Raw genomic sequence first — 144,179 nt, 5'->3', positions numbered from 1 at the left:
AGATGCGTCGGCGTGTGCGCTTCGTCTCGCGTGGAATGCTTGGCGTTGTCGCGTAGCTCTCCTTGAGCCTACAGCAATGGTGTAGTCGGATCTCCAATGTGTTGAGCGAGCCGGGCGTAGTGGGAGGATGAAGCTCACACTCACTCTCTTTCTCTCACACACACAGTAGACGGCAGCGCTAAGTTTGATTATGATAAAAGTCCCTCCTTTACAAAATGACCTAGGTACCTTATATACTAAGGCTACCTTAAGTTTAACCAAAAATGGGGTTGAAAGGGTCAAATGGCTTTGTATTTACAATCTGGAAGTGCCATTGCACCCCGGCTTCTGAAACTAGAATAACTACTCATTACAAATGACGTTTATATCCATAATCCGCAGCATTTCATAACTCGCAAAAGATAAGACTTTGGTACGAAACTTGAGTTATGTTGTGTTGTTGACCCAGCGGTCAACATTCCCCCCTTCCGCATTCATGTCGTCCCCGACATGACCTGATTGTCGATGGCGATGTGGTCTTTGTTGTCGTTTTGTTGTTGTAAAGAAAGTATAGACTATATCCTTTGCAGTAGCTTGTCTTGTTCGTCCAATCTGATGTACATAGTCTTCACATGATTCAGGAAAATCATAATTGATGACGAACTTTATGTCTTTCACATCCACGCTCCGAGCTGCAACATCTATTTCTGTCATTATAGGTCTACTGCCAGATCTAAATTCCAAAAGAACCCAATGTCGTTTAAGTTGACTCTTATCATCATGGATAGAGAAAGCTCCATCCATCACTTGCTCCAACAAATCTGTCAATTCGGAGTATTTGTGATTCTCAGAAACAACTTCTACAATCTGTAGAATTGAGTGATTGGCTTTCTGATCTTGTGAGCCAATGACAACTTTGTAAGGATTTTGTAGAAAAATATGGCTAAACCCGTAACTTTTTTAGGCCAAGTTGCACTCCAATGCAAAGTCTGTCCTTATGTCTGCTCTTTGTTATTGACGACTTCTTTGTTCCTGTGCAATCATGTTGTTAGTGTTGTCTGCAGCTTTGTCATTGTAGGCCATTCTTCGACTCGCCATTGAGGAGAAGTATACTATGATCTGAAATTGGTGCTCCAATTCATTTGTCAATTGATTTGAGTAGCATTTCCTTATTGTTGATGTAGAAGGAATATGTACAAGAGGATGGTGATAGGTATCTGTAGATTAGGGTCTAAAACCTGGATGACCAAAGGGAAAAAACCCGATGGAAAAAAAATGCCTTTGGTATACGCTCTTATTAGAGTTGAGCAGTTGAACGTGAAGTACATGTTCATGAAAGGTGAGTGCTTGGGTGAAACACGGAAAGAGTGCCTGATGCAAGTGCCAATTATGGGACACTCTATATGCATATGAGAAATTTGTCAACAAAAGCATGCAATGTGAAAGAAGGAGATGATGGGTGTTTCGAGGAATAAATGTAGCACATGTGACATCAAAATATGTCTCAATAGCTTCCACCTTTCCAAGAAGGGTTTTTGATGTAGAAGTTTCTCCATTCGTATCTCACAGTGCTCAGTACGTGAGTGTCTTTTGGACCTTCTCCTTCACTTCACCAGACTTAAGTATAGTAGACTTCGACTCTTTTGCTCACCTATACCAGCACGAGCGACACAACTTAAATATGCTCAACTCTTCCAGCTTGAGCAGTACCTAGAATAGCTAAGACGCTGAGGCGGTCCGGGGCGGGCAACAAGAAGAGCAACCTCTAGACACCCTTCAAGGCTCCCGTGCTGCTCAATGGGGCTAGGGCACAACACAACACAAACCAAAACAACAAACCCACAGCCAAATCCCAACTACACAAGGGGCACCACCTAGTTTAAGAGCGAACTAGGACGCAAAAGAGGAGAATCGTTAGGGCAACCCACAAACAAGCAATGAATTTACACTAACCCTAACACCAATGGAACACTCTCACACACTAAAACACGAGAGAGAGAGAGAGAGAGAGAGAGAGAGAGAGAGAGAGAGAGAGAGAGAGAGAGAGAGAGAGATGGTGTACAACTTAGCTTCAACTTTATATTTTTCACAAAAAGGAACTTAGAGCTTGCGGAATCAAGTGACAAGATTTGGTTATAGCATCACTAGCACATTGTCTTAGGGTTATGGGAGCCCTCTCACCATCCACCCTCTTACAATGGTAGCCAAACAATAGCCAATGAATCACAAGCAACAAAACAACAACCTTCAATGAAACAAGTCACCTTATGAAGCTGAATGAGTTTGCCAAGCCAAATTGGGGGAGAAGCGTGAGCCTTTGGACATGAATTGCACCCAAAACTACCAATTCATTGATGTTGGGGTAGATACAACAATGGTAGGAAGAATATCTTCTACTCGCACTCACTCAAACTAGCTCAAGCTTTTCTATGCACCAAGGTGATGGTGTATAGAAAGCTTACTCTCTCTTTACAACCAAGATAGAACTGGCGTGTGGTACGCTCAATCTAGTGTGCAATGGTATAGTGATGTCTTTTACAAGGAGGAATGGGTTCTATTTATAGGTTTTAGAAGCCTTGATTAGGATTAAGCCTAATCAATTTTATTAGGAAAGATCAAGGATTATGAATTTTTATGAATTTCAAATGAGAATGGGGTCTCTCTTTTCTCTTGAGTCACATGGATGTGGGCTCAAGTAAGAGAATTATTGATGTGGTGAAAGGAGAGAAACTTCCATGGGAGTGAGTGAATTTGGTTTACTTGTGCGGTTGCCTACTCCATATGTTGATAGTGTGGCTGCATTTTTACAAGAGAAGTTAGATGTTAGTGGTAATAATCACTAGAATTGTTAGTGATACATTTACAATGGGTAGGATGAGTTGATTTGATGAAGGAAGAGGGGTGAATTAAAAGAGAATCATTGAGATGGTGAAGCTTTGAAGAAGCTTGAACTCACCCTTGTGTAGATTGTGAAAAAAATAACCGCTGATCTTCTTCTTCTTCTTCGCTTCTTTACGCCGCCGCCACGGTTGACCACCACGATGAAAAGAGGATTTGTTGATGAAAAATCCTCAATTTGCAGAAGTTATCATGGTTAAGATGCTGAATTTTAGATATTTTTAGGAGAGATAAATGAAATTGTAACATAGAAGCAATAGAGAGAGACATGGAGAGGGTGTATGTATGTAGAGGTTCATAAAAGAACTATAGGGATGAGAGAGAAGGGTAATGGTGAAGAGGGTGGGAGAAGCCATGGAAATTGCAGGTTTGAGTGAGAGAAGGAGAGGGAGGGATGTGTAAGAGTGAGTAGGTGTGTGGAAGGGTGAGAGAAGACTAAGGGCTACTTGTAAGTGGGCAGACTGGGGTCCACTCAAAAAATCATAGCTCACCGCTGGTAGCTCCAAAAATCATGAAAAACTTTGAGGTGATTATTCAGAGCGTGGGCTACATTTTCTCTTTTGACCACCACTCCAAATTCGGAGTGGAGATAGGTACCAAAATTCTCACCAAAAAGCCTGTTTTTATGCCTGCAAAAGTCTTTTAGTGGCCCCCTCCTTTGTTGAATTTGTACAATGCATCCAAGAGTGAGCCCCTCCTTTGTCATATTATAATACAAAGCATCCAAGTTGCCCTTGACCCATGCATGGAGGAGGATTATTGGTGAATAAAGAAATATATACATGGTGGGAGTAGTGTATGGACTATTCATGGACTTTAACTCAATGAGCACATGGTGTTAGAATAATGAGTAAAAACAATAATAAAAATATGGAGGAGTTATGGATATGGAAAGATATTGGAATCATATGATATGGTCCCTCTTTGAATTATTTTGGGTGAAAGAGGAAAAGATATGCAAGTAAATAATATAATAAACGTAACCAATGAGTAGAAATCAATTTTTTGTTTTCACGAGGGTGAAGGTGAAAATGTGGGAGTGATTTGTATAAAGGAAAAATATGAGGTTAGAGTATGTACATATTGGCAAAAAATATAATTATGGTGTAAGAGGATGAAAGAAGGTGTACATAGGTTTAATAAAACACACACCTAAGTAGAAATATTTAAATAAAATACCAAAATAATTATAAAAAATCCCTATATTTAGGCCATATATACAATGAAATATTTACACACAAAGAGGCCATAATACATTTTTTTATTTTTTATTTTTTTTATTTTTTTGGCTCAACTAGCCCAGTGACTAGCTAGCTAAGGGTTTTTAAGAAGATATGGGAAAAGCCCCCTAACTCACACACGCCTATGTACAATGAAATGGTAGGGATAGCCATAGCGTTTGGGTGAATTTGGTAGGGTGGAGTAACTTACTATGGAAATTATGGAGAGCCGAAAAACGGCTATCATTAGCCCTCCCCCAGGATGATGGTATATTCATGTACCATCATAGAGCATCTTTTCCAAAGAGAGTGCTTCAGAGTCCTTGACAAGATCTTCATTGTTTGGCCCCTTGGAATTTTGGTTTGTGTTACACTCATGCTTCATGGAACAATACTTACATGAGATAGTTGCCTTTTGCTCTGGTAGATCCTTTGGTAGAAGGCGACTCAAGTAAGGCTTCAAGCGATAGCCGTTTACCTTCCTGGAGTGCTCTTTACCATTCAAGTCCATAAGCTGATAGTAACTAGAATTGAAAGACTTCTTGACTATGTATGGCCCTTGCCATCTAGTTTCGAACTTGGCATCAAAACGATTGTCAAGTCGATTGTCATACCTTAACACAAGCTCTCCTTCCTTGATGCCTTTGTCCTTCAGTTTCTTGTCGTGTGTTTCTTTTGCTTGTGTGGCTTTCCTCTTGTAGCACTCATATGCTGCTTCTCTTTTCCACTCAAGCTCCACTAACGTAAGAAGTCGATCCATCCATACCTCTTGATCATCTTGTGCTCCTTTGCCATGAAGTCGCATTGTTGGAATGTTGAGCTCGATAGGCTGCAAAGCCTCTTGACCATAGACCAAGTGAAATGGTGTGAACTCCGTGGCTTCCCTATATGTGGTTCGATATGCCCACAAGGCACCATCCAAGAAGTCATCCCATAATTTTTTTTTGTTTTGCACCATCTTTCTAATGATTCCTGCAATGACACCATTAGCCTTCTCCACCAAACCATTTGACTGTGGGTAGTATGGTGTGCTATGACGATGTAGAATGTGAAGCTCTTCACAAACTTCTGTGAGCAAGCCCTTCCTAAACCCTGGACCATTATCAGAAACAATCTCCAAAGGTGTGCCAAATCTGCAACAAATGTGATTGTACACAAACTTGCTAACTGTCCTCTCATTCACTCTTGCCACACTTTGAGCTTCCACCCACCTAGTCATATAGTCTACAGCCACTAGAATGTAGAGTTTACCATTTTTTGTCCTAGGCAGAGGACCCATAGCATCAATGCCCCACTTTTCAAAGGGTCCATTTGCAATCACTATTTGCCTCGGGCCATGCACCAACCTTCTATTTCCATTTATCTGACAATTGTGACAGCTTTTACACCAATGTTGAACATCCACATCCAAGCTTGGCCAAACATACCCCGCAAGAAAAATCTTCTTCACAGTTGATTCTTGGGCAAAATGACCACCACATGCCTCTTCATGCAAATCCTTTAGAATGGCTGGAATTTCCTCGATAGTTGGTACTCTTCTGCACACTTGATCCTTCCCTTTTTGATAGAGGGAGCCTTCTAGGAAGAGATAGAAACTTGCCTTCTTCATGAGTCTCCTCTTCTGAGCCTTCGTGAAGTCTTGTGGAAACTCACCCTCCAAAATGTAGCCAATAATGGGAGCCAATGACTCCAATCCCTTGTATCTCGGTTGCTTGACAGCTGCTGCCACCATGATGACCTGCACTTCTCTCTCAACACATGTAACTGCTTGTTGTGCAAGTAAATTGGCATCTTCATTTTGTTTCCTCGGAATATGATATAGTTGCACTTCTTCAAACTAATTAAACATCTTACGAATGGCATGAACTTTTGTCCTTAAGCTTTCATTCTTACATGCCCAAATGCCTAAAATCTGTTTAACAATGAGAAGTGCATCTCCCATAACCATGAGACGTTTTATCCCTTGGCCAATGCACATCTTCAAACCATGAAGTAGTGTGTCGTATTCTGCTTCATTGTTGCTAGTTAAACCTGGTAGATTGACATTCTCTTTCATGACCACCTCTCCACTTGGGTTGAGCAACACTAGCCCTCCCCCTACTTTCCCTGTGGCTTGTCGAAAAGCTCCATCAAAGAACAAGGTAAAAGCATTGGGAATACTTTTTGGTGGTGGCAATGGTAGGGTCTTTACTTGAGGCACCTTAATTTCCTTCTCATGTACCCTATAAGTGAGAATCTCTGCCAATTGTGCACGCACACTATCTTCTACCTTGAAAGAGTATTGGAACTCTTGCAACTCCATAATCCACTTTGAGATCCTAGTACTAAGATTCATTTGAGATGACACCCAAGGGAACAAATTTTCTTCAGTGAGAATTACAAAAGGTTTTGGGAGCAAGTAGGATCTAAACTTCCTTATCACAAACATGAGAGAAAGCATCATGAGTTATGCTTCTGTGTAGTCTCTCTCCAAAGCATTCATGACCCTACTAGCAAAGTAGATGGGTCGCATCCTTGTACTGTGGGGATCTTGTTCTAGCAACACAGCACCAATTGTTTTCCTTCCAACACTAGAGCTAACAAAGAATGTGTACTCCCAACAAGGAGGCATGAGTGTTGGTAGCTCTGACAAAATGACTTTAATGTCACAAAAATACTCTTCAAGCTCATCAGACCATGCAAATTCTACTTGTTGTGTCAACTTTTGCAAAGGATGAAGCAACTCCGAGGCTAAGTGAATGAAGCGTGACATATACTTCACCTCCTGAATGAAAGAGATGACCTCCTTAAGACTCTTCGGTGATGGGAGCTCAATAAGAGCCTTTGCGTTTGAAGGATCCACCTCAATGCCTTTATAGGAAACCTTGTGACCGAGCAAGATCACTTCATCCTCACCTATGTGGCACTTGTCGGGGTTGAGTTGACCTCCCATGTCGTAGAGCTTCTTTAAACCTTCTTCTACCCTTTGTAGATGCAATGATTTTGAGCTATAAATGCAGAAATCATCAATGAACACCCTAATTGACTTTCCAAAGAATGCTTGAAACACCATGTTCATGAAACGTTGGAATGTTGCAGGAGCATTTGTCAGACCAAATGGCATGACTCTAAAAGCATAACAACCCCAAGGAGTGATAAAGGTTATTTTCAATTGATCTTCCAATGCGATACCTATTTGAAAGTAGCCTAAGTAGCCATCACAGACAGTGTACTTCTCATGACCAGCTACCTCATTTAGTATCTCATCCTGAAATGGGAGGGGAAAGTGATCTCTTTTTGTTGCCTCATTGAGTGGACGGTAATCCACACACACCCTCCACTTTCCATTTTTCTTAGGAGTGACAACAACGGGAGAGACCCACTCTGAATTCTCCACTGGATAAATGAAACCTACTGCTAGAAGCTTTCTTACCTCCTTGAGTAAAGCGTGCTCCTTGATGACTCCTAGCCTTCGTAGCTTCTGAGCCTTAGGTGTGGCCTCTGGCTTCAACTCAATTTTGTGTTGAACAGCATCTTCTAGCATTCTTTCATCTTCCACTTTTTGGTTCTCTTGGGAACCCGCCTCCTCCAAACCTTGACAAGAGGTCTCTTGGTTGGTTGGCTTAAACCTTACCCCCATGACTTTGATGGAAGACTCCTCGTCAGTAATGCTGCCGCTACTTTCTTCTTCTGAAGTGTTATCGGTCCAACCTTCTTCCGTCTCACTTTGAGATGATTCTTCATGGAGCTCCTCTTGGCGTTTCTCCTTCATGTCAAAGACAACCTTCTTATGATTGTCATTCCTGCAAATTAGCTTTCCACTCTCCCAATCCTGCAAAGCTTGCATTTTCATTAGCCATGGTCTCCCTAAGATAAATGGGTAACCATTTCCTTTGGTAGACATGACATAGAAATCCACTGCCTTCTTAATGCCAAAGGCCTCCACAAAAACATTTTTACAAATGCCTACGCACCTAGCCTTGCTATTGTTTGCCATCTTGACCTTAATTTCAGGTGTCTCATGGATGTGCATGCCTAGTTTTTGCATGAGTCCCTCTGTCATGATGCAAATTTGTGCACCCCCATCCACTAGACCTTTCCTAACCAATCTCCCTTTTATGTAACAATCTAGCACAGGTGTAATGTCCTCATTCATTTCAGCTTGTGCAATTTTTACAACAGGCACACTCTCTTTTACCTTTCTCCTAGTGCTAACTGCCCTTGTTAAATCCCTCCTAACTTGTGGACATAATGCAAGAAATTGAGGCATAAGATATCAGGACCCTTACCTCTCATGTCTTCCAACAGGTTGTGTGGAGCCATTCCATGTCCAAGAGGAAAGTCTTGGAGGTTGATACGACGTCGAGTCCTCTTAGCTTCCTTGGTCTCCTTTGCCTTCTTTTCTCGTCCATGGTCACTTTGTGATGTAACTCCTTCTTTCTCCTTACCTTTCCCTCGGCCACGCTTAATGCCATTTGCTTCCATGTCAACCTCTCTTGAATTTGTCACCTCTACCACATGCACGTTTGGGTCTGGCAAAGGTGGAACTCCTTCCACTCCTTGTGGAGGTGGTCTTGCTCCATTTGGCCTTTGTATAAGCCGTGGTTGCTGACTAATTCCTTCACCTGCATTCATCACTGGGTAATTCAAATTAGGTCTCCCTGGCTCCCCACGGGGCCAAGGACAATTATACATCCCATGTCCAGACTCACCGCAATTCCAACATTGCAAGACTGTCCTAGTTCGTGGCTCTCTCTCTTCTGACTTCTTTGCTTGTCCCTTTGGACCTACAGCTTGTGCAAGGTGAATTGATAGGCTGCTTAAAGATTCATTTAACTTCTCAATCACCTCAGCCGTTACCTCAGGAAGCTCCCTAGATGTTGATGCTTGTGACTTACCTTTGGGTCTAAGACCTTCTATTGGAACCTTCCCCCTTAAGCACTTGAGTTTCCTATATTTCTCAGCAGCCCTAGTTTCAGCTACATCAAAGGTAGCAGGTGCACCCACCTCAACTTTTACCTAAAGGTCAGGAAAGAGTCCGGCTATGAACCTCTCCTTCTTTAGAAATTCTGCACCATCACCAGGGTTAGCAACATTTCGTATCCATAGAGCCCAAAGACGTAGGAACTCTTGCTTGTACAAGTAGTAGTCATCTAAGTCTTTTTGCTTATGAGAAATAATGTTTTGCCATAGCTTTTGAGTGTTTTGGGGATCAAAGAAGTATTTCTTGAAACGATTCAACACTTCTGTGTAATTCCCCTTAACTTCCTCAAGCAAAGAGTCAAACCAAGTGCTAGCATCTTTCCTAAGGACTACCTCAAACATTTCTACACGTTCCTGATCACTTACTATCCTCTTGATACGGCAAGACATTTTGAAATTTGCTAAAAATAATTATGCATCCTCCCCAGGCTCTCCAAAGAACAAGGGGTAACCACTCATTTGCCTAGTTGTATCCATGTTGCTGGTTTTACTCAAAAATTTCTTTTTCTTTTTTTGTTTTTTGTGTTGCAAAATCAAATTTCAAAGTAGAATGAAAATATAAACGTCAAAGCTTAGATCATAGAGAATCAATGGCAAAATGAACGGATTGAGTGAGGCATTGATAGCCGCTACTTGCTTGGGTTCAAACATACGACGGAAAACATGTTGAAATTGTAACTTAGTACTAACAATTATGTGTACCTTTTGCCTTGCAATCGGAATGAAAGGATCATATAGATTCTCGTGATTCATGCAACCTACTTGACTATGCTAAAGGTTGAACCTACACAAAACATACACAACTTGGATCCTCCGTGGGGGCACCAAAATTGAGGCGGTCCGGGGCGGGCAACAAGAAGAGCAACCTCTAGACACCCTTCAAGGCTCCCGTGCTGCTCAATGGGGCTGGGGCACAACACAACACAAACCAAAACAACAAACCCACAGCCAAATCCCAACTACACAAGGGGCACCACCTAGTTTAAGAGCGAACTAGGACGCAAAAGAGGAGAATCGTTAGGGCAACCCACAAACAAGCAATGAATTTACACTAACCCTAACACCAATGGACCACTCTCACACACTAAAACACGAGAGAGAGAGAGAGAGAGAGAGAGAGAGAGAGATGGTGTACAACTTAGCTTCAACTTTATATTTTTCACAAAAAGGAACTTAGAGCTTGCGGAATCAAGTGACAAGATTTGGTTATAGCATCACTAGCACATTGTCGTAGGGTTATGGGAGCCCTCTCACCATCCACCCTCTTACAATGGTAGCCAAACAATAGCCAATGAATCACAAGCAACAAAACAACAACCTTCAATGAAACAAGTCACCTTATGAAGCTGAATGAGTTTGCCAAGCCAAATTGGGGGAGAAGCGTGAGCCTTTGGACATGAATTGCACCCAAAACTACCAATTCATTGACGTTGGGGTAGATACAACAATGGTAGGAAGAATATCTTCTACTCGCACTCACTCAAACTAGCTCAAGCTTTTCTATGCACCAAGGTGATGGTGTATAGAAAGCTTACTCTCTCTTTACAACCAAGATAGAACTGGCGTGTGGTACGCTCAATCTAGTGTGCAATGGTATAGTGATGTCTTTTACAAGGAGGAATGGGTTCTATTTATAGGTTTTAGAAGCCTTGATTAGGATTAAGCCTAATCAATTTTATTAGGAAAGATCAAGGATTATGAATTTTTATGAATTTCAAATGAGAATGGGGTCTCTCTTTTCTCTTGAGTCACATGGATGTGGGCTCAAGTAAGAGAATTATTGATGTGGTGAAAGGAGAGAAACTTCCATGGGAGTGAGTGAATTTGGTTTACTTGTGCGGTTGCCTACTCCATATGTTGATAGTGTGGCTGCATTTTTACAAGAGAAGTTAGTTGTTAGTGGTAATAATCACTAGAATTGTTAGTGATACATTTACAATGGGTAGGATGAGTTGATTTGATGAAGAAAGAGGGGTGAATTAAAAGAGAATCATTGAGATGGTGAAGCTTTGAAGAAGCTTGAACTCACCCTTGTGTAGATTGTGGAAAAAATGACCACTGGTCTTCTTCTTCTTCTTCGCTTCTTTACGCCACCGCCACGGTTGACCACCACGATGAAAAGAGGATTTGTTGATGAAAAATCCTCAATTTGCAGAAGTTATCATGGTTAAGATGCTGAATTTTAGATATTTTTAGGAGAGGTAAATGAAATTGTAACATAGAAGCAATAGAGAGAGACATGGAGAGGGTGTATGTATGTAGAGGTTCATAAAAGAACTACAGGGATGAGAGAGAAGGGTAATGGTGAAGAGGGTGGGAGAAGCCATGGAAATTGCAGGTTTGAGTGAGGGAAGGAGAGGGAGGGATGTGTAAGAGTGAGTAGGTGTGTGGAAGGGTGAGAGAAGACTAAGGGCTACTTGTGAGAAAAGTAGGCAGACTGGGGTCCCAAAAATCATGAAAAAATTTGAGGTGATTATTCAGAGCGTGGGCTACATTTTCTCTTTTGACCACCACTCCAAATTCGGAGTGGAGATAGGTGCCAAAATTCTCACCAAAAAGCCTGTTTTTATGCCTGCAAAAGTCTTTTAGTGGCCCCCTCCTTTGTTGAATTTGTACAATGCATCGAAGAGTGAGCCCCTCCTTTGTCATATTATAATACAAAGCATCCAAGTTGCCCTTGACCCATGCATGGAGGAGGATTATTGGTGAATAAATAAATATATACATGGTGGGAGTAGTGTATGGACTATTCATAGACTTTAGCTCAATGAGCACATGGTGTTAGAATAATGAGTAAAAACAATAATAAAAATATGGAGGAGTTATGGATATGGAAAGATATTGGAATCATATGATATGGTCCCTCTTTGAATTATTTTGGCTGAAAGAGGAAAAGGTATGCAAGTAAATAATATAATAAACGTAACCAATGAGTAGAAATCAATTTTTTGTTTTCACGAGGGTGAAGGTGAAAATGTGGGAGTGATTTGTATAAAGGAAAAATATGAGGTTAGAGTATGTACATATTGGCAAAAAATATAATTATGGTGTAAGAGGATGAAAGAAGGTGTACATAGGTTTAATAAAACACACACCTAAGTAGAAATATTTAAATAAAATACCAAAATAATTATAAAAAATCCCTATATTTAGGCCATATATACAATGAAATATTTACACACAAAGAGGCCATAATACATTTTTTTATTTTTTTATTTTTTATTTTTTTTGGGCTCAACTAGCCCAGTGACTAGCTAGCTGAGGGTTTTTAAGAAGATATGGGAAAAGCCCCCTAACTCACACACGCCTATGTACAATGAAATGGTAGGGATAGCCATAGCGTTTGGGTGAATTTGGTAGGGTGGAGTAACTTACTATGGCAATTATGGAGAGCCAAAAAACGGCTATCAACGCTTAGACCACAGAGAATATTACTTGAAGCTTTGGGACTAACACCTCACTCATTTTGTGGCGTAGCTACTCGACTCTGACTTGTATGACTTGTCGGTTGCATGTTGACACTGCTTTGTGACAAGTTCTTCGGCTGTTGTAGTGGCTGCTGAGACATACTTCGTGAAGTTTCATCGTTTTCCTGTACCTTCTTCTCTTTGTAGTGCTCAGGCCTCTCGTCAGTCTTTTCTTCATGTGGATTATGGATTTTTTTTTTATTTTTTCTTAGTAATAAACAAAGAAAATCTTAAAAAAAAACTTAACAAAAGAAAAATCGTTCAAATAGAAATCTAAATGCTATGTACACTATACACATGTCCCTAGGGGCTCATATATGGATTTTGTCCCCATAGTCCTCTGTAACACTACTATGAGGGCATATACTCTAAATTTTGTCAAAAAATTATCACAATAAAACGCAAAAATTCAATGCATCTCACAAAACATTGCCCTCTAATAGTCATAATGTTAGGTCCGCATTCAGAATGCCTCCCACCTTCCTATTTGGAGTCATCCTTTACGACAGGGTATCGCAAAGGGTATGTGTTGTGCTTGGGCAATTAAAAGTTGTGCCTATGCAGGCCTTGTAATGTAGCCCTATTATGCATACACAGTCAATGCATGGAAAAGATTTATGTTGTGCAAGATGTGGGTATAAGCAATTTTCTTATTGGCATTTGTTGGCGAGGCTTCCTATTCTAAGCAATGTAATGGTCTTTGAAGCTCCTGTATCATTGCTTGATTGAAGTGACTTGCTCTCTTCTAACTGTACTGTAATCGTAGGAAGAATTGTAAGAATTCAAGCGGCGATGCACTGACATCAGTTTTGTTGTTCTTCTTTGGGACCCATTTCTTTGCGATTATTGGTTGTTTTGTTGCTGGCTCTCGTTTGGGAACCGATACTTGCCCATGCTTTGTTTGTGTTTGAAGAGACTTCTATGGGATCCACCTTTTTGTTGTGTGAGTCGACAGTGGTCTTTGCTTCAGCCCTTGTACGCTCGGTTGGTGACGGGATTCAGGCTTTGAAAGTTGATACTATGGTTGTTTTGGAATCCAAATGAATTCCTGACTTTTTTGTGCTTGAATCAACTTCTTTGGAGCCCAAACCTGAGTTGTGAAAGCTTGCGACTTTGTGATATTCTTACTCGTTCGTGCACGCTTTCCTTGTTTTTGTTTTGGTGTTGGATCTTGTGATTTGTCATTAGAGATATTTGTCTTCTTGATCCATATCTGTTTTTGGCCGATCTCGCATTTTGGTATCTAGATTTGTCGAGCTTTTTGGCTTTGACTTGTTGTCCTGTTCTTTTGACCTGTCATGGTTGTTGCTGAAGGGGTTGGTGATAGTGATGGCCTAAGTTGATGATAAGGGATGTCGTAAGATTCATCACTATCGCTACTATCCTCAGCAAGGTTGACTTCTTGTACTTTCCCTTGATTTTTTGGCTCGTAGTGGAAAGTTACTGTCTGTTTGCTCGTCGGTGGTAGTTTCTTGGAGGACTTTTCTAGCCCATTGATTAGAGCATTGTTAGCTCGTTGCTCTGGTCGTATTCCTCCTAGCTGAGTCTTTGCATCCTTATTAGGAGCCATGTATGAGGATCCTTGTGGTGGCTGTGTCTTCACGGAGGACTTTGGAATCCACTTTTGATGCACTTTATTCGTGTAGCGATGACATTGATTCCCGGGTCGTTGATCTTCTTGAAGCTCAAAGTGTTCTACAGAGTCATAGAACTCGTCGTCTTCTTCATCTTTTGATTCTCCACATTTCTTTGTTTGCTCCTTATTTCGAGAGCTTGTTGATGTCTGGTTCTCTTCGTTTTCCTGGATTACACTCACTGCAAAATAAGGAACGACATCATAGCCATTTTCATCACAAAACTTTGTTGTGGGAGCATCCTCCACGGCGCACACGTCCAGAGTAGCCAAGATGTGTTCCCATCCAAAAGACTCTAACTCTTCTTCTGGAAATGGTTCTGGGATATAGTCCCTATCCTCCATAGCTCGCTCTAGGATACATTCCTCACGTTTCAAGCTACCACATTGTGAAGCTCCACACATCCACAGTTCTTTAGGCTTACCTAACCAAGCTGGAAGTTCTGATCCTGCAACTGTGGCGGAATCAAACTCCTCAACCGGTGTTCTCGTCACATCCCTATAGCTATGGTCCCTCAAGTTTATCTTTGTTATGGTTTCCATATGTCTCAGGTATATATGGTCATAACCCCAATCTTGGATCATTTTCAATTGTCGCATGAATGGTCTTCCCAGAATGATTTCATAGTTGTTCTTCTTGCCAAAGTCGACAACAGCAAAAGTGTGTTCATATTCAATGCCACAAAAAGTAACAAGTACTTTTTCTAGCAATCCTAGGGGCTTTTCCTTGTGTCCTTCTGCAAGCTGCAGGGTCATTCGTGTGGATATCAAGGCAGGTTGTCCCCATTTTTTCCAAACCTCTTTGGTTGCAATGGCCACAGCAGCTCCACTGTCAAGGATTGCCATGGTTTTTACACCATTGAATTCCACAGGAAGGGTGGTGTTTCCATCTTCTCCCTCGTAATACTCGCCTACCTTGTTTAATGGAACTGGCCTAGTATTTAGTTGAGGCATTTCAAGCTCTTTGATGCCTTCCTCGATTTGAGTCATTGGGGTTTTTACAGCAAATTTCTCTAGACATTTACCCACATTAGCCCACATGTTTGGTCTTATTCTGAGCAACTCAGCTAACATTATTGTACAGGTGACTGGGGTAGATAGAATATCTACTAGCACCTTTGAATCGATGGCCTTGTTGGGAGACAGTCTCTGTGATGGGACTGCAACCACATCTGACTTGGTCTCGTACTCTCCCATATAGGATGGTAGTGTTCTTAGCGAATGGGGTTGACTATCCATAGATTGTACAGATCCTTTGTCGCCCAAACACGATTGCACGTCTAGATTCATTTGAGATCCAGTCTCAAATTCCTCTATTGGTGGTAGAAACACTCTTCGTTCATCACCAGTCTTGTCTACTCGTCTTCTTAGGTCATCGGCTTCATTGGCCTCTCTAACTTGTTTCCACAATTCGTCAATACCATCTATCTCTTTACAATCCGTAGGTATAGCTTGGTGAAATCCCTCGGAAGAGTTATCCGTGGTATTTAGTACTATCCTTGGTTCTAATGCTGGGTCTTTGAGTTTTGGTCTGAGCTCATGACTAGAATCTGGCTCTTTTAGTTCCTGGTTTGGTGGGATTACTTGTGTAGGCAGGACACGGATCACATCCTCAGATTTTGCACCTGGTGGTTCTAGTAAAGCTTGGGCTGTTTGAATCATTTTATGGCACATTTCAAACCTTTGCTTTTCTAGTTCCGTACAGGGATATGTCATCCACCTGTGTTCTTGGGTTTGGTTGTTTTTGAGCCTCGCATCATAGGCTTTCAAGAGGGCATCTAATGTCTCATTAACCTTCTCTACCAACACAGATCCTCCTGAACTAGCACTTCTCGGTTTCTCATCCGTGGATGGTTCTTCTAGAGGTTTAACCATCTGTGTAAGAGAAGGTGCCTCCTTTTCCTCATGTTGTTTTATCTTCTCCTCAGCTTCGGTAAGCTTCTCAGCTAGGGATTTTTGCTCTCGTTCCCTGCGTGCTTTCATCCTAGTCTTTCTAGCTTTCCAACTATTTTGTTTGCTCCTGGTTTTCTGACTAGGTGCGTCTGTCTTTGGTCCATCATCTGTCTTTGGACTCGTGTCACTTTCCGTGTTCTTTGTCTCTGGATTCTCATCAGCTTTCTTTTGAGCTTGTGCTCTCGTAACCACTTGAACTGGTACAACATTTTCATTTTCTGAGCTACTAGGTAGCTGAACAATCCGTGATACATTTGTCGTGATTTTCCTGATTTGGTTTGGTTTTTTCGAGCAATCGGGGATCAAGTGAGTGATGCCACACTCAAGACAATAGGCATTTATTTCAGTGATCTCCGTATGAGGATGTTGTTTGACCAAGTGGTTGTCACGACTTTTGTGACAATCTGTCTCTGGTTGAGGAGATTCTTTCAGCATTTCCTCTTGGCTATAAGCAAGCTTTGACCTAGATAAGCCGCTATTTGCAATGAATCGCAATGTCCTTTCGTCCATTTCATACCTTCTTTCTGTCGACTGAAACCCAGGAGGTGGAGGTTGTACCGGCCTCACTACTCCATGTGTTTTTCTCACATTTTGTTGCTCCAAAGGGTAGTGCTCACTTTGGTTGCTATACCACATTGTAGCTGGTACTAGCGTTGGTTTATTTGATGCTTTCATCATTGGCATGTATCTCATGTCTACCGGCATTCTAGCACCTGGCAGTGGAGGTTGTTGTCCTAAGACAAGTTGTGGCCTTAAAACTCCTACTGGTCCTGGCGCATTCCCCGTAATGTATCTAGGTGGAGTAGGTGCTTCTGGAACAGGTTGTACATACCTCTCCCTAGCATTTTCCATGCTATAATAGCACTCTTCCCCCGTATTGTTCGTCCATTTTCTCTCAATTTCACACCACTTCGGCTCTCTGGAATCAAACCTTACAAGAGGAATCAACATCTCGACCAAGTCGTCGATAATCTTTTCTTGATCAATAGGTGCCGTTGGCTTGGGAATGGAATCACTTATCTGTGAAACACTGTGCTGAGAGGATGTGTCATCTCCTTGAATCTTTAAGTCCTTTTCTTTGTATGCCTCACAGTTATCCACTAGATAAAGAGCTTCTTTGATCAACTTGTTTAGCGTCATTCTCCTTATCATATGCAGATCCTTTTGAAGGCCCGCATGTCTCATTCCCTGGATAAAGATCAGCATTAGTCGTGCTTGCGTAGGGAATTCCACTCTCGGACAGAGCTTAACATATCTCTTGAGCCGTAATGATGCTTTGCGTACTGATTCATTCTCTTTCTGTTTGAATCTATGGATTTGTGAGACTGTGTTGTGAGCAATGCCTTTTGGCGAGAATTCTTCAATAACCTCCTCAAACAGCTCATCTAGGGTCTCAAAATCCCATTTTCCCACCGAGTCGAACCATGTAGCTGCATCATCTTCTAGAGTCAATCCAAATCCTGCAAACTGTGTCGCAAAATCTGAAACTTCCTCTGCTCTAATCACTCTTCTAAAAGCCGCTACGTGATCTCTCGGATCTTCATCTCCGGAGTATTTTCTGTTTACCCATTTCTAGACTTGGGTTGGTCTAACTCGTCGATTGTCTACAAGTCTAACCAGAGACTCTCCCAATCCTTCTCTCGTTATCGCCCTTGAAGGGAATCCTGGTGGCTCTCTTCTTGGAATTCCTATAGGAATTCTCGTGTTTGGTGGAGGCATTTGTGGTCCTTCATTGACCAAATATCCACCTCTTTCTATTACAGTCTGTGGATTTATGCTTTCTACAACTCTGTATTCTCATCCATACTTGTCAACAACTATAGATCTCCATTGACAGTCGAATTCGTATGTGTAGACATATAAGAGCTTGTAATCCGTTATCTCTTCTAGGTATGGATCTGAGCACCTATAAAGATTGACCTCATTGTCGTCAATGTATCTATATAGTCCTTCACTCTCATGACCAATCATCCAAACTCTCTCAACAAGATGGGTCTTTATCAATTACAAGTTTAGAAGATCCATTGTGGGAGGATATTCCTCTATCGTTGGGATCTCCAAGCTTGTGTAAGCTGCGTTTGAATCTAGGGTAGACATGATTTCTAGGCTTAAGAGATTTTCCTTGGTTCAAGTAGACTTAGTCCACTGTGTTCAAGTTCTTTGGTTAGGGAAAAGTCGAAACTATGTCCAAAACCGCAACCGTTTCGTCACAATTGTCGCAAATTGTTGCTTTTAGACAACCCTGACTTCCGGATGAATTTTGAGGCCTCAAACGATGGTTGCCGTAGGCATGCATTTAGTTCAAGTTTTGCTCTAAGATCTGTAGGGCCGCTCTCAGGCTACGTTTTGATATAAAAACTTTTCCGATCCGATACCGTTTGTGAAAGTTATGGCCAAAACAGTGAAATGCAGTTTAGAATGGAAGAAGACTTGGGATCTCTGTGACACTGTGAACACTTCTGTATGGTTAAAAGTACAGTTGGACCCTAAAACTGGCCTAGAGACATCCTACGCGTAGTATGTCTATATGCTCAGAATTTAACAAAATTTGGTCCAGAGACTCCCCTTGAGTCCAGCAACACAATGGTATGCTCAGAATTTCAATTGGATTTAAAAACGGCCTTGAGACATCCTACACGTAGGATGTCTTTTTGCTTTGTCTCAGCTCAAACTTGCACTGTAGCTTCCCCTTGATGTGCTTAACTCACAGCTATTTTTACTTTTTGATTCTGACACCTATAGGTTGGTCAAATGATCAAGAATCTGTTTCAAAAGCCTGATGTCTGTTCTGATGAATTCCTAAGTCAAATCAACTCCAATTTGGACCAAAATTGACTAGGAGGCTTGCCTAAGGCTATATGACAGCATGGTATGGTCACAATAGAATTTTGGTTTTAGAATTATGTAGTAGACATCCTACGCGTAGGATGTCTAACTGCTCAGAATTACCCCAAATTTGAACCACGGAATCTCCTTAAGGTGTTGATCACAGTGGTATGCTCAAAATTAAGTTTGGAGTGCAAAATCACACATATGACATCCTACGCGTAGGATGTCTTTTTTGTTTGTTTGACCCTAGACTTGTCCAACAGCTTCCCCTTGATGTCAGTAACCCAGTGGTATGCTTAGATTTTGGTTTGGATTTCAAAAGTCCCAAATTTTAGCTGTTCTTGCTTTTTGTCAGTCAGAAGTGCTAAAGTCCGCTTTGAACCCAATTTTCTCACCCAAATGAGCTTAAAACTCTCACATGCACTCAAAACATCATTTAGAACATGCCTATGGAGTCATCCTATGGTTTGGTCTCAAAATTAGGCCTTGGACACAATTTGGGTAGGATGTCTAGCAATTCTCGTCTTTTGGCTTTGATCTGTTAAAATTTGGTCAAATTTCCACTTTCCAGGTGAAAATAGGGTAAAACCTACCTTCTAAACACACTGGTAACCTCAGATTTTCAAAAAAGTGCCCAAATCACCCTGTAGACATCCTACGCGTAGGATGTCTACTGCTGATTTTTTGAGACTGAAGTGTCCCTGATGCTTCCTTATGCTCTCAACAAGTGCAAGTATGCTTCACAATTGCAAAAACATGCAAAAATCACTCAATTTAAGCCTTTTATGAAATTTTGCGTTTTCTGACTTCGCCTTTTGGCTTTTGGTCAACAAAATAGGGAAAAACACCCAAGTCAATATGTTACTAGGGTAAAACCTACCCTCTGAACCCACTGGTGCGGTCAAAATTTTCAAATTTGGTCTCCAGAACCCCCTTGAGACATCCTACGAGTAGGATGTCTATGTTTACAGAATTGCAGGTTTTCTTCACAGAACCCTTGCAAATGCTCTTTTATATGCATAGCATTAGTCAGTCATACAAAAATATCCACAAAAGCTTGTTTAATGCATTTTTACCCTCAAAAGCACACTTTTCCGTGATTTCAAATGCAATCAAGCACTTTAGCAAATAATTCAGTGATGAATAGCTCTAGATCAGAATCGGATCACTTACCTAAAGCTACTCCTACAAATCATATGGGGTTTTGCATCTATAAGTAGAAAAACGCTTCACTGCCACACACGGACTAGTAAACGCTTTTATCACCTCACAAATCACTCGACCACCAACAACTACTCTAATCCACAGATCCTAACTAAACCTATCTAGTCGCAGACCCTCGGCAAGACACACGCTTCCTGGCTATCCACTTGATCACGGAATATCCTCTTCCGGATCCACTTGAGAAAAACGCTTTCTTTAGCATCACACGAGTGTTAGTAGGAAACCTACTTAGGTCCTTGTGTCCCCGGCAACGGCGCCAATGTTGGACGGGAAGTCTCACACACCCATGAAGTGCATGCAAACACTACCTAGATCAACATAATGTCAATCGAGGACACAGATGACAAGATAGGCACACGGAGGAAATCTCTTTAGCTTCTCAAGCTGAGACCATCCTACACATACAACACTCTGGAAGGCCAACTAAACCACAATCAAGAACCTCACTGTTCTCAACTACACCACCTAGCCACATACACACATAGGAAAGGTAACTCACCTAATCATGCCAGATTCGTACGAAACTTAAGGAACACCATCCCCTCACTAGGATACACCTGTCCCTAAGCTTCTATACTCAAAACCCTCACTCTAAACCCGTCTGCGGAAAACGCGTAGGATGACAGAGCTGAATTCTGAAAGTGCCCGAAACTGAAATTTATGAATACCTATGCATAGCTTATGTCGCCACGATTCTATAGACTACTAGCACGCAGAAAACAGACATCGTTTGATACACTTACGGCCACAAATAGCTCGTAGATGCGTCGGCATGTGCGCTTCGTCTCGCGTGGAATGCTTGGCATTGTCGCGTAGCTCTCCTCAAGCCTACAGCAATGGTGCAGTCGGATCTCCAATGTGTTGAGCGAGCCGGGCATAGCGGGAGGATGAAGCTCACACTCACTCTCTTTCTCTCTCACACACATTAGACGGTAGCGCTAAGTTTGATTATGATAAAAGTCCCCCCTTTACAAAATGACCTAGGTACCTTATATACTAAGGCTACCTTAGGTTTAACCAAAAATGGGATTGAAAGGGTCAAATGGCTTTGTATTTACAATTTGGAAGTGCCATTGCACCCCGGCTTCTGAAACTAGAATAACTACTCATTACAAATGACGTTTATATCCATAATCCGCAGCATTTCATAACTCGCAAAAGATAAGACTTTGGTACGAAACTTGAGTTATGTTGTGTTGTTGACCCAGCGGTCAACACACCCTTGCTTCGCATCTACTGAAAACTACCTAGCGTGTGGATGATTGCATTTGGAGAGACAACCTCACTTCGTATCCATTGAAAACAACCCAAATCTCCTTAGCCCTACCCAAGTTGGGCATATCCCAGAATAGGTGCATTTCAAGAGATAAAATCCTAGATAGGAAGCTCCTCAAGCTCTTTTTGTGCTTTATGAAGTGCACCACATTTGGCATACATGTCAACCAAGGCACCCACAGAGCGACAAACAATCTCCCTCCCATGAGACAACATTTCTTTTGGAGACACACCCTCACTTTGCATTTGCTAAAAACACCCTAGGGTATGGATGATTGCTTTATGAAGTGCACCACATTAGGTGTACATGTCGACCAATGTAGTGCCAAGCACAACGTTTTCTTTCAACAACGCTTGTTAGACATATCTTGCAATCAATACACTCCATGCATCTAGAGAGACATCCTTGCTTTGCATCAGGTGAAAATGGTGCAGAGCGTATGTGATTGCATCTGGAGAAACACCCTCACTTTGCATCCGCTGAAAATGCCCAAAGCTCCTTGGCCTTGCCCCATAATCAGTGCATTTCAAACGACGACATGCTGGACATGAAGCTCATTAAGCATTTTTTGCTTTATAAAGTGCACCACAATTGGACATATCATGCAATCAATGCACTCCTTGTATAACCCAGTGACACACTTGTGTAATGCCACACTCCTTCAAGGTGCAAGTGTATGTGATTGCATTTGGAGAGATTCCCTCTATCTGCATCTCCTGAAAAAAACTCTCTCTCTTCCTAAACCTGACCTTGTTGGACATATCCTGCAAACAATGCACTCTATGAGACAACATGCATCTCAAGTGACACCTTGACGTTGTGGCATCAGCTGAAAACAGCCGAGCTTGTATGTGATTGCATCTGAAGAGACACCCTCGCTTTGCATCCACTGCAAAAGGCCACATTTGAACATATCTTGCGATCCATTCACTCCTTGTGTAACCCGAGGACACACTTGTGTAATGCCACATGCCTTCAAGGTGCAAGTGTACGTGATTGCATTTGGAGAGATGCCCTCTCTCTACATCTGCTTGAAAACAGGTCTTTTTCATACATGTCGACCAAGGCAGTGCCAAGCATGACATTTTCTTTCAACAACCCCTGTTGGACATATCCTACAATCGATTCACTCCATGAGACAACATGCATCTGAAGAGACACCCTCGCTTTGCATCAGCTGAAAACAGCTTAGAGCATATGTGATTGCATCTTGAGAGATGCCCTCGCTTTGCATCCATTGAAAAATGCCACATTTGGACATATCACACAATCAATGCACTCCTTGTGTAACCTGGCGACACGCTTGTGTAATGCCACATGCCTTCAAGGTGCAAGTCTACGTGATTGCATTTGGAGAGATACCCTCTCTATGCATCTGCTAAAAATGCCTCTCTCTCTATCACCCAAGTGTGGTAGATTGGTTATGCCATTTCCCTTTTGAATAGAAGGTCTTGAGTTCAACTGTCCTCGTGGGATAGATCTTTAAGGTATCTTGGGATAGTTTCCTATGACGTTAAAACTTTCTTCTTCTTCTTCTTCTCTTCCTGACCCTAACCTTGTTGGACATATCTTGAAATCAATGCACTCCATGATAAAACATGCATCTAGAAACACCCTCACTTTCTGTCGCGACTGAAAAACACCCAGAGCTCTTTGGTTGTGCCCAAGTTGGGCATATCCCGCAATCAACGCATTTCAAGAGACGACGTCTCGAACAAGAAGGGGAAAATTGCATATATTGATATCGCCTATGTGCATGTGGAGAGAGAGAGAGAGAGAGAGAGAGGCTCATAAGGGCCGGGCAGAATCCTTATGGACCTTGCAGGGAGTGTGGTGATGATAGTGGGAGTAGACGAATTGTATTTAAACACAGAGAGCATCTGTGCCATTGCGAGCCATTAAAGCTTCTCTCTCTCTCTCTCTCTCTGTGTGTGTGTGTGTGTGTGTGTGTGTGTGTGTGTGTGTGTGTGTGTGTGTGTGTGTGTGTGTGTGTCGTTCGGCTGCAAGCAACACTCCCCGAAATAATCTCCTTATGACACGTGTTCGGGGGAGGCTTCTCCCCATTATTTATAGATGTGCTCAAACAGTCTTGATGCATTTGTCTCTAAAATACCCCTTTGTGGTTTTCCCACTAGCACACACTTTTGTTACATAGGAATGCAAAAACTTGCTCGATCTTCGTTGTCCGATAGGTGATCGCAATGGCGCTTTTGCTATAAATACATCTTGCGCATGGCTTGCGATTGAGCCCCTCCAACCTCCAAACGATTTAGCAAACTATTCGCAATTCCTTGCTTAATTTGGGCATCTCTAAACCGGCTCCTTTACCCTAGTGCATGTGAGAAGAAAATGACTCTCTCTCTCTCTCTCTCTCTCTCTCTCTCTCTCATTCATTCATAGACTAGTTATGCCATTTCCCACTTGAGAGTTAGGTCTTGAGCTCAACGTTCATAGTAGATCTTTGACTATTGCGGATATCTCCTACAATGATCAAAATTCTCAACTCACGTGTGTGTGTGTGTGTGTGTGTGTGTGTGTGTGCGCGCGCGCGCGCCACACAAACACACAATGATCAAAATTCTCAACTCGTGTGTGTGTGTGCGCGCGCACATGAACATGTGTGTGATGATAAGATGAACATGGAATATGCTACATTTGGTTATTTCCTTTGCCGCTTGAGTATCAGGTCTTGAGTTCCAAATTTATCACCTACAATCTAGATCTTCGAGGTATCTTGGGATGCCTTTTAAATATCTTTATCTTCCATTATCCACCACACACGATGAATTGCTACACACACAGATACACACATCGTATACGAGAGGAGAAAAGAGGCTTGTTACAATTAGGGAGAGGGAATGATTTTCACATTGTTTGAGCAATCTTTCACAATTAAATAGAGAGCAAGATACAAGAAATGTAACATTTCAAGATCAATCTTGAGAACCACGTAGATTGAATGCGTGTGTGTGCGTGTGTGTGTGTGTGTGTGTGAGAGAGAGAGAGAGAGAGAGAGAGAGAGATAAAAGATAATTAGAACTATACGTGAACATATTCAACAGACCAGTTTGATCCATAATATGAGTCTTAAGCAAGCTTAAAGCCTACACCAAAGAGAGAGAGAGAGAGAGAGAGTAAACAAGGATACATTTCAAGTGAAGTGTACAAAAGGAAATGGCGTTGTAGTGCAAATGCTAGGGAGCATCAGCAGTGACCGAAGGGGGAGGGACATCCTCCTTGTAGCACGAGGAGCAAGAGCTAGTTTTGCCAGGTTTCTTAGCAGTGGGAAGGGAGGGGGCCTTCTTGGGCGGGGTGTCCACCACGGAGGAGGCCTTGAGTGCGGGAGGAGCCGCTCCCTTCTTGTTGCTAGCACGAGGCTTGGTTGCTACCTTCTTCACTGATGGTGCCTTTGCCTTCCTTGCTTTGCTTGGCTTTCCCCCCTTCAAGGGTGCCATTCTCTCTCTCCCTTGCCCTCTCCCTCTCCCTCTCTGTGTATGTGTGCTCTCTCTTGTGCTTCTCGCTTTGATTGCCCTCTTTTGTAGAGAGAGAGAACCCCCCCCCCCCCCCTCCTCCCCTTCTTCTCTTCCACTAGTGTCTCTCAACAACTATGAAAAGGAGGAGACAAAACTTTTTCAATCATTCTTGCAATCCCTTTGTGGCTCTTGTTTCAACCCTAGATGCATTCACATGATATCATCCTTGAGGCTCCTATCAATTGATTTTACATCTCTCTTTTAAGGGTTGGAAACTTGGCATCATGCCAACCATGGCTCCACCCCATGCCCATGATCAAGCACTAGAGAGAGATGCATGGAAGGGTCCCCCCCCCCCCCTCTCTCTCTCTCTCTCTCTCTCTCTCACTCAGACACACACACACACAAATGGAATTATCGCTAGGGTTATCGCTAACAATCGGTAGCTTCGATACAAAATTGAAATAGTAAATATCAATCTCACAAATAGAAAAGACACGCTCTTGCATCCCTTTCCATTAGCCTTTTGGAATTGTCAGCATTGCAAAAAGCTCACCAAGCATGATATTTATGCTCTTGTGATAGTCATGATCTTTGAAAAATGATTGCACCCAAAAAAATTGTCCAGATCCCAATTATATGCCCTCCCTTTATTCCTAATTTCCTAACACAATGTCCATTATTGGCCACAGCAAATGCTTTGCTCTCCTTCCTTTTGGACGCACTCAAGTCAATTTGTGTGGATGCCAAGCTTTATGTCTCTCTCTCTCTCTCTCCACCGCTTACCTTTTCGTAATCTTTTCAACAAAGGCAAGCCTACTTAAGGCCTTGTTAAAGTATTGAAACCGGAGTAATTTAAGTCCCGCTCACAATTGTGAATTTGGCAATATATATATATTTGAGCAGTATATATTTTTTTTGTTATGTATGTATATATTTTTTAAAAATATATATTTTTTTGAAACCTTGGAGCAATTGTAGACCCTTGGATAAAGCTTGCTATTTAGTGCCACATGGCAAAGTTACCGATGGTAAGATTGAGTACTAACTATGTACCATCTTATTTATGTCAGCATGGCTCGAAAAAATGATTTTTGGAGGCGGTGATGAGGGCTTTTTACAAGCCAAGCTCCCATACCCCTCTTTTCTCGTCCCCACCCCATGAAAACCCCCTCTTAGGGAGGGAGTGATAAAAAGCATTGGAAAAAAGTAAGAAAAAAATAAAGTATGATTATGTAAATATATAAAAAAGGTAAAATAAGCCACCTCATGCCTGCGGGGTAGCCCATCCCCACTTTGCTTCCTTTTTCTTCACTGTTGCCCCGCCATGTGTCCCTTTTCCTCTCCTCCACTCAAAAGGTCAACCCCCTCTCTCTTCCCCTTGTCCTTTCTCCTTTCTCTCTCCCTTCAAGCTACCCCACCTCTCACCAATAATGCATTATAACTCACCAATAATGCACCCTAGCTCACATGCAACTTACCCTATCTTCCAAAATAGTATACCCCACCCCCTCTTTCTCTCTCCTATCATATCCCATGACCCAAATACCCCCCTCTCTCTCTAAAGGGCGCCATGTCTCTTGTCTTGTAGCTAAATAACCTCCCCCACACTCACACACACTCAGTTTCACTGAAAAAGGTGCCCACAGACCCATCCCCACCCGGTGGTTACCTGATTTTTCTTGTGTTCACACACATCTGCACACAAATTCACCTCTGAACACACTCCCCTCTCTCCCCTCTTGTAATTACTTTATTCTCCATGTCACCTCTCATTTTTTTCATCAACCCATCTCTCTCTCTCATGAGACTGCTGTTCTGGCACATATACACACAGCCAGACAAGTGGGGCCCACAGTCACATGGCCTATGTAGATAATGATTTCTTCATTTCTAAATTCTAGAATTTCTTCCCCCTCCTCCCCTATATAAAGAGGGGTCACCATCACACTAAGGACACACACGACATCACCAAAGAACACACTATGCACTCTGTGTGCCTAGTGCACACACACACACACACCCACACCATCACCGCAATCACCATGCTTGTTTTAAGCATGACCTCTACACCCTTGGCTATGGAAGATGAAGGGCAACTAAATGAAGGATGATGGCCATAATCCTCGTGCGAGTCTTCGCCATCAACTCCCACCTATCCGCCATGTGCTCTACCACTCTCTCCCTTCTCATTCCCCTACCCTATGCTCCCCATTTCATCGCCTTATTCTCTAAATAAAGCTTGAGGTTTTGTGAGTATGTTTTCTTGCAATGTTTTGCCCGTGTGAGGTGTGCGGAATCACCACCTAGTCTTGTGTTTTGGAGTGAGTTTGTGTATGTGTGAAGGGTGTGCGGATTCGCCATCCTTTTGTGGTGCCTAAGTACTAAGCCGCTATACCCCCTCCCTCTCTCTCTCTCTCTCCCTCTCTCTCTCTCACTTGATCTCATTCCCTTTCCTCTTCATCATTACTCCCAAGCATCCATCTCTCTTGGATGAAAACTTTGTTATGGTGGTGTGTTGTTTGCGTCCTAGCCGCTGAAGCTAGGTGGTGCCCCCTGTTTGCTTTACCATGACAGGCTCGAGGCGCGTCATTCGGTCCCCGGTGTTTTAGAGGCCGTCGGGGTTCGGGGTTCGCTTTGCTCCCGTCATTTGGTGCCCCCACTGAGGATCTTTTCATGAAACCCTTCAGTTTACAAGACTGAAACCCCTAAACTATTGTGAATGGATGAATAGCTAGCAGGATTTGCTAATTGGACGACAGAAGAAGAAGAGCTCCAAGCACAACTAGACGAACTCCGCATCTCCATCGAAGCTCGAGTGCCAGGCGTAACGGTAATCGATTTGCAGTGGGAGAGTCAACCAACACGCCAAACCCAGTGGATATACATATGCCAAGTGCCAAGAAGAAGAAGGACAAGGTCGAAACCATGTCCGCAACCTACAACCAACCCACAACAACAAAATGGAAGGAGCTCTACACAATAGAGAATCAACACTATTCTACTTTGAAAATCGGGTAACTCAAGTCACCGAGATAATTATCACAGTCAGTTTTCAAGTCGCACCTGATGCTGCAGCACAGATAACGGAATCATTGGCTCACACTCTCACTAGAGAAACTAGAGATCTACTGAGTTTGTTTCAGGAAAGAACACCACCCTCTCCCACAAGTTTGGACAGTGACTAAGCACCTCTAAGCTTCACATGAATCAGTACAACCTACCTCAAGACAGATCACACATACCAACACGTGTACGCTCAATCAAGGTAATACTGGATTTGAAGGCTCACTACCAGCACGTCATTGACACCATGCTGGGTGGGGAGCGATTTTTTGAGGTTCTGGCATCAGATCAACCATTTGTCTTACCTTTGGTACAAGGCAATGTACCGTTTGAAGTTTTAATCTATGTCCTAGTATAAGAGGGTATGCACGCTTCCTTGTAAAGAAGAAAAAAACTTTTGCAAGTTAAGCAGTGTGTCTTTCTAGCTCTCTCTCAGTAATCATGGCAAGTGTAGCATTTCCAACATTTAAAGGAAAGAAGAGGGAGGATTTGGTAACAGACTTCCTAGATGACTTTGAAGTAGCATGTGTAGTGAGCAACAAAGATACGGATGAATCCCGGGTTAGAATCTTTAAGCATCTCATGAAGCTAGAAGCTAGATCATGGTACAATGCACTTCCACAAGCAACCAAGGATGACTGGCAACCCTTAAAAACCGCTTTTAAGAGGCGCTTTGGGGTAGGTACCACTTCAGAAAAGTTGTGGGACAAGTTGAGAGACTTGAAGCAGGAGGGTCTTTTAGAATATGCCACCTATGAGTCCAAATTTGTGGATTTGTGGGAACGGTGGGTTGAGTCACTGGCAAGGGGGGAAGCTGCACCCGATTTCCTAAAAAAATATCGGTTCACGCATGGCTTATGGCCGCTTCTCAAGGAGAAGGTGAAAGGTAGATTCCCGGCTACGTACGAGTTAGCCGTTGAGATTGCTCACCTTAAAGACAAGAAGCTGCGAATGAAATCCAAAGAAACCGAGTCAACAGAATCAGGAACATCGCGTCGACCAGCAACTACGACAACCACCATTCCACCACCACCACCGGCTCTTGGGGTAAGAGATGACCAACAAGATATGTTGGCCCATATTACTGACCAACTGCAGAATTTGTCTGTCCACTTAATACAACAAGGGAGGAGTCAAGAAAGAGATCAAGACCCTGGAAGAGCACGACGACAAAACAAGGAGTATCATTGCTACAAATGCGGAGAAGACGGTCACGGTATGTACTACTGTCCCAAACCACGACAAAACTATAATAGAAGAGGTAGGAGGAACCAATTGTCACCCCCTAGAGAAAGAACACCCCCACCCCAAGCACCACCCCCACCAACACAAATTCTACATCCACCCCAGACACCACTACAAGCATCCATCCCACCTCTTCCACCAGCCCCACCACCTGATCGCCCTGTAAACATCATAAGGCTAGAAGAGAAAGGAAAAGCCGTAGTAGTGGATCCACCCAGAGCAGAGGAGAGGGACAAGGGTAAGGAGAAGGTAACCTTTTTAGAACCACTTGAAGCCATGACTGTGAAAAGAGCTAGGAGGGAGAAAGCTACACAATCAGATGATGAGATAAGCATGAGAGGAGAAACTAGCAAGAGGCCATCCAGGCCACGACGGAAATTGGGCATCACCGACTTCCAGCTAGGGGAAAGTTCTAAGCCCTATGATCTAACATTGGATGTGGCACAGCAAGGACCGAAGATTACATGGCCATAGCTGCTACATCTTGCACCAAAAGTAAGGCGACAATGGTCTAAAATGGTAAGTACAAGACGCTCCAAAACAAAGGTAGCCGGAGAAATTTCGGGATGCAACATGGATGACATCCTTCCAATTGTCGACGTAAACATAAAAGGAAAGAGGGTTGGAAACACCTACATTGATGGAGGTGCACAAATCTGTGTAATGAGCGAAGCTATGATGCTTCGATTAGGGCTCGAGGTTGACAGGCCTTCTCCATGCAAGGCAAAGATGGCAAACAACGCAAAAGTAAAGTGTGTGGGTGTGGTAAGTGTCGTGAAAATCAAAGCTTTCAACACTGAGGTAGAGGTAGATGTTTTTGTAATGCCTACTAAGCGGGAGAGCTATCCACTAATTTTGGGAAGGCCATGGTTGATGGCCATGAAGGCAAAACAGGACTGGGGTACTGGCCTTCTACGCATGACCGGTAAGAAAGGGGAGACAATCTACTACGACATGAGGATTGGCAAGCAAAAGCAAATGAATCTGGAAACATCGGCAGATGAAACCACTAGCGAATCTTCCAGTTCTGAGAAGGAGACCACATCCACCGACGAAAGTGACAGTTCCATTGATGTGATGGGTATCATTATGAAGGATCCACAAAGGGTAAGCACAACTGGTGATCCATCACCAAAAGGGCAAACCAATGAAGAGGAGGGCAAATCACCTGGCCTAGGAGGAAGTAGGTTAAAGGGTATGTTGTCTACGGAATTAACACTTGAGGAGAAAGATAGTTTTTTGCAAATGTTGATGGGATTTCCTAACCTATTCATTGACAACTATTAAAGAATCACATGCATTACAGTGGTGGAACATCATATTAAGCTGAAGGAAGGGTAAAACCAGTTGTGCAAAAGCTACGACGATTGGGGGTCATACAAGAAAAGGCACTCTTGGCCGAGGTAAGGAAACTGCTGGAGGCGGGATTCATCTATCCTGTAGAAAACTCAGAATGGGTGTCACCCGTAGTGGTGACGCCTAAAAAGAATGGTAAGTGGAGGGTCTGTGTTGACTACAAACCACTAAATGCAGCTACAAAGAGAGACCACTTTCCTCTCCCTTTCTTGGATGAAATTCTGAATGAAGTAGCGGGTTTTGAATGCTATACCGTCTGTGATGGTTATTTTGGATACTTTCAAATACGCATAGCCTTGGAAGATCAGCTAAAAACCACTTTTATCACGCCATGGGGTTGTTTTGCATACAGGGTTATGCCATTTGGTCTCACAAATGCACCTGCCACATTCCAAAGATATGTCACATATGTTTTTCAACCGTTCTTTGGAACATCCATAAGAGTGTTCATTGATGATTTTTGTATATATAGCTCCCGTATTTCACATTTAGAAAAGGTAACTGAAGGTTTGGCCAGGTTGCAGAGCCTATGTGGGCAATTAAATGTGGACAAATGCCACATTGGGGAGAGTAAAGTCATTCTACTAAGCCATGAAATTTCAGCAAAAGGTATCAACGCCGACCCAAGTAAGGTGTCCGCACTCATAGCCCTACCTTCACCAACGACCGCACGTCAACTGGTCTCTTTTCTATAGAAGGTGAGGTACTTAAGTAGATTCATACATCTACTATCACAACTTGTTCTACCACTGCAACAACTCACTCAAAGATCAACTTTCACTTGGGACGAGGAAAGCGAACATCACTACAACAAGGTAAAGGAGGTCTTAGCCACTCTGCCAACTATCTCACCACCTAAGTGGGATGAAAATTTCTATGTCACCTCAAGTGTTGGTGATGACTCATTGGGGGCTGTGCTACTCCAAAAGGATACGACGACATCTTTCATGAGGCCAATCTACTTCTCTAGTCGAATGATGACAGCAGGAGAGAAAGGTTTCACCCATGTGGAACACTTAGTCCGAGCTCTTAGATTTGCAACTACAAAGTTTAGGTCATATTTGCTGCCTAAGCAATTTGTGATTCTAACCACGGATGAAATATTTCCCTATGTTGTACAACACATGGATGTGTTTGCTAGAATTACTAAATGGCTAGTTCGTCTGCAAGAGTTTGACTACACGGTACAGGTAGAAAGCACGACAAGGGCAAGTTTGGGGGGACTCATGACCTACCAAGTCTTTGAAAGGAAGGAGAAGCAATCTAAGGAAGGAGAAGTCCGATTACCTCCAGTACCACCTATGGTAGAAGGAGCATACTCTCTCTACTTTGATGGAGCCTACAAGCGAGCGTCCGACAAAGCAGCTGCAGGCATAGTGGTCTTTGATGACAAAGGGACAAAGGTATTTTCGTTGGGCCAATTGTTAGATTCACATTCTAACAATGAAGCTGAGTATGCAGCACTAACCAAGGGTCTACAATGGTGCGTCTCGCAAGGTGTACAACGCCTTAATGTATTTGGGGATGCTCTACTTCTGGTAAGGCAAGTAAATGGAGCATGGACATGCAAGAATCCTAGTTTAAGGACTCACTTAAGTGGTGTAAAAACCTTGTTGGGTAAGTTTGAAGAAGTTCAAATACACCATATCCCAAGGGCTCAAAACCAAGAAGCAGATGCCCTAGCAAGTGAAAGACTACAGGAAGTGGTGGTTGGAGCAATAAAACTAAAGCTCCCTCTATTTCAAGGAAGTGATGCCTTGCCTGACATCATGCATTTTTTGGAAACAGGGGAATGCCCATCAGATTTAACAAAGGGACAGAAGCAATGGCTGACGCGGAAGGCCACAAGGTATCGACTCATCAATGACGGTTTGTACTGTAAGGGTAAGGACCAAATACTCAGGAAGGTCCCTCTCTCTCAAGAAATCACGGGAGTAATTGCTAGCTGTCACGATGGGGTTTGTGGTGGTCACTTTGCCCTAGACATAACAAGTAGGAAAATCTTGCAAGCAGGCTTCATATGGCCTAGCCTCAACCGTGATGTATACCACTGGTGCAAAACATGTAAGTTGTGTCAAAAGGCCGGCACTAGGTCACTTATGCCTGAACCACAGACACCTATTCTCTCATATGGCCCATTTGAAAAATGGGGTATCAATGCCATTGGGCCATTACCTAGGGCCAACTCAGGAAAATTCTACATTATCATGGGGGTCGACTACATGACTAGATGGGCAGAGGCTACAGCCACCACTAGAATCACAGCGGTAGAGGTAGCTAAATTTATCTATGAGCACATATGCTGTAGGTTTGGCACACCTTTAGAGATCATCTCTGATAGAGGGCCAGGTTTCAGAGCAGACTTGGTAGGAGAATTAATGCAGAAACTGGGCATTACAAGGAGGCACTCTTCACCATATTACCCTCAATGTAATGGCCTAGTTGAAAAGGTAAATGGAATGGTTTCTAAAATTATTACCAAGTAGGTAAACAATCATACTGGAGACTAGGATAAGTATCTACTACCAGCTTTATGGGCCTACAGAACTTCATTTCGTACATCCTTGGGATTCACACCGTATCATCTAGTATTTGGTAAGGAAGCAATCTTGCCCATTGAAGTGCTACTACAAAGTCTCAGAGTAATGGCAAGCCAACTTCAACAACCCAACATGCATTTGAGAGATCACATCATCAACTTGGAAAGACTGCAGCTGGACAGAGAAGAAGCAATAAATTATTATGCAGCACAAGCAGAGCATAGACGGCTTAGCTTTAACGAGCATCTCCAGAAAAAAGAATTGAAGAAAGGAATGTTGGTGCTCCGCTACGACAATCGCTTCGACACGCGCAAGGATAAGAAACTCCTACTCCGATGGGAAGGTCCTTTCATCGTCAGGAAAAAGTATGCCAATGGAAGCTACCAGCTTATGGAGGCTCATGGAAAACTTCATAAAACCAGGGTAAATGGTTAGCGACTTAAACCTTATTTTCTTCGATTTGACCAGGCTCCACCAATTGACATTCCAGATGAGGACCCACCATCAGCCGCCACCTCCGACGATAATGATCAAACAGATGAGCTAGAGACATGAATGTCTCTAGCCAAAAGGGGAGGGCTAATGATGGGGGCTTTTCACAAGCCAAGCTTCCATACCCCTCTTCTCTCGTCCCCACCCCATGAAAACCCCCTCTTAGGGAGGGAGTGATAAAAAGCATTGGAAAAAAGTAAGAAAAAAATAAATTATGATTATGTAAATATATAAGAAAGGTAAAATAGGCCACCTCATGCCTGCGGGGTAGCCCATCCCCACCTTGCCTCCTTTTTCTTCACTGTTGCCCCGCCGTGTGTCCCTTTTTCTCTCCTCCACTCAATAGGTCAACCCCCTCTCTCTTCCCCTTGTCCTTTCTCCTTTCTCTCTCCCCTCAAGCTACCCCACCTCTCACCAATAATGCATTATAACTCACCAATAATGCACCCTAACTCACATGCAACTTACCCTATCTTCCAAAATAGTATACCCCACCCCCTCTTTCTCTCTCCTATCATATCCCATGACCCAAATACCCCCCTCTCTCTCTAAAGGGCGCCATGTCTCTTGTCTTGTAGCTAAATAACCTCCCCCACACTCACACACACTCAGTTTCACTGAAAAAGGTGCCCACAGACCCATCCCCACCCGGTGGTTACCTGATTTTTCTTGTGTTCACACACATCTGCACATAAATTCACCTCTGAACACACTCCCCTCTCTCCCCTCTTGTAATTACTTTATTCTCCATGTCACCTCTCACTTTTTTTCATCAACCCATCTCTCTCTCTCATGAGACTGCTGTTCTGGCACATATACACACAGCCAGACAAGTGGGGCCCACAGTCACATGGCCTATGTAGATAATGATTTCTTCATTTCTAAATTCTAGAATTTCTTCCCCCTCCTCCCCTATATAAAGAGGGGTCACCATCACACTAAGGACACACACGACATCACCAAAGAACACACTATGCACTCTGTGTGCCTAGTGCACACACACACACACCCACACCCACACCATCACCGCAATCACCATGCTTGTTTTGAGCATGACCTCTACACCCTTGGCTATGGAAGATGAAGGGCAACTAAATGAAGGATGATGGCCATAATCCTCGTGCGAGTCTTCGCCATCAACTCCCACCTATCCGCCATGTGCTCTACCACTCTCTCCCTTCTCATTCCCCTACCCTATGCTCCCCATTTCATCGCCTTATTCTCTAAATAAAGCTTGAGGTTTTGTGAGTATGTTTTCTTGCAATGTTTTGCCCGTGTGAGGTGTGCGGAATCACCACCTAGTCTTGTGTTTTGGAGTGAGCTTGTGTATGTGTGAAGGGTGTGCGGATTCGCCATCCTTTTGTGGTGCCTAAGTACTAAGCCGCTATACCCCCTCCCTCACTCTCTCTCTCTCTCTCTCTCTCTCTCTCTCTCTCTCTCTCTCACTTGATCTCATTCCCTTTCCTCTTCATCATTACTCCCAAGCATCCATCTCTCTTGGATGAAAACTTTGTTATGGCGGTGTGTTGTTTGCGTCCTAGCCGTTGAAGCTAGGTGGTGCCCCTTGTTTGCTTTACCATGACAAGCTCGAGGCGCGCCATTCGGTCCCCGGTGTTTTAGAGGCCGTCGGGGTTCGGGGTTCGCTTTGCTCCCGTCAGCGGCTTTGGATCTTTTTCACCTCTTTATGAGAAGTTGAACACCATAATTGAGAAGGAAGATCTTAAATAAATTTCATATTTTCAACTAAAAATCTTCAAATTTGAACCGGCCTCAAGCTTGTCCTTGTTGCAAAAAATTGAGGCGGTCAGTTTTTTAATTTGAAGAGGTTTTGGATAAAGTGCACCTGCCTTTTCTTGAGCCGTGCTCGGTGATTGACACTTGTTAAATGCAAGATTTCTTATGTTTTTTCAAGCAAGAAAAACAAATGTGGATTACAAAAATTAGCAAAATTAACAATCAAAAGTTAAGCTATGCATCTATTTGTTGCTCCATATAGGAGACATTCCTATATATTACAATTAGCTTTATGTCTTCCAATTGATTGTAGACCTTTCATTTTGGCAAGGAGGGCAGTATCATGGTTGCTTGCTTGACTTGGCCTTTTATTATCCTTTTCAACCTCCATAGGTGTGAGATAGGTGTGCTAGCTGGTTGGGGTCACTCTGATATCTTGAGCTTCATGGAGCTACATAGACAGGGTATAAAAGCTCTCTCTCTCTCTTCTCCTCGTGTGTGTGTGTGTGGGTGTGGGTGGGTGTGTGTGCGCGCTAATAAAAAGAGGAAAATGGTATAACCTTTTTATCACCCAAGTGTGGTAGATTGGTTATGCCATTTCCCTCTTGAATAACAGGTCTTGAGTTCAACTCTCCTCGTTGGCTAGATCTTTAAGGTCTCTGGGTATAGTTTCCTACGATGTTAAAACCCTCTTCTTCTTCTTCTCTCTCTCTCTCTCTCTCTCTCTCTCTCTCTCTCTTACGCGCGCACGCACACAAACACATTGGCAATCGCTAGTGCTGCCACTTGATGCAACATGCTTAATTGTGTGATTTATTTTGTTTACCCAAAGTCACAACCTGAAAGTGGCTTCCCTTTTCAGAAGAACAAGATATACCAACAACCAGTGGACACTATCCCAATAATTCAAGGTTATTGGATGGGTTAAGTCATCCATAAGATCCAAAAACAAGAGTTCTCCCTATTCTTTAGAAAATAAGAGCATTTATCCCATCAAACTTAGGGACAAAATATTCAAACACAGGGAGAACTCTTGGTAAAGAGCAACCCTAGGCCTCATGATGGGTCAAAGTACATACTGTCATGCACCACATTTGTAACCAATGACTCAAGAGTTTCTTTTTTCTTTTTTCCTTTTTCTTAGACAATCACTCTAGCTACTTAGACAAGCACACACATTGCTGGTCTTTTACATCCTTTTTCTATATTACTGCATCCTCAAAAAAGACAAGCACATATGATAATCAAGGCAGCCACAAAATATTTTCGTCCATGAAAGTTGTTACCATGCATATGTGATAGTGATGTGTGTGAGAAGACTTAGGACCCCCGGAGCATTTTTTTTCCTCGCTAGGAGGTTTTTTCCCCCATGCATTTTATATATGCCCATCACTCTAGGGGTAACTTATCTTTCATTTGTGCACTAAGCAATACTACTCTTTGTTGTGTGCCTTGAGCTTCTTCATCTTCTCCAAGTTGCGTGTGTTTCCCTGCAACTCTATTTCCAACAATTGGTATCAGAGCACGTTGAATCCTCTCAAGTTTAGTCGCCAGTACACACCTACTCACTTTCGCATATTTTTGTGAGCTTTAATGAGCGTTAGCAGGTCGACAAATACTATGGGCGAGCTCATAGAGCGCAATCTGCTCAGAACTTCCATTCGGACTCGTTTCGGCCTCCATTTCTAGTACAAACAGTATTGTACATCCAACTCCGTCCTTTTGGGCAAATTTTCTATCAGTGTCATTTTCTGCATAACAGATGCCTTATAGTCTTCTTTGGGTTGTGCTTTATAGCACGTGTTGGTCGCGCATCATTTCTCCTCTTTTCGGACAGTTTTCACATCACGCACAGGCACTTTCCATGGCTAACAACAACACACATTTGTTCAAGATGTTTGTTGCTACTGAGGATGGGAACAATTATCCAATGTGGGCTTACATGATGCAACATATTCTTGTGTCAAAGGACGTTTGGAATGTTGTGCAAGGCATTGACGTACATCTTGGTTCTACAGATATAGGTGATGTTGAGAATGTTGCAGGTTTCGGTGGCAGGGTTGCTGTTGCCAAAACTATTTTGTCTATGGCTGAGCAGTCTCGTTGGGATGTTAGAGAGACGCAAGCTCATGCATTGATTGCGTTATGTGTGAAATGCACTATTACTCCTAGGTAACATTCACTCGGCTAAATCAGGTTAACAAGCTTGGGATATTTTGGATGGTCTTTATGCAAGTCACAATGAGGCTAAAATTGCATTGTTACATAAAGAGCTAGAATCAAAGATTATGCATGAGGAAGATGACATAGACACTTTCCTTGATGGTATCAAAGATATAAATGAGCAACTCATTTTTGCAGGCAAAGTCATTTTTAGACAATTTTCGTGTGCAAATTGTTCTTGATGCATTTCTAGATTCTTATCAGGCTTTTGCTAGTACATGGAGACTTAAGACCCAAGGAAACCCTGATGTTGTTAAATTTGATGCATTATGCACATTGGTCTTGCAAGATTCACTTTCAAGAAAGAACAGGGAGGGCTACACATCATGCAATTGAACAGACTCTTGTTACTGCTCAAAAAAAGTAATGTTACCACTTCTCATGGTTTTTTGGCGAGTGGAAAATCACATGTTTCCAATGCTTCTACTAGCAACACCTCATCTGGAAATTCTGGGGAAAGAGAAAAAACAAGATGTTTTGTCATTAATGTAAGGCTAATGATCACTTGACCAAGAAGTGTCCTAAATTGAAGGCAAAAGAGGCCAAGAAGAAAGAGGCAAGTTCCACTACAAGTGCAACTATTGTAGAGTCTTCTGCGAAAGGAGATTGTGATGTTGATGTAGATGCAGAATGGGCTTTTAGTGCAGAGTGCACTTATGATCCTTTTGTCCATGATGCATGTATGTCAGTTGTTGTAGATTCACATGTGTAGTACTTTGATAGTGGTGCTACAAAGCACATTACCTCTCATCCTGACTTGTTTACCTCTCTTGAGGTTGTCCCTCATGGAAATACAGTCACTTGTGCCAACAATGCCTCTTATCCGGTCAAGAGAGTTGAAAAGATTGTGATGATTGCTGCAAACATCTTTCCTTTCACACTTATTGATGCACTTTATGTACTTGGGATCAAAAAGAATCTTTTGTCTATATCTGCACTTGTTGGACTTGGTCTTCTTGTGAAATTTATGGATGATTGATGTACGATTCATGATCTCAGTTTTGGTGATGAAATTGTTTCATCTGGTATTTCATGTTGCAGTCAGTATATGTTCACTTTGTATTACAAGTGTGGGCAGAATTTTTCAAATATAGTTATGGATTCAGAGGCTTTTCCGGATGCAAAAATTTGGCATGCACATTTTGGCCATTTCAATTTTATTAGTTTGTTGCGTTTGCAAAAATCTGATATGGTTGCTTCTTTACCGCTTGAATCACCATTGAAGCATGTTTGTGAAGGCTATATTTTGGGTAAGATACACCATTTAAAGTTTCCAAAGGATGATTTAGTGAGGGCTAAAAGAAATGCGGAATACGATAAAGATCTAGTAGCAAGGAGAGTAGAGAGAGATACGATGCAAAGTAGATTAGTGGCAAATCAAAAACTTTAGATTAGCACACTTTACAAAGTGATGGCGTCATCCACCCATGTGCTCTCAAGGTAGAGCTTAGATGGCGATTTAGACAACTAGAGCAAGTAGGAATACAAGGGACTAATAATCCTTACACAAGGATGTGTTGTGTGCGTCAAGTGTGCACACCATTCTACAGAATTACTCATGAGAAGGCCTCCTTATATAGATATAAGGGAGCCTCTAAACGCCCAGGTGCAGCCGCCCTTAGATAGCCAAGTCCAAGTAGGACTCTCCCATGCGCCCATGTGTAGCCGCTTTTGGGTAGACAAGTCCTCCTAGAAATCGGCCATCGGCCAAAGAAATCCGGCCACCGGCCAAAGACCATTGGCTGCCGACCACCGGACGGCCATTTTTTGATTGTCCGACTGTCGTCCGGCCAAGATATTCCGGCAAAAAGGAATATTTCGACGAAGGGCAAAAAAAAAGTCTCGGGGGCTTCCGCCCCCGAGGCCCCCAAAGTTGCCCCTGAATTTGCTCCGTACCATCCACGATCACAAATAGAGATCTCATCAGCGTGCAAAGCTAGAATCCACCAAATATATGTGCACCATTGGCTTCTCCTCATCGGGGGCCTTACAAACTATGCAGCATATATTGTGGTGGCAAAACAGAGAGAGGTAGGCATTGCAAGTATTGTGGGCCCATGCAAACTCCGTCCTTAGGCAATTACTATTACTTCATGACTTTCATTGATGATTACTCCAAGTATGCATGGTTATATCTACTTAAAGCTAAGTCCAAAGTGCAAATATGCAAACAATTTTTAGCTGCAGTTGAAAATGTCACGAAATGTACAATGGGCACCCTCCGTTCCGATCGATGGGGGGAGTAAATGTCTCATGAATTTAATGCATTTTTTGCTAGGTGTGGGATAAAACTTTGGGGGCCTCGGGGGGGATCAACTTTGGGGGCCAACTTTGGATGCTTATTGCATTGGACAATGGAACTTTTTTTTTTTTTTTCAATGAAATTGACATGAAAGACTTTTTCGGTCAGGCGATGGAACCCTAGCGATGGAGCCCTAGCCTATCATTGTCTCTGTCAAGGCGGCCGCTCTCTTCACGCTCCATGCAGAATGTCTTCCCCCACTATCTCACCTCATCACACCGCTGGCGCGAGACCCCGCAATATCTGGGCCACGGGCACTCTCCCCCATCATGCACTCATGCAAAATAACTGCCTGATACTGCATGGTGGTGGTCTCACAGATTTCGACCCGAGCTCATTCGCCCCGCCCAACCCCCTAGCCGCAGCGCTGTTAAACGGAATAGACCACCATAGCCTGCTGCTCGAGCAGAGAAGCTCGAGGCTGCTAGGCTGTTGCACCATGATTTCGGCATCTTCTCCCAACCATCAGCTCACCCTCAGCATGCAAGTGGACCTACGGATCCTCCTGAGGGCCCTGTCGCTACAACCTCGCATGGTCATGCCACGAGCACTCAACAAGGAGGAGGCAATCAGACTTCTGTTGGAGGCGACCAGTCGCATGGAGCCGGTAAGCCCTATGTCTTACTACCTGTTGTTCAGGTTAGGAAAACCCAAAGTGATCTAGAGAACAGGGCATTGATAGGTCTTCTTGCCGGCCCTCGCCCACCTGTAGATGTCCTTCGAGGGTGGATTCAAAACCAATGGGGGGCTATAGGGGCCGAAGTGGAGACCATACAGGCTTTACCCAGAAACCAGTACGTCTTCGTCTTTAAAAATGTGGATATGGTGTTCCCAGTGTTGAGCACTAGGAAATGGTTACTAAGAGAGACCCCCCTCTGTCTATTCAAATGGAACAAGGACTATAAAGCTGAAAGCGACTCACTCAATCACTTCCCTGTCTGGGTCGAGTTCCCAAACCTCCCTCTGCATTATCACAACCACCTCAGAGTTATAGGGGCTCAGTTAGGCAAAGTTTTAGGAGGCAGACCAAGAGGGGATTATATCCCTGCATGGCACCCACAAGCCCTCATTGAGATGGACATCTCAGTCGACCTGCCACAATCGATGCTTATTGCATTGGACGATGGAGAGTACTTCGAACAACCCCTAAGCTACAAATACCTGCCTAATGCTTGCTTTCACTACGGAGTGAAAGGACACTTAGTTAGGGAATGCCCTAAGAAAAACCCTAAGGCAGACCAAGCCCCCACGAACGTTAACCCTTATAAGAACACCCCTCTTGCTCCCCCGAGTGTTCCTTCTCCCACCCCCCCAAAGCCAGAGAAAGTATCGACAAACAAGACTCCTACAGACAAGAGCAAAATGAGAGGACCCAACAGATTCGCCCTGCTAGCTGCCCTGCCAGAGTGGGAAGAATACGACGTGGCAGAATCCATTGAACCGGACTCAGAGGAAGATGATAATGCGGACACTAGATTGGAAAGACAAGTCAACCAAGCAGACAAGGGGATTGATCCAAACCATAACAGGGCAACTTCAAGTAACGACCCCAACAAAGAGAACGTAGCCCCTATCCAGAAGGTCAGCACTGAGGTAGGGCCTTCTCCAATGGAAGTCCGTAAGGACAATAAGAGGGGGCACAACTCTGTGTCGCAGCCCTCTCCTCGAGCCCATACTAAAAATCGCAAGGAGAAACGTATTCCTAGATGAAAGTAATATCTTGGAACATTAAGGGTCTTTTAGACCCTCTCAAAGCCAAGAAAGTCAAAGGATGGATCAAAAACTTCCTTGTGGACGTCATTGGGTTGCAAGAAATAAAAATTGTTGGAGACGAGCTCTCCCAAAGGCTGAATGTCATCTCCAAAGACCACAAATGGTCATGCTCCTCTCATGATAAGGGATCGGGAGGCACTGCCATTGGCATACCTCTGTCATGGAAAGTAAATACAGACAAATCAAGTAGAGGTACCTATTGGGTAGGAGTGGCTATTGAGTCACCGGTGCAATGTATGATTTTGTCTGTCTACGTAGGGGGCTCTGTTAGAGACAAAACCCAAATCTGGAAGCAACTGTCTACTCTAAATGAGCCCACCATTCTCATAGGGGACTTCAACATGGTAGAGAGTATAGAAGACCGATTTCTTCTCCGGGGTAATGTGATCAATGGAGCAGAAAGACATGAATGGAATCGATTAAAGGAACACCTCGACCTTTGGGATGTCGGCTCTCCTGGGGAATTCACTTGGTAGAATTACTCAAGAGGTCCTAATGCTAGAAAATCAAGGTTAGACAGATGCTACCTGAGCACTGCATTGGCCAGAAGCTTCAACAGAATTAAGGCCAAACCTAGGATCACTTCTTGTACCTCAGATCATTATCCTCTAGTGATAACCCTGGATGACAAATGTAAGAAATAATGAATCACTGGTTTCACACGGACCCTTCCCTATTTCAATTGGAAGAAGTACATACCAGCATAAAGGCAATCTGGGTATAGGCCTTCTCCAAGGGTTTCACTCCTTCCAAGGCGTGGACAGTAGCTATAGATAATACTCACAAAAATCTGATAATGTTCAGAAAGAAAGTCTCAGAAATAAGAAGGAAACGCAAAGACCAAATCTATAGCGAATTGGCTGAGTTGGAGTGTAGCAAAAGCCTGAACACTGATATTCAGGACAAGATTGCTACACTTAGGCACCAACCCGGTTTGAGGAGGACCTCACCCTCAAATATGCGGCAGTTTTCTTTAGGGACTGGTGGGCAGGCAAAGTCAACAAACCTACTAAAGAAATGTTTCAAATTCTCAGAAAGAAACATAGTAGAGAGGCCATCCCATTGTTGGGGGGGACAGAACGGCAAGGCTTTTAATGAAAGTGAGAATCTGGTTATTGACAAGGAGCATTTCTCCTCGCTTTTCAGTCCCAAGGAAACTCTGAATGATGAGGTAATCTCTGCCCGAGCCCAAATCAGACAGTCTAGGAAACAAGTGATCCCCCCTCACTTAGCAGTACAACTAGATTCAGGTATCACAGTTGGTGAAATCAAGAAAGCCATTGAGTCCTTAAAGCCGAAGAAGACGCCAGGCCTTGATGGACTCCCGGAAGAGTTCTACCAGACTTTTAAGGAAGTGCTTGCTCCCATACTTCTAAAAGTCTGGGAAGAATCATTCAAACATGGAGCCCTACCAGTACAACTCAATACTGGAGTTATCAAACTTCTACACAAGAAGGGGCCCAAAGAGAACATTGCAAACTGGCGACCTCTCACCATGCTAAATTCAGCCTACAAAATATTCGCCGAAGTTGTTGCTATCAGATATCCCCCGCCCTTGCTGAGTGGCTGTGCATAGAACAGAAAGGATTCATCAAAGGCAGGAGAATCATGGAAGCAGTCATCGCATTGTGGGAAGGAATAGAGCATGCAGAAGACACTAGTCAAGATTTTGTCTTTGTCAAAGTCTATTTCGACAAATCCTATGACAGACTGGAATGGACTTTCATACTCGACTGTTTAGCCATGATGGGATTTGGTCCAGGCGTAATCAGATTCGTGAAGACCTTGTTAGGGAACGCCCAAGCAAGAGTAGCAGTTAATAATGGCATCTCGAAACCTTTCCCTCTCAATCATTGGATCAGGCAAGCATGCCCCCTTGCCCCCCTACCCTTTGCCACTGCTGCAGACTCTCTCAATTGGCTGGTCAAAACCAAAATGCAGGAAAGGATTCTCAAAGGAATACTACTACCAGATGGCAGGCAGCAATGTCTGTCTCAATTTGCCGACGACACCAATGGTCTGCTCAATAATGACAAACAGACACTCCAAAGCTTTTGGAAATGTCTGAAGACATTCTGCACAGCCTCTGGTTCTAAGATCAATCATGCTAAAACTGGAATCAGGGCTTCCCTCTCTCCACTTCCTAGATGGATCACAGAGCAAGGTTGCACAGTCCTTCAAGATGGGGTCATCTTCAGACTTTTAGGTATTCCGTTTGGCTTTAAAATCTCCATGGCCCAAAGGTGGCAATGGGTCTTGTATCGCTTCTCCTCCAAATTAAATCAATGGAATGGGTTCTAGACCAACATCATAGAAAGAGCACTGATCATTAAGCATTTTTTTTCATGCTACGTGCTATTTTTTCTCTCCTGTTGGAGACCCCCGGACTCACACCTAAAGGAAATAACCCGAGCATGTAGAAATTTCCTTTGGTCGGGGGACCCACTCAGAAAAGGCCTAGCCAAGGTAAGTTGGGACATTTGCTGCCTACCCAAGACTCAAGGAGGACTTGGACTCCCTAACTTCAACAAATGGGCGGACAAGTTGGCAGTTAAACTCATCCTCGGGGCATTAGACAATCCAGAAGAGGAATGGGCAACATTGCTATTCAGAAATATCAGCAAGTTTACAATTAAAGGTTACAAGGGGATGCTCCCACTACCTTGAATCTCCATATTCTTTGGTCCTCTGGAGATAACCTCTAGTGGTTCCCCCCTTCTCAGATCACTGTGGGGAGCCTGGAACAGATATAGAGAGCACTTAAGAGTAAACTGGGATTCCAAACACAGCTACCACCTAAGAACCCAAGAATCGTTGTGGTGGGAAATGCCTCCTATCCCCCCCCTCAGCGAGGCACAGATTAGGACAGCCAAACGCATCCACAACAAAGGAATCTCAACCTCGAAAAACATGTGGCACAATCTCGAGCACAGGTAGATCTCCCTTACCGAACTCACTAATCGTTACCCCTTGCAACCCTAGGAAATAGCACTAATAGAAAGACGGAAGGCCCTCTTCCCAAAGGAACTAGAATGGACCCTCTCAAGTGAAAGCGACCCCTCCCCCAAGGCTTTCCACTAGGCAAATGGGAGTGCTTTGCCCAACCCCCCTACTCTGAACCCAATCCTGAAAGAACCTCTGCACAGCTCTCTTAACAGGAAACGGAAAGTTTCACTTAACTGTAGGCAATGGACTTTCAAATTCCAGGCCTTGTGGAATAGGGGTATCCTTGCAAAGCATTCCATCCTACTCTGGCTAATTCTGCACAAAGCAGTCTGGACAGGCCATAGAATGAAGAGCGCTGGCCTAGGGAACGGAGCTTGCTTACGGTGCAACAGAGTCAAAGAGGACATCCCCCACCTTTTCATTAACTGTCCTAAAAGCATAGAGATTTTGGCCCCTCTTATTGAAGGTCTAGGGTTCACACACCCAGTTGGAAGCAACTTCTTCTAGGAGACTCAGTTTCTTTATTGTCGGTTTTTTGGAATAGGATAAGAGGGGAGTTCTTTTGGATCATTTGGTCTGACAAAATGACAGGCTGTTTAACAGGGCTTACCAGACTAAAAGTCTGAGAGAACTTTTTCACTACTTTTCCTTACAGGTTAAGCTAAAGCTTGATCAATGTAGAGTGTACGAAGCAAGCTTCAAAGTGCTTACCGACTGCAACAAGAGGTTCTCCTCGTTGAAAGGCTACGAAGGCTACACAACAATGGGATACGTCTGGTCGCCCGCATGCAAGATCTTTTAGAAAACTTGACATCTTAAATGCCTTGTAAGCAGAATTGTGTTGATGATCCCCAATTTTTTGTAATTACCTCTGAATGTAAATCGGTGCTATCGGATCATATGGAAGCAACATTTTGTAAAGCCCTACAATGTAATTTTGTTCTCTACTTAATATAACGCTCTCGCACCCTTTATGGTAAAAAAAAAAAACACCCATGTATAGTGTCGTATACACCTCAATGAAATGGTGTTACTGAGAGGAAAAATAGGCCTCTTACAAAAATGGCACAATGTATGGTCAAAAGTCAAGCTTTGTCACATTCATTTTGGCTTGAGGCTATCATGTGTGCCACTTATGTAAACGTGTGTCCTACGAAAGCTTTGCAATCTATGACTCCTTATGAAGCATGGCATGATAGAAAGCTATCTCTTGATCACATGCGCGTTTTTGGCTATTTGATACTCTCTCTCTCTCTATATATATATATATATATATATATATATATATATTATTTTTTATTTTTTATTTTTTTTAAATTTTCATTTTTTGAGACCTTGGGAGCAATTGTAGACCCTTGGATAAAGCTTGCTAGTTAGTGCCACATGGCAAAGTTAGTGATGGAAAGATTGAGCATTAACTATAAATCATCTTATGTATGCCAGCATGGCTCGAAAAAATGATTTTATGGAGATGGCTTAGGATCCTTTTCACCTCTTTATGAGAAGGTGAAAACCATAATTGAGAAGGAAGATTCTATATAAATTTCAATTTTCAACTAGACATCTTAGAATTTGAACCAGTCTCAATAGTTCTTGCAAAAACTTGAGGCGGCCCTTTTTTTTATTTGTACAGGTTTTGTATAGCAAACCTCCCTTTTCCCGAGCCTTGCTCAATGATTCACGCTTGTTAAATGCAAGATTTCTTATGTTTTTTCAAGCAAGAAAAACAAATGTGGATTACAAAAAAATAGCAAAATTAGCAATCAAAAGTTAAGCTATGCGTCTATTTGTTGCTCCATATAGGAGACATTCCTATATATTACAATTAGCTTTATGTCTTCCATCCGATTGTAGTCCTTTCCATTTTGGCAAGGAGGGTAGTATTATGGTTGCTTGCTTGACGTGGCCTTTTATTATCCTTTTCAACCTCCATAGGTGTGAGATAGGTGTGCTAGCTGGTTGGGGTCACTCTGTTATCTTGAGCTAATATGTTGTGTCTAACTACTCCATCCAAAGGTTCCACATCATGGAGCTACATAGACAGGGTATAAAAAATCTCTCTCTCTCTCTCTCTCTCTCTCTCTCTCTCTCTCTCTCTCTTCGCTAGTGCTACCACCCCATTGCGAGATTAAATCTCTCCGCTTTTCATAAGAAGATTGATTATGATTGTCTATCAATACAAGATGCTAAAACTAGAATTTGAGTGTAAGAGGTGCTTTGCACCAACGGGTGTTGCAATTAATTGGCAACCCTTCTCACAAATCTACACAAACTCCACCTCTTCAACCTTCGTTTTTGCACGTGTTGGGACCCCCACCAAGTGACTGTTTTTTGCAGGTCAACAAATTGCCTCATGTACATCCTCAGCCGTTTCACGCCGCCAACGAAGGTGGCGGGTTCTCGATCATAATGCGAAGTCCTTGACTTAGTGCTCTCAATCGGTCTCTTGTGTGAAACACCTCCAACTTGTGTCTCAATGAGAAGAAAGAGTGGAAAAAAACAAGTGTCAAGACAAGGACATGCGACAAGGGCAAATGGGTGCAAGAGAATATATATATCTATACTATCTATAATGGGAAAGGGACCACAACTCCTGCCTCTGGCTGCCCTGTAGCCAGTGTGCTCTAAAGCCCGATGATATATGAGAGAGAGAGAGAGAGAGAGAGAGATAGAGAGAGAGGTGTCGGCGTGAAGGCAGTGCTTCTAGACTAGTAACAAGATAATGCGGCGGGGGGGATACATTTGTGACGAGCCATTTCTACATGTGGTGGCATTTTCTTCATCTGGTATCCTCTCCCAGTAGGAGATACCAGCTAGACAAAATTCAAAAAATATGGTATTAGTTTGAAATGAAAAAGGAAAGGGTCTACGTGGCAAAAGGGCAAGGAAAGACGAGGGGCCACTTTTGGTAGATTAATACATGATATACTTTTTCGTGCTAAATTTTAAATTTCATTTTGAAGGTAAAACTTCTTGAATTTAAACTAGCTAGCCATTTTGCATGTTTGAATTCAAAATCCATCCTCTAGTAACTTTTTTCTATGCCAAATGTTTTACTCCGTTAAACTGTCACAACTAAAGCACTTCTTGATACCTTTATTCTATGAAGATTCACACGAAACTAGCAATGTTTCTCTCCGTGATATTTTGATCACTCTTCTTCCCCTCTTATTTTTGCAAGGAGCTAATGACATTTTGAAAGGTCGGTCTAGCTATTTCTCCTTGAGAATATGAGCATAGCTTTCTAGCAAAGCACTAAGGAGCTTGGCTACATTATCATATTTGATAACTTCACACCACGTACATAAGTTGACAATGCTTTTTCTAGGTTAGGGGTGCAGGTTAGCTAGTGAAGATCTGACCCACCTATTTATGGAGTGCCCAGCTATCAAAGGCCTCACAAGAAAAATATGCAAGTGGGTCCAAAGAACATAGAAAATTCGTTTTTTCAAGACTGACTTACTCCTTGGAGGTAAGAATTTGGGTAGTCCTTCCCTCCTCATCTGCACTCAAATTATCAGGTACTTCTTCTTACATAATGTATGGCAGACAAGGAACCGCCGTGTGTTTGAAGGAGTTCCTGAGGTGGTAAGCTTCACATAAATTATACAAGAAATCAGAGTGCTAATATGGACGCTCGGACGCAAGCAGAACTCGGATGATTGGTCTAGGATTAACTGTGCCTTGTTGTCAGTGGAATGCTTAGGAAAGGGAAAAATCTTGGCCATTGGAAAACAAAAGATTTGTGAAGAACATGATAATTAACCTTGTGTATCAAGGGCAAAGAGGCAAGTCGTTAGGGATAGCCGATGTAATTATGGTCTCTGGATGATGTCATGGCTCGACACGAGCATGACAAGTTCTTGTGATTTTTTGGGATGATCAATATAATCACTCACAATTGTGAGTTTTTCTATTAAAAAAAAAAAAGTTGACAATGCTTTTAATGGATGGTTCAAAGTTGCAATGTCTTCACCCTCTTCCGTGGTGAGTTTGTACAATTGTCTCGATAGGTAAGACTTTAGACCTTTTGTCTCTGGCCCCGACCTTGTCTCTGGCCCCGACCCATTAAAATTGTATATCCCTTTCTCCCATTGTGCCAATGAAGGGGTCTGAGTGATCTTTTCGAAAGATACACCAATGTCTACCTTCTCACAATTGCACAATAACCAAACCGTCTCCAAAGATGATAATGACATATATTACAAAGTATGTGATCTATAGGGCTTGGTTTGATTTTTATTTAAAAAATTGGGAGGGGGGGAGAAGAAAAAGAAGAAGAGAAGAAGAGAAGAAGAGAATTTTAACATCGTAGGAAACTATCCCAAGAGACCTTAAAGATATATCCGACGAGGAGAGTTGAACTCAAGACCTGTTATTCAAGAGGGAAGTGGCATAACCAATCTACCACACGGGTGCATGTGTGTGTGTGTGTGTGTGTGTGTGTGTGTGTGTGTGTGTGTGTGTGAGAGAGAGAGAGAGAGAGAGAGAGTGAGAGAAATGAAATGAAATGAAATGTTATATTAACATCTTCAAAAGGCTAGAATGACCGATGAGACCAAACTGATACAAAAGTGGTGAATCTGTTACAATGTCTGGGTACCTTAGTACCAAAGTACTAAGTGTGAAAAGTGTGAAAGTGTGAAAATAAACGTGAATGTGAAAAACTAAATACAAAGTATAAATAAACTTCTTAGGAGCATTCTAGGTGTCTGGCTAGAATGCTTCTATATTCTCCTCCGATAAAGTGTGCTTCTGCATCTCGGTCGTGGTCGTCTCGATTTCCTAAGCTCAATCGCCCTGTCAATGAGGGTGCCTTTGGTATGAATGTGGGTACTCCTTTGTGCTGGTTGCTGGCCTCTTGCTTCTCCTTCCACTCCTGCTTCTCTCGATCCAAAGAAATCTGTGAACTGCCTCTGAGGCTGTAGTGCTCTTTGTCTTCTCATTAGATTATCCCTGTGCCGATGTAGTTCCAGTAGGTACAAGCCTAAGCATCTTTGATCTTGGTATTGCATGACTCTATCTAGAGGTCCAAAGCCTTCTTTAAATAGGCAATGGAAATGCCCACGTATCTTATAGTATACGGTGCAATGGCATATGTAGTGTAATTCAGTCTCTAGCTCCATTCCGCATAACTTGCAAATTCTGCTCTCAGGTGGGATTCCCCTAAATCTGCCAAATTCAATTTCCAGCTGGTGTGAGGATGTACGAATCTGACCAATAGCACATCTCAAACCATGAGATAGGTGGGTATCCATGTAGCTCGGGTGAATCACAAATCCATCTTCAGATAGCTGTAGGAAGTTTTCTTTGTAGTCGGCCATCTTCGTGCCCAATTCTTGTGTAGGGTCTACCCATGTCCTTTTAGTATCCATCTGTATAAGATCTTGACGGATGATTTTATTAATCTCCGTTCGTGTAATTGCCAGTGATGGAGCCTCAAGAGAGTATTGGAAGGGGGGTAATCTTTCCATACTAAACCCGTGTCATACCAGCATGATGTATCCCCTTTCATTGCTAATTGTCGACAGGATTCGAGGGCCAGGCTAGTATATCGGCAGTTATTTGTATCCCACAAACCATGTATAAAGGAAATTGATCTAGTAAGAGCTTCAATTTCTATCGGAGGGGCAGCTAGTTCCGCTCGGGTAATCGCGTGTGGTACGGAGGCCTTGGCTCTAATCATTCGGGAAATCATAGATACCAAAGGTCTCTCCATTGACTTCCAATTATCGTGATCCACAAATGGTCCCCAAATCTGGACCCCATAAAGCATAGCCGAAGCCACCACATTATCAAAGAGCCAAAGTTTTGTTCGTGGTTCCTGAAACTGCACTTGTGAACACATCCTCTCCAACCCTCCCAAGGCCGCAGAGGCTTTGGACAATCTAGCATCCGCTGCTTTCTTAAGAGTAAACTTTGGTCCTGCAAATACCACACCAAGGTATGTGTATGCATCTGTGTACTCTATTGTATCCTAGCCATATGCAAATGTAGGTGCCGATCTCCTAACCCACTGCGGTGTGGTGTTAAACACCATAACTTTGGTTTTACCCAAGTTTACCGATAGTCCACTATCCTCCGCGAATTTATGTAATGCATCTAGCTGCCTCTGCATTCCATCTGGTGATTCTGCTATCAATACAATATCATCTGCGTACAACAATAAAGGGATCCATGACCCTGCAAGATGAGCACGTGTGTCACCCTCTCTATCAATGTAATCCGATACCTCATCTATGTACATACCAAATAAAGTAGGGGACAGTGGGCATCCCTGCTTTACTCCAACGGTGGAATGAACAATGTCGGAATCCCCTTCTGGAGTACGTACATAACCAGGTACTGACCCGTATAAGGCCATGATCCCCCAAATAATCTCTTTGGGGACCCCTAACTCTTGCATCCTGCACATCAATCTGGCCCTTTATACTGTATCAAAAGCTTTTCGAAAATCCACAAAGCAACAATACATCCTTCTCTCGCTTGCTCTTCCTTCCTCAATAATGGCTCTGAGCGTAAGATTATGATCTAAAGTGGAATAACCCCTCCTGAATCCAGCTTGTCCTGTTGCCCTTATGCCCTCATTCTCTGCCCATCTACTCAATTTTTGTTCAAGAATGGATGCGTACAGTCGGGTCAATGTGTGACCTACCATAATGGTACGGTAGTTCCTGGGTATCATAGGATCCCCTGACTTGAAAATAGGTACGTAGTAGATAATTTCCAAGATTCAAGTAATCCTTCACACATGACCCGATTAAACAGACGAGCAAGGACTTCTGAAAGTAGATCCCTGGCATGGATTAGATGTTCTGCTACTAAACCATCATGATCATATGCTCTTCTTGTCTTCATCTTATCAATGGCTTTTTTCACCATTTCCGTAGTAAAGAAAGTACTAGTAGCAGGGCATGGCTCTAGTGGATCTGGTAATGGAGGCTGTCCAGATACCATATATACTGATGTTACATATTGACCCCAAATCTCAAGAGAAGATTGTCGGAGGCGGTGAGTGCTCGTGAAATAAAACGCCAGGCCTCATGTGAGTCCTGACTCAAGAAGAGTTGATATAAATCCTTTTCCAGTTTGGCTAAAAATGCCCTTTTCTTGCGACGTACTATACACCGAAGAGCAATCCGAGACTGCTTATATGTGATGATCCCAAGTGTAAGCTCTTTCTGGACCTGGGTTCTCGTCTCTCTGCGTTCCTCGTCATACTAACTGTTTTGAGGCATGTTCCCAGATCCTCTCTTTTGATCAGGTTGAGTATGTGGGTATGCCTCTTGTGCTGCTCCATGTAGTATCTCTGTTAACTGAGAAGTAATCTCCTCTACATTATATATTGGCTGGGCTGCCCACATCTTATTATAGATCTTTTCCACATAGACTGAATCAGTCTCTGGCGGGAAATTATATCTTGTGTGTGTCTTCTTCCTTTGTACTTGAGAGGCATTGTATTGGAAGGAGATTGATAAGGTCAAGAGAGCACGATCCACTGCAATCCCAACCGGTCTGGGTCCCACCTTAAAGTCCTCGATACTAGAAATAAAGCTTGGTGAAGTCATGACATAATCCACTGTACTGGCCCCATGCCTGTGCGGGAAGCAAGTGAATCCCCCAGATAAAGGGAAATTCTCTATACCATTAAGTATGGCCAAACCATGTATAGTTTCCATCTCCATGAGATGTCTCCCATATTCAGTATGTTCTTTATCCTGTGAGTTTCTAGTAAGCCCCCTTTGTGATAAATCCACTTCTCTGAGCATTTCCTCAGAAGTATCATAGAATACTGCTTGAGAGTTGGCCGTTCTGGCATTAAAGTCTCCTAAGAGAACGATGTCTCCATCTCTAGAGAACTCCCATATGTCATTATTCAATATGGAGAAGGAAACTGTCCTTTAGGTGAGGAGTAGACTGATGTACTTGGAGGGAAGTAGCATATAGCGATATATAGAAATCTACTTGTCTCGGCTCTCATTCTCACCCACATATACCTTGCTTGCTCATCTTTCCTGATAATCTGTAGTAGTGGTTTCAGCTCCTCTTTAAATAAGACTGCTACTCCTCCTGAACCCTGGCTACCTCGTAGAGATCTCTTGTCTGGTCGACCAGCTATTTCCATAAATAACCCTTCACATGTGGCATAAGCTGTCCCGGTATCTGTTGTGTCTCTGAGTAGAAAACTATGTCTCTATCCCTAAAGCTGTCTTCAAAGGCACCTACATCTAGCCTATATGATCCATTACAATTCCACGCCGCTATCCAGAGCGTCGCCCCATAGGTCTCACACCGTCATGATGAGCGCTTTTCTAGAACCACTACTTTCCCTCCTCTATAAAGGGCAATTTTCCCCTTTTCTCTTGCTGCCCTAATCTCTAGCATCAACTCTTGCATGTGTGCCACTTGTGCCAATGTAAGGTCATCTCCCAGGAAAATACTGGTTTTCTTAAGAGTTGGCCTCTTCTTTAGAAATTCTTTCCTTATTTCTATATTCAGGAAGCGGAGAATAAGTTGCCTATCCGTTACGTTTCCCTTCTCATCGATTCCTTTCTTGCCCACTCTCCATGCACTTGTGTGAGTAGTATCTGTGATGCCCATGCGTTGTAGCAGTTCCTTCACTTCTTCATCTACATTCTCTTTGTCTTTGACTCCTGTGACCCGCACATGTAGAGCCCGATTCTTCCTTTTCTGCTCTTCCTCAATGGTCATATTAATAATGGTGGAGGTAGGTGTGGTCTTGGGCATCTAGACCTTCCCTTTCTTCGCATCCTCAATCCATTTCTCTGCTTCATCAACCTTTTCTTGTGTCTTAAAAAGATGTTCCGCCCATGAAGATGCCGTTTTCGATTTCTGTTCATCTCCTTCCCGTAGAGCTTTCAAGTGATCCTTCATGTCCTCGAGCTCCTTCAGCACCGAAGGTTGGTCGTCTCCCTTCTCCTTAGTTGCAGATTTGCAAGCCGCAAGTTCTCCTTTTAGTTCCTTGATTATTGCATATTTTTCCCCATGTGGTTTTCCATATTTGTTCTCCATGCTTCAAAATTTGCTACTGCCTCATCGAGTTTCTTTTGCATAACGTATTTTGTTATATTTACTTCGGTCTTGATTAGGTTTCGTAATTCCGTTTTCAAGATCTGAGTTTCCTCATTCTGTATCCCCCGGATCTCTCTCCTTAGTTCTCTCATCATGTCTCCATACATGGAGTTCCTGCAGCTCTCAGCGCTTGCGTGCATTTCCTTCCTGATGTCATCCCTCATATAGTTTAGCTCTGATTTGAGCATCACCTGGACCTTCTCCATCATTAGCTCATCATGTATCCTAGAGGTTTTCCCAACTCGTAAGGATCTTGGTGATAGTACAGTATCTCTGTTTCTCCGTTTAAGTGTAGCTGTTGTTTTTTTTGGGGTGGTGTAGCTATCTACACCCGGCCCCTCCCCTTCGGTAGGCGGATCCATTGAACTCGAGCCACAAATGTGGGGCAAGGTACTACGGTACTAGGGTGAGGGATTGAGAATAGGGCAAAACTTAAAAGTTTAACTTAAAACTTAAAAGCCTTTAAACCAAGCCTAACTTTTGAAGGCTTCGACACCCTTCGGAGGCACTTTTATCCTTCAGTGAAGGGCAAAAATATTTTTACCCTTCGAAAGAAAGATAGAATATTGAAAAATCTATGAGTAGCCCTTCTAATTTTTGCCCAAATATAGCTTAATGAAGGATAGGTAAAATTTACCCTTCAAGAGAGAGAGAGAAGGAGAGAGAGAGAGAGAGAGAGAAAGAGAGAGAAAGAGGATTTTTCCTTTGAATCCTTTGCTTGTTGAAAGTTGGAAAAAACCTCCTAGGGAACGGATTGAAGCTCCTGGGTGGGACTACCCCCTTTGGCTATTGGGAGAACCCTATTTGGTCTTGTCCTAAAGACCTCTTATGTGGAATGGACCCAAAAATGAGGTGTAAATCTCCTCTTAGGTGTTGCACCTCTCTCGATCTAAAAGGAAAGACATTGTCATTGTGCCCATGAGTTACACACCAAGAATAGAAGATTGACCCTAGCCAAGAGCTCCCATGGCTCTTGTGTTAGGAGAAATCCAAAATCAATCTTATTTTTTTGTTAAGCACGGTCTCACACAAACCTAGAAATAGCAAAGCATTAGAGATTTGTATCATGGATGAAGAGCTAAGGATAGCTCAAAGCTTGTATTGAGGGCATTCTTCACACCTAACAATGGAAAAGAAAGTTGATTTTGGGAGAGAACATTTTGAGATGAAAAAAGGAGAGAAATTTTGACTTATCAGCACACAAAATAGATGCAAAATAAAGCTATTGAAATGCTTATTTGCTAGTCCAACTACCATCAGATCGACTATTTGGACATTAGCATAATCCAATTGATGAGCCGCTTGAAAGTTTAATCAGTGGATTAGGAAAACCCTTATTGCTTAAAGTAATGGATAATAAGTTTAAGCTTATTGTTTAAACTAATGGGTAATTAGAGAGGAGGTGGGATAACTTCTACATGCAAAGATTAGGTCCTAATATTATCCATCAATCACATGCTCCTTGACCAAGCAAGATAGTGGCTACCGAGAGCTTTCCCAATGCTTGATCAATTTGAAAGTGACCCGAGATTCCATTGATTAGTGATTAAGCAAACTAGGTTTAGGGATCTTAAGGTGCTTATGAGACACTAATTGCCTCTAATGGCTCTAATGATACCAGTCGTTTGGCTTAGAGTGGATAGAGAAAAAAGGCAGGCAGAATGTTAAGCACACCATTAAAAATGAGATAAATCCACAAACTAGAATGGCATTAAGATAAAATGGGTACAAGAAGTGCTCTTTATATAAGAGCACATATGGAATCTATGCTGTAGAATACATGTAGTACACCATAAATGAGGTCAAGATTCACCCTAAATTAGCATTTAAGAAGGTGGGTCAACCCTAAAAGTATGCAAACATTTTCAGCATGATGTACAACTCATTTGGAATCAACTGCAACTAGACCAAGTGCATGGCATATCACAAGGTAGTGAAGTCTGACTGGCTGGAGGACGTACATAAAACGGCTCATATGAACATAGACCATAGGATTCTCACAAAGAGTAGTTATTGGTATCAGGAACAAGGTCCACACTCCCAGCATAAGTGGCTTGAATTTTAGTGCACCTTAACCTCCATGAAACCATCTTCACCTTGGTCTGTTTAGTGTCGAATTCTTGACAAGATTAAAACAGCTAACAACATAGAGTCGACACGATTGATGAACACATTGAATTCAAGTAAATCGAGGAGGTTTATCATAATCCAATTTTGAACTTTTCTAACATTGGAATCAAAGGGGACAAATCACCAAAAATCCAATAATATCTTAATACCTCAAGCATTACAAGTGATAAGGGTGCCAATTAGGTCCATTTTTTTAAAATGACATGGAAGCTCAAATTACAACACTTCATTTCTTATAACTGTCTACAGTGTAGTTTAAAGTTTAAAATACGTGGACATGAACAAGGAGGAAGAGGCCAATTTTTGCAATTGCTAAAGCTAATGTGCATCATGTGAACCTAATTTTGGGGACATCTATCAATCTCTAATCTATCAATCTTTAACCCAAAGCTTGCAAACCATGAGTTAAAAAACTTTCACAACATCATCAAAAATACCATAACCATAAACCATAAACCTTCAAACATAACCATAAACCTTCTCCTTGCTCCAAGCATGAGCATACTAAGTATTTTGAGCACCTTTCAAGCATACAAAGCATAAATTAGTTAGACGAAATCCATCTTAAACCAACCATAAACATAATAAAAATACTCAAATCTAAATTAGCATAGCTTTCATAATCTATCCAAATATTTTTGCATATCAAAATACGAACTATGCATTGCAAAAGAAAAAAAGGTCTAATAATCCTGGACTAGCTAGCAACACATGTGATTTGAAACAAACAAAAGAAAATAAACATGTAAGCATGATCATGTATTTTCATGCAAGATAATAAAAATAAGATTTAGCATGGTAATGGTTTTTGAATGCTTGAAATTAAATCTAGATACAAAGACAAGTGAATTCAACATGCGGTTCATGCATGGGATTAGAGAAGTTGAAAAAGAGCATGCAACATTAACATAAACATGCAAGCATGATCATGTGTTTTGATGCAACCTAACACGATTCCGCATGATAATGATTTTGAATGCTCAAAATTAAATCATGATACAAATGCAAGTGACTTCCACATGCACTTCATGCAGCATGGGATCAAACAAAGTGACAAAAACGTCTGCCTTCGGTTTCTGGGTGCATAGTCCTGGTCTTCTTCTTGTATACTTTTTTTGGTGTATGAGGGGAGCGGCCGGGCGTGCGCTACCCGACTCCGAAAACAAAAAATCAAACAAAGTGAAAAAGAGCACGCAACATGACTTTAGGGTTCTCCTTGATAAAAATCAATCTTGAATTCATAAACTCACTCAGCATGGTTAGTTCTAACATCCTACAAAGTTTCATAGCAATCCAATACCAATTCCTTTTAAAAAACTCCACCAAAAAAGAAACAATAAACCTAATCTCTTCCAAAATCTACCAAAAACAAAGAACTACACAGATTTTGAATTATCTCAAAATTAGTGTGGAATCACAAAATTGATGTGAGACAGCAAAAAAAAAACTAATTCGCACGTGTTTCACACGTTGGATAATCTGTTAAGAGTTTTCGATTAGGCACCTTTAAGATTTAATAGAGATGAACTACTCTACATAAGCAAAAAATCTAAATGTATACTTGACTACAACAATGATTAAATCCTTAGTGAGTCAACTATAATCAAACCATAAAATCATAGAAAAAGAACAAACATATGCATTCATACCAATCATAGGGGTGAGATCTTGAAAATCCGCTTGTAGTAGAGCTCTTCATCATAGTCTATGAGTTTAGGACTATGATGGAGCACCAAAAACGTGCATAATTGTTCATGTAGATGAAAGAAAATTCATATGCAAGAGAGAACCTCATCTCTACAAGCATAAGAGATAGCCACGCAAAGAGCTATGGCAGTTGACATGAAATATTGCAACATGCTTTACCTCCGTAGTCTTATTCTTCCTTATTCAAAAGAGTAGATATGTGTGTAGAAGTACTTATAGAGGTTGAGGAAGGCTATGAAGATTAGTGGAGAGGCTGGAGGTGGTCGGAAGCTCCGCATAGAGCATACATGTTCCCTCTGCAAGAGGCCTCATGAAAAGAGGGTGCAACTTCTTTACCTTCATCCTATATTTCTAGTTTTTTCAATCCAAAATGCAAAGGTGAAGGGTGATTGTTAGGAGATGAAAAGCTGTAAGGCATTGGAAAGTCAAAAGACTTTACATTCTCTTTATATAAAGAGGTTATAGGAGGAGCATACTTCATTTCTTTACATTCCATTCCTAGTCTTTCTGACTTTCTGCTTGAGAGTTTTATTGCACTCTGAATTAAGGCCTATTAAATTTATATTTTTTTTGGAAGTCATTAGGAGATACAATTGATATGTGACTCGGTTTATCAGGTGACAACAGTTGGGAATTGTTGGCATCACAAATGTGTTAAGACTTACACCACTCTACTGCTTCACAGGTGTAGGGCATGCATGTACGGCTAGTGTGCCTCCGGGTTGGCCACCCATAGCATATGCATATAGGCTGCATTGTCTAGCTGCCCACTTCCCCTTTTGTCCAGGCGCCCTACACAAGTATAGACTCCTTTTATGTTGGGTCGTGGGGAATCATTTGCATTGCTCAACCTCCCTTGGGCACCCATATATATGGGGCCAGGAGGGTACCCACTTCTCAGATACACATCACAAAGACTGACGTTGTATTGTACAGGTCTTATGCACTGGTAGTCAAGGGGGTTGATCGCCCCCTCTTCCCTTACACCAGCGTTTTGTGTTGTGTCTATTGTCTCTCTCCTCTCTCATGCTTCCGCACACGCGCACTTTCACATGGTATCAACAGCAAGCTTTTTCATGGTCTTGAGACCAGGTGCATCATCATCTGCATGAGGTTCTCCTCCCAAGGGCTGGATCAGTCAACGATTCTGCAATAGCTAGGCAGCCTTTTCACGTATCAACTCCAACGTTGGGGAGCACATCCTACAACGATCAGCCCGCGATCAGCCTTTAGAGCATTTCCATCACGAAAACTCTTCACAAGGTCAGTGATCATCAGCACCCCATCAGCGTTTTCACCTCAACCCTAGCGTTTGGAGGTTCATTAACATCTTTGGGGCATTTGGCTGCGTTTTCAGGAAGGACACCTGCGTTTTTTCCTCTCGGGCCTCTACGATCCTATTGTGCTTTCTTTTTTTTGCAATCGGGAGGACTCAAGGACTAGATCAGTCAACGATTCTGCAATAGCCAAGTTCTCCTCCCAAGGGCTAGATTTGTCAACGATCCTGCAATAGCCAGGTAGCATTTTCAGGCATCAACTCCAACGTTGGGGAGCACATCCTACAACGATCCGCCCACATACAACCCGCGATCAGCCTTTACAATCCATCACGAAAACTCTTCACAAGGTCAATGATCATCAGCACCCCATGAGCGTTTTCACCTCAACCCTAGCATTTGGAGGTTCACCAGCATCATTGGGGCATCTTGCTACGTTTTCAGGAAGGACACCTACGTTTTTTCCTCTCAGGCCTCTACAATCCTATTGTGCTTTCTTCTTTTTTCAGTCCGGAGGACTCATCGCTTGCTCCTGGCAAGGATCCCTCTCTACCCCCTCTACCCTCATTGCCTACATCCACGATCGGGCATTTACCTCATCGGGAGCAGCTTATTTGCGTTTTCAGCAAGAGAAGAGCAGCGCTTGGCCACACCCATCTTGGATCTTGCCCCCTCCTACCCGGCTCAGCATCCAGTGCTTCGCCAGTACTATTCCTCTTCATATACTACAGTTTTCAGCTAGCATTCACTGTTGTTTTCTCTGTTTTCAGCCTATCAGTGTCACGTGACACATCCAACCCTATGTGTCCGCAGACAAGCTACAGCATGATCAGGGTTCAGTTCAGTCAAGTCAGTCTAGATTAGAAGTGATCTCGCACTTTTGTGAGTCTATTCGTAGACTGTGCATGCCCAGTCACTTAGCATAGATGCATATCCTCTGGTTGCACACAACACGATCATCAGTATTCCCATCAGAATCCATCAGATTAGATCAGGGGAATTTTCCAGTGCATTTAGCTTATTTTCCCTATTTTTGACATTTTTTCACTTATTAATTTAAGTGACTTTCCAACAAAAGTAGGTAGGACAATTTTGCTAAGTTTGTATATAAGCAAACTAGAGCTAGCACTATTTGGCAGAAGAGGCAACAGGAGCGCCCCGCTCAACAGGCACCTTCTCAGCAAGAACCATCAAGACCCATCAACCTTGGTGTTTTTCATCTCCTACAGCCTAGCATTTTTGACAACGCCAGTCACCTCCCTGGTCCTAGCGTTTTTCAGCAGATACGAGCCGCGGTGATCCCCAAACTCCTAGCGTTTTTGGATCGTCATCAAAGCTGCAAGTAACAGCGTTTTCAGCCCTTAATCGCAGCAGCACCATCAGCGTTTTTCAACATAAAGGACAGCGGCAAATCAGCGTTTTCAGAGACAAATATAGCAGTGTTTTTCAGCCCTAAAAACGCAGCCAAACCTACGTTTTCAGCCGCACAAAACAGCCCCAAAGTTTTGGCAGATTTCAGCCCTTAGATTATTGTCGCCATCCCCGTCGTCATCACCGACATAGTCCCAAGTTGCATCAGTTCCATGCATCGTCATTGTACCACTTTGTGCAATCATTAGTAGACCACTGTCGCCGAGGAGAGTGGGGCCTTCGGAGGAGGGTTTTACAACGTCTCTAGTGTCGTATCTCTTTTCTCTCTCTATCTCTCAATCTCATACACTTGCACGCACAGTGTCCATTCACTTGTTTGTGATCATAGCATTCTCTCACTAAGAACGGAAGGCTCTACCTTCCATAAGAACAAAAGGAACCTTGAGCACAGTTCGGAGCACTCATCTTGAGCAAAGCGCAAACATTCATTCCGTTGCACCTAACATTGGTATCAGAGCTTTGGCAGTGTTCTGTATCACTCAAGGAAAGAACCACAAGAACCACGGAAATTTTTTTGCTTGTTGAGGTCGCACGAACCAAAGTTCACTTGGGCATGTCGATTCCTAATCGTGTTTTTGAAGAGTGACGGGAATCCCAAGAAAGAAGGGCTTGTCCAGCCTCCCCTTGTGTCTCTTTTTACTCATTGAGAGCGGACCGTGCACTTAGCGGCCGGCCAATCGACGTGAGGTGGAAAAAAACAACCTTGGTGTGAGCGCAAGGCTGCCAAGGGGTGTGTCCGCGGAGAGGAGTAGAACTCGGATGAAGAGAAGATCCTTCTCAAACACAGTTTGCAAGCAAAAGAAAACCTCAAGAACCAAGACACTCAAGAACCCAGTTCATCGTAAACTTAAGAACCCAAGACCCCAAGAACCACAAGCACCCACGACTTCAGTGGATGGTCATCACTTGAAGCGGAATGGATACTTCGCTCGGAGGTGATGAGCATGAGAGAGGCGAAGAAGAATTTTCCCCACCAGGAGGTTTTTCCGACCCTCCCCCTTCCCCATCTACGACAAGGATTGCACTAACTCCTATGAAGGAGTTGCCGCAATTGTTTATGGACAGGAAGTTCGACTACGAAGAAAGAAGGGCAGCCATAGATCGTGACTACGAAGAAAGATGGGCAGCCATAGATCGTGAATACGATGCAAGAATGGAAGCCATAGACCGTCAGTACGACTTGGAAGAAAAAGAAAGTCAAGCCAAATATAATCGCGAGAACAAAGCCCTCAAAGAAAAGAGCGACCAACACGTGAAAGAGTTCTTGCGACTCTTTTCTCACGTTCAGGCACAGATGCAAGAGATTTGGGGAAAGGAGACTCTCTCAGTCTCTTCTTCTCCAAAGCATGACACACAAGATTTGCATGATGATTTGAATGACAATGATTTGCATGATGATTTGAATGATAATGATTTGAATGACAATGACAAGCATGATGATTTGCATGATCAAGATGTGATTTCTCACAAACAGATGATTTGCATGAAGATGGTGTGATTGTTCACAAGGATGATGTGTTAGTGGATGCTTTTTCTAGCGAAGCTAACCTCGTTGTAGATTTGATCAATCACGAAGAACCGATCTTGGCTTTCGAGTCGAGGTCCAAAGAACCCCCACAGGACGATTCGATCATTTAGGAAGAACAGATCTTGGCTCTCGAGCATAGGTCCAAAGAACCCTCACAGGAAGTATTATGTGTTCGCATGATTGATACGCACGCATTGGTCAAGTGTTTCATTCGTGATCGTTTCCTGTATTTTAGTCGGCGTCTTTATATGATCCCTATTCTTAGGCATGACATATTGTACGTTGAGCACATTTCACTCATGAATGAGCCCAAATATATGCGGATTTTTCATGAAAAGCTGAAAAGTATGCATTCACGGAAGTCACATTCCATGTCTCTTCCTTGGCATGACACAGTTGTAGAAAGAGCACATGAAAGTATGAGCACCAAGCATGGGCATTTCCGTTGTGAATTGCCACATATGATTGCTTTAGACCAGAAGAGAAAGATTCGATCTCATTGTTTGCGTGTGTATGGTGAACAGTTTGGCACGCCATCTCTTTGTTCATCTACATTGCATGCACAGTATATTAGGACGACAGGAATTTTTTCACTCACTTTACATGGAATAGGAATGTTCATGGTTTTGTGTTGAAAATGGTTTCAAGAATTTTCAGCCATGGAGATTCTTGAAGAAGAAAGAAGCAGGACTTTCAACGAAGTTGAAGCATTGAAGGAGCCACAGAAGACTTTGTGTCGCTTTCGGCGCGGCCCAAAGAAGCAAGCGTTGCAGACCTTTATGAAGTTCAAGTACCGCACGACCCACACATCAAAGTGGGCCGACGAAGAGTCCCTTCCAGGATTCCGGATGCTATTGGCGATCTCCCTCGACGCTATACAGTTCGGTACCAGTACCTCACTTTGAAAAGGAGGGGATGTCATGTGACACATCCAACCCTATGTGTCCGTGGACAAGCTACAGCATGATCAGGGTTTAGTTCAGTCAAGTCAGTCTAGATTAGAAGTGATCTGGCACTTTTGTGAGTCTATTCGTAGACCGTGCATGCCCAGTCACTTAGTATAGATGCATATCCTCTGGTTGCACACAGCATGATCATCAGAATCCATCAGATTCTATCAGGGGAATTTTCCAGTGCATTTAGCCTATTTTCCCTATTTTTGACATTTTTTCACTTATTTATTTAAGTGACTTTCCAACAAAAGTAGGTAAGGCAATTTTGCTAAGTTTGTATATAAGCAAACTAGAGCTAGCACTATTTGGCAGAAGAGGCAGCAGGAGCTCCCTGCTCAACAGGCACCTTCTCAGCAAGAACCATCAAGACCCACCAACCTTAGCGTTTTTCATCTCCTACAGCCTAGCGTTTTTGACATCGCCAGTCACCTCCATGGTCCTAGTATTTTTCAGCAGATACGAGCCGCAATGATCCCCAAACTCCTAGCGTTTTTGGATCGTCATCAAAGCTACAAGTGACAGCGTTTTCAGCCCTTAATCGCAGCAGCACCATCAGCGTTTTTCAACATCAAGGACAGCGGCAAATCAGCGTTTTCAGAGACAAATACAGCAGTGTTTTTCAGCCCTAAAAACGCAGCCAAACCTGCGTTTTCAGTCGCACAAAACAGCCCCAAAGTTTTGGCAGATTTCAGCCGTTAGATTATTGTCGCCATCCCCGTCGTCGTCACCGACATAGTCCCAAGTTGCATCAGTTCCATGCATCGTCATTGTACCACTTTGTGCAATCATTAGTAGACTACTCTCGCCGACGAGTGGGGCCTTCCGAGGAGGGTTTTACGTCGTCTCTGGTGTCGTATCTCTCTTCTCTCTCTCTCTCTCAGTCTCATACACTTGCACGCACAGTGTCCATTCACTTGTTTGTGATCATAGCATTCTCTCACTAAGAACAGAAGGCTCTACCTTCCATAAGAACAAAAGGAACCTTGAGCACAGTTCGGAGCACTCATCTTGAGCAAAGCGCAAACATTCATTCCGCTGCACCTTACAATCAGAGGCTCTGATATTGATTCCCCACCCTCCCCAGACCCTCTGCACCGCTTTGGACCATGCCGAGAGCATATAAGCACACTAAAAATTGTTGGACAGCACCACTTTCATCACCTCGCAGTTACATTTTTGGTTGGACACCAACCTCTTGGCTTGTGTTTTTCACAGAGGATGAAGTTACCTCCTGCCACGACACCACCCGGTGGTGGTCATGCGGTCTCTGCGTGACTGGTACAATATACAGTATCTTCGACATCGGCTTGATCATCTACGGGCATACGATCCTTGGGAGATCCATTCAATCCAGCCATCATTTGACGGTTGCGCACTCCAAAGGGGGTGGTGGCTTGTAGTTTCCTATGGACACACCTATACACTCATCAGAGGAGTTCACACGAGATATGGCCATGCTCATGGAATATGGGATTCCGACATTCCCAGACAAGACACCACCATCTTGGGTGGGAAGACACTTACCACTTGACCTCGACACGTCAGATTGAGGTCAGATCACTTGCTTACACAGGAGCATCTATATGGACTTAGGGAGAGGATCTTGGATCTCTTCTTGGCAAAGTTCATTGCTTGGATCTACAGACTAGAGTGGGACTTCAGTGCCTTGGACTCTCTTGGAGAGTTTACCCGCAAGATGCGGGAGATCAGGCATCATTACGAGACTACATTTGGAGTCACCCAGAGCTTGACTTGGATAGTAGTGCAGTTGCTCTTCTACACTCTTGATCATTTGGATTGCTACCTTAGAGTTGCTTATACTCACCCTCGCTAACCTTACAACAGACTTTTGCTCTGACTTGGACAATAGGCCACTCCCAACTCATTCACATTGAGAGCCACACCAGGATGCGATTTGATGGCGTTGTTGGCACGGATTTTGTTTTGATTGACATCGGAGGATTGGAGGCAAGAAATACAGGTTGGCACGAATTTTGTTTTGGTTGACATCGGAGGATTGGAGGCAGGAAATACAAGCAAGACGGCAAAGAAAAATTGGTATCGCCTTTCCTCTTATCAGAGATTATTCACAGCGCAGAGTGCTCAGTCTGGCTTCTCTTCTTCTACAGGATGATTACAGTGCAGACAGCTTGGTTTGACCACCCCTCTTCTCAGAGACCCTTCACAGTGCAGACTCTTAAGTCTGGCTTTCCCCTCATCTTGGATTACCCTACCTACTGACAGGACACCGTCTTGTGGTGGTCCATGCCGTCTCCCGATGGTTGTTGCAGCTTACGGTAGCTTCTACAATGCAAACTGTTTTGTTCGGCTTTCCTTGTTTCGAAGGACGTTTACAGTGTAGATTGCTACATCTAGACTTCCTAGAGTTTTTCACAACTTGGCCACCTGGCCACACTAGGTTACACGTCCATGAATTGACAGGCTTCCAGTCATTCTCATGACGGTTCCTAGGCTTCCTCATTTTCCCCATACGGTTTGACTACAAACACCACAAATCCTATTGGCAGGACACTTGCAGGTCTATTGGCACTTCTTTAAGTTGTTTTCACACTCAGTTCGGGACGTTCACGCAGTATCTTCACCCTGTATCGACGGAGTAGAGCAGTTTGCTACACTGCTCGTTGCTCATGACTGCATCTTTCCACGGAGATTTCTTGGCGGTTAGGACACCCCAGACTGATGCTACACTCATGGAGTATCCTTCAATCGACATTGCACCAGACATCTTCCTCATTTGCCTCACATCTTCGGCTTCACATGGTTTGTTCAGCATTCAATGTTGAGAAAGGGTGTTAGACTTACACCACTCTGCTGCTTCAGAGGTCTAGGGCATGCATGTATGGGTAGTGTGCCTTGGGGCTGGCCACCCTATCGTATATGTATGTAGGCTGAATTGTTCGGCCGCCCACTTTTGGACGGCCGCCATCTCTTATCCAGGACTTTATTTTGTTGGGTCGTGGGGCATTCATTTGCACTGCTCGACCTCCTCTTGGGCACTTATATATATGAGGCCAGGGGGGGTACCCACTTCACAAATATCATCTGGCATTGACAGGGCTGATCACCCCCTCTTCCCCACACAAGCATTTGTTCTTCTCTCTCTCTCTCTCTCTCTCTCTCTCTCTCTCTCTCTCTCTCTCTCTCTCTCTCTCTCTCTCTCTCTCTCTCTCTCTCTCTCTCTCTCTCTCCTGCACACGCACACCCTCACATGCCTCACATATTCTGCTTCATGCGCACCACTCTGCTGATTCACAGGTCTAGTGCATGCATGTACAACTAGTGTGCCTTCGGGCTCATAGCATATGCATATAGGCTACATTGTCTGGCCACCCACTTCTAGGTTGGCCGCCTTCCCTTTTGTCCAGGTGCCCTACATAGGTACAAACTCATTTTATGATGGGTCATGGGGCATCATTTGCATTGCTCGACCTCCCTTGGGCACCCATATATATGGGGCCAAGGGGTACCCACTTCTCAAATACACATCACAGAGACTGACGTTGTCTTATGCTCTAGTAGTCAGGGGGGCTGATCGCCCCCTCTTCCCCTACACCAATGTTTTGATTTCAAACGAACTTCCTTAGAAAGGTGCTTTTTGATTTGTACTTCCAATTTTTAAATTAAAATCTTTTTTTTATTAAAGATTTTGCACTTTTTAAAGTAGTGTTAAGATGCAAGGGTCGTAGTCATAATCTCTTTACAAATCCAAGTTATTTAAAAATTCTGTGAGTAAAACCCAAAAAATCACCATAAGACATACTATAACCAAGACAACTGAAAATATATAAATCACTAGAACCATGACAAGAAACTCATAATGTTTATGGAAACATAAAATATGTTTGAGAACACCGTAATCTGTTCTACAAGCTAGACCACTATCACCTCCAAAGCCTGTTTTGGTCATAAATTATTCAGTTTTGGTCCAATTTGGGTGGTCATTTTAGGTGCATGGACATATGGTATTAACCTTGGGATGTTTTGCAAGGTTTTCACTGTCCAAAATGGTGGGGACTTCACCATATCAATCCAAAAAGATTAACCAGGATCAATAATTAAGCAAGATATTAGAGTACAAAATACAAAACTGACATTAAGCATGAACCATAGTAGATGGATGCATAAGTTGTAGCACTTGAACACCGTTTGAATAGCTTTTGCTTTACAGTCCAATAGAAGCAGCAAAAGTCCACAGCAATGAAATCCACAAGCAAAGTCCGCTAAATTTAGACTCAGCTTACTTTAAAAAGAACTGGCATGTGTTTCAAAGTGCAAAAGTAATGAAAATTTGGAATGACATTTCTTCTCTATGTTTTTCTTTCGTAAGCTTAGTACCTGGCATTAGGCAAAGAAGCTCCTAAGCGAATTATAGTAAAGCCGAAAAGCCTTATTTAAGTCAATAAAGAGAACTTTTCAATTCTTAGTGAAATTATGTTCTCTGAGTGTACGAGCATTACCAGGTCTTGGCCTGAATTGCTCCATAGAATGTGCATGCTTTTAGCAAACATACAGAGTACATAGCTTAAGAGCATGTATAGGCTGTTCCGGAGCAAAGTCAAAGGGCGAGAAACCAGGGTAGAAAAACAATACCACTTTAAGTATCTGCAAGTGTAGATGGGTAGGCGAATATATCTTATCCATACACCTAGAAGTAGAGGATTTGGGATGAATCTTTCGAAATTTCAGACAAAAACTCGTTACTTTACAATGGATTTATCACCCAAACCCATTACATTTAGGAAATTTGGGGTTAATATTTTGACAAATGATTTTTATGAAATAGCCAAACGATCTTATAGACCCTTGAAAGAATGCCAGTGGGCTGTAAATAGCCCCTATTGTTTTCCTTGGTAAGGAGTGCATTCCTTCATCTCTAGGTGATATTTGCAAGGTTTGCCTGCAGCATCCAGATTGTTGGACAATACTAACCCTCAGAATATTCGTGATACTATCTTTGTACAGCTTCATCCTTGTCCAACAATTAATCAAAAAAGGAGGCCAAAAGATACTTGTTCAGGAAAAGTTGAAGAGCTCCCATGAAATCCCTCTTGCCTCAACTCATGTTGCATGCATTTTGGAGCTCTGGGGGTGGAGTCCCTTAAAGAGTCACAGGGTTGGCCGCAGAACACTCCATGGTTTGGCAGACTAGATCAGATACAACAGTCTCATTCCCATATCTCCTTTGTTCTACACACACGCGCGAAGCCCATGCACATACACAAGCACATATGCAACTTAATGGTCTGCAGAAATACTTCAAGAAACAAGAAACCGATTCAGGCCGACGAAGAAAGACGATCACAACCGGGAAAAGCACAACAACTGAACTACTGTCTAATGAACCCCAGAAAATTCTTGCTTGGATAAGGCAAAGAAGCAAAGTTGGTTGCTATTTTTATAGCAATGATTGACGCGAGCAAGGTAGCCACAAAATTAGTGATCATTTTCTTTGGTTCACATGATTTCCATCTCAAAAGCTCCCAAACAAAATTTCATCCATGCAAGGAGTTTTCTGGATTGTCGTTTCTTATATAAAAAATACATTACCCATCTGGTAGCAGCCATTAGCAGCCATCCTTCATAATTAGAAATCAATAGGAAGGCAAAAATCCGGATTGAGCCCCAAGGCTTACTAGTACACATTCTTGCATCATCTTTATGGCAGGTAAGGCTGCTTCTGAAGACTGCAGTGTCGAAAATACCTTACTAAGTTGCTCCGACACTTCTGCAATGCTCATGGCAGTTGGGCCCCCTTCAAGACTCGTAGGGTTAATTGAATTGGGCACCTTGTTTGATTCATCTTCACTTGCTGCTCCCAACGACAACTGCTCTTCGGCCTCTTTGTTTCTCGATGATGCTCGGGCCCTTACCTCATTCTCCATTTTTGCAGCCATGATGGAAGCTTTTGATATACATGCTTCTGGTATCTGCAACAGAAAAATAACTTCATTAATCACCCTTAGCCTACTTCTCCACTCCATTTCTTCCACTCTGTTTTCAACAGTACCTGGCTAATTAACTTTTAATAGAGTATGTGCGCAAGCTAATTGGGAAGCAAGCAGAAATCAAACCACATGTTTATTTACATCTGCACAAAAGCCTAAACGGCCTATGAGACCAAAAAATTACATCATCGTCAAATGATCCAAATGTCCAGTATAGAAAATATAGAACATTAAAGTAACAAATGCTAAAATGTGATCAACTAAGTGAGCCAGTAGAGCCAGCGGGTGGCCTAAAGCCTGATCTCCTAAGTGGGCTGCCCCTCTTTAAGTACCACCACATGAAAGTCTCTCATGGGCTGCTGCATAATGGCGTCAATCTTCTCCTCTGTAAAGAGCCTCGTATAAGCCACTCTATGCCTCTCAATAATAGCCCAGATGTGGCAATGATAGATATGTGGGTGGCATGATTTGTGAAAGGTACGAGGGCGTCGGGCCCCGGCGTCCAGATCTACTAATCTCTGTAGCTCTATCTTGGAGAGTCCCTTGAGCTGAAACCTGATGTGTCCTAAGGTCCTGCTGATTGCTGCTGCTCTCAACAAAATCTGTCGCCCACCTCTGAATGGGTCTTGTGCTAGGGTGCACAGAATTCCGCAATAAAGCACAAATGTGCCTACAAAGCTCCAATAAGAATAGACCAAGGCATCGCTGGTCACCCGAATCCCTCTCTGAAGAGACAATGAATAGACCCCATATCTCATAATATACTTGGCACCAGCAAATGTAACGCTCCTCTTGTTAATCACTAAACCTATGAATGCATCTAGAATCTCCCCCTATGGCGAGCTGCCGAGGAACAATCTAGCATAACAATGATCTCGAAGCTCCCACAAGCTGTGTATGTAAGATAGTGACCTAGTAAGTGCCTCACCCACAATCCATGTAGCTCCCAATTGAGCTCTGACGACCTCATGTGGCACTATGGCCTTACATCAGATCATCCTAGATCCTACAGATCACAGTGACTAGTGGTCTCTCCATCCATCATGCATCCCACCAGACCAACAACAATCATCTAGACTAGGTCCAAAAATCTGTACCCCATACAATAATGTGGATGTCACCAACGTATCAAACAAACATAGCTTAGTGCGGGGCTCCTGAAACTGTACCAATGAGCTCAACTGCTCCAACTTTGCAAGGGCTGCACATCCTCGTGTCAGTCTCAAAGCTGCTGCCTCTCTCATGGAGAGAAATGAAATGATATATTAACATCTTCAAAAGGCCAAAATGACCTATGAGACCATCAGATACAAAGTGGTGAATCTAATACAATGTCTGAAGTACAAGTACAAAAAGTACTGAATGTAAAAATGAAAAAACTGAAAATGAAGTGTGAAATGTGAAAATGTAGAATAGGCCCTCAATGACACTCTGGGTGTTGTACTAGAATGCCTCTGATCCTCTGCTGGAGTCTCCGTCGATGGAGTGTGCTCCTGTGTCTCGGTCGTGGTCGTCTCGATCTCCCGAGCTCAGTCGCCCTGTCAATGAGGGTGCCTCTGGTATGAATGTGGGTACCACCCTGTGCTGGTGGTTTGTCTCCTAGCTCCCTCGATCCAAAGAAGTCTGTGATCTGTCTCTATGACTGTCGTACTCCATGTCTCCTCAACAGACTATCTCTATGTCGGTGTAGCTCAAGTAGATATAAGCCAAGGCATCTCTGATCCTGATACCTCATGACTCTATCTAGGGGTCCAAAACCCTCCCTGAATAAGCAATGGAAGCGCCCTCGTATCTCATAATACACAGTGCAGTGGCATATGTAGTGTAGCTCTGTCTCTGGCTCTCTATCGCATAGTTGGCATATCCTAGACTCCGGTGGTATCCCTCTGAATCTACCTATCTCAATCTCCAGCTGGTGTGAGGATGTGCTAATCTGACCAATAGCACATCGCAGACCATGAGACAAATGAGTGTCCATGTAGCTCGCACGAATCACAAACCCATCTCCCGAAAGTTGGAGAAGATGCTCTTTGTAGAAAGCCATCTTCGTGCCCAACTCCTACATCGGCTCTACCCATGTCCTCTTGGTGTCCAACTGTATAAGATCCTGACGAATGAGTCTAGTGATCTCCGTCCGTGTGACTGGCAGGGAGGGTGCATCTAAGGAATACTGAAAAGGAGACAATCTATCCATGCTGAAACCATGCCTCTGAAACCATGAGGTATCTGCGCATACCAACATGATGCGTCTCCCTGCATCGCTAACTGTCTAGAGGACTCAAGAGCTAATCTAGTATATCTGCCTCTATGTGTATCCCATAGACTGTGCATAAAGGACACTGATCTGGTAAGAGCCCCAATCTCTATAGGAGGGGCAGCTACCTCCGCTCGAATAATCGCATTGTGGTACGGAGGCCTTGGCTCTAATCATCCGGGATATCATAAATACCAAGGGTCTCTCCATGCTCTTCCAACTGTCATGATTCACAGATGGTCCCCAAACCTGGACCCCATAAAGCATAGCTGAGCAACCAAAGTATCAAAGAGCCATATCTTTGTTCGTGGTTCGTGAAACTGAACCTGCGAACACATCCTCTCTAGCCCTCCCAATGCCGCATAGGCTCTGGACAGTCTAGTCTCTGTTGCTCTCCTCAAAGTAAACCTCGGTCCCGTGAATACCACCCCCAGATATGTATATTCATCTCTGTACTCCACAATGTCCTGACCATATACGAGTGTAGGTGCCGATCTCTTGACCCACTATGGTGTGGTGTTAAACACCATAACCTTGGTTTTACCAAGGTTCACAGACAATCCACTATCCTCTGCAAAGCTGTGCAATGCATCCAATTGTCTCTGTATGCCCTCTGGTGACTCTGATATCAACACAATATCATCAACATATAATAATAAAGGGATCCGTGTCCCTGCCAGCTGAGCGCCTCTGTCGCCCTCTCTGTCAATGTAGTCAAAGACCCCATCTACATACATACCAAAAAGTGTAGGGGACAAAGGACACCCCTGTTTCACTCCAATTATGGAATGAACAATGTCAGAGATCCCCTCAAGAGTGCGTACCTGACCAGTCACTGAGCCGTATAAAGCCACGATCCCCCATATGATCTCCGTGGGTACTCCCAACTTCAGTAGCCTATGCATCAATATGGCCCTCGGCACTGTGTCAAATGCTTTGCGGAAGTCCACAAAGCAACAGTACATCCGTCTCCCATGTGCCCGACCCTCCTCAATAATGGCTCTAAGTGTAAGAATATGGTCCAAAGTGGAGAAACCCCTCCTGAATCCAGCCTGTTTTGCTGCTCGTATGCCCTCATTTTCTGCCCATTTACTCAGTTTCTGTTCAAGAATGGATGCATACAACCGTGCTGTTCAAGAGAGAGGGGCCTAAAAAATCACACACACAGGCAGTTCCTGCATAGCAGGAGCAAGCAAGTGAACCAAAAATATATCTGCCTGCACACACTTATTTAAATGGCTGACAAGCCAGTGGTGGAAGTTCTTCCCATCACTAGGTGGGCACCTCTATATATATATACTTCAAGCTTAAGCTGAATTTTAATGAATAGAAAAATACTGGCAGGGGCACCTATTCAGGGGTGCGGGTGCCCGCAGGAGTAATGGGTGTGTGTACTTGTTGCTCTTGAAAGAGTCAGCATGCCTCTGCACAATCCTGAACAAGAATAGCTGGTACAACTCCTCCTCAAGCCAACCTAAACATGCTCTCTTCTTTCACCTCACAAGGCGTCGGAAGGTTATCTGTGTCTGTCGCTGTGTGGTGTCCCCTGCAGCTACCTCTCTCTGTAATCCGATTCTAGCCTCTCAACACTCATCATGATACCAGCTAATCTATGGCATAGTGCGACTACTATGTCTCATTGTACCACAAGAGAGGCAAAGGTTGTAGCTGCCCTTGCAGGAACAGCATCTCTAAGGTAATGCGTAGCTTTGCAAAAGGTACATAGGGATCCACATCACCTATCAATCTAAATATTCAAAAATGGACATGATTGGTCCCCCTAGAGAAGTAATATCTAGGATGAGCACATCTCTGTTGGCTATCCATAGGCTGTGTAGCATAGCAGAAATCTGGTATGAAAGAGCATGCATGATCTGCAACAACTCCAATCAGTCTCACCCAAACGGATGGCTCTCGCATACGTGGTAAAGAGTAAGCAGAGCGAGTACATAATCCACTATGTTTGATGTAGCAGGGCTACAGTGTCACTGGAGCAAGACAGACAATTAGTTCAGTTGGTCACAGTTGGTCAGGAGTTCCACTAAACAGACTCTTGCCTGGGCAGTGACACGTGGCAAGTGATGCGGATGGTGGTCTAGTAGACGCTGAGGCCAGATCATAGGCTTAGCTGGATTGGGATATCTGCTAGCCGTTGGTGGCTCCTTACATAAGAGTGGTTGGTTCCAAGGTCGGTATGCATCATCATCTACTCTGTGTGGTCTTGGTCGAGAGTCTATCATCTTGAGTTCATACACAGCACGACTACACCATCTCTGCACAGTTGAGCCTCGATACCCCCATTGTACCTATGAGTTTTGGGTTGGAGCTGTGTGCTGCCATGCCAAAGTCTTATTGGTTTCTTTGAGTTAGTCGATGTTCATGCTGTTCAGGTTCCTCTGCTGAGTCTTGCTGTTGTTGCTCTGTTATTCATTGTCTTCTGTGTTTTCATTGTGTGGAGTGAGATCTCACGCACATTGCACTGAGGAGCACCCACTATAGAGCACGACACATTATCTCCGCTACATTTGACTGGTGTGGGTAACATGTAAATCCTCCCGATGATAGCCATTTAGTTATGCCATTAAGTATGGCTAACCAATGCGTAGATCCCATCTCTAGGATGCATTTAACATACTTTGTGCATCTGCATGAGTCATTGGAAACTCTCTCCATGCCAAAATCTGCACGGTCATACTCAAGAAAATCCTTGGCTAATGTATCAAAAAAGGCAACCTGACAAGAAGCTGTCCTTGCATTAAAGTCCCCAGCAAGTATGACATCTTCCATTCTCGAATACTCCATAATATCACCATCTGTCTCGTTCAATCCCAAAACAGCTTTATGCACTTGCAAGAAATTTAGAATACAAGAGACTTTCTCTGTAATTGTCTGCATATTCCTGAAGAGACAAATTCTTCTGTGATGGAAAGACCCATGGTCTAGAGCAAGACTACGCTCATCTAGAGGCACAAAATTATTACAGAACTTGATCAAAAAGTCGTTCCAAGTTTAATGCACATGCTTGTCCTGCTTGACCTTGTGCCACCACACATCAAGCAAATTGTACGTAGCATGATGTATTCTTCATTGATGCTGCAATAGACGAAAACATTGATCCCATTTCGAGAGCCACTGCTTAGCAGCATCAACAGTGCAAGTAGGCAATGAACCATTTTACTTTGGAGGCTTCAAATCCTTTAGCTTCCATCTTGAGCCCTTTGCCAGAAAACTACGAGGTCCAGCCTCATGATCCTACATGCCTACATTGCCTATGCATAATCATCTTGAATGGTTGCTATTTTCTCTTTGCCTTGATGTTGTGTTTCTATCACCTGTTGCATTTGTCCTTATAAATTATGAAGATTGTCTTCAAAAAGACTCAAAGGTTTATCCACAACAGTTTCAATCTCATTTGCACTAGGGGCTTGGAATTAAAGCTCCTCTCCCATCTCTCTCAAAACCACAAGTGCTCTATACACCATGGGCATGCATACACAAATATACAACACATTCACCACTACTCAGGTCACAAATCTCTTGAAAACCCTCAAATATTCACATGCATCACTAAGCAACTATGTATTACCACACATAAAGCATAAAACACAAAGTTTTGAAGGGAAAAAAAAGACCATATCCGCTGCAACAGAAAATGGTGGTGCTCCACTCTAATGATTCCGCAAACCGCTTTTTATTGATTTTGGTCATGCCATAAATCTTACTCAAAAGTTTGCATATAACGGATACAAACTCTAGCACCAAGAGAGACATTCATGCACTGCTCGTAAGCTATGTGAGAGCAGCATCATGAGTAAGCTCAATCAAGCTCCAAAACCCCTTTTAAATCTGCCATTTATAATTCGATAACTGCAAGAAATTTTCTAGCACTACATCGTTTTGTGATTGTGTATGTTGTCTCTGTCCAAAGATTGCAACAACCTCACATAGCGCTAATAGGCTAAGATAACTGTGACGGGACGGGCACCACATGCCAACAGAAAAGAACAGACTGAACAACTTTAAGCACTTCAATATCAACTGAATTGAAAGAGATGCATGACAGACGAGACGGGGAGTGGCGGAGTTCCACCCCGAGAGAGCACTGGCCCCAAACCTTGGCGCCCCTTTCGGTATTTCTTTATATTGCTTCAACATGGTACAACTCCCATGGCTCTACTCTGGATATCCCCGAACAGATTGCTAGAGTGAGAGCCCATGGGTCAGCAGTTTACATGAAAAGCATTCAAACTCAACAACTTTTGGTCCAAAAACTGGCCTTGAAAACTGCCAAAGAAAAGTATGAAAATTCGTACAACTACCACGTCAACACTTTCAGTGCAAAATCCAAAAATCTGCCATGTCAACACTGTCAGTGCAAAATCTGAAAAATTGCCACGTCAGCATGCACAATTCGCAGAAGTCCGTGCAGGCTGCCATGTCGTCAGCGCAAATCGCGGGTCGTCCATACAAATGCCATGTCACCAGTTTTTACACAGGAAAGTGAGTGTGTGTGCGATCTGCTTTATTTATGGTCTTTAAGTCCCCAGCCCCATCGGATGGGGTCCCATAAGTTGGTTGGAACTTCTTTAAAAATTGATCCATTCGGCAAGGATTCTGTAAGTCGGTAAAAAACCCTTCTGCTGCTTCTACTTCTTCTCTTTCTTCTTCTTAGGGTTTAGGCCCTTCAGCCGGAATCTACAAGTTGGCTCAGTCTTCAATGGCTTAACACTTAAACAATTTGTGCAATCCCCCCTTCTTGAGAGAAGAGTTATCGTCCACGATTATCATATATCTGCAAAACAGCTCAAGTTTGCTCAAAAATTTTCGAGGTTCGTTCCGAGGGACATTCGGTGGGACAATCAATTTTCTCATTCCAAATCAGAGCTCTTGATATCCTTGGTCGTTGGCTATATCATCCAATAAGGAGTATATTCTCATTTCAGATCAGAGCTCTTGATATTCTAGCGTAGCAAAATTAGCCATAACACCCACACCCCGTTGATCTCTAACCGTTGTCTCTATGCACTAAAATTACATACCCAGGCAATCTCACCCAATTAGGAATATTCACTTGTTGACACATCACAATGCAACACAAATGCTCACATATGCATGTTACAAGACATAATGAACAGCGTCACTAAGCACTCCCCCGAGACAGACAGTCTACAGTATGAGGCTACTCAACGACTACCTTGTCACTCCCCCGCAAACAACTTAAAAGGGTCCGGGCCATGAGCTCACAGAACTGATACAACCAATCGCTCCCCAGACCGCAGCCTGTGTCGCTTGGATACAACCAAACGCTCCTGAGACATCCAATCTACGTCGTTCGGAGGTTTTTCAACGTACAACGAAACACTCCCCAAACATCCCCTCTGCGTTATTCCGAGGTTTTCAAGCATACAACGAAACGCTCCCTAGGCATCCCGTCTGCGTCATTCGAAGGTTCAAACAATACCAAAACAGCCTTTCTCACTACTGCACCCCGGGAGTAAATCACCAAGCATTGAGACCATGATTCAAACCACAGTCAAACAACTCAAATCGGTACCACGACAAGTTTAAAACAAATACCATCCATTTCAAACAAATTCCAAGCAGGATGACCACACAAGTTCTCAAACAAAATTCAAAAAATTGTTAAATCAAACTGAAGAAGCATCTAAATCAAACGTCGACAAGCCTTCCATCTGGAAACCTACACCAACAATTAGGGTTAAATTTCTTCCATGAGATTGTAGTCAACCCAACATGGTCCATAAGCTCTTGAATCATCGAAACAAGCCTCGACAAACAGTGTTCTTGTAACCGGCCGTAGACTCGCTAAAGAGCGGTAGACTTTAGCTTTCACCTGATCTTTACACTGATAAACTTTACTTGAACTTTACAACACAAAGGAACTTCACGAATAAACCTGTGACTAGGAATGACACTTCAAACAAACCACGGCCTGGCAGCTAGAGTGCTTCCAAGCAGACAGTGACACCGCGTTGGCCCAAAGGTTGGCGCCTCTTTCGGTATTTCTTTATCCAATTAATTTTTGGAGAAAATCTTGTAAGTTCCTACGAGCTGTCCCCCTTTTATTGGGCTGAAAATGACCTACTCTAGCCAAATTTTGGTAACATAACCGCAGTAGGAGCTTCACAACCAAAATACCCATGCAAAAGGTGACTTTCCCGACGCATTTGAGCACTTTCCTAAACCTAGCGAGAAATTACAGCACGTTGAATTCTCTGTTTTCGGCCCCGAAAATCCACTCAAACACCTATATAGTGATCCCCTAGCTTCCCCGAAGCTCTTGGAGCTATTAGGGATCAAAAAGGGTCAAAACCATAAACCTACAAAAATACACAGCAGGCTGTAATTTCCTGTTTCGGACTCCGTTTCGGGTGTCGATCGGATCCGTAGCAAGCCCTCGAGCTCTTGCACCTGTAGGGCTACTTGCTCTTTGATTCCGACGAGATTTCTCGCGTGAAATCTCTCTGAATCAACTTGTACCTACGGGGGATTGACGGCTAGCTAATCCAGTCCCTATGTAAGAGGCTCTTGCCTCGGCAACCGCGCATGAACCCACACAACTGTACATACAGATGAATAGTCCTTGAGCTGGGCATCACGAATCTATATTCAAAAGGGAAGAGAGGTGCACGAGAGCGGAATCGTTGTGCTACATAAGACAAGGGAAGGAGAAGCAGCCCTAAATCAGCCTTTTCTCTCAAAATTGGACGCCCTAGCTGAGTTGGCTTGCAGATGAACTCTAGTGCCGCCATGTGTCCGGTTTGTCTCTTTTGAGTTAATTTCCTAGTATCGGCAAACTCATGAAGTGTCGCGTGGGGCCTAAACGACTTTGAACTGAGCCTAGCCACCCTTCTATTGCTCGGATTTCAGTGCCGATTGGCCCGACCAACTCATGGCGACCTAACCTTCACTATTGCGGCTGAATCTCACATCGTCGACCGTTTCACACTAGCCATACAATGTCCGGCCATTAGTGACTTCAAAAGAGGGTCCCTTAAATTAAATAAAAATCAAGGGAAAGACACCAACAACTAAGGTTATTGATTGTCACGGCCTCTTGAAATCACAAATGTCCTCGATTGCATGCCATATATACATGTCAAAGATGATTTAGTGTGATTAGCACCCTTTTATCATCACATCTGAGTCTTTCTTCTCTTCTTGCTCTTTCTATCCTCATCACTAGAATCGGAGGACGAAGAACTCGCCGAGCTGTCAGAAGAGGATGAGGATGAACTAGACACACCCTCAAATTGCACTCATTTCTTTGTCTTTCGTGCATTCGCAAAGTAGATTTCCAACCTAAGTAGCCAAGATAGTCTGTTGTTCGACACTTTTTCCTCGGTAGCCTCTTGGTCTTTATGAGTCTACTAACTCCTCGTTCTCCTGCTTCATCGAATCCATCCTCTGAGTACACCCTCTAAGTTGGCGTTGTTGATGTAATCGTCTAATTCAAAGCTGACTTTAGAGGTAAACGGGTGGTGCTACGCCATCGAGAATGCATCGCGTCAAGTGGGTGCTTGATCAAAAATTTCGCATACTACGCATCCTTGGAATACTAAAGCATTTGCTGAGCACAAGCATCGACCTATTGTTGTTGCTACATCTCCATTCTTTCGTATTTGGTGGATGGAGGAGGGCCGTACTCTTCCGAATCTTCAACAAGTGGTCGATGTCCATTGCAGTCTCCATTATTCTCTCCCAAACCAGAGTGATCGGGTGCCACAGTTTCCTCCTAGCAAGATTCGTCAACCGAATCTATGTGCGCTGAAAGTAAGGGATCATATCCTTCGTAGAGGAAAAATCGTTTGAGCTTTGATACCGCTATAATAGACTTGGATACCCAGACTTGGATACCCAAGCCGAAGATATAGTGCAACACACGCGAGAAAACTAAAAGAACTGAACAAAACTAAAGAAGAGAGATGACACATCACGGCGAAGTTCCGCGCCCTAAGAGACTGGCCCCAAAGACTAGTGACCCTTCTCGGTATTTCTTTATTATTATGCTTCACAAAGTACAATGTCTGAGGGTCCTCTTCTCTCAACAATGCTCCCAAGCTAATCTCTGGGAGAGAGGCCCTGGCAATTCTTTTAAAGGCCCTTGGCCAAAAGCAGTACATGAAAATCTTCAAGTCTAAAAGCATCTTGCCCCAAAAGCTAGCGCCAAAACTCTCCAGCTCAAATCGTGGAAATCCCTACAACTGCCACGTCATCAGTGCAAATTACAAGCGTCCGTATAGTGCCATGTCATCACCCTTCTACACAATTTTTGGGGGTCCACTTTATTTTAATGGGGTACCATAAGTTGGTACAACTTATAAAATTGATGATCTTTAATTTTGGGCCTCTGGGATAGGCTCTATAAGTTGGTAAAACTTCTTCTGCATCTTTCACTAGGGTTTTGACCCCTCTCTATCCGAAGTCCGTTCTTTAGGTCATGCGACGTCATCACTTTGTGACAATCCATATCTATTTGCAGCTATTATGCTGATTCTCTATGCACCTATACCTCTCTCTCAATCTCTTGCAAAAAATTTATTTTTATCCTTTATGCAAAGTGTTAATTGGCAATAATAAACTTGTGGTATATTCAAAGGCAAGTTTCATTGGTATCAAAGCAAAGTTAACTTCCTTACCTTCAAGGTAGTTAAAGGCGGTCTTCGACTTGAAGACTTGCTGCCATAAAGATGTCAAGCCACAGAGAGAGATCGAGGTCATTGACCAACTCTATTCATTTTAAGGAATCTCTCCTCAAAAAGGAATCAAGTTTCAAGAGTAGCAACCATGAGAAATCAACCAGTTGACGTCAACTGCACTATCATCTCATACTCGCAATCATAGAAAAGATGGATCAACAAAGCTAGACAAGAAGCTTCTTCAATGTATGAAAGAGATGGAGAATTTGTTGTTAGATCCTATTGTGCAATAGGTGGTTGCTAGGAAGGCAATCACAAATTCAAAGGTATCTCACTTTAAAGATTTCATTAAAAGTCATGATCTTGGAGACATAATTGTGTTTTGCCAAGGAATATCCATTAAGAGAGGGCATCATGATTCATCAGTCTGGACTCATCAGAACAGTTATTTTCTTGGAACTGTATACAATAGCCTCTTCTCATCGTTCTTCAACGAAGCCACCAACAATGGAGAAGAAGATAGACGCGGACAAGAATAAGAAAGAAACCTCCAAAAATTTGTTCAAAGTTTCGGAGGGTCTCTGGCTATTCGGAGACTAGCTCGCTGCTGTTGTTCACACCCCTCCTGCCATCACTGAACCTCCCCTCCCATTGCGTAGCCCCCCCCCCCCCCCCTTTGCACGTTGCCCCCCTGTCCACCTCCTACATGATGCCCTTTGCGCCCCCTACTAGCCCCTTGTGCGATTCTCCCTTGCTCATTGCCTGCCGAACTTGCTCCCGCCGCCCGCACCCACCCTACCCCACCTACACTCAACTTGCTAATCCCCCCCCTCCCCCCCCCCGTGCTGCTCTCCCTTCTTCTCCTTTGGAATTGGTGGGCCATTTTCGGGCTTCCGACCCACATCCTTCGCATTCTTCCCATCCTCGATCGTCGTCACAGCAGTAGACATGGATGGAGGATTCTGCTCCACCACAAAGGGACTCGAGTGAAGCCCCCTCGCTCAACTCCGCAGAACCAACCATCTGCGAGCTTAGAGGCAAGGGTGGCACGCCTTCAGGGGTCACCCGTATTATCTGCAAGATAATCTTCACCCGACCTAGCAAAGGAGAGTGTGTGACCTCCTCCATGCCCGCCTTTTAGCCGAGATCATCGACATTCAGCCTCTCAAGCGTGGCTACTATCAAATAGAGTTTGAGACTTCCGAGATGGCATCCAAGGTCATTGCGATGAGCCCCCTAGCTATCCGAGCAGCAAAAGCTCATTTTCAACAGTGGCGCCATGGCTTCGATCTGGCTACCGATGCGGACCGCACTGGCGTCACCGCGCACGGCAACTTCTGTTGCTGCCAAGGCAGCAAGCATACCTTCGGTACATGTTTTGGTTCGAGACACCCAAACCCTCTTGAAAATCGTTTTACTACCTCGGGTGAGTGGAATTGGCTCCATCGATACGTGGAGTATTTGGGACTCCCGTGTTAGGTGCAACGGAATGAATGTTGTTTTTTCTCAAGATTAGTGATCTTTATTGCTCAAGGTTCCTTTTAGTTCTTAGGGAAAGAGAGAGCTTTCCGTCTTGTAGAGTGTTGTGGTCACGAACAAAGGGAGTGGATATTGTGCGTGCAAGTGAATGAGACTGAGAGAAGGAGAGAGAAGAGATACGACACCGAGAGGTTGTAAAACCCTCCTCCGAAGGCCCTACTCTCGTCGGCGAGAGTGGTCTAAATCTTTGATTGCACAAAGGTGTACAATGCGTATGCAATGGACTGATGCAATGGGACTATGCCGATGACGACGACGGCGGCGACGACGACGACGACTCGATGGGCTGAAATCTGAGTTCTTCTATTCGCTGAATTTCGGGACTGTTTCGGTGGCTGAAAATGACTGTTTTGGCTGCGTTTTTATGGCTGAAAAATGAGGTTTCTTAGGGCTGAAAACTGATGGTCTTTACGGGCTGAATCTGCTACACTTTAGATGAATGATGCCGGTCTTAATTTGCTACTGAAATCCAAAAACGCCAGGGGCTGAAATTGGTCCTTCTGTCGCCGGGTTCTGCAAATGCAAAAACGCTAGGCTGATCTGCTGTGTCGTGATGACGCCGGGGCTGATCTGCTGTGCACAAATCGCCAAGGCTGATCTGATGCAAAAACGCTAGGTCTTCTGTGGAGAAAACGCCAGAGTAGTCACGGGGGTTGGTCTTGCTGAGAAGTTGCCTGTTGAGCAAGGTGCTCCTGCTGCCTCTTCTGCCAGAAAGTGCTAACTTGGGTTTGCTTATATATTAACTTAGCAAAATTGCCCTACCTACTTTTGTTGGAAAGTCACTTAAAAATAATAAGTGAAAATACCAATAAATAGGAAAATAGGCTAAATGCACTGAAAAATTCCCCTAACTGATGCTAATGGATTCTGATGGGAATTCCGATGATCATGCTGTGTGCAACCGGAGGATATGCATCTATGCTAAGTGACTGGGCATGCACGGTCTACGAGTAGACTCACAAAAGTGCCAGATCACTGCTAATCTAGACTGACTGAACTGACTGAACCCTGCTATGGTATAGCTTGTCCACGGACACATAGGGTTGGGATGTGTCACGTGACATCCCCTCCTTTTCAAAGTGAGGTACTGGTACTGAACTGTATGGCGTCGAGAGAGATCGCCAACAGCATCCGGAATCCTGGAAGGGACTCTTCGCCGGCCCACTCTGATGTGTGGGTCGTGCGGTGCTTGAACTTCATAAAGGTCTGCAACGCTTGCTTCTTTGGGCCGCGCCGAAAGCGACACAAAGTCTTCTGAATCTCCTTTCTTGCTTCAACTTCGTCTAGAGTCCTGCATCTTTCGTCTTCAAGAATCTCCATGGCTGAAAATTCCTGAAACCATCTCCAACACAAAACCATGAACATACCCATTCCATGTAAAGTGAAGGAAAAAAATCTTGTCTTCTCTACAGACTGTGGATGCAATGTAGATAAACCTAGAGACGGAGTGACAAACTGTTCATCAAACACATGCAAACAATGAGATCGAATCTTTTCTATTTGATCGAAATCAATCAACTGTGGCAAATCACAATGGAAATGCCCATGCTTGGTGCTCATACAATCATGTGCTCTTTCGGAAACTGTGTCATGCCAAGGAAGAGCATGGAATGTGACTTCCTTACATACAAACTTTTCAACTTTTCATGAACAATCCGCATACATTCATGTTCATCCATGAGAGAAACGTGCTCAACATACCATATGTCATGCCTAGGAAAAGGGGATGCTGACTAAAATACAGGAAACCTTCACGAATGAAACATTCGAACAATGCGTGCGTATCAATCATGTGAACACATAATACTTCCTGTGATGGTTCTTTGGACCAAGGCTCAAGAGCCAAGATCGGTTCGTCCTGAATGATCGAATCGTCCTGTGGGGGTTCTTTGGACCTCGACTCGAAAGCCAAGATCGATTCTTGGTGATTGATCGAATCTACAACGAGGTTAGCTTCACTAGAAAAAGCATCCACTAACACATCATCCTGGTGAACAATCACATCTTCTTCATGCAACTCATCATGCTTGTGAGAAATCACATCTTGATCATGCAAATCATCATGCTTGTCATTGGCATCCAAATCATCATGGTTAGCAATATCAGTCAAATCATCATGCAAGGCATTGTCAATCAAATCATCATCATGCTTCACACAATCATGCAAATCCTGTGGGTCATGCTTTGGAGAAGAAGAGACTGAGAGAGTCTCCTTTTCCCGAATCTCTTGCATCGGTGTCGACACTTGAGAAAAGAGTTGCAACATCTCTTGCATTCGTGCTTTGTTCTCGCGATAAAATTCTGCTTGTCTTGCTTTGTTCTCTCGATCAAATTCTGTTTCTCTTGCTTTGGCTTCCAAGCGTGCTTGCTCGTTCTCACGCGCTATGGCTGCCATTCTTTCTTGGTACTTACGCTCGATGGCTGCGATTCTTTCTTCGCTTTCTAATTTCCTGTCCATCATCCTCTTGTCGAAAGCCTCCATAGGAGTTAGTGCAATCCTTGTCGTAGATGGAAAAGGGGGAGGGTCGGAAAAACCTCCTGGTGGGGAAAATTCTTCTTCGCCTCTCTCATGCTCATCACCTCCAAGCGAAGTATCCATTCCGCTTTGAGTGATGATCATTCTGAAGTCGTGGGTTCGTGTGGGTTCTTGTGGGTTCTTGGGGGTCTTGGGTTCTTAAGTTCACAAGGAACTTCGGTTCTTGAGGGTCTTGGGTTCTGAAGTTCACGAGGAACTTGGGTTCTTGGGGGGTCTTGGGTTCTTGAGGTTCACGAGGAACTTCAGTTCTTGAGGGTCTTGAGGTTCTTGAGGTCCTTGATTCGTGAGAATCTTGGGTTCTTGAGGGTCTTGAGGTTCTTGAGGTTCTTGAGGTTTTTTTTCGCTTGCAAATCACGTTGGAGAAGGATCTTCTCTTCACCCGAGTTCTACCCTTTTCTGCAGGCGCACCCCTTGGCGGCCTTGCGCTCACACCAACGTTGCTTTTTCCCACCTCACGTCGATTGGCCGGCCGTTAAGTGTACGGTCCGCTCTCAATGAGTGAAAAGAGACACAAGGGAAGGTTGGACAAGCCCTTCTTTCTTGGGATTCCTATCACTCTTCAACAAAACACGATTAGGAATCGCCACGCCCAAGTAAACTTGGGTTCGTGCGATGGCAACAAGCAAAAAAAATTCTTGTGGTTCTTTCCTTGAGTAATGCAGAACACTTCCAAAGCTCTGATACCAATGTTAGGTGCAGCAGAATGAATGTTGTATTTTCTCAAGATTAGTGATCTTTATTGCTCAAGGTTCCTTTTAGTTCTTAGGGAAAGAGAGAGCTTTCCGTCTTGTAGAGTGTTGTGGTCACGAACAAAGTGAGTGGATATTGTGTGTGCAAGTGAATGAGACTGAGAGAAGGAGAGAGAGAAGAGATACGAGACCGAAAGGTTGTAAAACCCTCCTCCGAAGGCCCCACTCTCGTCGACGAGAGTGGTCTAAATCTTTGATTGCACAAAGGTGTACAATGCGTATGCAATGGGACTATGCCGATGACGACGACGGCGATGACTCGATGGGTTGAAATCTGAGTTCTTCTATTCGCTGAATTTCGGGACTGTTTCGGTGGCTGAAAATGACTGTTTTGGCTGCGTTTTTATGACTGAAAAATGAGGTTTCTTAGGGCTGAAAACTGATGGTCTTTACGGGCTGAATCTGCTACACTTTAGATGAATGATGCCGGTCTTAATTTGCTGCTGAAATCCAAAAACGCCAGGGGCTGAAATTGGTCCTTCTGTCGCCGGGTTCTGCAAATGCAAAAACGCTAGGCTGATCTGTTGTGTCGTGATGACGCCGGGGCTGATCTGCTGTGCACAAATCGCCAAGGCTGATCTGATGCAAAAACGCTAGGTCTTCTGTGGAGAAAACGCCAGAGTAGTCGCGGGGGTTGGTCTTGCTGAGAAGTTGCCTGTTGAGCAAGGTGCTCTTGCTGCCTCTTCTGCCAGAAAGTGCTAACTTGGGTTTGCTTATATATTAACTTAGCAAAATTGCCCTACCTACTTTTGTTGGAAAGTCACTTAAAAATAATAAGTGAAAATACCAATAAATAGGAAAATAGGCTAAATGCAATGGAAAATTCCTCTAACTGATGCTAATGGATTCTGACGGGAATTCCGATGATCATGTTGTGTGCAACCGGAGGATATGCATCTATGCTAAGTGACTGGGCATGCACGGTCTACGAGTAGACTCACAAAAGTGCCAGATCACTGCTAATCTAGACTGACTGAACTGACTGAACCCTGCTGTGGTATAGCTTGTCCACGGACACATAGGGTTGGGATGTGTCACGTGACATCCCGAATCACTACTTCATTTGCAGACAGACTGACCATCTTGTGAAGGCCTGTCCACAAAGGAGGCCCCGACCTGCAACACAGACCCAGCCTACTAAGGCTGGCCACGCTCAGTAGGCAGAGACACAGGGAGCACAGACGGGTCTTGAGGGGAGGAGCCCTGAAAAGAGTTCTTATAACATCGTATCAGAGGCCGCGTTCCACACACAGGTGGCCCTTGGAGCCCTCCACTCCTTGAATTTTCACAAAGATGCATACAGTGGGCCTGAGCTCCTCGGCTCCTGCTGTTCCACAAGCTCTTCCAAAAGTCTGAAAGGAACTTGGCTGTGAGACTCTCCTCCTACTAGTGACCTGCTCTCTTTGAGTAGCCAAAATGTGGCGCCCTAGTCGTGTTGTGTACTAGAAAGAAGGGTTCCCTAGGTGATCAGTTAAAGCAAAAGGGTCCCGTCAAACCACTCTCGAGGGTCCCACTGCTCTCGTGTGACAAATGGCAACTCTCCCAAGCCCAGAGCCTCCAATGTTCAGTCTTGAGATCTATCGGTCTGGATCAAGCACACATATCCTCCCGCTGATGCCTTCAAATATGGTGAAAGCAACACTCTGCTACCTCTGGTGTCTTAGAAGCAACTCTGTGGAGGCGGCCCTGTCGTTGAACCTCAAAGAACATGTAAAGGTGTGAGTCAGAGCAGGCCCTAAAAGCTATGAGGACCTCAAGGCGAGTAAAGACCCCCATCCAGCTGGAAGCCACTGGCTCGAAAGGCGTGCCACTTTGCCAGTATAGCCTTGACGATGTCCTGACACATGCTCTGTACCCCCCTAATGCCGCATAGCAGGATGCTCTGACTCTCTTTAGGAAGTGTTGTAAACTGCAATCAGTCTCCAAAGGTGCGGGTTGGACCCTTTGCCATTCGGTCTACTGCCAACCATGGGACCTCGCTGTGTACTGACCAACGGGTTCCATGTAAGAGGCTGCCTCAAGTGCTCCTCAATGCATATGGGCTGGTGCTCTCAAGCCCCCCCCCCCCCCCCCCCCCAAAAGTTCCCAAGACCAAATTAAGCTCAACGAGAAACGGTCCTCCCATCTCGTGCAGTCACCATGCTCCAATGGCTTGTCGCCCATCGAGATACCGTAGTGGGAAGTTGGTTGGTCTACAGTGGCCATCCGACGGACTGTGCCGCATGTGACCACCCACTTGAGTCACAGAGGCATTGTCTATGGGACTGTCCTGTTGCGCAACGAGTTTGGCTTCAGATTCTGCAGTTGATGCCAGCCCTCTCGTCAGCTAGTCAATACACTTGGGGTGATGCCGCTTGGTCCACCTTCACGGGCCCAGGGTTTGAGTTATCCTCAGCTAGCAGGATGATTTTGATACAAGAGGGCCGGCCCACACTCCAGCCTGTCATAGAGCTTACACCCCAAGAGTGGAGCAGTGATAGAGAGCTTTGCTGCGAGCTTATCTACAGCCTGACTCTCTCGTTCATATGGAGAGTCTATTGCTTCCACATCTTCGAGGCCCGCCCTATCCCACCGGTGGAGACTATATGAGATAAATGGTTGGAGTTGACCCACACACTTTGAGGTCAATTTGAGAGGCTGCAGGGCAGCTCCGACCGTATGCGGGAGCGCCGCGACACATTTCTACGACTTTGGCGTCCAGGGCCTTCCTACACCATGGTCCATGGGACCCCTAGATGGCACTACTAGCTATTGTTGGAATTAGGGTTGCAGAGAAACACACACAGCTTGGAGAAGATGAAGGAAGCTCAAGGCACACAATAGAGAGTGTTACTTAGTGTGCAAGGGAAAGATGGATAGCCCTAGAGTGATGGGCGTATATACAATGCACGGGGGAAAAAACCTCCTAAAGAGGGAAAAAATGCCCCGACAGTCCTGGTGTGTTCACACACATCACTACCACATGTATATGGTAACAAATCCCCCCTGGAGTGATGCGGTGAACGAGAGCTGGCACATGAGTAAAGGGAAGTACCATGCCCTGAGGACAGGATCAGTCCACAAAGGGGAGTAAGCCCAAAGCTTTGCGGAAAGCTTCAAGCTTCTCACGAGACAATGCCTTTGTGAAAAGATCTGCAAGGTTGTCCTGTGTTGGCACATAAGCCAAGCTGATCTCTCCTGCTGAGAGCCTCTCCCTGACATAGTGGTAATGCACCTCAATGTGCTTTGTGCGAGCATGAAAAACTGGGTTCCTCGCAACTGCCAATGCGCTCTGACTGTCAGTGTAGATAGTGTTGGTAGTGTCCTGTCCAACACCCAAATCAGCCATAAGGAGTCTGAGCCATACACACTCAACCGTAGCTGTGAAGACTGCCCTGTACTCAGCCTCACAACTTGAAGTGGCCACAGTAGGTTGCTTCTTGCTCAACCATGATATACATGAACTGCCAAGCATGAAACAAAAACCACTTGTGGACACTCGCGTGTCAAAACAACCAGCCCAATCTGAGTCCGAAAAAGCAAGTAAGTCTGGCGGCAATGATCCCCCCTTGGGATAAAACAAGCCAAGATGTAAAGTGCCACTAAGGTAGCGGAAAATCCTCTTGACAGCCTGCCAATGCTTAGACCCTGGGCTATGCATAAATCTGCTGACCTGTGAGACTGCAAACTGAATATCGGGCCTCGTGTTGCATACATAAATGAGGCAGCCAACAGCAGTTTGGTAAAGAGTGACATCAACAGGATCACCAGCATCATGTAGACTCAACTTCAAACCTGTTTCCATGGGAGTGGCAATAGGTTTGCAATCCTCAAGTCCAAACTTACATAGCAATGTCTCTATGTAACTTTTCTGACACAAGGCAATACCACCATCACACTGCTTAAACTGTATACCCAAATAATGATGCCACAGCCCCAAATCTTTCATCTTGAAAGTAGCATTCAAATCAACCTTAAATTCAGCAATATGTCTCTCATTTGGTCCAGTGATCAGCAAATCATCGACATAAAGAACCACAATGAGAAGTACATCACCCTCACGCTTTACATACAATGTGCTTTCTGTTGGACTGTTACGAAAGCCTCGTTTAACCAAATGAGTGTCAGCTTTCTCATACCAAGCACGAGGAGATTGCTTCAACCCATACAAAGCCTTCTTACATCTGCACACTTTGTCCTCTTGTCCTTTTATGACAAAACCGCGAGGCTGCGTTACATAAACTTCCTCAAATATGTCACCATTTAAGAAAGCAGTAACAATGTCTGATTGATGTACATCCCAACCAAAATGAGCTGCCAATGCACATAGAAAACGCACAGTAGTCATACGACAAGTGGGAGCAAAAGTCTCTTCATAATCTATGCCTTTCTGCTGTGCATAACCTTTTGCAACAAGTCGAGCCTTATGGCGATCGATCTCACCATCCGGCTTGCGTTTCAACTTGTAAACCCACTTTGTACCAATGGCCTTTTTGCCAGGAGGCAAATCACATAAAGTCCATGTGTCATTTTCTATAAGTGCATCATATTCTAATTGCATGGCAGCCATCCAATTTTCTGAATTTTGTGCTTCATCAAAAGACAGAGGCTCCTCAACATCATGTAAGCTAGACACAGCCAAAGCATAACAATCTGATGCATAAGATGCATGGCGAGAGCCTGAACGAGTACGACTAGACAAAGGTGCATCCAATTTACTGTCACGCAAAGTGTGCACCAGCCATTTTGGCATACCTCTAGCCTGCTCATTTTCAGCCCTTTCCTCATCAAGTACATCATGTACATCTGCATCAGTAATAGGCTGATCTAGAACATTTTCAGAAACCCCCATAGGCTGTACATTTGCCTCATTGGAACTTACATTCGTATTTCCACCACTGAAAAGAGGCAACAAAGTGTCATAAATGTCTTGTGAGCTTACATTACTGTCTCTGGTACATGACAGCAAGGGCTGAACAGAATCTTCCACAAACACTACATCCTGTGAAACCAGAATACGTTTTGTTTGCGGATGATACAACCTGTAACCTTTGCTTTCAGCACTATAACCAACAAAAATACATTTGACAGCCTTATCATCCAATTTTCTGCGCTGCACTTGTGGCACCAAAGCATATGCCAAACAGCCAAAAACACGCATGTGCTCAATAGAAGGCTTTCTATCATGCCATGCTTTATATGGAGTAATAGACTGCAAAGCTTTCGTAGGACACCTGTTAAGTACATAAGTGGCACACATGATGGCCTCAAGCCAAAAAGAATGCGGTAAAGCTTGACTTTTGACCATACATCGTGCCATTTCCGTCAGTGACCTGTTTTTTCTCTCAGCAACACCATTTTGTTGAGGTGTATAAGGCACTGTACATTGGTGTTTTATCCCACGACTAGCAAGAAATGCATTAAATTCATGAGACATATACTCCCCCCCTCGATCGGAACGGAGGGTGTCCATAGTACATTTCGAGACATTTTCAGCCATAGCCAGAAATTGGTTGAAGCACATAAAAACTTCGGACTTCGCTTTAAGCGGAAATACCCATGCATGCCTGGAGTAATCATCAATGAAAGTCACGAAGTACAGGTAATTGCCCAAGGACGGAGTTTGCATAGGCCCACAAACATCACTATGCACAAGCTGCAACCTGCATGTGGCCCGAACTGAACCATCCTTTGGAAACTTAGAACGCTGCATCTTACCCAAAATACAGCCTTCACAAACATGTTTGACAGGAGCTTCAAGAGGTGGCAAAGAAGCAACCATATCAGATTTCTGCAAACGCAGCAAACTGACAAAATTCAGATGACCAAAACGTGCATGCCAAAGTTTTGCATCTGAAATAGCCCTTGAATCTGCAACAGCATTTGCAAAATTTTGTCCACACTTGTCATACAAAGTGAGCTTATACAGCCCACGGCACAAAAGGCCAGATGCAACAATTTCATCACCAAAACTGAGATCATGAATTGTACATTTGTCATCCACAAATTTGACTACAAGCCCAAGTCTAGCAAGTGCGGATACAGACAAGAGATTCTTCTTGATCCCAGGTACATAAAGTGCATCAACAAGTGTGAAGGAACTGCCATTAGCAGCAGTGAGCACAATCTTTCCAACTCCTTGAACTAGATAAGAGGCGTTGTTGGCACAAGCGACTGAATTCCCATGAGGGACAGACTCGAGAGAGGTAAACAATTCACGATGTAAGGTAATGTGCTTTGTAGCACCACTGTCGAAATACCACACATGTGAATCTGCAGCAACTGACAAGCATGCATCATGGACATCAGGATTGTAAGTGCACTCTGCGCTAAAAGCCCATTCTGCATCAACATCAGCAACACAGTCTCCTTTCACAGAAGACTCAACAATGGCTGCATTTGTAGTGGAACCAGCATTTGCAATGGAACCACCCTCTTTCTTCTTAGCCTCTTTGGCCTTCAACTTAGGACACGAATTGATCAAGTGATCATTGGCTTTACAATAATGGCAACGCATCTTCTTTTTGCCCTTATCACCAGAATTGCCAGACGAAGTACTGCCAGCAGAAGCATTAGGAACAGAATTTTTGCCACTCACAGCAGAACCATAAGAAGTGGTTGCATTACTGTTACCACCCTTTCTTTGAGAAGCAATAAAAGCCTGTTCAACTGCACGCTGCCTAGTCCTGTTTTTTCTGGAAAGTGACTCTTGCAACAGCAATGTGCATAATGCATCAAACTTGACAACTTCAGGATTTCCTTGGGTCATAAGTCTCCAAGTACTAGCAAAATTCTGGTAGGAATCTGGTAAGGCATCAAGAACAGTATGAACAAGGGAACTGTCTGAAATGACTTCACCTGCAGAAATAAGCTGCTCATTGATATCCTTGACACTAGCAAGGCAAGTGTCCATATCATCTTCCTCATGCATAATCTTCGACTCCAGCTCTTTACGCAGCAAAGCAATTTTAGCCTCATTGCGGCTTGCATAAAGACCTGCTAAAATATCCCAAGCCTGTTTTGCAGATTTTGATGAACGGATGTGAGGAACAATGGTGCGCTTCACAGACAACGCAATCAATGCATGAGCCTACGCATCCTTAACATCCCAACGAGCTTGTTCTGCCGTAGGTAAAACAACTCTAACGGCTGCAATCCTTGCAGCAAGACCTGCAACATCCTCAACATCGCCTACATCCTCAGAACCAGGACGTACATCAATGCCGTGCACAATGTTCCAGACACCCTTTGACACAAGAACATGTTGCATCATATAAGCCCACATAGGGTACTTGTCTCCATCCAACCTGTCCTCAGCAGCAAACATCTTGAACACATCTGTGTTGTTGTTGTCAGCCATGGTAGATGTTGCACCTGATGTGAAAACTGCCCAAAAATAGGAGAAACGGAGCGGGAACAACCTGTGCTATATAGCACAAACCGTAGAAGACTATAAGACACCTGTTATGCAAAAAACTGCACTGACAGAAATTCTGCACAAAATGACGAAATAGCAAGTGCAGTACTGTCTGTAGTGGAAACGGAGGCCGAAATGAGCCCAAATCAAAATTCTAAGCAGACCTAGCTCTTCGAGCTTTACCAAAATTTTTGTCGACCTACGATCGCTCGCCAAAGCTCACTGAAATCGGAGAAAGTGAGCAGGCGTGTGTTGGAGCAGCTGGCGACTAAGCCCGGGAGGGCATGACCTGCTCTGATACCAATTGTTGGAATTAGGGTTGCAGAGAAACACACACAGCTTGGAGAAGATGAAGGAAGCTCAAGGCACACAATAGAGAGTGTTACTTAGTGTGCAAGGGAAAGATGGATAGCCCTAGAGTGATGGGCGTATATACAATGCACGGGGGAAAAAACCTCCTAAAGAGGGAAAAAATGCCCCGGCGGTCCTAGTGTGTTCACACACATCACTACCACATGTATATGGTAACAGCTATAATAGGCTTGGACACTCCCAAGTGATGAATCAATAGCAACACACGAACAAATACTTCAAAATCACTGAACTTTAAGAGAGAGAGAGTGTGTCAACACGGTCCGCCGGAGTTCCATTCCCAGAGGTATTGGCCCCAAAGTTTGGCACCTCTTTCCGTATTTCTTTATCGTTAATCATTGCAAAGTACAACTCCCAAGGGACCTCTGCTCTCAGACTCTGCGTCCAGATGCTCTGGAGAGTGAGGCCCCAAGGGCTCTTCTATTCTTACAAGGGATGCCCCAAAAGCAATCAGTTTAAAAGGAGTCAATCTCAAAAGCATCTCGTTCAAACACTGCCCCCAAAAGCAGCCACGGCAAATCGCGGAAAACCTGCCATGTCAACATGTCAACGCAAAACGCAAGGCCATCCGTACAGCTTTCCACGTCAGCGGCCTTCACGCGATCTTTTTTTATTATTCTTGTGTCCCCTATGGCCCCATCGGACAAGACCCTTCAAGTTGGAACAACTTATAATCTTTAAATCTTGTCAGTTTCCGGGCGGATCTGCCACGTCATCATTTTGCGACATACCCCCCTCTTGAAATAATTGTAATCACCCTCAATTACGCTTGTAGAAAGACAAGCCATAAACCAATTCAGTAGATATTGACTCTTAAGTACCGACGCACTAGACAACACAAATCCAGCACTTGCACAAAGACGACAGTCATTAAACATCAAATCACATAGAATCCATCGAGATCTAGGACCATGATTCCTAGCAATGTGTTTAGCAATAGCATCTAGATCCACACCGGACCTCACTGATATCGGATTAACTAATTCTTATTGCGATCGTGTCCATAAAATCTCAAGACCGAAATGCTGCAGTCACTTTGTGTCTCAATCCAACACTCAAACACAATCACATGAGTGAGCACACCAAAATCAGATTCATTTTCAAGAATTTCCATTTCGTAGTACTTCTTTCATAAAGTCATCCAGCACAATAATGTCAGCCCATCAGTATCCTGAAATCCAAAGAAAAATCAATGACTTTATTCCATCTGGGCAACCTATGACAAAGCAGTGAGTGACTCCCCTCTTGTGCAATCCCATCTGCACCAGATTCAACCTTGCTGATCTCCGGGATCTCTCGAAATAGTTAACGCTAGACCAAAAGCCTCAAGGTAAAGTTCTAGTTTCCGAGGAGTATCTGCTAGGTCCTCCTCCTCCATCCATTTCGCATCCAATTTTGGATAGTTCTTGACTAAGACCCGCCGACGCACCGTTCACTTTACCTTTCTCTTTCCTTTCCCTGGTGAGCCAGTATCTCTTCCAGAACGAGAATCTCCTCGCTCTCTTCCACTTCAAGTTGCTCCTTAGGCTCCCTGTCAATTGGCACCTCACCCTTGAAAGGTTTCAAGAGACTCACATGAAAAGCATTGTGAATCTTCCAAGTATTTGGCAATTTTAGTCAAAAGATACATCATTTATCTTCTCTTAAATCTGAAAAGGGCCATAAAATCGCATACTTAGCTTTGAAAAAAGCTGCTCCTTTCCCTTCCTTTTCCTCAAGCGTGCTTTCTCAAACCATAAGAGCACCCAATCATCCTCCTTTAACTGCAAGTCGCGTTGATGTCTATGAGCTGCCTTCTTATATCATGCTTGAGACTTCTCAAGAGCCTCGCGAACCTTGGCAACAGCATGCCAAATCTCTCGTACACTAATCCGCTTCAAAAATCTTATCTTGGGTCTGAGGAATTCTCTGATCTACCAGTCGATTCCCTTTTCCTTCCTTTCCTTGTGCCTTGGTACGTGTGAGTAGCTTCGCTACCTTTCCTTGTCCATTGGCAGTTAGTCTCAATCATCGGAACTCTGAGACACACTATCATCTGATTCCCTTTCTTCGAAATCCTCTGATGAACTTGCATCTGGTTCCCTTAGTTCGTCGGAATCCTTGGATGGGCTACCATGTGTTCTCCAGAATCCTGTGATGAGCTGTCATCCAGCTCCCCTGATTCATTCTCTTCACTGGCAGACTGTTGCCCTGTTGAGGTGGATACTTTCCTGTCCGTTGGATAAGTCAATGAGCCAGTATGCATTCCAAGTTGTTGCTTAGCATATTCCATAAGTCTCTAAATAGAGTCAGACTTTTGGTTTAGGCAATAGTCTCGAATCTCTTTTAGCAAACCACAGCAAACCGCTCAATCTAGTCTCTCAAAGTAATCTTCTGAAACGAAGACACTAGCAAATGGGTATCCCAAAACCTCTGGCAGTAATCATCCAATGTATCTTTCTTAGTCATTCTCAACTGATGCCAAGCCATGATGACATTTCTTTCCTATTCATCTAATATCCAAGTTGACGTGAAAATTTTCTTCAGTGCTTTTGTGCGTAAGAAGAGAGTAGACCCCCATGTCTGTGCAGTTCCTTTCAAGTAAGATGTCGCCCTTTGCACCTTGGAGTGTTCTGTGAACTGATCTCTAGAGAAGGTGACGTCAAGCTATTGTATAATTTCAAGGGCTCGATGGGTGTCCTGGTAGCCTGAAAACGTCTCGAACCTGACGGCTTGACCCCCTTCCTTGAACTCCTTAATCTTCTTGCGCATCTCGTCACTGTCAGAAAAGGACGAGCTCTCCTCCTCTGAACTGCTAAATGGCCTTTCATGCCTCCAAGACTTTCTCAAAAATTTGCTTTTCTTGCTTTTTCTCCACTGCAAAAATCTTATCTTTGGTGCTCATAAATGATGAGACCTTCTTAGCACCCTCGACTACTTCAAATCGTACCTTCCCCGTTGAAGAATGAACTGTGTTGTTGTAGGCAAACTCCACCAAGGGCAAATACTTTTCCCATTGAGTCTTCTGATTCGAAATATAAGGCTTCAACAAATCCAAAACCATTGAATTGGCTATCTCAAATTGCCCGTCTGTCTGTCTGTCGGGGGAACGAGGACAAGAACTGCAACCACATGGCAATGTTCTCCTAGATTGTCCTCCTAAACTAACTAGGAATTGGGGAATCTCTGTCCGAAAGAATGGACTTAGGCATGGCATGTAATCGGAAAATCTGTAAGACAAACAGTTTCGCCAAATGATCGGGCTTAACTGTCTTCTTTACCGGAATAAAGTGGGCCTTAAAGGTTGTGTAACACACAACATCGTTTTCCATATCAAATAGCCGTCCCATATGGAATAGCCTGCAACTATCTCTCCACTTTGTATTAGGTGAAAGCTATCTACAAAATCTGGATCTGTGGCGTACTGATCTACCATATCCTCGAAGCTTCGATGATGTATCGTGGACAAAGCCAAAACCAAGGGCTTTCTAGGCAACGCATCTGCCAGTAAATTCTTATGTCCCTGAACATGGACTATCTGGAAATGAAACTGTGACAGAATGTTAGCCCACCTCATCTGCTTTTCTGAAGGCTGCTTCTGCTACAAGTAGCATAAACTCTGATGGTTTGTGAAGACAATAAAGTGAACTCCGAGTAGATAGTGTCGCCAGGCATGGAGAACTGCCAAAAGCTCTCTCATAAATTTATGTGTCCCGTTCAAGACGTGAAAACATCTTGCTCTCGTAAGCTATGACATGGCCTTCTTGCATCAAGACTGCAACCATAAGCATCACAGTAAACCTAAGTGAAAGGAACTCCTTTCTGAGTGAGTAAATGCAAAGGAGAAGCTATCTCTACAATTTTTGAATGAACCGCCAAGAATAAGAGCACAAGCCCACAAAGCTCAAAACCTCATGGACATTCTTCAAATCAGGCCAATCACGAATAGTATCAATTTTGGCCGGGTCCATCTTTACCCCTTTTGGAGAGATGATATCTCTCGCAAGAAAAACTAGCTCTTTTTCGCATTTACAACCAGTTTATGTTGCGCCAGTGTCTGGAAAACCTGCAACAGGTGGTGTCTGTGTTCTGATTCATTCTTGGAGAAGACGATGATGTCGTCGAAGAAAGTGCCCACAAACGATCAATCTCTGAAAATCCTCAAAAGTTGTCTTGAAAGCCGTCTTGTACACGTCTCTAGGAGCAATTCGGATCTAATCATAACAACTCTTCGTATCAATTCGGCTAAAGCAAGTAGAACCCTTAAGTCTGTCAAGTTTATCATCGATCCTTGGGATAGGGAATTTGTTCTTGATGGTGATTTTATTGAGAGCTCTATAATCAATGCACATTCTCCATGTCACAAACTGGTGACGTGGCAGGCCCCCGGATACACACACAGAGCCCTTGTTGATGTGGCAATAGCCCGTAAAACACGCTGAGCTAATGACGTGGTAGATCTCCGAAAATTGCGCCGATAGGCTGACGTGGCAGGCCATACGGATCTCCTGCTTTTCCGCTGACATGCTGTCTATGCTGAAAACTGAAGACGCTGGTCTTCTTGTTGGTTCTGTCGCGAAGATCTGCAAAAACACTGAGGTCCAGGCTGATGCAAAAATGCTAGGGCTGAAAATGAGTCTTGATGTGGAATCTGCTAACGCTAGGGCTGATCTGCTGGTGCAAACTGCTAACGCTAGGGCTGATTTGTCTTCTACTGTCGCCAGGTACTGCAGTGTAAAAATGCTGGTTTCTGCTGTGGATGAAAACGCTAGGTCTCTGCTTGGCAAAAACGCTAGGTTTGTCCTGGGGGTTCTGTTGAGAAGGTGTGTTGAATGCGAGGTTCCTGCTGCCTCTTCTGCCAGAAAGTGCTAGCGCTAGGGTTTCTTATATACTTCCTTGCAAAATTGCCCTACCTAGTTCCCAACAAAAGTCACTTAAAAATAATAAGTGAAAAATGTCAAAAATAGGGAAAATAGGTCTATGCACTGTGAAAATGCTCCTGATGGAATCTGATGGGAATCTGATGATCATGTTGTGTGCAACCAGAGGATATGCATCTACTCTAAGTGTCTGGACATGCATGGTCTGCGAACAGACTCACATAAGTGCCAGAACACTTCCTAATCTAACTGAACTGAACCCATGTCATGAGGTAGCTTTTCCACGTACACATAGGGTTAGATGTGCACGTGACACTGCGTCCAGATGCTTTGCAAAGTGAGAACCCAAGGGCTCTTTAATTCTTACAAGGGATGCCCCAAAAGTAGAGTCCCAAAAGCAAAGCCCCAAAAGCAATCAGTTCAAAAGCAGTCGATCCCAAAAGAAACTGGTGCAAAAACTGCCCCCATAAGCAACTAGCGCAAATCGTGGAAATCCGTATAGCCTGCCAGGTCAATATGTCAATGCAAAACGCGAGCTTGTTCGTACGGCCTGCCACTTCAACAGCCTTCGCGCGATCTTTTTTTAAATTATTCTTGTGTCCCCTAAGGCCTTATCACACGGGACCCTATAAGTTGAAACAACTTATAATCTTTAAATCTTGTCAATTTCCAGGCAAATCTGCCACGTCATCATTTTGTGACACCGGCCACATGTGTGGTTGTTTCCTCCTCCCATATCTGGATTTAGCCGTCATTGTACATATCTCATTTTTTCCTTGCGAGAGTCTCCCCTCATGCTGATGTATCCCCCTCTCTTGTTGGGCAGTCTGTTGTAGCCCAATGGACAATTTTATTAACTAATAGAAGGATCTTTTTCTTGGAAAAAAAAAACCCTCCAACTGGGAGACGAGAGCTTGAAACTTCCTTACTTCAATGGAAAGGGAGTGGACATTGCAAAGGCGCTTGCCTTCATCAGAGAATTTGATTTAGCCTTCAAGAATCATAAGTCCTCTGAAGAGTCTATGCTTCATCAAGTAGCCGTGCATCTTAAAGGAGTTGCTTGTAGATGGTATCTAACGCATGTAACCAGGAACACAGACCCTAAAAGTTGGGAGGAATTTAAGGAGATCTTTAAATTTCAATTTTTTGCGAAACGGATTTCAAGAAAGACGCGTGCACAGACTGGGATGAGTTGGATCAAAAAGAGGATAATGTGCAAGGATATATTGACCGCTTTTCGGATACATATCTCAAGGCTGCCCAATATACCAGTGTAAGCGAGATGATGAAGTTATCCGTTATCCGCAAGTTCTACATCCACTTTTGAAGCCTCTTATATACCAAGCTTGGACACTCCAAGCGAGAAATCTATAGCAACACATGTGAGAAAATTGCAACAGAACTTGAAAGAGAGAGAGAGAGAGAGAGAGAGAGAGAGAGAGAGAGAGAGAGAGAGAGTCGACACGAAGCAGCAGAGTTCCGCTTCCAGATGCACTGGCCCCAAAGTCTGTCGCCCCTTTCAATACTTCTTTCTTTATTACTTTGCAAAGGTACAATAGCCAAGCCTCTTCTCTGCTTCCACAGCAATTAGAATTTTGAAAAGCATCCTGCTCCAAAATCTCTAATCCCAAAAGCTAGCGCTCAACCCAGATTTTCACAAAATGTGTTTGCCACATCAGCATTCAGCTCCTCAATTCGCACTGACAATCATATAGGTGCCACATCAACATATCTTACGTCTTCTTTTTTATTGGGTTTTAAGCCCCTTGGCCAGGAAGTTCAAGTTGGCCGGGGTTAGGGTTATTTAAAAACCTGACCCCCCTTTAAATGTTCGACCGTGTCACCGAATTGTGACATACACCCTCTTGAAAGAAAGTAATCGGCCTCGCTTATGCCTACAAAACAAAGGACAAAAACTAGCTCAGTAGACTTTATGTACCCATGCACTAGATAGCACAAATCGAGCACTTTGCCTAAAGAATACAGTCAGTGAACATTCACATCATTATTCCTGTCGAGATCTCACAAGAATCATGATCATTGCAACTTATTCAACAATCACATCAAGACCATGCTGATCTTTTTACGGATGTCTTGACCTACTAGATCGCCGTACTATCACATTCACATCACCCGTCAGGGGGAAGAGATAAAATACTATTGCATGAAAAGTCAATATGCATTTTTCGAGTCTCTCATTTGTGACGATCTCTTGTATTTTCGTCACCGTCTTTGTGTGTTACCTTCTCATAGGAAAGTCATATTGCACGAGGCACATGATTCACTCATGGATGAGCACAAAAGCATGAAGATCACTTTAGAAACGATAAAAAGTTTATATTCAAGGAATACACAATGTTTCACCATTGTAAGTCATGTCAATAAATTTTGCATACTCATTCCTTGGCAAGACAAAGCCACAGTAAAAGCACTAGCACGATTGTGCATCAAGCATTGGTATTCCCTTTATGGGTTGCCACAGTCCATAGTTTTAGGTAGAAAAGTCAAGTTTAAATCACTTTTTTGACATGTACTCGAAGAAAGGTTTGGCACGTCCTCACATTTTTCATCTGCAATTCACCCACAGTCACAAACTTGAAGACGTGCAGCCAAAGCATATTATTCTCCATCGTTTTTGGTGCGGTCCGATGCAGCAAGCACTGCAGACCTTTTTGAAGTTCACGTATCGCCGCACCCACACAGCAAAGTGAGCCGGTGAAGATTTCTTCAGAGATTCCCCAGAGTTGTTGGCGGACTACACGAAAGCCAAGCAGCTCGATACCAGTGCCTCACCTTGAAAAAGGGGAGGGGGGGGATGTCACGTGCACATCTAACCCTATGTGCATGTGGACGAGCTATAACTCCTATTTCTAGAGTTTATGAGCCTGTACGCAGGACATACATGTCCATGCACTTTAGATTAGTTGCATACCCTTTGATTGCACATGAGCATAGCCAATGTCTGCTACGTGTAGGCATTGAAGAGTGTCCCCATACAGTTGCATCAGTACTCAGCCTTGGTATTCATCTGCATGTGAATCACCTCTTATTAGTAGTTCCCCAACTTATTAATAAGTGACAATTTAGCATCATTTTTTAGGATCATGGGGGGTCAAAAATGGCACTGCTCGACCAGCTTGTAATTCCTATATAAGTGACCCTAGGGGTCACTTCTAAAGGCAAGTAAGTATCCTCAATACCCGCAAGACCTGCAGCCAGGACCGCAGCACAAGGGCAAGTCCAGCGTTTTTCACACTCAGCGTTTTCAGCCCTCAATGTCAGCCTTGCAATCCTCAGCACCATTAAAACTTGAGTCGACATTAAAACTTGAGTCGACACGGCCTGGCGTAGTTCCGTGCCCAGAGGTATTGGCCCCAAAGACTGGCACCCCTTTCGGTATTTCTTTTTGTGTTAAAGCTTGAGCAAAGTACAACACTTGAAGGGGTCCTCCGCTCTCGGACTCTGCGTCCAGATGCTCTAAAGAGTGAGGCCCCTTGGGTCTTTTTATTATTACAAGGGATGCCCAAAAAGCACTGAACTCAAAAGCAAGGAGTCCCAAAAGCAACTGTCAGCAAAAGCAACCAATGCAATATGCGGAAAATCCGCCACATCATCATGCTGTCAACACTTTTTGAGGAAGGCCGTACAAGCTGCCACATCATCAGCCGTACTATCCTGCTGCCACGTCAGCGTCCATACTGCCACATCAGCACCCCAACCCGCGGGTGGTCATGCCACGTCATCATTTTGTGACAAAAGCTGCTCCAAGAAGTAATGTATCCACTGAGTTAGAGCATGTATCACTATTAACAACCCTTTCTCAAAGATCTGTGCAACCCTCTCAGGTCTAGAGAACATTCTACTCTCATAAGCTATGACATGGCCCTCTTGCATCAAGACCGCTCCCAAACTTCTACCACAAGCATCACAGTAAACCTCAAAATACTTCTACAAATCTGGTAATATCAAAATAGGACCAGTCGTCAACTTCTCTTTTAGAGTATTGAACTTTGCAATTTCTAAAGTGAACGGAACACCTTTCTAAGTCAGGGTATGCAAAGGCAAAGCAATCTCCGCAAACTTTCTAATGAACCACCTGTAATACGAGCACAAACCCAAAAGGCTTCATACTTCATACACATTCTTTAGTTATGGCCAATTTCGAATGGTCTCTATATTAGCCCAGTCCCTTCTGCTGAGACGATGTCCCTAAAAAGTGTCTGTCTGGCAAGAAAAACTCACTCTTTTTCTCGTTGATCACTTGTGTTTGTAAGTTTACCCAATCCTAGTTGCCCCCTTTAAGTAGAAGCAGTAGACAAAATAGCTTGATGCTATTTTGTACCGACTATCATATGAGAAAGAAAAGCATTTCACTGAACTATGGTAGTGCGTGAAAACTCAACAAGCCCAAGGCCCTCTTGCAAAGATACAGGAACTAATTGGAAAGCTGAAAATCCGACAATACTCTTCGGTCAAAAGCGTGATGGTTGTGACGTTGAAACTATATGGAGGTCAGATTGCTCTGAAAAGAGCAGCACATATGCCATTTTCTGCTGAGCATGGGCATTGCCACAAAATGCATCCTCCTGCTTGCTCGCAAGAGGAATGCACACTTGAAGAAGAATGAAGTATGCCAAGTGTCACCTAGTGTGCCTCTTCAAATGTTAACAAAGAGCCCCGAACCTCTTAGATTTTACAGTAAGGTTCGCAAAAGGCCATAATTAATGAAAGTCTGACCCTCGTATGAATATTTTCACTCACCCATAGCTTTTACAAATCAGGGATAATAAAACAGTAAAGATCGGTATGTGCAAACAGAAAGAAGGCATAAAAGATAAGATTCCTACTTGTGCAAGACGCGCTACATGCAAACCAAAACTTCTGCTTGCCACTCCTCGAACAAGCTTGTACAGAAAGGTAATCTTTTGTGCAGCCTCAGATCCCACACTCTGTTCTTTGCAATCATTTGAAAGTGCCGCAGTCGAATTGACACAGTCTTGTACTTGCTTGCAGGCCCCTGGCAATAAATCAGGTGATGCTTCCGCCAGATATGAAACATGATACGCTCCAACTTCCCCTGGAAATCGGTGGGTCAGTTCTGCAATCTTGGGATAATGGGTTACAAACAAGGTGAGACACCTAGCATTTTTCAGCAAATAGTGCAGCGTCGCATATGCAATCGCTACCCCATCATGTGTGCTGGTGCCTCTACCCAGCTCATCCATTATCACTAAAGACTGCGGAGTTGCTCTCCTAAGAACAATAGATGCTTCACTTAGTTCCTCTAAAAAAGTGCTAGAACCACGTTGAATGCTGTCTGATGCACCCATTCTTGTGAAAATTGCATCAAATGCATGGAGCTTCACAGACACAGCTGGAACATATGATCCAACCTACAAGAACATAGGTCTCAGTACTTCAAATTTATAAAGAGGCTCTGACTTCCCTCAAACTAGACTTCCTACCTGTGCCATGATGGCAATCAAAGCCACTTGTCGTATGTAGCAACTCTTTCCACCCATATTTGGACCAGTAATTATTTGACAGTGCTCAAGGTCACCGTGCAAACAAGTATCGTTCGGTACAAAACCCTCCTGCAGAGTTGCTTCTAATACCTGGCCAAGGCAACCGATTGGGAGTTAGTTTTTGCATGGCCTCAAAAGATTATTGGACAAGATTGTTTCTCTATGGGCGTTAGAAATGGCTGGAATCATACAGGGTGGCGACCACCTTCAATCATCAGCATTGCAGATGACTTCCGAACAAACTCTGGTCGAGTATAACCCTACAACCATGAAAGAGACCTAGAAGCTTGTCCTTTGTTTCTCAACATGTAAAAAGCACAACCTAATCACTAGATTTCCACAGGTACCTGATTCCGTGAGACAATAGCAAGAGAGTACAGGCAATCAAGAGCAGCAAGGGCATGGACTGTCGCTCGAAAATCCACATAATAGGAAGCAAAGTCTGCAAGAAAGGACTGCCATGCTTTGTTGCACTCCACTGTAAGCTCCTCCTTTGCAAGTGCAAGAACATCTAGTGCTCGTAACACCTCTGGAGGATGGTAGCGATTGGTTTTCTTTGTGCTGCTGATCTTGACCCACTCTTCTGGGACCTTCTGCATTGCTGGCACCTAAAAAATACAAAAACTAGGCTTTTGTAAACTGCAAAAGAATGCAGCACATTGAGTAGCAGTTTTGAAAATTACCTCAATTAGATGGGTACTACCAGAAACACTCAAGTACTGAAGGTTGTGTACTCTCAAAAGCTTCCTATATGGAGGAAGCAACGAATCAAGATGTCGTTCAGCCACCTGGACTGCAGTTTTGCATTTCTCCACCTGTGAAAACCCTGAATGAGTGATATAATGACGACTTTGAACGAAAAGGCAACTTCCAGATATATCTCAAGCAAACATTACCATTGGAAATTTTCCAGTCCCACAAATAAAAAGATTTTGTTTGTCTCCTGAGGAAGCAGCCTCTTTATTAATGAATGATAGCAATCTGGAAGCGTGTTCACTGACAACTGAAGATGACGCTGCAGCAAACAGACGCTTTAAAAGCGCAGAGCGAAATACACCAGACTTTTCTGCATCAGGCTCCAATGTCACATTTTCCTCATCCTCAGCTGGACAAATCTGCTGAAGCTGCCTGACTGTGGTAAGAAGCGCTTGAATCACGGCAACAAACTACAAGATTCCAGCATAAGGCAGTATTTAGCCATTACACTCCCAAATCAAGCAAAACAAAAGGCCTCCAAAAACTTAATTTTACCTCAGATGCGGTTGCAGTGCCGTGGAAAATTCTTGTTATTCCTCGTTCAACATCAGGAATCTTTTTCAATGCCATCAAGACAGCTCCTAGTAGCCCGTGAGACCCTCTAGTAATCCCCTCTACACGACCCCTACTCAAAGCGCCCACCATGCCACCACCTCTACCACTTGCCGGAAAAGAACCTTCATGCTGTGGACCTCCCACACTCCCCATTGTGTCCGCAATCTCAGAAACAGCATCAAGTCGAGCTGATATGAGCAACTCGTCCCGCAAAGGATGAGTTATCTGCCATTTTTAAACAGAGTAAATTTCCTGTTTTCAGCTCAATCACTAACTACTCATAGATGTCATTAACCAGGAGTACCCAGTGTTGAAACAATCTGGCACCAAAGGCTGTATGGGTGTGGTCCATTAACCATAGAAGAGATCCTTTTACAGTTGCATCAGTGCTATTTTGCAATATCTGTAACCAACAAATATTTAAGCTGCAATAAAGTTAGTACAAAACTCTGAAGGACCACACATTGAGTTCAAAGACTTCAGAAACAGATCACCTCAAGTTGTTGCAAAGTATTGGAGGATAGACTCATCTCACAGACTCTAGCAAATGGTCGAAACGTGGCACCAAGAAGTAAGACTCTCTCCAAACCAAACTGCTTCAAGTGCCTCAAAGTTAAAACAAGAGCCTGTACAACTAACTGTGGCATAGTCATGATGGCCTGTCCCCAATTTAAAAGTTTCCTTCATAAGAAGTTACGAAAAATCCCTAACTCTTTTGATAACATATAATAGATGCATGAATCATGTGTGTTACCTCCAAACCTTCATCAATCTTTTCTTCTGAACCAGATGCTTCTTTATCTGAATCCCTATCTTTAGTACTTTCATAAAAACCAAGAACCTCTGACAATGCAGCACCATCTCCCAAGGAATTGCGAGAAAATCGCTCTATGCGTACATTTGAGTTGGGCCCAGCATAGTCCACAAGAAGCTACAGATAAGACATGAGGAATGCAACATCTCAAAATACGATTGCATAGTTCGACTGAATAAAAAACCTGGTCAGACATCTTGAAATTATTCTCTATTACTTTCAATAAGGGTCTAGAATTGATTAACAACAAGGAAAAACCAAGAAAGAGGACAATATGCTACCATATGTAAAATCCTCACAGGAAGAATCTTTAGTGAGAGAAAATCCCAAACTCCCTCTGTCTGTGTCTCAGGACTTTAAATGACACCTAGAAAAAACTTTCTTCCACTAAAACACCGATGTAAGTAATCCTCTACAGTTGAAAGTTCACCAAGGGAGAGTGGTCGGCACCTAGTAGAAGGATCCTTGTGTCATGTCACGTGCACAGGATGGATCCTAGGGGATCATTACCATTCCTATCTGAGCATTTTCTTACTCTCTTACATGTGGCATGATTACGAGCGGAGAACCACTGGTGTTTATGGGACCGTCATGAAACCGTGATTGTCCAACCTGATAGGTCCACTTCAGTCCCGACAGGTGTTATGGGAAGCTACTAGCAAGACAAGTGGACATAACACATGCAAATTGGTAGTGGGAATTTATAATGTGTTTTTTCTTCTTTTTCTTTGTTTGCATGCATTATTGCGTGCTTTCATAGAAGTTGCATGGCCCATTGAGACAGGCTATAGGCAGCTATGAGGGAGCTCTTTGGCATGTTAGCATCCCTCACAACATAACCGGTATTTGGTTCGGGTGTTTCCCACATATTCTCACCTCTATAAGGTAGAGAGGAGAGATTAATGGTCAAGGCACATAATAACAAGGGAAGCAGTAATTTTTATATAGATGTTTGTGCTTTTGAGGGGGTTTAAGTAAGCTTTCACCTTGGAACAAGAAGTTTGTTACTCAAGTTACCAGGTTCTTCCCTGTTCATTCCACGCCAAAGAGGTCATTGTTGAATACCCACGCTGCTCTGAAAGCCACATTAACGAAAAGATACATCTATAATAATCTGGCTGAGATCTTAAATCCAGAAGGAAATGCTGTTTTTAATATGGATAATTTGAAGACTCTCATGGAGACAATGCAGAGTGACTTGCAAGACAAACTCTCTGAATATAACAATGCTCTGGCAAATCAAGCTATCGTTGATTATATTGAACAGCAGAACAACCTTGAGGAAGATGATGATAAGGCAGAAGCTCAAGAAGAAGGAGGAATCACAAGAAGGGCATGTTGATGATGACTCTCCTCCATCTCCACCTTCAGGATCTGGTACTAGTGGAGCGGGGGCTACCGGAGGGAATCAGTCCAAGGCAGACCAATCAGACCAGCATGAAGGTCAGTAGTCGGGTGACCAGCAAGTGGAAGATCAACAACCCAACAATGCTGAAAATTCACCAATACACCAGTCATAGCACAGTATCGATGATAAAGGGAAAGGCAAAGCTGCGACTGACATTCTAACAGGTGATGAGCAACATTCATTACAGCTCATCACGCTAAACAAGAGATTTCGACATCAGCAGGCTCCCATAACCAGGAGGTATCTGGAGAATGATGATCTTATCACTGATCTGGAGCGATTTCAGCGACTATATGTCGGAGCTAGGGAAATGGTTCAACATTGGAAATCAGCTGCTTTCCATAATCAGGAGGTGTGGCAATTGCTTGAGCATCCTAGTACAATACTACTGCTAGAGAGAGTGCCTGAATGGATACTAACTGCTGCGGAGAAAGTAGTTAATCCACATTGGCAACGGCATTCTACTACAGATTGTCATTCCCTAGCCATGGAATTAGAGCTCCTGCTGGAGAATAAGCCGACATATAAATGTATGAAAGATGTCAGAAGTCACTTAAAAGAGGTCTTAATGCAAATGCATATTGCTAGGGGAGTTCTGGATCAGAGGGTGCGAGCTATTCTTGAAGACCAGACAACCACCAGCAAGGGACCTCAAACTCAAATGACAGCAGCAGAACAGGCAACTGCTCTCCGAAGATTATTTCAACTGGTTAAAATTACCAGAAAAATGATGCAACAGAAGAACCAGGCTGTCCTTAATTTTCTAGAGTTTGTACCTGATTCCCGAGTTCTCCTGTATGCTTTACCAGCAACAAAAGCGGAGCTGCTGAGGTTTTTTCCAGCACTATATCCTCCATATACAGAACCAGTGGATCGGCTCACATACTTTAAGATTACTAATGATCTTCAGGATTGGTATGAGCGATCAATTGTGGAATGGAAAACCTGGCAAACGCTATTCAATGATGCTCTTCAATTAAATGATTTCCAGGAATTAAGAGATGAGGTGCAGAGGATCAAGCTATGTTTGGGACAACAGACAATTCAGATTAGAGATCTCACTAAGATCACAAACCAGCTGCTACAACTTACTGTTGAGTCATCTTAAGTTCCTGAAAAGGACATTATGGCTAAACCAGGCCTAGGACCACAGTACAGAGAATTGGCTAAGATTCTCTTTGAAGCTAAGATCAAAACAAATCAACCTCTTCCAGAAGGATGGATCCATACAGCTTCGCATTGTCACAAATTGGCCAAGACTCGTCTAACAAAAGGCAGACGCACGCTCTATGATCCTGACACCAAAACTTATCATCCCCTCACGCCTTATGAAGTCGAAATGACCACAGAGAGGCGTGATCAGCTTGAGCAAGTGAGCTCCTATGTAGTGTGATCGAGAAAGTATATGGCAGGTACGATCGTGCACGAGCACCGACGGTGTGGAGAGCCTATGTCTAAAAGCTCCCTTGGCTATAAATGCAAAAGAAAAAGGTTGGCCCTTAACTTAACTTTGGTGGAAGAATCTCCAAAAGCAAAAAGAGGAGAAGCGAGAAAAAAACAAAAGAAGCCTCAAAGAGCCAGTGGCGTCGGGGCTATGGCTTAAAAAAGAAAGCTTTTTTTTTTCCTTGTTGAGGCTAGGAGGCAAGGTGGAAAAAAAAGAGGGGCAGGGTTTTGAAAAAGGAAAGAAGGTTTTCTTTTTGCTGGGAAGAGGGAATTGAGAATTTACAGACTCATTCAAAAGGACAATGCTGGCACTAGGACTTCTGAGACACCATCAAGACCTAAGGGTAAAAGAAAGCGGGTTCAATGGAAGGATGCTGGGCAGTTCCATCTCAGAATTCGATGGAGGAATTTTCCAACCGTTCTCAGATTCAGACGGTGGATTTTTCCAAGAATTTTCAGAATCAGACGATGGATTTTCTCAGTCAGGTGTTGGTATCTCTTTAGCTGGACACCCTTGGAATTACAATTATAGGGGGTGTCAAGCACTCAACAAGCATGAAATATGGCATAAAGCTATATTTCCAGAAGGATCAAACGGTGGATTTTTTTTCAGAAATTTTGGAGTCTTACCAAAATTCAAGAAAGGAGGGAAGGATGTAGATGGCGGAGGTAGTCTCACTAAGTGGGAACCCGCTCCTAAAAGCCGAACAGCAGACCAATCAGTAATTACCATGGCAATTACCACAGTAACTTCAAGGGGCTATAAATAGAACCCATTACATTGTAATCGGGTTGGCTGTACTTTTGGGTTGTTTTATCTTTTGACTTCTTACTCTTAGTTGTGTGGTTGTAGTCCTGCCGAGCTACATTATCCTCATTTGTACTCTTACTCTGTAATCCCTAATACAGTAGTCAAGTGTACTTCAGCCAGATATACTTTGTATTGATTCCTCCTGAACTCTAACTCTGAATCTGAATCTCAATCTGAACACTAATTCCAGTCATTCAGTTTGTCTCTCTCTCATCGCGGAGGACAGCGAACTGTCGGTGAATTTGGGTAAAACCAAAGTTATGGTGTTTAACACCACACCGCAGTGGGTTAGGAGATCGGCACCTACATTTGCATATGGCCAGGATACAGTAGAGTACACAGATGCATACACATACCTTGGTGTGGTATCTGCAGGACCGAAGTTTACTCTTAAGAAAGCAACGGAGGCCAGATTGTCCAGAGCCTCTGCGGCCTTGGGAGGGTTGGAGAGGATGTGTTCACAAGATCAATTTCAGGAACCACAAACAAAACTTTGGCTCTTTGATACTGTGGTGGCTTCGGCTATGCTTTATGGGGTCCAGATTTGGGGACCATCTGTGGATCAGGATAATTGGAAGCCAATGGAGAGACCTTCGGTATCTATGATTTCCCGAATGATTAGAGCCAAGGCCTCCGTACCACACGCGATTATCCGAGCGGAACTAGCTGCCCCTCCAATAGAAATTGAAGCTCTTACGAGATCAGTGTCCTTTATACATGGTTTGTGGGATACAAGTAATTGCCGATATACTAGATTGGCCCTCGAATCCTCTCGACAGTTAGCAATGAAAGGGGATACATCATGCTGGTATGCGCAACTGTCTTCGTGGTTTCAGAGACACGGGTTCAGTATGGAAAGATTACCCCCCTACCAATACTCTCTTGAGGCTCCATCACTGGCAATTACACGAACGGAGATTAATAAAATCATCCGTCAGGATCTTATACAGTTGGATACTACGAGGACATGGGTAGACCCTACACAAGAATTGGGCACGAAGATGGCCGACTACAAAGAAAACTTCCTACGACTATCTGAAGATGGATTTGTGATTCGCACGAGCTACATGGATACCCACCTGTCTCATGGTTTGAGATGTGCTATTGGTCAGATTCGTACATCCTCACACCAGCTGGAAATTGAATTTGGCAGATTTAGGGGAATCCCACCTGAGAGCAGAATTTGCAAGTTATGCGGAATGGAGCCGGAGACAGAATTACACTACATATGCCATTGCACCGTATACTATGAGATACGTGGGCGTTTCCATTGCCTATTTATAGAAGGCTTTGGACCTCTAGATAGAGTCATGCAATACCAAGATCAAAGATGCTTAGGCTTGTACCTACTGGAAATACATCGGCACAGGGATAATCTAATGAGAAGACAAAGAGCACTACAGCCTCAGAGGCAGATCACAGATTTCTTCGGATCGAGAGAAGCAGGAGTGGAAGGAGAAGCAAGAGACCAGCAGCCAGCACAGAGTACCCACATCCATACCAAAGGCACCCTCATTGACAAGGCGACTGAGCTTAGGAAATCGAGACGACCACGATCGAGATGCAGAAGCACACTTCATCGGAGGAGACTACAACAAAGAATTAGAAGCATTCTAGCCAGACACCCAGAATGCTCCTAAGAAGTTTATTTAACACTTTTTATTTATTTTTTCACATTTATTTTCACACTTTCACACTTTTCACACTTAGTACTTTAGTACTAAGGTACCCAGACTTTGTAACAGATTTACCACTTTTGTATCAGTTTGGTCTCATAGGTCATTCTGGCCTTTTTGAAGACGTTAATATAACATTTCATTTTCTCAGCAAATGTATTTCAGTTCATGTAACTGTTCCAGTTCAGTTTCTATTTTTTCCTCCAGTTCTACTGATTGAACTAATGAATCACCAGTAGCTCTAAATTCTAACACTGGAATCAGCTATCTAAAGAGATCAGCTCCAATTCCAAAGATGTAATGCAAAATAGACTTGTGTTTATTCATTCATGAAATGAGCTTTAAGTAGCTCTACAACCTTGCACCACAGCATGTGGAATAATTCCACTCTTCTGTCCTTGACTCACACTTTAGGACAAAGCTCACACTTTACAAACGAAAGGACTAGAAAACATAACATTTCTATTGTCTTCTATGAAAAAAAGCTCCAAGCATCAGTTAAACAGAATTAGCACTAATCAAACCAATCAATGTGCTTGTACAAGCCTTTAAGCGTCAAATCAATGGGCTTGCATACAGGCTTTCCCTTAAGCATAATAAGCATTAGTTACACCAATCAGGGTATGCTTGTAAAATCCTCTAAGCATAATAAGCACTAGTTACACCAATCATGGTATGCTTGTAGAATCCTTTAAGCCAAATCGGCACCCTTTAAAAGATGTGTAATACCTTCTCTGTTGAGGACGCCAACGGAGAAGCGAGGATCAACTCTGCAGGCAAACAGGAGAGAAGATGTGCCTCCAGCTCTGACCGTGTGACTGTGTCTTTGAACTGACCATACATAACATCACCTGTTGCAGTTTCCACAGCTACCACGCCAATAGTTGTGTCATAGGCACTCTTTGTAACTGCTTCAGATTCAGCATCTACTTTTGAACTCGGTCCTTGCTTGTGCAAAGGGCTCTTTGCACTTGCTTTCAGAACATCTACCTGCTCCACAACACACATCAGATATTTGCTGGTGGAGCTTTCCGTTTCTGTGAAAGATTCGCTCCCACCCAGATCTGCTGCCGCCTCTAGGGTAGCCCTGCTGTACAATGCAGACAAGCCCCTCGTAAAAGGACCAAGCTTGTTACCTCCGTGTGCTTTGATTGCTGCAGTCTCTGTCTGGCGAACTACACCAACCTTGTAGCCTGCCTCTACAAGGCGTCTCACGTGTACATGTAATCGAAAAGTAGGAATACTGGCAGTTATAAAGTTATGATCATTGTATGCGAATATACCCAGAACTCTTGCAGCAATCTCAGCATCCTCTCCAAACATCCTATACCGGTATCCAACTTCCACCATGAGAAGCACATCCTTATGCTTTGCCTTCAATTCCACTACTTGCTGTTCCAAAGGCGTGTAATCTGCTTTATAAGGGCCCTTATTGGGCTTAGACTTTTGCCTCTCGGAGTCCATAGTTGTTAAAAGTTTCTCAATAAACTTTGTATGCCGAGCAGGGTCAGAAGCTGGAATATCAGCAATCTCATTGGACTTGAGAGATGAAGATCCCTCGATACCATTACTTGCGACCGTATATACTGGTTTTACTTTCTGTGAAAACAATGACTGTGAATCCCCTTCTCCAGTAAGGAAGCTTGATTGTTGAAACTCTTCTGTGTTACCCTCTTTCTTGCACCTTCGCTTGTATGTAGTGTGCACATTAGTCGGACTCAGGTCATTCAAGCCATCGCGATCAGGAGAAACAGGTGCACTTTCGTCGAGAGAAACTGCCCCACTGCAGAGCTCAGGTCTGCAAAGGTCCACATCCTGTAAGGTTTCATACTTTCCCGATATGGGGCGCTTTCTAACCGATTTTTTTGTGGGCGATGGAGAGGCTCCTCGATGTTGCAGGTTCCTGGAGGTTTTGGCAGGAGGCCATTGCACTGCCGAAGTTGGGGTAGGCCGAGGGGCAGGAGAAGACGGCTCAGTGACAGCTGCCTTAGGAGCAAAGAATCTTGAAATTACCTGCTGCTTCTGTTTCATCTTGCTTGATGACCACTGGTGCTGACAAAGCTAAGCAGAGTCGGCTTTCATAGCTCGACTCGTGCAAATCCTATGCACATTTGGCGCCATTTTTTCATCTCTCTCTTCTCTCTTTTTTTTTTTGGGGAAAATTACCAAAATACCCCTCTAATTTGTGGAAATTCTCAAAATACCCTCAAATTTCAAAAATTCCCTAAATACCCCCAATATTTTGTCATAATTTCCCAAAATGCCCCTCAAATTTTCCAAAATTCCCAAAATACCTCTAGTTGTGAGATTAATTTTTTCCAAAGATAAAAAATTTTGTACCTTTCATAAGAAGACTGATTGTCTATCAATACAAGATACTAAAACTAAAATTTGAGTAGGTTATGTAGGCTTTGGAGATGAATTGCTTCATTATTTTTAGATATAATTGCCTTTTTTGCGAGTTAATTTGTGACAAATTACAAGCTAAGCACTCAAAAACATATCTTGATTGTCAGAAAAGAATAAAGAATTGATAAGCTTGAATAATCTAGCAAAATAGATAAAAAGGAAATTTGAAATTTGAGGGGTATTTTGGTAATTTTTCCTTTTTTCCCCCCTCCCTTTAGGGGCTGAGGACCAAATCTTTAATGGAGACCCCAACATGGAATATACTGCGTAGAAATAGGCCATCCGATTTTACTCGGGCATATTCGAGTTTAATTTTTTTGTTTTAGTTTACTTCTACCCCTGTCCAAGTTTACTTATAATGCATTTGTTTCCCATCATGATCATCATAAGCGCATGGGAGGGTTGGATATGCCATAAGCCTTACACGACGCCTGCTACACTTCAAATCTCGCAAGGGGCACTGAGCGCCACATTTTTTTAAGACCTCCAATGTCCTCGAGATTCATACATGCCGACCCCCATCGTCAATCCCACCGCTTCCCCTCATTTAATAATGTGTGGGCTTTAGTGTCGGGGGGTTCGGGGGGGGGGGGGGAGTATCTCTAAGTGGCACGAGTTGAGGTGGTAGAGGCTAGTGAACTAGGGGTGCCCTTCATCTCCATCCCCCGCAAAAGTTTACCGTTGAACGAGAACATTGCAAATCTTTTGTGTTAAAAGGGGCATATACTTGATCATAGCACGTTTGATGTACTTACCCCCAATTTACCCTTAATTATAGCAGGTTTAGATGTACTTATCCCCAATTTACCCTTGATGCACCTTAGCGCACCCCTTTGTCCAACTCTTGAGATTAACTTAGGAACAAATAGGAATCAATTGAGGGTGAACTAGGGAGTTTACCTTCAATTGACCCCATGGTGTGATTTGCCAACATTAATCTTTGTGAGACACAAAATTGGAACAACACCTTGGTACGCACCAAATATTTACTTGCACTATTTGGACGCTTTCCAGATATTTCTTTCCATATTATGCAAAGAAGAACATCCATTTCTCTTTGAGTTTGTTGTCCAAGGCTATCTAACCATTGTCAAAGGACTTTCTATGTAATGCTACAATATAACATCTGACCTTTCCTCACTTGAATGGCTTTGTTTTATAATCGCTTCCATTTGGGTTGCTCTTTTGTTGCCTCGACCAATGAGTTGGGGCGAGGAAGTATTGGCCCCCTCGGTGATGCAACATAGTTGAAGGTAAGGGAGGCAAATCTCAACTGTGCAAATATGGTGTGAAAACTTTACATATACTAGCACCATAATCCATTATCTCTCTTTCTCTTGTAGACCCCTTTTCTCCTTTCATATGTACTCATGGACATCATTATTGTGTCTCTCTTATGCACCATTCCCTTCTGTCGCACCTCTATTTATCTTTCTTTGTCTTGTCGACACCTTTTCTCCCTTTCATGTGTACTCTTGAAAATCCCTGTTGTGTCTCTCTTGTACAATGCTACCCTTGTCACAATCCTTCCTCTTGCTACTTCTGACTTATTCTACAATATCAAGAGATACCGCTAATAGGGATCTATACAAACATAATATATTCACAACCATAAATAAAATAAAACAACTTCAAGAGTTTAGGCTTTCTATGGCTTGCAAGTCTACCCACTAGAAGAAGATCTCTATGCTCACTCAAAGCTATTTAGATTACTAACTTTGAGTAATTGACTCAAGAATACCAAGTATCTAGTGCTATCCTTGAGTAGAGATATGAGAGAGGGAAGAAAAGAAAATACGGCACAAGTATGATGAGAAGATGACGCCATATGAGTCATACAATCTTTTGGGTATATCCCAATAAAAAAATTAAAATTGTTCAATACAATCAAAATCCTAGGCATACAAAAGTGTTTATACTTGTGTAGTGGAGCCCCAAACCATTTAAGGATCAATTGGACCACCCATCCAACTCGCTCCCCTACGATCAAAGAGAATCTCACTTGGTTGAAAGCAAGCCAATTCACCATCTATTCCGACTTGACAAAAGAGGCTACTTCGCCTCCCTCCATGAGCCTCAGTCTTGACCGATATTCATGGACCCACCTCAAAGAGGAAAGCTACCATTAAATCATAAAACATGTGTTTTAGGACTCAACTCAAGCAACATATCATCCTTATCTTGTAGCATAACTAAGTAACCATATCCTCTAATTCAAACCAATCATAATATGTTATTTGCAACAACTAACAAGTTGATAAACAAATATTGTGAACCAATCAAATCAATTTATAGCTTTGCATTTGTAAATTAGAATATAGTTCAAGTCAACCATATTAGCCAACTAGTAGTAGTCTATCATGTGTAATCTTGCAACAATAGTCCATCATGGGTAATCTTGCAACATAACAAGCTTACCATTTTAACCAACCAATCCAAGCCAATCAATAGTATATCATCTCCAACTTGTAGCATATCAACCCAACCATAGTTATCTCTATCAAAACTTGGAAACCATAGGTCGGTAAACTATTATGATCTCATCAAAAATATGATAATATTTAAATATAGCCATAATCTTCACATATAACCATAAACATCCTCCCAAAATAACCATAGTAGGTAGTTAGAGCACTTCGAGAGCGTACACAACATAAATTGGTAAGAGAAAATCCATCTTTGAAAAACCATGAACGTAATAAAGTTCTTAATCCTGAATTAGTACAACTTATATCATCTATCTAAATTGTTGTGCATAAGAATATATGAATTTTTATACAATACTATGCATTTACAATCATATGGTCAGCTAATAGTCCTCAAATCAGCACATGCAATGTGAGACAAGCAAAAGAACATAAGAATGCAAGCATAATCACGACTTGTGATACAACCTCATAAAATTCAGCATGCTCTTTAATGTCCAAAGTTGAATCTTGCTACAAATACAAGAGAACTACATATGCACTTCAAGCATGGGGTCAAAGAAGTTGAAACAGAGCATGCAACATGGACACGTGGGTCAAATTTTGAATCAACAAACTTATTCATATATGGATAGTTCTAACAACTTACAAAATTTCCTAGCGATCAAATAACATCTCATTTGACATAAAACTCAAAATAAGCAATCATTCTATCAAATTCACCATAAACGAATACATATAAACAATGTTTGAATTATCTCAAAATTGGTGCAGAATCACAAAATTGACATGAGATGGTAAGAAACTAAACAAATCTATGCACATCCTATGTGAATGTATAATGTCTTTGACCCATTAGTTAGGATATATTAAGGTTTAGTTGTCAGTGTATCTATATTTTTCATGCAAATACAATGAAATTAATTATTGAAAAGAGCGTTTTTCATTAAAATAACTCTTTAGAGGAAACCCGTAGGTAGTACAAGGCTGATTTCATTGCATCTTTCACACATGTAAACACCAAATCATGAAACATACCTTGAAGAGAAAACACATTAAGATTGACAACTTGTTGAGGATCGGATTCACTTGGAGCCGGTCCCCCCTCCAAAAGACTTTTGTGGTATGATTCTCTCAATGAGATCTTTGATTACGATACAAGCTTGTGCTTTTGTGGATCTTCCTTGAACCAATGAAGATGGTAAGGTTCATGATTCAATTATCTACACATGGTTTAGCCCTTCTTCCCAAGCCCTAAACACCCCGACGAGGAGGAAGAACTGTAGGGATCAAAGGTGAAAAGAAGTATTCTTTAAGCAAAAAGATAATCTTTTCTAGTATGCTTACTCTATGAGCAAGCTTTTAGCACAGCTATAATAATAGAGAAGAAGAAGAAGAAGAAGAGCTTTCATGGATTTACTTGTTTGGATCTGCATCCATAACCAAGTGCTTGAGCAAGGAGATCATATCTTGAGCTCCCATGTGAGAGAGCGAGAGAGAGAGAGAGAGAGTACTTGCACACAAAAATGAGAGAAAGAGAAGGCCCCAAATCCCCACGAGACCCCTACTTTTTGCCCTTCCTACACTTGCCAAAAATCCCCAATTGGATAGTAGTTACATGGACCAATTGTAATTGAAAGCTTAAAGTGCAACTAGATGCACGAGCTTACACATGTCCCCCCCCTCTTGATATTCTTGAAATACTCTCCCCCTCCCCCCTTCTCCCTTGACTTGTCTTTGGCTAAAGCATGCATGCACACTTGCCCCACTACCCATTAAGCACATACGTGAGCTACTTTGGACATGTGGCCTAACCAAACTTAACAGAGAAGAACTAGAGTCAACTTTCTTAAAATGGGAGGGTTGATTGAACCTCAGTCTTTTGCTTTCCCCTAATTAAAAATCATACTCTTACCTTTAATTTAACTAGCTCATGTGCAAGACCTTTGCACTATCCTCCATAGGCTCTAGGAAGCGTACCAAGACTAGAGTCTACATAGTAATTTAGAACATGCTAAACCAGGATGGGATCTTGTAAAGGTTAAACCTATCCTGGGGCTTTGGAGGTTCATCTCTTGTGAAAAACCTTAACACGGTCCTTTTTGGAGGTACCACGAAGCTGGTCCCGAAACTTGTTAAAGTTAGACATGTTAAATTTCGACTGACTCTGATAAGTTTTAATTTTATCCTAGAGCTTCATAGACTTCGTGCTTAGAGTCTAATAATTAAATTTGATGATTTAAAATTCAAAGTTAGTTTCAATTTTTAGACACCTATAATTGTTGTAATTAATCCCTTTTGTCTTGTACCTTTGATCAAGGTTGCTTGGGATAAAGTTATCCTTTCTTGGAACCTTTGACTGGAATAAATTAAATAGCAGTTATCCTGGCTCTTTTATAGACTTCTTTCCTTTGGTCCCAAGCCTTTGATAGAACTAAGTTTATAAGCACTTTAGTCAATTTCACTTGTTCTCTTTTATTTCCTAAACTTAAGTGGCCAATTTAAGATAGAAAATACTTTTAGAAAGTTGAAATCAGCTTTCATGACATAAATAGAGGTGAAATTTTCTACATAAGCAAAGTTTTAAATTAAACATGACTATAATATTTTTTTTAAACCTTAACTAAGCAAGATTTTGCATTTGCATTTAATCACAATTGAGGCATAATATAATAGCAAAAGAGTGAAGATAAATATTAATACCAATTGCATGCGTTGGATCTTGAAAAACCGTTTGCTATAGCTGCCCTCCATCATATTCTACGAGCATGAAAGAGAGTGAACGAAATGCATAGTTGTGCATGGAAGATGAAAGAAAAAGTGTATGCAAGCAAGATATTCATCTCTACAGACATAATAGATAGCTATGAAAAAAGCTATGGCAGTGGAGATGAAAAACTACAACATGCATAGCTTTTAGGTCTTCTTCTTCCTTTCTTATGGCGCTACATGCATAAAATCATGTGTAAAGGCTTTCACTACAAATAGTAGAAGTTGAGGAAGGCTAAGGAGATGGGAGGAGATGATGGAGAAAGTCACAAGCTCTACATAGTGCATACATGCACCCTCTGCAAGCCTTTCTAACAAGAGGAGGCCTCGTGAAGAAAGAGTGTGGCTTCATTGTCTCTCAACCCATTTTTATAGTATTTATAGACCCATGTAATTGAAATGACTCAATTGATACCACAAGCGGATATTTTCTAACCAAAACAGGAATTTCGAATGAAACTATTATAGTATACAGAATCTCGTGTTGTGGGACACAATTTAATGTTCTCGTAATCATTATTCTTTTCCCATTATGGTTCTTGATTTATATTTTATCATTTTTCTAGGTTGTAGTTTCTGCCTTTTAACAGATTGTGGGTCTTACCAAGAGAATTTTGGAATAAATCCAGAAGCCAGCATAAAACTTCCAAAAAATGATGAGATCATGCTTTTATGTGAAAGTAGCTTGAATTTTCTATATTTTTGTCACAAAATTGGCTTTTTCTCTAAAACACCTAAATACTATTAACATCTATCATTACCAGGATATTAAATTGATCATTAAAAAGCACAAAAACATTAATAAAATAAAATAAAATCCAACTCAAAACTACTCTAAAATATTTATTTATTTATTTATATTACTCATAATGCCAAGGATTTTACATCCTCCCCGACTTGAAGAATTTGAGGTGTGCTCACTTTGACATAAACCAAAATAGAATAAAAGCATCAAAGACGGGTTACAATCATGCATACCTTGTAGTGATTGCCTTGATAATGTGGTGACATTGCTATTGTAGCAGCAGCTAGTCTAGTGATGATCTAAGTTTACTCGGCTTATATTATGTATTCCAATGCTACTTATGTGAAACTAACTAGGTGTTTCCAATATAAAAAATAACCTACTATAGTTCCATGTATTCTTATCAACAGTCAGAGAGAAGATCTTCTTCATATGGATTCAAGAGTAAGATTTAAAAATAATAATCTAGTAAAAATATATATTAACATCAAAATTATAATAATAAATGCATTCCAAGGCATTTATGAGTCATTAAAAAAAAAGCATATAAGAGTACCTAGCATGCTTGTATTACATTTGCATCAAAATCCATCGTACTCAATGATATTTTCATCTCCTTGATTGGAGAAATAAAAAATAGCAAATATAAGTAACTTAGCAATCATTTTCTTGATTCCTTTTTGCAAGGATATCATACTTTATCTTGAAGTCCTTGACTCAAACCTTCACAGATGTTGTTGATGGTCACAAGGGCTTAAGCCACCGTGAAAGGATACAATTGTCGTTGAATGTTTCCTAGGCTTACATATCCAAAGCAGCCGAAAGAATCAATTTTAGAAAGGGATACAATGTGATAAGATTTTGAGATCAAAGCCACAAATATTCATCATTGGCTAGCCATAAATATGTCTTGCCATAGCCATCATCATGTCCTCCCCTACAATCTTCTTTCTTGGGTAGCAATTGTAGGTGCTATCTACTCTTACAGAACCAACACAAGACATTTACACATGTTGCTTCATCATTGGATGATAAATATCTATGCCATCTTTGTTTCTTATTCCTTTGACTATTTTTATTTTCTCTCCCTAGAAAGTAAAAATGAGAAAGTTGGTTTGAGTGGACCAAATATATGCAACAAGGGACTCTCTACACCAGAATTGTTGAGAGGATTTGAGAATTATCTACAATTGAGCAGAAGGGGCTTAATCTTGAGAAGGTAGAAGTATTTGTACAGGTTGCGGACTGGAAGCTACAAAGGATCTTGGTGGATCTTCTTAAGAATCCAACATGTGAGCTGGGTTTGGAGCCAGATCGAAAGGAGGTGATCAAAGTAGTCAACATGGTTGTCAAGAGATAGAAGAAGCTTAGCAAATTGATCGGGTCAAGTACATGTGTTGATGTTACCCATGTTTCATGTCGAGACATTAAACACAAAACTTAACAAGATCATACAACAGGTATGGTACAAAAGACCAAGAGAACATTACACAGACATGGGAGAAAGAAGAAAGAACTAATGGCATATATCTTCATACATCCGAACAAACGTATATAAACTCTACATCATGTCCAGGCATCGCCTATCTTTTATAGAATCGCAACCCACATGTCGATACAAATAGTTACATTGTTTCCAATAATGATACACGTCCCCTCAACATCTGAGCTAAGGTTAATCTCGCCTAATATTTGGCATGCAGGAAGGACCTTATCCCACAATAATTACAAAATTTTCAATCACCATTAGAAGAATCCACAAGGGGACTGAAAGGGGAAGGTGGATTAGGGTTTATATATGGACTCAACAATTGAGCAAAGGACTGTAATGGAAATTTCCTATGAACTTTGGAAGTAGCTGAATTAGGAAATTAGGTGAAGCACTTTTAAGAGATTACTTTGTGAGCATAGCGGGTGAGCTTAGTTGATGGTAGCAACATAAACATGGTACTTAGTTAACTTGGCATGAACAATACTTTTGCAAGAGAGAGAGAGAGTTTAGAGAACATGACAACCCCCTCCAATAGGCATTTGTATTATAATTTCTCCCATCAAAAGAGACTTGGTACAATACAATCTTTGTGTTCCTTGTGACCTAGGTAATGCAATGAAGATGGAAAGCCTCATGCATCACAAACATAACATAAACTTGAAGAAAGCATTAACTATCCCAAGCCTCAATCCCAAGGCCTCAAACACCTTAGAAGGTGGAGAGAGCTAGCGGGGAATGAGGATAGGGAAGAGGAAGAAGAAACATTCCATAGGAGAAATAAGTAGTTCCTCACTTATCGTTACTCTTCTTGGTAGCATACATAATAGCATAGTAATGGAGATGGAGAAGATGGCAAGCTTAAGCATTGAATCATGGATCTTGGTTGGATTTTGCATTCCATAGCCAAGAGTGTTGGTGTAGGCTTTCACTCTCACAAGCTTGGAGAAGGAGGTGGTGTTCCTCAACTTTCACCAAGAGAGAATGGTGTCTCAAATGAGTGCGTGTGATGGTGTATATCCCCCTAGCACCCCCCCTCCTTGCTTTGGGCGAGTGGAGACTTTTCCACATGCTACAAGCTCATTGGATCCCTCTCCCCTAGCCAATCACATGTAGCATGCAATCAAGTACATGGGTAGTCTTTTGACAAGTGTCCTCATTACCCCTTAGAGAGAGAGAGCTTGAAAATATCTAGATATTTGTTAGATGGAAGTAGAAGCTCAATGGACCCCTCTTTAGCCCAGTCAATAGCATTCAAGCACACCATGTGGTTAAGCTTAGTGAGGGTCTGACATGTGTCCCATGTGCTCTTGTAGAATTCCCCTAACTTTGAGATTTTTATGCATAGGAAGTTTCTCAAGCAACTTCTTCATTAAGTGAGTAGGTTCTCTTTTTGACTCAAGCATCTTACCCACCCATGCATAGGAAGCTTCTCAAGCAACTTCTGCATTAAATGTGACAAGTACCTCAAGTACCTTAGTCATCAAGCATGACAAGCACCTTGGTGGAGTTCCCACCTCAAGCACAACCCTGGCTTGCCTAAGTTTAGGTCGGGTTCCCACCTCAAGCACAACCCTAGCTTGCCTAAGTTTAGGTCGGGTTCCCACCTCAAGCACAACCCTAGCTTGCTTAAGGTCAAAAGGACTTTTAACACTAACCATTGGAGGTCTTTAATGAAGCTAACCCTAAGGTATTCTAAGCTTCATTAGTTAACCTTGCTCTTTGACATACCATCTCTCATTTGGGCCCCTTTACCATTGGCCCCGTGTTGAGATAGATCCGTAAGCACATGTCTATATTCTAACCCTTGTTCCCGTTTATTATCCCATATTAAATGATCGATTTAATATGAGAGAATCATTTGGGTTGGTTAGATATTAGATATTTAATGACATTACCTCTCTCTTGAAATCATAGTCGTCCTCGACTATGAGGTAAAAGAGATAAAGTCATAGTCATTAGTCAATTTGTCTTAGCGGGTAGAGGATCCCTTTTTACCCTACGACATCATTCCAAGATGGATGGCTAATCCATTTGGTGCTTGGGAGACATAGCTGCCGCAAGCATGTCTGCTCTTTAGTCCATTTCATCCTCCCAAGTAGAGTGACAAATTCTACATGGTGTTTGAGAGACGTCGTCATCCCAAACATGATTCTTAGTATGCATACTGCTTAAATTTGTGCACAATAAAGAGAGAATTAGTCTTATAAGACAAAAAAATTAATAATTTAAAAGAAACATGTACATTTGGTTACTCTAATGTAGCATTGTAAGCATTGACAAGGTTCACTATCCTTAAGCTGGATTCCTTGCATCCATCTAACATCTTCAAAAGGATATTTTTTGAACTTAATAAGATACCGTCGGATAATCTTACCATGTCGTAGTACCTTGTCTTCAAGCATGACAAGCACCTTGGTGGAGTTCCCACCTCAAGCACAACCCTGGCTTGCCTAAGTTTAGGTCGGGTTCCCACCTCAAGCACAACCCTAGCTTGCCTAAGTTTAGGTCGGGTTCCCACCTCAAGCACAACCCTAGCTTGCTTAAGGTCAAAAGGACTTTTAACACTAACCATTGGAGGTCTTTAATGAAGCTAACCCTAAGGTATTCTAAGCTTCATTAGTTAACCTTGCTCTTTGACATACCATCTCTCATTTGGGCCCCTTTACCATTGGCCCCGTGTTGAGATAGATCCGTAAGCACATGTCTATATTCTAACCCTTGTTCCCGTTTATTATCCCATATTAAATGATCGATTTAATATGAGAGAATCATTTGGGTTGGTTAGATATTAGATATTTAATGACATTACCTCTCTCTTGAAATCATAGTCGTCCTCGACTATGAGGTAAAAGAGATAAAGTCATAGTCATTAGTCAATTTGTCTTAGCGGGTAGAGGATCCCTTTTTACCCTACGACATCATTCCAAGATGGATGGCTAATCCATTTGGTGCTTGGGAGACATAGCTGCCGCAAGCATGTCTGCTCTTTAGTCCATTTCATCCTCCCAAGTAGAGTGACAAATTCTACATGGTGTTTGAGAGACGTCGTCATCCCAAACATGATTCTTAGTATGCATACTGCTTAAATTTGTGCACAATAAAGAGAGAATTAGTCTTATAAGACAAAAAAATTAATAATTTAAAAGAAACATGTACATTTGGTTACTCTAATGTAGCATTGTAAGCATTGACAAGGTTCACTATCCTTAAGCTGGATTCCTTGCATCCATCTAACATCTTCAAAAGGATATTTTTTGAACTTAATAAGATACCGTCGGATAATCTTACCATGTCGTAGTACCTTGTCTTCATGCCGAAGGATAGCTTCGGGTTGTAGTACCTCTTCTTGATCTTTGATTTCGGGAGGGTCTTCAATAATTGGTTCATTTGGAGGCTCTCCTTTGTAGGGCTTGAGTAGGCTCACATGAAAAGCATTGTGTATGAGCCAAAGGTTAGGTAACTTGAGTTGATAAGCTACCTCATTGATTGGCTTCAAAATTTGAAAAGGACCATAGTATTTTTTTGCTAGTTTAGCATAATACTTTTGATGGCCCGTAGGATTTTTGCCCGTCGTTTGCCTCAATCGAGCCTTAGGAAACTTAAGTAAGACCCAATCATTTTCTTTGAACGTTAAGGCCCTTTTGTGCTTGTCAGCAGTAGCTTTTTGCCTTAGTTGGGAGATGGATACACTACAACATAACATCAAGATATCGACGCAGTATATATCGACGGCCATACCTTTCCACGCGTTTATCGACGTACTTGCAATCCGTTGATATATGTGTCGAAATATCCGTTGATATGCGCGTGGAAATATGTGTGGCAAGGAATACTTTTCCACGCGTATATCGACGGATATTACCACGAGTATATCGACGCAGATTTCGATGCAAAAATTGGGGGGGGGAATAGGGAAACCCGCGCGCAAGCGGCCATTTTCGCCTGCGACCCGCTCAGATCTCTTGGCCGAAATCTGCTGCGCAGGTATTATGAAACTCTCTCTGCCCCCCCCCCCCCCCCCCCCCCCCCCCCCCCCCCCCCCAACCCCTCTCTCTCTCTACATTGTGTGTGTGTGTGTGTGTGTAGGAAAGAGAGAGAGAGAGAGAGAGAGAGAGAGAGAGAGAGAGAGAGAGAGAGAGAGAGAGAGAGAAATGTGTGTGCGTGTGTAGGTAATCAAAGAGAGAGAGAGAGAGAGAGAGAGAGAGAGAGAGAGAGAGAGAAATGTGTGTGTGTGTGTGTAAGAAACTAGAGAGAGAGAGAGAGAGAGAGAGAGAGAGAGAGAGAGAGAGAGAGAGAGAGAGAGAGATGTATGCGTAGGAAATTAAAATTAAAATTAAAAAGAGAGAGAGAGAGAGAGAGAGAGAGAGAGAGAGAGAGAGAGAGAGAGAGAGAGAGAGAGAGAGAGAATGCATGCGTAGGAAATTAAAATTAAAGAAAGAGAAATTAAAGAGAGAAATGAAATGAAATGTTATATTAACATCTTCAAAAGGCCAAAGTGACCTATGAGACCAGAAAGTTACAATGTGGTGGATCTGATACAAAGTCAGAGTAACAAGATGACAAAATAAAATATTATGGAATCCTAAACTGCTGGGTGTGGACTAAGCAGCTAAAACAGCTAGCTGGGATAGGTAGATCATAGGAGATCCAACATCGGTCGCTGGCGGATCTCATCAATCTCCTCCATGGTCAATAGTCTGAGCGGGCGTTGTGCATGTTGAGCCAAAGTGACTTGGATCCTCTAATGCAGCCTCTGTCGATGTTGTGTAGTCCTCCGCAGTCGTGGGCGTCTGGATCTCCCTAGCTCAATCGCTCGTTCGATCAGTATGCCTCTGGTGTAAAGCGACGAGCTCTGCTGTGGTAGAGAGGGAGAGAGAGAGATGTTCGTATAAATTAGAGAGAGAGAGAGAGAGAGAGAGAGAGAGAGAGAGAGAGAGAGAGAGAGAGAGAGAGAGAGAGAGAGAGAGAGAGAGAGAAAAATAGAGAGCGAGAACGAGAGAAAGAGAAAGAGAGATAGCAAGAGAGAGAGATCAAGAGATAGGGTACGTAGATAGAGAAGAGAGAGAGAGAGAGAGAGAGAGAGAGAGAGAGGAAATTAAATAGAGAGAGTGAGAGAGAAAGAGAAAGAGAGATAGGGAGAGCGAGATCGAGAGAGATAGAGAAAGAGAGATCGAGAGAGAAAGAACGAGAGATAGGGTACGTAGAGAGAGAGAGAAATAGAGAGATACAGAGTGATATATATATATATATATATATATATATATATATATATAGAGAGAGAGAGAGAGAGAGAGAGAGAGAGAGAGAGAATTAACTAGAGATAGCTACAAAGGTAGAGAGAGAGAGATAGATAGTCGATAGAGAAAGTCGATGTGAAAGAGTTAGGTTGGCTGACCAATTGTGTGAAAAGGACAGAAACTCTCTCTATCTCTCTCTCTCTCTCTCTCTCTCTCTCTCTCTCTCTCTCCCTCTAGAAGAAACTATGGAACTAAAAGAGGCAAAGGGGGTTTGCCCGCTACATGCATTGCCATGTACACCTGGGAGTGCACGTATGTGTCTACCCATATAGGATTTGACCAATAAAGACGAGATTTTGACCCGGTGGTCCTGATCTTCGTACACCTCTAGACCGAGGTGTACGGAGATCGGGCAAGACTAGAGAATGCGAGGTAGTATACATTGTGAGGAGTATATATATTAAAACAACATTCGTAATCATTGTAGATGGCAACGTCATCAACTAATATTGAGGAAAATATTGCATGCCTGCTGATTCAAAGGCTTGGAGGCACATTGAAGATACTTGGCCACATTTTAAGAGTGAACCACACAATTTGCGTCTGGGCATGGCAATGGATGGAGTCAATCCATTTGGCTTGAGAAGTTCGTCATGGAGCACTTGGCCTATGTGCCTTATCAATTACAACCTCCCCCTGTGGCTTGCCATCAAGAAGGGTCATTTGATATTAAGCTTGATTGTCCCTGGTAAGTTCAAGGCAAAAAACATGGATGTTTATCTAGCTCCACTAGTTGACGAGCTCCAGGAGTTATGGCATGGGATCAACATAGAAGATGCGGTTGAACCAGTAGGACAACAACATGCAAGGATCCATGGACTTCTTATGTGGACTATGCATGATTGGCCAGGATACAGAGAAGCTTCTAGTAATGGTTCTTGATTTACGAAATTCTCGCTATCCGCAAGCACTTTGCCTTGGTCTGAATCATGCTTTAATATATGCAGGGCTTACAACTTTGGAATACAATGCATGTCCAATTTGCGGGCCGTCTTTGGATGTGCGCTATTCTGTCTCTCTTCGAAAGACAATTTATCAAGGCCACCACCGTTATCTTCCAGATGGCCATCACTTGCGCGAAGGTCAGCTTGGTCGCATCGAATGTCGTCCTATGCATGTACAAGAGTGGCGTCGCCGATGGGAGCAACATGAGGGGCAACCTGTTCCAGGAATGAAACGTTTTTCCATTCTCCATACGTTGCCGTACTGGGGTAATCTACTAATTAACCATTTGCTAGATCCAATGCATATATTCAAGAATGTGGGAGAGCTCCTCTGGAAGACAATCATGGGAATGAAAGACAATCGAGCTTCACGAGATGATTTGTAGTCAGTTGGAAAGATGCCAGAGCTGTGGCCTTACACCAATGCAGCTGGCCAAACACAGCTTCCAAGAGCGCCATGGGTATTGCTAAAAAGCGAGGAGCGATAAGTTAAAAGGGTGATTTCAGAGTTCAGGACGCCAACAGGATATATGCGATGTCTCAAGACAGCATTCACACGTGACGATCAACTGTCAGGACTGAAATCGCACGACTGGCATAAGTTCTTACACTTCATTCTTCCAATTATGATCAAGGGTGTTTAACGGATGAAGTGCGGACCTGCATATACAAGATTTCAGAGCTAGTGCGGTGGATCTCTTCCAAGGAGATACGAGAGGAATCTATTGTAGTCGCAAGGGCTAACTCCATTGAGGCAGTTTGCATGATTGAGAAGTATCTACCCACGAGCTGCCTAACTATCCAAATGCACTTGCTCGTCCATGTAGTAGATGAGGTTGCAGTGGCAGGTACAGTCCACAACTGTTGGATGTTCTTTCTAGAGCGGTTCATGAAAACACTTAAGGGTTTTGTTCGCCAAAAAGTGCGTCCAGAGGGGAGCATAGAAGAAGGATGGCTGGTGGAAGAGTCTCTTGTCTTGACGACCAAATTTCTATCCGTTTCTGACCCAGAAATGCCTCGACTGTGGAGCGATGAGGAGGATGCAAGACTGGTGGGAGAGGAGCCGCAAGGGCAAGGGGTGCCGAAGAAAATGAACGACGCCATGCGAGAAAAGATCATGAAGTTCTGTATACTAAATTCAGAGCCGATGCAAAAATGGCTTGAAAGGTACGAAGAAGAGAAAGAGAGACGCAATAGGGAGCTGATTTCAGGCGAAGCCGAATGACTAGAGGCTTACCCTTGCTAGACTATCTCGCTCCTCTACCTGAATTCCCTACAATGGCATGGTTGGACAAGACAGTGAGAGCAGCTCGACAGATTGGAGAACCCATATCTCTAGAAGAGGAAGAGCTGGCTATTGGATGTGACTGGAGGTATCATATGTACATGGCACTGTGGTCGAATGGAAAGCATTTCAGAACACAACAAATTGACAGCAGAAGAAACACGTTTGACAGTGGGGTAATGGTTAGTTTCATGCAAAAGTGCAGGGCCAGTGCCAGAGACACGAATGAGAGCACTAGCAACCTGGATTACTGTGGTCTGGTGTCAGATATCCTGAAAGTCAGCTTCAGGCGGTTTGAGATGTTTTTGTTGGATGTGAAGTGGTTCAAGGTGATTACTTCTGATCGCAATGCAACGGTACGCAGAGATGGAAACAAGCTTGTGCAAATAGATTCTACAAAGGTTTGGACAGATGCGAGCGACACATTTGCTCTCCCCGAACATTGCGAGCAAGTGGTCTTTGTATCGGACCCTCGAGAGCGACAATGGTGGTTTGTGGTTCAGGTTGCTCCAAGAAATAAACAAGTATTTGAAGGGCAAGAGCTCCTGGAGGAAAGTCGGTCAGACGACGCAGATACTACTGTGACATTAGATGAGATGGACGAAGGTATGGTAGAGGAAGTTGAAAAATACATGAGGGATGACGCAGACGAGGCAGATATGACACTTGTAGATGAAGATGCAATGGATGCAGACAATCTATCAGAACGAGTTGGGGCAGAGTTATGTCTACAATTAGAGATAGAGGATGATACGGTGCAAGATTTTATCGATGATTCCTCACTCGTCGAGGCCTAGGCCTATAAGTGTTTGTGTGAAGACGTTGAATTAAAATTAAGCTTAAAGTTAATTTAAACAAAGGTGTTCTGACGCTTTCTTTTACTTTCGTTGTGCAGAACTTTAGTATGGCAGACCAGTTTCCAGATCCCGCTTCTATGAGTGCAGATGCATTTATGGGCTTTGTCACACGGATGACACCCAGTCAGATGGCAGAGGCGTCTCATTACTGGGTAGCCAGAGGCACGGGTACTACACCTCCGGGCTTCACACCCGAGGGTCCGACGCCTATGGAGGGGACACCTATGGGGGGGACGCCTATGGGGGGGGACGCCTACGGGTACGACGCCTGCGAGGTCTCCCACCACGGTCGCTTCGACACCTAGGGGTGCGGCAGAGGCGGGTACGTCCTCATCTTCGCAACACAGGTGCACTCGCCAATCTCGGCGATCGTCAGGTGGAGGTGGTGGTTGCTGTGGAGGAGGGTTCACAGATGGTTCGACCCCTCCTCGCTCACGACCCCCGTCCTACCTAGGCACACCTCTCGACACACCTCTTAGCACACCTCAGAGACCTTGGGGGGCACACGATCCTAGTGCCTCCAAGCTCTATACTGTACGGGTAGATGGTTCTGTTGACATGGATAGAGTCGGGACTGAGATGAGATAGCAGATTCACCAGCTCGCGGAGCTGCAGTTTTCGACCAACATTCTTGTTAAGTATGGAGCTTGATTTACCCTTGTAATTTTCTGTGGTAAAAGCGTACATTTGTAAGGCCCCCATTATGAGGAGAAGCCATCGTGCGTGAAGGAAAATCACTCATCGGAAACCAAAATTTTCACGGACAAGAATCAGGGGCAACTTTAAAGGCCTCGGGGGCGGAGGCCCCCGAGACTTTTTTCGCCAGAATATTCCTTTTCGCCGGAATATTATGGCCGGCGGCCGAAAAGTGGTCGGAAAACAACCGGTCGGTTAGCCGGTGGCCGGTAGTCAATGGCCGATGGCCGGTGGTCGGAAGTCAATGGCCGGTGGCCTGTGGTCGGAAGTCAATGGCCGGTGGCCGGTGGCCAAATTCAAAAGCGGACTTGACTTCTCAAGGGCAGCCACACATGGGCGGATTGGAGGGTCCGATTTGGACTTATTCGCACAAGGGCGGCTACACATGGCTATCTCTCATTAGAGAGGGCAACCCTTTTGGCCTATAAAAGGAGGCCATTTCTACACACATTTTATAGTGTGAAGTTGATGCAACAAGGTGAGTGTGAGGTGTTGAGAGTGAAGCAAGGCGGGAGCTCCATTAAGGGTATAATCCCTTTGTAAACTACTTTTTGTTTTGAAGTACTAAAGCCATTGAGTGGCTGCTTTCCCGTGGACGTAGCCCACATTGGGTGAACCACGTATATCGTGTGTACTCTCTCTTTCTCTCTCTACTCTATAATCTCGTGTATGTAAATCTGTCTCTCTCCATTAAGTAATCTACTCAATTATCTATTTAGCTACGTTTTATTTCCTAACAACTGGTATCAGAGCAAGGTTAGCTCGTAGCTAAATTATCTCAAGGAAAGGATTCCTTGAATTGAGTGGGAGTTATGGCGGAGGAAGGGAAGCTCAAGATTGAGAAGTTCAACGGCAAAAACTACCAACATTGGAAGATGCAGATTGAAGACTATCTCTACCAGAAGGACCTCTATTTGCCACTAGGCGGTCTTGCGAAGAAGCCCGCAACAATGGCAGATGAAGCATGGATTGTCCTTGATCGAAAGGCACTGGGAACAATCCGGTTAAGCTTGGCGTCAACGGTGGCCTTCAATGTTTCGGAGATGAAGACCACGGAGGACTTGATGAAGTCACTTGACGACTTCTACGAGAAACCATCGGCATCCAATAAGGTATTTCTTATGAAGCGCTTGTTCAATCTAAAGATGGGAGAGAATGGTTCAGTTGCAGAACACATAAATGACTTTAACACAAACATAAGTCAACTTCAATCAGTGAAAATCAATTTCGATGACGAAGTGCGAGCTCTCCTTATACTATCATCTCTACCGGATAGTTGGGACAGCCTTGTGATGGCTGTAAGTAATTCTATCTCTGGCACAAATACTCTTAAGTTTGATGATGTTGTGGGTGTTCTTCTAAGCGAGGAAATGCGAAGGAGAAGCACAGGAGAATCATCAAGTGCTGCACTATCAGTGGAAACAAGAGGAAGACTTAAGGAGAGGTTCAAAAACCAAAAGGGTCGTGATCGCTCAAGGCGGAGCAAGTCACGCACAAAGTCAGTTCTTGAATGTTGGAACTGCGGCAAGAAGGGCCACGTCAAGAAGGATTGCTGGTCCAAGAAGAAGAAGGAGACAGAGTCTCAAGACAACAAGCCAACATCGGAGGCCAATGTGGCAGGTAAAGTAGAGCAAGATGCTCTAATTCTCTCATTAGAGAATGTGTCTAATTCCTGGATAGTAGATTCCGGGGCTTCATTCCATGCGACACCACACAAGCAACATTTCCAAGACTACACCAAAGGTAATTTTGGGTATGTATACTTGGGAGATGATGAAGCTTGTGAGATTGTCGGCAAAGGTACAGTTTCTGTCAAAACTGCTAACGGAAATGAATGGAAGCTTAAAGATGTTAGGCATGTTCCGTCTCTTCGCAAAAATTTGATCTCTACAGGACAATTGGACGATGAAGGTCACAACATTGCATTCGGAAACAAACGGTGGAAGATCTCAAAGGGATCTTTGGTGGTTGCCAAGGGTGAAAAAGTCGGTACACTTTACTTGTGTACTGTTAGCACGCAACCTTCAGCTTGTGCAGCAACTACAAAAGTTGACAGTGCGGTGTGGCACTACCGACTTGGGCATATGAGTGCCAAAGGAATGCAAATCCTTCAAACAAAGAAGCTTCTACCAGGTTTGAAAGAAGTGGACTTAGAGTTCTGTGAAGATTGTGTTTATGGTAAACAAAAGAGGGTAAAATTTCAAAAATCAGGAAATGAAAGAAAAAATAAAAAACTTGAGTTGGTTCATTCTGATGTTTGGGGTCCTGCAAGTACACCATCACTTGGTGGCTCATTGTACTATGTAACATTCATAGACGATGCGACTAGAAAAACATGGGTTTATGTCATGAAGAATAAATCCGATGTATTTTCCATATTTCAAAGGTGGAAAGCCTTTGTGGAGAATGAAACAGGTACCAAGGTTAAATGCCTCAGATCCGACAATGGAGGCGAATATTGCAGCCAAGCTTTTGAAAGCTTTTGTGCTAGCAATGGCATTCGGAGGCAAAGGACAACCCCAAGGACACCTCAACAAAATGGGATTTCGGAAAGGATGAACAGGACAATCATGGAACGAGCACGAAGCATGCGGCTATATGCAGGCCTATCGCTTGAGCTTTGGGCGGAAGCTGTAAGTACGTCTGTGTACTTAATCAATCGGTCACCCTCAACGGCATTGGATGGGGGAGTTCCAGAAGAGGCATGGACAGGTAAACCGGTGAATTATGCATTTCTCAAAGTGTTTGGGTGTGAGGCTTTCATGCACATAGATAGAAGCCTAAGATCAAAGTTAGATGCAAAGTCCAAAAAGTGTTTCTTCATTGGCTATGGAGAAGGAGACTTTGGGTATCGCCTATGGAATCCTGAAGATGGTAAAATCTTAAGGAGTAGGGATGTAATTTTTAACGAACAAAATATGTACAAAGATTACTTGGAAGGAAAACAAACAAAAGAAACAGGTGATGAGTACATGGAGCTTGAGGACGGTGAAGAATCAAGGACTGCAAACGGTGACAATGTGCAACAACGTCAACCAAATGAGGAGCCTCAACCTATTCCCCGAAGATCTACAAGAGCAAGTAGACCTCCAGAAAGGTTTGTTCCTTCCTTCAACCATCTCTTGATCTCCAATTCTGGAGAGCCCGAATCATATGAAGAAGCTATGCAACATGAATCCAAAGAAGAATGGACGAAGAGCATGCAAGTGGAGATGGACTCACTACATCGCAACCAAACATGGGAGTTGGTTGAGTTGCCTAAAGGTAAGCGGGCACTTCAAAACAAATGGGTGTACAAGCTAAAGGAAGAAGAAGGTGGGAAGAAAAGGTACAAGTTTAGGCTTGTGGTAAAAGGTTTTTCTCAAAAGAAAGGTATTGACTTCAATGAAATATTTTCTCCTGTTGTAAAAATGAACTCAATTAAGCTTGTCTTAAGCCTTGTGGCTGCTCATGATCTAAATCTCGAGCAAATGGATGTAAATACGGCATTCCCTCACGGTGACTTAGAGGAGGAAATCTACATGCTTCAACGAAAGGGGTATGAAGTAAAAGGTAAGGAGAAAATGGTTTGCAGATTAAAGAAGAGCTTGTATGGTTTAAAGCAAGCATCAAGACAATGGTACTTGAAGTTTGATCGATGGATGTTGGATCATGGATTCACAAGATGCAACTCGGATCACTGCGTCTACACGAAGAATTTGGGAGATGGGAAATTCATCATCCTAATGTTGTATGTTGACGACATGTTGATTGCAAGTGCTAACATGCAGGACATCAAAGACCTAAAAGAGGAGCTGTCCAAATCTTTTTCAATGAAAGATTTAGGTGCTGCAAAGAGGATACTTGGTATGAAAATATCAAGGGACAGGACGAAGAAGACAATAAAGCTATCTCAAGAAGATTACATCAAGAAGGTACTAGAAAGGTTTGCAATGCAAAATGCAAAACCAGTTTCTACACCTTTGGCTGGTCATTTTAAACTAACGAAGGATATGTGTCCAAAGACACAAGAGGAGATAGCCTATATGTCTAAAGTTCCATATGCTGCAGCGGTAGGTTCTCTAATGTATTCTATGGTCTGGACAAGGCCAAACATTGCACATGCAGTGGGAGTTGTGAGTAGGTTCATGGACAACCCAGGTAAAGAGCATTGGCAAGCTGTGAAGTGGATACTTAGGTATCTAAAAGGGACAACAACAAATGCTTTGTATTTTGGAGGAACTGATATTTTTCTAGAAGGGTATGCTGATGCAGATATGGCAGGTGACAAAGATACTCGAAGGAGCACTACTGGCTATGTGTTCACGGTTGGAGGCACAGCAGTAAGCTGGGCTTCAAAGCTGCAGAAAGTGGTTTCACTTTCTACCACGGAAGCAGAGTATGTAGCAATGACGGAGGCAAGCAAAGAAATTCTGTGGCTTCACAGATTCTTAGAAGAGCTTGGATTCAAACAAGACAATTGTGTCTTGTACAGTGATAGCCAAAGCGCTATCCATCTTGCGAAGAACTCGGCCTTTCATTCAAGGACAAAGCACATTGAGGTGAGATATCACTTCATACGCACTCTTTTGGAAGAGGGACAACTAAAGCTAAGAAAGGTGCATACAAGTGAAAATCCTGCAGACATGTTTACAAAGGTGGTCAACAAGGAGAAGTTGAGCTTTTGCTCATCTTCAATCGGCATTCAAGGATAAGAAGCCAGAATAGAAAGCAGTCACAGGTTTGGTTTGGAGATCAGTCTCCAAGTGGGAGATTGTTAAGTATGGAGCCTGATTTACCCTTGTAATTTTCTGTGGTAAAAGTATACATTTGTAAGGCCCCCATTATGAGGAGAAGCCATCGTGCGTGAAGGAAAATCACTCATCGGAAACCAAAATTTTCACGGACAAGAATCAGGGGCAACTTTAAAGGCCTCGGGGGCGGAGGTCCCCGAGACTTTTTTCGCCGGAATATTATGGCCGGACGGCGGCCGGAAAGTGGTCGGAAAACAACCGATCGGTTAGCCGGTGGCCAGTAGTCAATGGCCGATGGCCTGTGGTCGGAAGTCAATGGCCGGTGGCCTGTGGTCGGAAGTCAATGGCCGGTGGCCGGTGGCCGAATTCAAAAGCGGACTTGACTTCTCAAGGGCAGCCACACATGGGCGGATTGGAGGGTCCGATTTGGACTTATTCGCACAAGGGCGGCTACACATGGCTATCTCTCATTAGAGAGGGCAGCCCTTTTGGCCTATAAAAGGAGGCCATTTCTACACACATTTTATAGTGTGAAGTTGATGCAACAAGGTGAGTGTGAGGTGGTGAGAGTGAAGCAAGGCGGGAGCTCCATTAAGGGTATAATCCCTTTGTAAACTACTTCTTGTTTTGAAGTACTAAAGCCATTGAGTGGCTGCTTTCCCGTGGACGTAGCCCACACTGGGTGAACCACGTATATCGTGTGTACTCTCTCTCTCTCTCTCTACTCTATAATCTCGTGTATGTAAATCTGTCTCTCTCCATTAAGTAATCTACTCAATTATCTATTTAGCTACGTCTTATTTCCTAACAATTCTGACGCCTTGGCCTGAGCAGGATCGTGATAAAATCAATTATATAGTGGAGACCATCATGAGAGAGTATCAGCCTGCTCCGGGTTCAAAGGATCTTTCGAGGAGGTGGATCAAGGGTGTTGCATGGGACACCGTGAAACATCAACGAGATGCAGCTCAGCAGGCTTTCAGGACGGGCTCGTCGAGTCCTTCGGGCATCCCACACTAGACGTTGCAGCAGATCAGGGAGGATGAGCGGACATCGGACACGCGGTTCAGACAATAGTGTTAGGCCGTGTAGATACGACAGATGACCAGGGGGACATCTCATCTTGGCAGCGGAGGCTTCGACACCTTTTGCTATGAGTTTGTGAGTTTCCAATCCAATCCTAGCTATGGCGTTTTTTTAAACGTGATGAATCATGTATTATTATTACTTTGATTTTTGTATAAATGTAGAATCTTGCAATGCATCAAGCCCCGACACACTAGGAGGAGAAAGATGGATATCACAGAGGTATCTATGAAGTATTGAATGATCTTGATGCTTCAGGAGATCCTGTAGACTGGGAGGCCTTAGAGTCTCGCTGATCGATTGAGGTGAGACGTTAATATGTGTGAGTTGATTTAATTAAATAAGTATATGTGAAGTAATATCAATACTAATTTTGTGACTTGTCCTATGTGCAGGTTGTGATGCCTAGTCATCAGTGGATTTTATATATATGTTTTGTGAGACACAGACACACTTCTGTGTCTCTTTTTTGTATAGACATATATGGTTATGGTTATTGTTCAGACATGGTTATGGTTATTGTTTTCCTTATGGTTATGGTTATTGTCATTGTATAGACATGGTTATGGTTATTATTCTTGTATAGACATGGTTATGGTTATTGTTTTATTTATGGTTATGTTTAACTTTATGGTTATGCTTATGGTTATTGTTTTGTTTATGGTTATGATTATGTGCATGATGGTTTTGATCAATATGGTTATGGCCGGTTATGGTTTTGCACAAAGTTCGTTATGGTTATGGTTTTGCACAAAGTTCATTTCATTTCTTTCATTGGCCTTCAATCTCATGTGAGATCCTACATGGATATCATGTAGGAGGCGTATACATATGGTTTTTTTTGAAAAGTTTATGTTAAAACGAAGGAAACTCTACCGAAATTTCTACCGGAGCATGGTTGATTTTGGTGATGCTCGCTTTCTTGGGCAGAGGACAGGCAGTCTGGCTGTGGCTGTGTCCATCTTTTCACTGGGCACAGGCTAGCTGCATGTCCTCTGCCCAAGATTTTTTTTTCTGTTCTGGTCGTCGTAATCTGCGTCGTTAGGCACGTCAAAATATGCGTCGATAACAGTACCTTTCGACGCGTATATCGACGCATATTGCGACGTTTTTGTGGGACGCGTATTTCGACGGGGTGCGTCGAAACCTGCGTCGAAGGCCTCCTTTTTTGTTGTAGTGATATAGCCTCCTTAATCTTTTGAAAAGATGCTTGCAGGTCACGGCTATACTCATCGACAACGAAGATCTTCCCATGTACTTTAAGTAGCAAGGTACTTTTAGGTCTTCCTTCTATGATTTCAAAAGGTGCTTTTCCCGTAGAAGTATGGATAGTATTATTATACGCATACTCTACAAGAGGTAAGTACTTTTATTGTGAGCGTTGATGTACTTCTGTAACGTAGGTCTTTAGTAGATCAAGAATCATAAGATTGTCTATCTCACTTTGGCCATCCGTTTGTGGGTGATAGGCCGAAGAGAAATTCAATCTTGTACCTAGATTATCGAAGAGACCTTTCCATAAATTACTGGTCATTCTAGGATCTCTATCTGACACGATGGATGTTGGCAATCCATGGTGTTTGAAAATCTGTGATACGAAGAGAGTTGCCATTTGGTGTGCCTTAATAGTCTTCTTGACAGGGATAAAGTGTGCTTGCTTGCTAAACCTGTCGACTATTCTCCATATTCCCGTATTCCCATGGATAGATTTTGGTAATCCAAAGATAAAATCCATGGATATACTCTCCCATGGTGAATTAGGAATTGGCAATGACTGGAGTAATCCAGGTTGCTTCCCTCCATCATACTTGGTCTTTTGGCATACTACACATTTTGAAACATACTCTTGTATGTCCAATTTCATGGTAGTCCAATAAACGTACATCTCTACTCCTCGAAGAGTAGGTTGAATGCCTCTATGCCCCGCATAGGGAGGGCATGGGATTCATACACGACTTTCTCACAAAGGGAGTGGGTAACACACTGCCTATTGCCATGGAGAAGATAACCATCCTGCAAGGTGAATGGTTCCTCTTTCTTTCCCAAAGCAAGGGCTGCCATTATATCTTTAAAGTCAGGGTCAGTAGCATACTCATGTATCATAGAAGATAGATCATTGTGAGTTGCTATTGACACAACATTAACTTTTGGTCATCGCGAAAGTGCATCGGCCACTTGATTGTGCTTACCAGCAATGTGAGCGATGTGGGAATTAAATTGTGAAAGAAAATTTGCCCACCTCATTTGTTTGTCAGAAAGCTTTGTTTGCGTCATAAAGTACTTGAGACTTTGATGGTCTGTTCGTAAGATGAATGGAGCCCCCAATAGATAGTGCTTCCATGTGTCTAGGGCATGTAGAACAGCTAACAGCTCTTTCTCATAAATGCCTAAGACCCATTCATCCGTGTTGAGCCTTCGGCTCTCATATGCTATGGCATGCCCTTCTTGAAGCAAGACTGCTCCAAGGCAATCATCACAAGCATCACATTGGACCTCAAATGGCTTTGAGAGATCCGGAAGCATAAGGACTGGTTGGGAGATAAGCTTCTCTTTGAGCTTGTCAAAAGCACTTTGCTCCTTAGCAGTCCATGAATACTTAACGTTTTTCTTTGTTAAGTCATGTAATGGTCCTGCTATTTGAGAGAATTTTTCTATGAAGCGTCTATAGTATGCACACATACCAATAAAGCTTCTTAGCTCATGTAGATTCCTTGGATTAGGCCATGCTTTTATTACCTACAACTTTGATGGATCCATACGGATACCATCTCGAGAGATAATGTGACCTAAGTATCGAATCTCTTGAAGGAAAAATTCGCTTTTCTTTTGATTGAGAAAAAGGTTATTCTCCCTTAATGCTTGAAAAATCACTCGGAGATGTTGCTTGTGTTCCTCCAAGGAATTGGAGTAGATGATGATATCATCAAAGAACACTCCAATGAATTTGCGGTAGGATCTAAAATTTTTCTCCATTAATTGATTGAATGTAGCTGGTGCATTAGATCAAGCCAAAAGGCATGATTAGATATTCACAAATGCCAAATGTTGTACGAAACGCAATCTTTAGGATATCTTCATCCACTATCCTTATTTGATGGTAGCCACTTTTAAGGTCAATCCTACTGAAGTAGGTAGAGCCTTGTAGCTTATGAAACAGATCTTCTACCCGGGGTACGGGAAATCTGTTTTTGATAGTGATATGGTTTAGTGCGTGATAGTCCACACACATGCAGTATGTACCATCTTTCTTTTGCACTAAAAGGACTAGAGAGCAAAAGGCAGAGGAGCTAGGCCTCACCATTCCTTTGTCTACCAATTCTTGTACTTGCCTCATGATCTCCTCTTGTTGAGCGTGTTAAACTCGATAGGGAGGTTTGTTGGGCGGTGGGCATCCTGATAGGAGCTCAATTCGATGGTCATCATCCCCTCGTTTTGGAGGTAAGTCCATAGGGATATCATCAATGAACACATCTGTTGGCGGTCATAGCACAACGCACAACCCACTGACATAATGTCAATCCGGTGGATCGGAACCGGATCGGAACCCGGCTAGTGCATGGAGGCATGGATGCACCTAATGTGACGGAATGAGGACTCTAAGAAGAGGGGTAAAGCAAGAGAGGAGAAGAGGGAAAGCCGATGAAGCAAGATCTATGCACACACACTCTCAATCTACACCCTAACTCTCTAATCATGCAGACAATGGTGTATCCCTTTGCTCTAATCTCAAGCACACCCACTCTAATCACACATTAAGCATACACAAAGAAGCCTAATGAGAGAAATGTATGCAGCCCACGTACACACACACTCTAATCTAGCACACATGTGAAGCAAGAATGCTCAAACAAGAGGGAAAACTTGAGAGAGAAGAGAAGATTAACACTAATCATACACCATTAACACACATAAGCTTGAAAGACAAGAGAAAGTAGAGAGAACTTAGCTTCCATTAATCCCAATGACCACTACATATGACGTGGAAGATCCAAGCTCCATAGCCACTCCTCTTCTTCTTCTCCACACTTCCTCACACTCTCTTCTCTAAGAATGCCCTTTCACATCTTGTGAATTGACTTATATACAAGGGCTTTTAAAAATGGGCGGCCGGCCAAAAAATGTATAACATGCTGCAGGTATCTAGGCTCATCTAATCATCAACAACTTGGAACCCACTATGGAGCCCGTAAATACAAAAAATATATGCATACATATATGTGTACACACCAATGGAAGCATAATGCATGTCGTTGACGCTCGCCCGTCAACACTCTCCCCTCCCGAAGCTTTGTCGTCCCTGACAAAGCCATGTCGTGGTAGATGCTTGAGAAAGAATATGCTTGCAAAAAGAAAAAGGTGGATGAGGTAGCATTCTCAAATATATGGTGATAAGGCATAAGGAAAAGGCAAAGCACATGTAGTAATGAGTAAATGCAAAGAATTATGAAATGTTACACTGCCATTAAGGAAAAATAAATTGCACTTGCTGAAATTAATTAATCAAGAGTTTTTGGCTTATGAATGAGTCTATCAATTAGTTAGCTACGACTAAGGGTTAAAACATTTACTCTAGTACTAACTTAGTAAATTTATCCCAATGCAAGATTCCCTAATTATGTCTGTCATAGATTAGCTAACTAACTCTCACAACTCGAAACAAAAGCTTGAATTTATTTTTACTTGAAGCTCAATGGAAGTCTTTCTCATTTTATTTTTCTTGCTTTTCATTTGTTATTTTTCACATTTTGCAAAATCATTTGACGTGTGTGCTTATTTGTATACCTGGGGCTTTTTTGCTTCTCAAAGAAAAGCACCCACACTGGGAACCTCTAGGGCTCTAATACCATAGGCAATACATGTGCGTGAAGTACCAAATCAAGCCAGGATTTCTCTTCCAGCTTAAGCTTTTACACTTGTGGCACTTTTGTTTTTCTTCCATTTCCTTTGTATTTTCACTAGTGTTCTTTGTTGTTTGGGTGAGAAAGCCTCTCTATGCTTAAAACACTCCTAAGGTTTCAAACACTCAAATAATTTTACCAACTAGGACTAGTAGTCAAGTAAATGAGTTAACCTAAAGTCACGGCCTCCTAACCTCAAGGCTCATAAATAAAACTAAACTCTAAGTCAATTAACTAAAGAATGGACAAGTTTATACATCTTTAATGGCAGATAACAAAACATAATTGAATGTACTTAATCAAACCAAGAAGAATCCACAGTCAAAAAATATAAATGTACAAAACCATATAGCATAGGAAGGAGTACACCTGTGCATGGGCTTGATGAAGAGGTCAATGTCATAGAAGCTCCTCGTGTCTAGAGATACATCACGTCTACATGGTCATCCAATCTCCATGGGCAAGCTAATGTCTGTCTACGTGCTGCATCAAAAGATCAACAAAAGCACTGTACCTCCAAGAGGTATGTCAGCAGCAAGATAAAATAACAAAAGTAACAGAATAATAAAATAAAACATCTAAGCTAGGGTCTAAAACCTGGATATCCAGAGGGAAAAAACCCAAAAGGGAAAAAAGTGCCTATGGTATATGCACATAAATCTAGTGCACATATCAATGTGTACAAATCTCAAATCTTGTGCAACTAGGAGTCAAGAGAGAGCTCTCACCATGAAGCATGATCTGCAATCTCTTAGCTTGATCTCTAATAGTCAAGGGCTGGCTAACACCTAGCTCCATATGTAAAGTCTGCTCAATAGCACAAGGAATGGTTGTAGGGTGGGCATCAGCCTCTACTCGAATAGTCTCTGGAAGGCTCTTCGGTAGCCAAATCTGCAATGATCGTGCTCTTGTAGGGATGTCAGTCTGAGCTCTCCTAGCGTGTCTATGTGTGCATCTAGCTCTAGGACATACTATCTGCTGTGAAGGTACCGACCTCTCTAGGGGTAGTCTCATCTCTCGACATCTGGCTCGTGGAGGTCTCGCTCTAGGGTATGATCTTGTATGCGCTGGGTGTGCTACCGCTCGTGGCCTAGGTACCCAAACATGTATTTGTCCCTCAAAGTAATCCTGTGCCTCAAGTGACCGTCTAGATGTGAGCCAACCATGTGAAAGTCCGTCGTCGGTCATATGGCTCTTTAGAAATATGATCGTGTCATCACAAGGTAAAAATCTAGCATGTATCTTGTCACGGGGAACAAATACCTGTTGGGTTGTCGTGGAAGATCTACGTGGAGAGCTACGTGCCTGATCTATCGTCTGTCGCTGCTCAATGGCACTACTCATCATCGCAGAGCCTCTGCCTAGAGAAGGCTCTACACATGGCTGAGATGCCTGTGTACGTGGTCTCCAAAAAAGTCTAGCAGGCTCTATCGTATCCCTACATAGGGTGTCAGTAGAGGTCACTCTAGTCCGTGTATGTCCATGTATTTGTGGTGTAACCTCTATCTCTGTGGTGTCAGTAATGTGGTCTCTAGGAACCTAATCTAGAAAAGTACGTCTCGTGGCTGGTCCCGCTCAATTGGGTGATCTGATCGTGAATCGGCACTCGTAGATGGCACTAGGGCAACATCTATATGTGGTGGCTAGTCTCTCTGTGACTCACTGGCTATGGCACCGCTATGAAAGCTAAAAGAGTGGGATAGCGATGCTGTCGGCTCTGCATCTTCTCTCATAGGGGGATCTACTCTCGTAGATGGCTCTAGCTCGACATCTATCTCTAAGGGCCTCTGTGAGGTCGGCATATCTAAATAAGGATGCTCAAGGGCAGCTAGAATCTGTGGAGTGGTCTCATCTATAACAAAGCCATCGGAGTCACTCACTCTATGACTCTGTGAGATCTCTCGCTGTGTGCTGGAAGTCTCGTGGATAAGTGTGGTAGTGGTGTAGGCTCCCTAACAATGCTCTAACTGGGCTCTAGTCTTAGGGGCTCTACCTGTGGTGGCAGGCTAGGTGCTGGAGCTATCTCTCGTGGCACACTATCATCCTCATCTGGCATCTCCCAAGGTGGTAGAATACGACGTGACAAAAGAAGCCTAGGAGGTGATCTCTCTAGTGGTGTCTCTCGAGGACTCGGAGCTCTCGGTAGCTGTGAAGCTAGCGTGGTCATCGTGGGTAAAGATAAATCATCATGTCTAAGTCGAGGGGAGTAGGGTAGACCTATAGTCAAAACATATACTGCATGATCGACATCCCTATAAACTCGCTCACGTGGATCTCCTATCAAATATGCAAGAAGGCGGGCTGAAGGATCTCTGGATCCACCACTCGTCAGGCGTCTGTACCTACGACCAAGCTCATCTAGATAGGTCACGGTCTGCTCAACTCTCTGAAGCTCCATTAACACACATAAGCTTGAAAGACAAGACAAATTAGAGAGAACTTAGCTTCCATTAATCTCAATGACCACTACATATGATGTGGAAGATCCAAGCTCCATAGCCACTCCTCTTCTTCTTCTCCACACTCCCTCACACTCTCTTCTCTAAGAATGCCCATTCACATCTTGTGAATTGACTTATATACAAGGGCTTTTAAAAATGGGCGGCCGGCCAAAAAATGTATAACATGCTGCAGGTATCTAAGCTCATCTAATCATCAATGTACAACTTGGAACCCACTATGGAGCCCGTAAATACAAAAAATATATGCATACACATATGTGTACACACCAATGGAAGCATAATGCATGTCGTTGACGCTCGCCCGTCAACAACATCTTGGAATCCTTTTAGAAAGTTAGACAATTCTAACTCTTCTTGATTCCTACCATTCATTTTTGATGAAACATTAGGACCTTTTAGGGATTCTTTGACAAAAATCATGTACGTAGAAACTGAGCTTTTCATTGATTTATTAAGGGCGAGAGGATTTACAAGTGGTATAGTACGACCAGACTCATTAGCATCTATATACATATTCTTTTCCCTGTAGGTGAAGTAATTCTTCTTTCAGGGAACTTCATGTTGGCAGCCATGCGGTTGAACCATGGTATCCCTAGGATAACATCCTCATGTTGGAGAGGAGATATGAAGAAGTCTTCTTTGTTGACATAGCTTTGGACATGAAGCCTCAACCTCCCCATCAAGGGAAGGGAGTAACAGAGGCTTGCTATCCCTTGAAAGCGGTATCGACCATTACAGCATCTCCCATCTCAAAAGCTTGAATGCCCAACTTCGTGGCCAACGCCATTGATATGAAGTTGAGAGCAGAACCAGGGTCAAACAAGATGAAAGAATCATGCTCCCTTACCTTTCCCCAAGCATAGGAGAGAGGTGATCCTTTGCAATGATTATCCTCTTTTGGAGCTTTGATAGTGGAAGCTCTAGGAGTCTCATTGCGAGCATTTCTTTTGGGGCAAGAACGATAGCCATGTCCTTGCTCCCCACACTTAAAACATTTGTGATCCTTGCGAAAAGTTTTAAGCTCTTCAGGAGAGAGTTTATTTTTACCTTTGTAAACTCCTTTCTCCTTGGACCGATTGTTGTTGTTGTTGTTGGAATGGCCGTGGGAAAAATTTTGGGCATTAATGTTTCCCTTTGCATCACCTTTGTCTTTATTTTCCATGGGTTTGACATTCCGTCTAACCCCTTGTTGGAAATTGATGCGTAAAGCAACCATGGTATGGTGGATTACTTCGCTGATAGAGTCAGGCCGTTGAGAGTTGACATACTTGGCCATCTCTTCAGGTAATCCCGCACAAAATTGTTGTTTTTGCTCAGCAAAGTCTATCTTTTGAAAGACAGTAGCCTTAAGATGTAAATCCCAAAACTTGTCCACATATTTGTGGATAGACTCATGAGAGAGAAGCCTTAAACTCCGCCATTTGGTGAGAACTTTGTCCTTTGCATCACTTGCAAGGAATTGCTTCATGATGGAAACTCGTAGAGTTTTCCATGTCTTTGGTGCTTCGCCATTGCCTCGAAGGTAGCCCACCATTGACGAGCCGATTTTTGGAAGTGCATAGCTACATGGCATAGCTTGGAGGACTCCGTGAAGCCCTCTTCTCCAAAGGCCGCATCAAATGTTGGATGAAGGCCAATACTTTGTCGGTAGCACCAAAGGTGCCATCATAGGTGAGAAAAGAGATACTCTTTCCTCCCTCTTTGAACTTCTTGAGCTTTTGTGACCTTCGCCATGCAGGGTAAGATTTGCGATGTCCTCACCTCTTATATTCTCTGGGAGAATAGCCATAGCTTTCATCGGCAGAGGAGGAAGGTGAAGAAGAAGGAGAAGAGGGTGACCTCTTTCTTGCCCTTTTCTTCCTTGGTTTCCTCTCTTCCCTTTTGGAGTGACGAGGAGAAGGACTATGGGTTAACCGTTTTGTCTTGGGAGGAGTTGGTGATCGTTTAGTCCTCCTTCTTTGTGGAGCCACATCTTCGGAGGAATTTAGGGATTCATTGCTTTCTTGATCTTGGATTCCTCCACTTGTATGGGAGAGAGTCTTCTTTTGGGG

At 43.1% G+C, this 144,179-nt stretch overlaps 2 protein-coding genes across 2 annotated transcripts; one reads left to right on the top strand and one right to left on the bottom strand.

Moving 5' to 3' along the window:
- Positions 1-68,060: 68,060 nt before the first annotated feature.
- Positions 68,061-112,162, bottom strand: MSH3 (homolog of DNA mismatch repair protein MSH3). The gene is made up of 12 exons (XM_086504762.1): positions 110,759-112,162; positions 104,632-104,808; positions 104,372-104,536; positions 104,182-104,280; positions 103,818-104,102; positions 103,463-103,732; positions 103,250-103,381; positions 102,914-103,174; positions 102,758-102,826; positions 102,507-102,656; positions 101,889-102,434; positions 68,061-68,658 (listed from the first exon to the last, which is right to left on the bottom strand). The coding sequence occupies exons 1-12, from the start codon at positions 112,058-112,060 to the stop codon at positions 68,323-68,325; spliced, it is 3,792 nt and encodes a 1,263-aa protein (XP_086360888.1). The 5' UTR covers positions 112,061-112,162; the 3' UTR covers positions 68,061-68,322.
- Positions 112,163-128,167: 16,005 nt separating this feature from the next.
- LOC147420861 (uncharacterized) lies at positions 128,168-135,008 on the top strand. The gene is made up of 4 exons (XM_086504591.1): positions 128,168-128,203; positions 128,292-128,421; positions 134,813-134,843; positions 134,933-135,008. The coding sequence occupies exons 1-4, from the start codon at positions 128,168-128,170 to the stop codon at positions 135,006-135,008; spliced, it is 273 nt and encodes a 90-aa protein (XP_086360717.1).
- The last annotated feature ends 9,171 nt before the right edge of the window (positions 135,009-144,179 follow it).

This window comes from Adiantum capillus-veneris, chromosome 28, assembly GCF_014529385.1.
Source record: "Adiantum capillus-veneris isolate H3 chromosome 28, ASM1452938v2, whole genome shotgun sequence".
In the NCBI taxonomy this organism is placed as follows: domain Eukaryota; kingdom Viridiplantae; phylum Streptophyta; class Polypodiopsida; order Polypodiales; family Pteridaceae; genus Adiantum; species Adiantum capillus-veneris.
This window is presented reverse-complemented; position numbering and strand designations above follow the sequence as displayed.

Excerpts from the sequence above, each read along its gene's own strand:
- LOC147420861 (XM_086504591.1), top strand. The coding sequence starts at position 128,168 with ATGATTCCTCACTCGTCGAGGCCTAGGCCTATAAGT. Across the intron at positions 128,204-128,291 it reads CGAGGCCTAGGCCTATAAGT|AACTTTAGTATGGCAGACCA; the intron begins GTTTGTGTGAAG and ends TTCGTTGTGCAG. Across the intron at positions 128,422-134,812 it reads CTGGGTAGCCAGAGGCACGG|CGGAGGCTTCGACACCTTTT; the intron begins GTACTACACCTC and ends TCATCTTGGCAG.
- MSH3 (XM_086504762.1), bottom strand. The coding sequence starts at position 112,060 with ATGAAACAGAAGCAGCAGGTAATTTCAAGATTCTTTGCTCCTAAGGCA. Across the intron at positions 103,733-103,817 it reads GCACTGCAACCGCATCTGAG|TTTGTTGCCGTGATTCAAGC; the intron begins GTAAAATTAAGT and ends GGAATCTTGTAG. Across the intron at positions 102,435-102,506 it reads TGATTGCCATCATGGCACAG|GTTGGATCATATGTTCCAGC; the intron begins GTAGGAAGTCTA and ends ATGTTCTTGTAG.